At 38.2% G+C, this 118,857-nt stretch overlaps 7 protein-coding genes across 9 annotated transcripts; 6 read left to right on the plus strand and 1 right to left on the minus strand.

Annotated features, from left to right (window-relative positions):
• The first annotated feature begins 18,219 nt into the window (after nucleotides 1–18,219).
• Nucleotides 18,220–20,278, plus strand: LOC109049234 (bryoporin-like). 2 transcript variants are annotated; one of them, XM_019066962.2, is made up of 3 exons: nucleotides 18,220–18,396; nucleotides 19,197–19,310; nucleotides 19,594–20,278. In XM_019066962.2, the coding sequence occupies exons 1-3, from the start codon at nucleotides 18,296–18,298 to the stop codon at nucleotides 20,018–20,020; spliced, it is 642 nt and encodes a 213-aa protein (XP_018922507.1). In that variant the 5' UTR covers nucleotides 18,220–18,295; the 3' UTR covers nucleotides 20,021–20,278. The 2 variants fall into 2 exon arrangements, with proteins under 2 accessions (XP_018922507.1, XP_018922497.2); XM_019066952.2 differs by having other exon boundaries at nucleotides 18,231–18,392.
• Nucleotides 20,279–21,221: 943 nt separating this feature from the next.
• On the plus strand, nucleotides 21,222–23,542 carry LOC109049244 (DELTA-sagatoxin-Srs1a-like). The gene is made up of 3 exons (XM_019066973.2): nucleotides 21,222–21,433; nucleotides 22,032–22,163; nucleotides 22,618–23,542. Exons 2-3 carry the CDS (start codon nucleotides 22,060–22,062, stop codon nucleotides 23,066–23,068), a joined length of 555 nt encoding a protein of 184 aa, XP_018922518.1. The 5' UTR covers nucleotides 21,222–21,433; nucleotides 22,032–22,059; the 3' UTR covers nucleotides 23,069–23,542.
• An 8,141-nt stretch (nucleotides 23,543–31,683) lies between these two features.
• Nucleotides 31,684–35,043, plus strand: LOC109048746 (inositol 1,4,5-trisphosphate receptor-interacting protein-like 2). The gene has a single exon (XM_019066420.2). The coding sequence runs from the start codon at nucleotides 31,837–31,839 to the stop codon at nucleotides 33,523–33,525; it is 1,689 nt and encodes a 562-aa protein (XP_018921965.1). The 5' UTR covers nucleotides 31,684–31,836; the 3' UTR covers nucleotides 33,526–35,043.
• A 4,596-nt stretch (nucleotides 35,044–39,639) lies between these two features.
• On the plus strand, nucleotides 39,640–61,143 carry LOC109053347 (synaptotagmin-17-like). The gene is made up of 8 exons (XM_019070750.2): nucleotides 39,640–40,157; nucleotides 44,644–44,661; nucleotides 45,894–46,042; nucleotides 48,439–48,590; nucleotides 48,677–49,293; nucleotides 49,871–49,991; nucleotides 50,392–50,547; nucleotides 58,814–61,143. Exons 1-8 carry the CDS (start codon nucleotides 40,143–40,145, stop codon nucleotides 59,008–59,010), a joined length of 1,425 nt encoding a protein of 474 aa, XP_018926295.1. The 5' UTR covers nucleotides 39,640–40,142; the 3' UTR covers nucleotides 59,011–61,143.
• Nucleotides 61,144–62,716: 1,573 nt separating this feature from the next.
• LOC109053338 (C-type lectin domain family 19 member A-like) lies at nucleotides 62,717–65,871 on the minus strand. 2 transcript variants are annotated; one of them, XM_042714920.1, is made up of 5 exons: nucleotides 65,550–65,871; nucleotides 64,639–64,816; nucleotides 64,439–64,493; nucleotides 63,833–63,965; nucleotides 62,717–63,468 (listed from the first exon to the last, which is right to left on the minus strand). In XM_042714920.1, exons 1-5 carry the CDS (start codon nucleotides 65,635–65,637, stop codon nucleotides 63,392–63,394), a joined length of 531 nt encoding a protein of 176 aa, XP_042570854.1. In that variant the 5' UTR covers nucleotides 65,638–65,871; the 3' UTR covers nucleotides 62,717–63,391. The 2 variants fall into 2 exon arrangements, with proteins under 2 accessions (XP_042570854.1, XP_018926289.1); XM_019070744.2 differs by having other exon boundaries at nucleotides 64,439–64,532; nucleotides 65,550–65,866.
• A 2,395-nt stretch (nucleotides 65,872–68,266) lies between these two features.
• LOC109048735 (serine/threonine-protein kinase SMG1-like) lies at nucleotides 68,267–106,402 on the plus strand. Its single transcript, XM_042724792.1, is given in 63 exon segments — nucleotides 68,267–68,528; nucleotides 70,833–70,987; nucleotides 71,625–71,777; nucleotides 71,895–72,031; nucleotides 72,120–72,178; nucleotides 73,106–73,319; nucleotides 73,410–73,535; nucleotides 73,619–73,641; nucleotides 73,643–73,689; nucleotides 73,766–73,863; nucleotides 73,961–74,134; nucleotides 74,313–74,537; nucleotides 74,696–74,797; nucleotides 74,875–75,144; nucleotides 75,914–76,044; nucleotides 76,666–76,827; nucleotides 82,410–82,528; nucleotides 82,697–82,784; nucleotides 82,930–83,031; nucleotides 83,165–83,305; nucleotides 85,342–85,541; nucleotides 86,624–86,820; nucleotides 86,972–87,133; nucleotides 88,609–88,763; nucleotides 88,866–89,002; nucleotides 89,846–90,047; nucleotides 90,148–90,257; nucleotides 90,538–90,682; nucleotides 90,770–90,926; nucleotides 91,029–91,149; nucleotides 91,226–91,471; nucleotides 91,571–91,840; nucleotides 92,000–92,144; nucleotides 92,227–92,365; nucleotides 93,002–93,223; nucleotides 93,312–93,492; nucleotides 93,596–93,757; nucleotides 95,192–95,412; nucleotides 95,508–95,662; nucleotides 95,763–95,985; nucleotides 96,080–96,326; nucleotides 96,591–96,820; nucleotides 97,160–97,408; nucleotides 97,497–97,635; nucleotides 97,715–97,824; nucleotides 97,901–98,119; nucleotides 98,588–98,781; nucleotides 98,931–99,103; nucleotides 99,212–99,491; nucleotides 99,671–99,943; nucleotides 100,092–100,326; nucleotides 100,410–100,636; nucleotides 100,745–100,901; nucleotides 101,377–101,566; nucleotides 101,693–102,165; nucleotides 102,301–102,438; nucleotides 102,525–102,857; nucleotides 103,056–103,283; nucleotides 103,420–103,631; nucleotides 103,721–103,821; nucleotides 103,973–104,149; nucleotides 104,934–105,040; nucleotides 105,131–106,402. Coding segments are annotated over 63 exon segments (10,923 nt in total). The 5' UTR covers nucleotides 68,267–68,451; the 3' UTR covers nucleotides 105,209–106,402.
• Nucleotides 106,403–107,197: 795 nt separating this feature from the next.
• Nucleotides 107,198–116,854, plus strand: LOC109048724 (ADP-ribosylation factor-like protein 6-interacting protein 1). The gene is made up of 6 exons (XM_019066387.2): nucleotides 107,198–107,355; nucleotides 108,246–108,379; nucleotides 113,739–113,858; nucleotides 114,484–114,601; nucleotides 115,268–115,352; nucleotides 115,990–116,854. Exons 1-6 carry the CDS (start codon nucleotides 107,320–107,322, stop codon nucleotides 116,106–116,108), a joined length of 612 nt encoding a protein of 203 aa, XP_018921932.2. The 5' UTR covers nucleotides 107,198–107,319; the 3' UTR covers nucleotides 116,109–116,854.
• The last annotated feature ends 2,003 nt before the right edge of the window (nucleotides 116,855–118,857 follow it).

Below are 118,857 nucleotides of genomic sequence, written 5' to 3' on the forward strand. Positions count from 1 at the left end.
ATACTTTGTTATATGAATATCTGAACATACAAAACATCCAAAGAAAGAACAGGGTATCTGCTTGTAAACAAAAACATTTTATTCTAGCTTCATGCATTCTTTTTATAAACACTTGAATGTGGGTAAGTTTCATAAATAATTAAATAATCAACATTTAGAACAAAAAGCTAAAAAAAAGATTATGAATTGGATTCAGAATAAAGTTTCAAGACATAGATGGAGTCGATCAACACCAACAACAGCATCTGTTGTTTCGGTTTCTTCTTCACTTGTGTTTTGAAAATTCTGAACAGACGGTGTGTAATAGCGCTCCCTACCAGATAACAATGAAAACATTGATTCCCAGAGCACAAATAGCTATAGCACAAATATATTTAGACTTTTTCTAAGCATAAGTCAAGTATACTTAAATGTCATTTTAAGTATATTTCTGAGAAGTACATAAAAAGTAGACTGAAAGTATACTTTCCTGTTTTTTTAGTTTAAAAGAAGTATACTAATAGCATACTTCAATAAACTTCTTTTTCGTAAGGTATGGAGAGACCTGAAAATCAAAAATGGATGCTACTCTATCTCTGAGAGCTTTTGAACCATTCATGTGGATCAGTACAGCAGCCATAAAAAGCTTTACATGTTTCCTTAATGCATTACGCTTCATACTGTCCAGACTGCATATCTAGTAAAACTAGTCAAGCTCAAGCACACCCCAAGGGATATGGATGGAACAAAAGGTTACAAATTACTGTTTAAGCAATAAAATCACTCAATATACTGTATGTGCTGCCATGTAAAATGATGCGGCTTAATACCCTTTGTTCCACCAACAACAACATCCATTTACACAATTCATTTCCCTGGGCTCGTTAAAAAAATAACCTGCATAATTCCAAAATTTAAAGCAAGAGAAAGTGTTATCCGTTGGTCCTGGTTATGCTAGAGGCAGACCAGGAAGATCTTGTAAGAGACTCTAGTTAGAGCTCAGAGGGGGTATTTAATGTCATAATTTACTCACAATCTAGATTTACACCCCTACAGCTGCTCGCTTTGGACACTTACTGTCTCCTGCTGAGCTCCAGCCCCAGGGAGGGAGAGACAGAGACAGAGAAGGACAGTTAAGCTATGATGGCCCATGAGTCAGCCTCTCTCTCTAAGTAAACATGCTGCAAGTTGATACAGATGATCTGTACAGGTTTACAATTTTGGACACGTCTCATAATGCTATCAGTTGAGAATTTTGTACACCTTTCATTTTAGATCCATATAATTTTGTACTTACGTACAAAAAATATATAGTAATTATTTGCTTTAAACATTTACTTTATGACTTTAGTCAGAGAAAATATTATAATTAAAGGTCATTTTTAAATTAATTTAAAATGTTTTACACAAAGAAATTAGCTTTTAAAAAAAGAAAGAAAATGAACAGAAAAAGTATGTGTATAGCATCATCAACCAAACAAAAAACTACATAACCAGCTGAATACTACTTTATCTTGATAACCATAATTTTTTATGAAAGTCTGTTGCTGCCTAAGTAAAAAATAAAAATTGTGATTTTTATATCATAGAATTGTGTCTCTTTCAAGCAACTTTACACACTACCATTCAAAAGTTTGGGGTCAGTGAGTCTCTTATGCTTACCAAGGCTCCACTTTAAAAAACGCTGGGTTGTTTCAACCCAACTTTGGGTCAAATATGGACTAACCCAACTTTTAGGTTAAAAATTTAATGTAAAAATTTAACCCAACAGTTGGATTAGTCCATATTTGACCCAAAGTTGGGTTGAAACAGCCCAGCATTTATCAGAGTGTGTTTTTATTCAATTAAAAATATATAAATAATAATAAATAAAATATATAAATAAAAACTGTAACATTGTAAAATATTATTACAGTATAAAATGATATTTTAAAATATTTTTTTCTTTGATAACAAAGAATGCTGATAACAGCATCATTACGCCAGTCTTCAGTGTCACATGATCCTTCAGAAATCATTCTAATATGCTGATTTGGTGCTTAAGAAACATTTTTTTATTATTATTATAAAAACAAACAAACAAACAAAAAATCTACTGATGTCAAATTTTAAATGGTAATGCATTTATTAAAAAATAAAAATAAAAAAATAATAATTTTACAAATAAATTTTTGCTCAGTAAATGAATGGTTAACTTCAACAATGGCAAAGGTAACAGAAAAATGTTGCAAAACTGTCGTATTGACTAAACACCAAAAACTAGGCTACTTGGTGCACCTTTAATTTGATCCAAATGCAAATGAGGCTGTAAGGGATGGAGGTCCAGTCCATTCAGTATGATGTAGTGTTGTGTATTTGGGTCTTGATTGTTTGCACTGACACAGTTTGTAAAAATTACTTTAAAAATTATGTGTTCATCTCTCACAGCCCTTGGTTTTCATCAAAGTAAATATGGCATTTACTCTGAATGTCTTTATGCTCGTTTCAGTTCACATTCTCAAACATGCTGTCCCTGTTTAAAGTTACTGTCGTTTTAATCCTGCCAGTCCCTCTATATTTGGAGCAGGTGCTCATGGGAGGAGCAGAAATGCATTTACTCGCTCTGTGAGAATATTAACCCCTCAGAACAGCAGGTTTAGTGAATGTCAGAGCTAGAACTCAGAGGCTGGATGCCTTTCCCTCTGTGCTGTCTGTCTGAATTTATGGACTCTATTCATTTCCTCTGCCAGAATTCCTTCACACAGGAAATGAATCATACATTCTGACATAGAGCCATAGGAGGGTTTCTGCAATAAGAGCAGTTTCGGGTGATAAATTGTCCCCCAAAAAGTGTTGCATTCTCTCTATGTCACTGTGGGGCCAACACATTGTGGCATTGACTACTGGACAGCTTTTATAGCTTCCACTTTTAAACCTGTTGCCTACATTTCTTTATATATGATAGTAAAACTGTTGGTAACAAGACCAAAAAGCTACATATTTAACATCAGTTATAGTGACTCATTCTCTAAAAATTCAAGGCTTTATCCAAATTTTATCCATATTTCTTGCCTTTGCTGTCATTTTTCATAGTTTGCTATCTTTGTCTCGTCTTTCTCACTCTCCGCCTCGCCATCCTTCCCCGTCTCCTGCCGCTTTCCCTTAATCACAAATGGCAGGTTATTGATTTGTGGTCAGGGCATTTTTCAGAAAATAGCACCTGACTGACAGTGCATCTATGACCAAAACATCATTCTCTTCAGAGAGGCATGGTGTGTGTGCACGCGCGTGTGTCAGCTAAGTGCAAGCATTATTTATTTGTTTTTTGATACAATTTTACACATTGGTGCAAGGTTGAGGAATCAGACCTTCCCTGAATCTAAAAAAAGGAAAGAGACAAGTTCGTGATTAATTAGCTGCCCATTATGGCGGTTGTGGGATCTGTGAATGGATGGATTGGCTTTTAGAGCAGAATGGAGGAGAAAGAGGTAAGCTGTCTGGGACCTGACGGCTGGAGAGCGAGTATGTTTACCCCAGTCAGTCTAAAGACTATGCTACTGGCACACAAAAAACACAGAGGCATTTATATGCACATCAGTAACCCCATTTTCATAAAGCATCATTAATAGACTTGATTTTTTTAAATCAACAGTAAGACACAGCGAGTATGAACCCTATACATATACTGTATATGCAGTAACCCCAAAAATTATTTAGACACTACACACAGAGACATACATGCATACACATTTTAATACACGCATACTTTTGGATACATTTTATGTATAAACAACTGTTTAAAAGTTTGGGATTGGTAAGATTATTTAATGTTTTTGAAAGAAGTCTCTTATGCTCACCAAGGCTGCATTTGATAATATATTTATAATTTAAAAAAAAAACACTGATATTGTAAAATATTGTTACAGTTTAAAAAAAAACAAAACAGTTTTCTCTTTTAATATATTTTGTGTATATAAACGCAAATTATTCCTGTGATGCAAAGCTGAATTTTCAGCAGTCAATACTCCAGTCTTCAGTGTCACGTGATCCTTCAAAAATCATTTTAATATGCTGATTTGTTGCTCAAGGAACATTTCTTATTATTATAATCTATATTGAACTGCTTATTATTATCAACAGCTCTGCTGCTTAATATTTTTGGTCCTCTTTCAGTGCACCAGTTCTCTCCCTCCCTCTTTTGACGTATCCCACACAGTGAGCTCTGTCTGGAGCACTGGTTATTGCTATCAGTGCCCTGAACCGCCAGTTATTCAGTAACTTAGCCCTCACACTCACAAACAACACCTGAGCTTTATTTAAACTTTGCTTCCTGACACGCAGAAACTGTGATATGCTTGTGCTGGTAGAGATACTTACTTACACCTAGCATTCTTTAACTCTATTTAACTTCAGTCTATAACCTTCATAGACTGTCTGAACACAGTGGAATTCAACATTTCAAAGTTTGCAAAAAAATAATGGTTTGTTTCATCAACATTTGCTATAACTGACACTTTGTTATACACATTCTGTGAAAAGTTAGAGGCGATGTCACACAGTATGTCTCATGGCATCATCAAATCCTACTATCAAAATGCTTTCCAGTTACAATGTTACACCACATGACACTGTATTTTGTGGACAGGTTACATTTTGTATGTCCTCCTTTGCTGCTCTCTGTCAGTCAGTGTCCAGCTTGTTACTGGACAGGATGCTCTGGATTTGTGTTTTGTCATTATATCAGACTGTGGAGGGAAATATCACCTCTCCTAATTTCTGCATGTATTTACCAGTGTTAGTTAAGCAGTATATACTTTATAGTTTTTATTAATATTTTGAATTATATCATTTTTTTTTTTCAGTTTTAATTTCATTTACTTTGTTTTATAATTTTGTTTTGATTTTGTCACATGATGTAATGTACAGATGTTTAACAGCAACTCCTCTTTCTGCCAAATGAAAATGCATTTCTACTCTGTAAAAAAAGTGGTAACCTGCAATTGTTACCTTTTTCTACCTGATTTAACCCATGAAAATTAGATTCGTTGGTATAAATAATGTATATAGGTTGGTTCAGTCATATTAAATGATATTTGTGATGAATAAAAATAGTTAATTCAGATGTTACCATTTTAAATTTACCACTTCATTGTATTCTTTTTTTTTTTACTGTGCCTTTCACCCTTTATGCCTTTCCTACGACTGTAAAACATTATGACAACATATTACTCAACAAAATAACCCCATAAAAAACCTACATGCACAAACAAACACACACACAAACACACACACACACACACACACACAAATACAAATACAAACACGTGCACAGAACAAAGATATTTTGAGAGTGCCATCTGCGATCGTGCCAACACAGACTGAAGTTCCTGTGGATGTCTCTCTTGTTGATCAATCCTTAACTATTCCCCAGACTCCACTTCTGGCTCACTGCCCTTCAATCCCACACTCTTAATTACTTTTTTTTTTTTTTTTAAAGAGAAACAAACAATTATGCAAAGATCTTCACTCCTTTTATTTATGGAGGAATACCTCTGGGAGGAGGAGTGGGGCAAGTGGAAAGTTAATAAGTGCTCATCCTTCTATTTTTTGCAAGAAATGAATTGAAAAACAAAGCGCACTCCCCAAAACTTGCAGCTTGACAGCAGGCACAGTCCCAGAAGGCATTGCAGCATCAGTGGATTTTTGTCTCAGTGCCATGATTGGATAGATCCTGTGTTCTGGTCTGGCCGCGAGGCACAATCGGACGCGGCACTGCTGGAATCTCTCAGACCGGTCGATTGGAGCTGTATTTAATGGCTGCTGTTGTTTCCTGCTTGTACGCGATAGTGTTGAATGAATTAGATTTGTGGCCTCTGCGGCTCACAGATCATCCATGAATAAATATTACAGCATATATTTATGATGTATTGATTTGCCTCTGCGGTCAGACAGAGTGCTGATTATGAACAGCGGGCGTTTGAGACTCGAGGGAGTGTACGGTGCCGCTGCTCTGCTCTGAGGGAGAATGGTAACAGTTAACTGAAGTCAGTGTGACTTTGGTTTGGCCATCTCTCATTAATATGGGGTGATTTCAACAAGCCACCTCTTATACCTCAGATGACCACACTAATTAAAACAGGACTCTCTGTCTCTCATTTTCTCTCCCACCACCACCTCTAATAAACCATCTCTTACAAACTCTTTTGCAGTCCTTTTCCTTAATGCCCATTACTTACATTCCATCTAAAAACCCAATTAGGAGGACTGTAGCAGGAGGAAAGACTAATAGGTTTTTTTAACATATATATTGTTTGAGAGCAGTTTAAAGTAACTCCCATGCTGCTTGTTTAATATTAGGCATATCTTTCCTACTTAGCGTGGTTGTGTACCTATTTAAAAGATCCTGGACTGCTGAGAACAAATTCAATCAGACCCTCCACGACCCCCTTCCACATTTACACACTGGGGTTTTGCGCCATTCAAATTTGAATTGTGAATGCTTATTAAATTCCAATTCAATTCTTGAATCTGAATCGACAGCTAGCAAACATGAACTAGGATTCAAATTGAAGAAGCAAAAAAAAAGAAAGAAATTCTTATAACCATTATTGATATAATTTGTTGTTAAATGAACAGTTCACCCAAAAATGAAAATTACCCCATGATTTACTCACCCTCAAGCCATGTGTATATGACATTCTTCTTTCAGGATGTCCAGGCTAATCCTGTCCAGGCTAATCCATGCTTTATAATGGGAGTGGATGGTAGCCCAAAATTCAGAAGGCCTTTATTAACCCCCCGGTGCCGTGTGGACCTCTTTTATAATGGATGGGTGCATTTTTTTGGACTTCAAATTTTGGGTTACCATCCACTCATAGCCCTATTCTATGAGTGGACATTATTTAATATAACACTGATTGTATCCGTCTGAAAGGAAAATGTCAAATACACCTAGGGTGGCTTGAGAGTGAGTAAATCATAGGGTAATTTTCATTTTTGGGTGATCTGTTCCTTTAATATAAAAAGGGTATATTTAAGGACAGTTTGTCAAGACAAACTTTGAATGTCAGTTTGACAGATAAATAAATAACACTGTAAAACTACATTTCCCAAAATTCCATGAACTTAATCTATTATTTTTATTTTTCAGTAAATTTTAACCTACTTACATTCCAAATCAACTTCCTTTTTATTCTTCAAGAAACTCTAAATAAAGTTTTTCATAGAACAGAAAACTTTCTTTGATGATTTCTCTGAACAGCCTCCTCTGCTCTCTGGGCAAACCAGATTATTAATAGCTGCTTGATATCAGACACAATCTTTTCTTTAGTAAGGCAGAATTTGACAATGATCAGCCATTTACTCAGGAAGAACAAAAATGTTTTTGTTTGTATGCTACATGCATAATATATCTTCAACAGTTTGGGGCCCCCAAGTGGTCGGAGACCCCTGGCCACAGTGCCCCATTGAATTGTGTGTGTTTGTTTCTCTGTGATGTCTAAAGCGTCCCGTGAGTAACAACATTAATGAAAATAAATGTGCATAGAGAGGGGGCGTGGAATAGATCAATAAGTTAGCATTACCAGGACTGAGAAGGATGTGATTATTGCTGATCGAGACCCACAGGAGATCAAGGACTCTCACGCTGAGGCTTATCCTCTGATGGATGCTCTTTTGCATATTATCTGTCCACAGAGAATAGGGCTATGAGATATGTTCATTTAATGTCATACTGATGGCATATGACTCTTGAAGGGACAGTTCACAAGAAAAAGAAAGAAAGAAAGAAAATTCTGTCATCATTTACTCACCCTTATGATATCTGTTAATATAATAATATCTGATATAAATAATATCTGTTTTGATATTATATATAGCCATAAAATAAAAGTCAATTGGGTCCCGTTTTTTTTTTTGGGGGGGGGGGGGGGGGGGATGTGAACTATGCCTTTAAAAGTGAATTGTGTATCTTACATCACTAATGGCACTAAATGGAACTGAAAGAATAATGACTGTTTTCAAACACGTTTCCCAAACACTCCTGCTACCACATGTCAGAAAAAGAGGTAACACCTCCCCCAAACTCACAGCATTGGTTGAGTCAGGGATACTATGTCAGGCTGCTCAGGATTCTCAAACAAACAGAACAATGCTTTAATGTCGTCACAGGAGCGTAGTGTTTACACTTTCCATGGGAAAAAAAAACTATTTATGCCATACTTATATTCTAAACTGAGAAGCATTTAAATAGAGAATATAATTCTTCACCTTTAACTTTTAAAAAAGTGGATGCTAATGCAATTCTGCAGAGCAGCCCCACATTTTCATGTCTGATTCAGTTTAATTGAAAGAAATCAGTTTGGATCTACAGTGACTATAACTAAGCATTTACAGCAATTATTATTACAGCAACTTTCTATTATACACTGCATAAACAAATCAATTCAGATTAAATAACAAATAACGGCATAAAATAGCAAAAATATGGAGAGATCATAATATACATTCCGGCTGAATACACTGAAAGCCTTTAGGAAAGGGCTCGGTTTCATTTTTTGTGTGTGAGTTTGTGTTATTTTGATTCTGCACACAGTGATTGTTTCAAGTGCTCTTGACATTTCATGTGTTGCCAGGCACAGTGGGCCACATCTGTTCCCTTTGCATTATTGTTTTCAGAGAGCACTGACTCCTACCATGATACTAACAAAATCTTCTAATAACAAACAAGGCTACAGAGTTCCACTAGTGTTTACTTCAGTCCATACTATTCATACAAGCCTTTGATTAGTACCCATGATCACCTTTGCACAGTAGGAAATTCTGTCATGCTGTTCCAAAAAAAGCTGTTAATTCATGAACACTGTGGTTCTTGATTATTCTTGTGATTTGTGTTTTCATGCTATTGGTCAAAGCAACCAGCCAGCACTCTTTCAGAATCAGGGGCTGGAAATAAAGTAGCGACACATCTGGTCATTTGTACTGTGACATACTTCTGACTGAAACTGAGTAAAAAAAGGAAAATATAGGGCGGGGACTTGGTTCTATCCATTGGTTATTATTTGGATGAAGGCAGATCTGAATGCAAGCTTGCAGTCGATTGTAAGAAAGGGGCAGAGTTTAAAGCGACTAAATGATTGGAGAAGTCCTGCATACATCACTAGAGAACGGTTTACCAGTTAAACATACTTGACATGCATTTTTGTGTTAACAGTGGTAACAAACTGAGGTTGATAAAGTTTAATTCAGATGACATTCACTGGCATTAACCTGGATGTAATATTATTCAGGCAAATTGCTATAAATGTAATAACTTCAACTGATTTGCTCGGAAATCTTCAAAACTGTTTCTCTTCCATGACCTGAAAGAAAAAAATCAGCATAAAAGAAGACATTTATGTTAATTCACACTATAGCAACCCTACAACGCTGAGAATACAACACATACTGTACATTTTTTGTGTTATAAACTGCATTCATACATATTTTGGAATGTAACATACTTGTAGGCTTATCAGATGTTTGTATTCCAGATAGGAAAAAAATGGTAAACATGTTCCTACATTTTATTTGAGATTATTGGGAACATTCTTACAATTTATCCAAACAATTGTCTTTATTTTTGGTTTCCTGGCCCCATGAAACTGAAGTGACAACTGAAGTGATGAGCGATTAACTGATCCACTAACATACACAATAAATATATAGCACAATAAATGTGGCTGACTGACACAAAAATATCATCTCACCAACCATTAAAAAACCTCTTCAATCCAATAAAAAAACCCTATGTACCAAAAAGTTATTTGCATATTCAAGTGATCGGGATTTAAGCGATTCAGTCATTAAGCTTTTCTATTTGTTTGTTTGTAATATCTATTGTAAAAAATACATTAAAAATTAAAAGCATTGTACATGTCTCCATACAATCCAGGTTCCTGTATTGAATATCAGCATGGTTGTGATTACGTGTGGGCTTGTGCCTATAACCAAATCACAGTTCACATTAAGCTTTTTCTATGGGCTTGTGCCTATAACCAAATAGAGATCAGTAATGTGCAGATATATATATATATTATCCACATATTATGTATTAATATATATATATATATATATAATGTTATACTCATATATATATATATATATATAATAACATGTTATACTCATTTCCACTCTCCTTCATTAGACAGGGAAACAAATGAGACTATGCTAGGTCTTGAGTGGGCCAAGTGAACCCTTGAGTGTTAATGAGCACACACCTGACGACATCGCAGTGACACCCCCAGTGGGCTTTAATTGGGGACATACAGATTAACAATCACAGTGGAAGCCAAAGGTGTGGAGGCCATGTACGTGAGGATTGAGAGGCTCTGTCATGCATCCAACACCCACTAGAAACCAATTTTCATTTTCACTTATGCAGAGTTAATTAGTCTCCACAGTGAGAGTAATGGGATAAATGCGCATAGAGGAGAAAGAGAGCAAGAGACAGAGAGAAGACAATGGATGAGAGAGAGTAAGAGAGGAATTGTGTTTTCATGACAGCTCTACGTGGAGGACTGAAAAAGATAATTTGGTATGAGTGAGTGCCATCCCCAATTACTCCTTATTGCTTTTAGAGGACAGAGAGTAGGAGGCCGTAAATGAAATTCACGTGGCATGATGGCCATTTTTATACGACCGCCGAAGTGAAGGTCACTGTGTGTAAGTCTGAATTAAATTTTGATTGATTTATTTACTGATAGGGCGTGGACTTTCATTTTTCCTCACCAGGGTCATTGAAGATGAGCACGATTTGTCTCTGTGTTCAACAATATCCACACCGCTTAATACGGATAAAGATTTCATATTTCAGACATGTGTCAAAATGTGAAAGTTCCTCATTCAATTCCCTCATGTTTTCACAGTTGTTTAGGGCCCAGTTACCAAGCCTGCATTCACACAGCAGCAGAATATTGGTGTCAGTCCTGTTTTAGAGCACTATTAGGTTCACACACTGTTATAAACAGGAGTGACATTACATTCAATAACCCAAACCGACTTCATTAAAATGTAAATGGATAGTCCAGCCACAAATTTCTGGGTGAATATACATTTTTGGGTGAATATACCTGTATTTTGAGAGTGAGCTGGTTAGCATGTCCTGTGTGAACGGAACTTCAGTGGACAATTATTTATCTTTCATGTCATAAAGATGCTGTAGTTATTTTGAAAAAGACTATACAAACAAAATAAACTGTAATTCACTATAATAAGAAATGTTTCTTGAGTACCAAATCAGTATCAGCATGCAATCTTGGTAAATATAAGAATTTTTTTTTTTACAAAAAAAAAAAAAACATATTTTTCCTACTTTAACAAAAAAAAAAAAAATTTCGCAAAAGGCAAGCGTCACTAAAATTTTATCTTGAGAAAGTTTAAGATACTTTACATTTATTTACAATATCATTAATACTGACATTACACATTTACTTGAGCAGATGTTTGCCTGTGCATGTGTGTGAAGAGTGACAGTAGATGAACTGTGGAATGGATGAACTTCTCCTGAGAAGTGTGTGTCAGCTCCTGCTTTTCTGCACGTTGTCAGGAGTTTTAGGACTTGCTGAACTGATGTCACTAATCTGAGGGAGAAGTCTGAGACATGATGTGAAAAGAAATTTTCAAGGAAACTGGGTAAAAGTGACAATTTCTTTTTCGTTTTTTTTTTTTTTTTTTTTTTTTTTTTTTTTTAGCTTTTGACACTTTTTATAAAAATTACATTAGAGATAAAGGTATGAAATAATGTATAGGTGGTGGGGGAGGGGGGTCACCAGCTGACAATGCAGCCTTCCACTTGTGCACCACCACTCAACAATCTGCTACACCACAGATCCAAGAAAACATATTAGGTTTTTATTTCAAATTCATTGTGTAGGTCAGAGTTCTCTCTATTCTACCAGCATACGAGCTACATTATCAGTGTCAAGCTTAAATTGGAGAGCTGAATGTGTTCAAGTCAAAAGCAGGCCGCTCTTAAAGCTTGCAATGAGCATCTTAATGTCACTCGCTCACTTTGACAGCAAACTGAATAATATATTACCTTTTTGTAGATCTTTTCCATTTTTGCTTCTCTTTTTTATTACATAATTCATAATTGCATCTGATATTAATGAATTAAGAATCTTAGATGCACAAATCTATAATAAAATTGTAAATAGCACAGAAATAAGAAAAAATATGGAAAAATTCAAATAGTAATTTATAGAGTTTAATGTTTAATATATACACACACACACATACACACACACACACACACTAAAAACAGGTGTATTTACTAGTAAATTTCACAGTTACTTATAAAGAAGTGGCAGGTATAAGAAAAGTAACGTTAAATTAAAAGAAAATTGAAAATTGAAAAACTGAAAAAGTATTTTCTTGTAAAATGTACTCTAATAATCTATTTGTCATCTTTGAAAAAATAATTATTAATGTTGTATTGCTGCAGTACTGCTGTAAATTCAGCTTTGCCATTACAGGAATAAATTACATATTTAAATGTATTCAAACAGAAAACAGTTCTTTTGAACTGTAGTAATATTTCACAATATTACTGTTTTTATTGTATTTTGGATAGGGTATGTAAATGAATACACAACTGTGTATAATGGAATACAAAGATGGGCAGTCTCATGTGTCCCTCTTCTCAAATACACACACACACAGGACTCATGTACAGTGACAGAGACAGAGTAAAAAGCTGTGTGGTGGCCTTTTAAAGTGTCAGCTGATGATTTAAGATCAGTCTGAGGAAAGGAAAGGACTCTGCTCTCTTTAAGGCCATATGGCCTGTCACACCACACACTCTCACACTCCGCAGAGATATGCGTACTCCTAAACACAATTGCACATGCTGCGATGGGAGCGACAGGTGAGAGAGAGTGGGAACAGGGGGCAAAAATCCATAACCAGACTTGCACTGGTCCGTTTGTGCCTTTGCTACACATTCATCTGCAGTCAATTGAGAACTGTCACACCTTTGATCCCCTCGTCCACTGAGCACAACGCTTAATTGCACCAGTGGGAGTGGGAGGAATCGAAGAAAATGTGCACATACGAACACAAACGTGGGCGTTCATTCCCTCAGTCGACACCGGGATGACGCGTGCGCGTGTTGGAAATGAGGGGTGACAAGACAGGAAGGCAATAAGTCTTATAATTGATTCTAAGCCACTCAGGATCTCAGAAGTCAAATATAGAATGTTCACACACAACTTACAGTAATCACCACACATACACAGACACACACAAATTCCAAAAATACCAAACGGACTACCATTCAACCTATTTAATTTCACAAATAAAACAAACAAATTTTTCCCACTGATCAATCAATGAGAAAATATCTTATAAAGGAGGGATGAGAGTATATGTCTGTGGAGGAAAAGTGAGAGAGTGAATGAGGGATGAAGGAGCAGAGAGGCATGAGAGAACATATAAGGTGAGGAAATGTCCCATGTATGCACGCTGACTGGAGTGCAAGACAAGAAAGTATTGATTTATCTCCCTCTCTTCACTTTCCTTTCTGTCTCCTTTCACTCAACACTTTCTTTTTCTCATTATGGTTCCATTTTTCATCTTTTCTAACAATTCTGTCATCATTTACTGATGTTCATGCAGGCTTTATACTCCAGAATGTGACTAAAATGATCACACATGCAACATTTGTGACAGTCTGGAAAATATTTGCTGAACAAAGCACAAGCAAGCCATGTGAGAAATACTAAAAAGGGCCTTAAATAACCACACCAATGGTGATCTACACACTTATTTTTTCATTGTTAGTCATCACCACCAATAACCATCTGTCATGTGACTTTTGCTCAGGAAGTTTAGTGTGACATTTTGTGCATTATGTAACCTTTTGCTCTCTCTCTCTTCTAAAAAAAATAATAATAAGCTCTTAAACAGCCACCGCTCTATGAATCATAAGCTATGTTACTGTACCCAAGGTAATATTTCCTTAAATCTTGTAACATCGCTTGAGAACCACAGTATAAATGTGTCTACTTTCAATAAACTTTGAAGACTCTTCTTTGTAGTGAATCAGTCAAAAACGACTCTTGAAATCAAAAGCAATTTGAATCAAACTCACTCATTCAGTGAATCATTAAAAGCTGTTGCCGAGTTCTCAACTGACTTTCTTATTAAGCCATGAGTCTTTTTTTTTTTCAGTTCAAAATGAATGGGAATCATTACCATAAATAGGCTTCAGGTTAAGAGACATTAGACTGTATACTTGTTTTTGATATGACACTGTATAATTAAATATAGGATTTGTATTAACAGATGTTTTCATAATAAATTAATGATAACACTTTACAATAAGGTTCATTAGTTAACATTAGTTTATTAGTTGTTGTTTAGAATAGGAAGTCTAGTTGTAATGCTGAATTGAATACTTTTAATAGGCTGAAAGATCTTGTTATAAAATGCATAGTAAATATAATAGTACTAGTTTATATAAATAAAATATCATTATTGAGTGATTCTGTAATTTGTAAAGAAAACAAAATCATTTAACTCCTGATTTTTATTTTAATACAAAATGAGATATTTAGCAGAAGGTCCAAACTTATAACCAGTGACAGCTGACACTTTTATTGTATGGAAAAGAGCAGCTAGGACATTTTGCTAAATAGCTCCTTTGTGTTCCAAGAAACAATGAGGGTGAGTAAATTATGATTTTTTTTTTCCATTTTTGGTTGAACTATCCCTTTAAGTAAAGTTTCAGTGTTTTTATAAATGCTGTAGGACAGCATAATAGCCACGGTAACACAAAGGAACTGTCCTCCTGACAAACCATGAGGAGCAACACTGACAGAAGAACAAAAAGATGAGACGAATAGGAGGGAAACAATGGTATGATAACTGCTCTGGCTTTAAAGAATAGAGAGACTAGAGCCAATTTTGGGGGAGCAATCAGAGGTAGCTGAGCCAAAACATGACAGAATCTTACAGAAAGAATGAATGAGAATGAGAAGACAAACAGGAACTGTAAAAGACATTTTTAAAGATAAATGGAATGAGGGAGATAGGGACTTGTGGAACCATAGACAAAAAAAAAAGATCAGACAAGAAAAGAAAAGACAGACAAAGGAAAAAGACAGTTGTCCCAAATATGACAACTAAACTACATAAACAGCAAACATTAACAAGCATGACTGTAGCACAGAATTATTTCCAGAAAGAAAGAAAGAAAGAAAGAAAGAAAGAAAGAAAGAAAGAAAGAAAGAAAGAAAGAAAGAAAGAAAGAAAGAAATACAAAACATTTGACAAGACTAAGAAAAATTTGTTGGAAAAATTAGCATTTTACTGAATTAAACGGATACATTTCTGAAGCAAAAGATACCACAAGAGATATACATTTTTAATTCTAGAACTGATAAAAAATTAAGATATATTGAAATCACATACGCAACCTCCCATCATCATTCTCTGTGCATATTTGACATATACTTTTACCTTGTTATCAATTTTCCAGTTTGGTTTATTCAGATAAATTACTCAACTTTAACCCCTTTCAGTTATTTATTTATTCATTAAATATTTGAAATTCATATGATGAAACACAATTTTCCTACTCTCAACAGGATGTAAACTAGTTAGACCAAAAAAATGTGCAAATTCTTGACTTTACAATAAAATTCTGCATTCCTACAAGGACAACACTATCTTCTCAGTCTTCTGTCTGTTTGACAAGTGAGTTTAAATAATTCCTGCAGGTTGCAGCCTCACTCTTGCTATACCTGAAGAGGACGCAAATGTATTCATGTTGCACTACACCCTATCGATTACCGGGCTGCAGAGGAATTAAAGGGCACAGCGCACAAATCATCATTAAATAAAAGATAAATATTCACACATTCCCAGCCCCAAACCCTCACTGAATCTCTGGAAATGCTCTTTATCTCAGCTAATTTGAATATGGGGATGCGGTAACATGCCCAGTCAAATTAAAGCATCAGAGATACACGACACACACAAAATATGCACCTCAAGTGCACTCAAAATGAGATTAATGCCTGTGATTTGGTCATTGTGGAGAATAAACAGAAAAACATTAGTTGGGTGTAAAACAACAAATACGTAGCTTGAGCACCTGTCCTTTTTTCTATTACATTTTTCACTCATCGCCGCATCACTGTCTTTTTTCTTGCTCATTCGCCTCTCATCTGCAGAGTGGCAGCATATATAATCCCTCCGTAATGGACGTTTAATATTTACGAGTTTGGTGTAATCACTTAAATGCCTGTTTTACCACGGCCTTGTTTGGGTAGTTGGAGGGCATCTGACAGCCTATTCATCACAAAGTGAGCGTGCGGAACCTCCCGCCCCCCTTAACAATCAATCAACCAGAAACTCCAACCCCCTACACACACACACACCTCAGCCTTACTGTGTGTAATCACTACTGTTTGCATAACCCCCCACCACACACACTTGCACACAAACCCAAGAACGATAGCTATTAGTCCATCATCTGAAAGGCCCTACCTGTGAATAGCTCCATAGGCTCCAAGGATTAATCTTTAGACCTTCAGACGCACGGCAGCTCTATGCATTTAGAGAGCCTCCATTGGCTCAGGTAATGGGATGTGGACTTTACACTGAAATACATCTAATCATAAGGTTAGCTTTTGATTTCCTTTGAAAGGATTCAGCCAAAGCTGAATTACCCCGGCTGGTGAAGAGATTGTAAATCAAGCATTTTATTGGATAGCTTTAGTTGCACTTTTTCCAAAAAGCCACTTTGAGCTTTTCTTGATCACTGTAAAGACAGGAAAAATAAATCACTGGCTTATAGGGACTACTTGTCACGTCCAAGGACTGTCCTGTGTTCTGTGTCTTGTTTTGCTCCCCATGTGTTCCACATTACTCAGTTTCTCATGTGTTTTGATTGTTCATCGATTTCAGGTGTGTCCCATTACCTTCTATGTGTATTTAAGCCCAGTGTTTCCTGCGTCCGGTATTGTTTGTCTATCCCCTGCTACGTGTGTGTTCCTTGGATAAATAAAAACTTTAGTTGTGAATGCTCCTACGTCTACTCGCTCCAATACATTAGCAGCATTGTGACACTACTACGAAGCAGCCTTTATAAACAGACTGATTCATTATAATTCATGCTAATTTAAATATACTCAGTGGTTACATTAAATCTTCAAATTTTAGCAAAGCTTAAAAGTGCACCCAATTTTTTTTTTTTCTTCATCATTTACTCACCCTCATGTCATTCCAAGCCTGTATGACTTTCTTTCTTCCACAGAATATGAATGAGAGTGAGTAAATTATTGAGAGAATTTTCATTTTTAGGTGAACTATCCCTTCAAAAGATAAACATAGCATAGCTCACTTAGCATTTGTTTTAAAATATATGTATAATTAATTTCATCAAACTGAAAAAAAAGAATCTCCAGGACTGTAAAATGTTTCTTAGATTAAGGATTTCATAATTAGAAGAGGATTAATGGGTGAATAGGTGTATATTTGCTGCCCCCTGTTGGAAAATGAATAAGGGCCCTGAATTTTCAGTCAGATGTGCGTGCACCCTGAAAACATTTCTGCACATTCCTGCCAAGTCTCTAGGTGTGTGAGTGAGTTTAAAAAGTGTGCTGGAATGAAGGGGAAAAGCCTGTACATGCAGAGGGACTCACAACACTCTCAGTTTTGTCAGCACTAAGGGAGCGGCTGTGTGCTTTCGCTCTCTTGCTTCATCGGACCATGACATGTTCAATCACACACTGTCACTCTTAGGAGAGAGATGCTCTAACATGCTTTGATAAGATGTACTGTAATGCAAATATTACACAAGTGTGCTATAATCTCCCATTGCCCTTACATTCCTTTTAAGCCCTCTCTTATTATGTATCACCTTTAACAAAGGTTTTGGGCGTTGGTGTATTTGGTACTATTCATCATTCATTTTAAAAATGTAATATTTGCACTGTAACCAACAAGACATTTCATTCTGTCATGTTTTGGTTAGCACTGGATAATCTACCAACTAAAATATGAATTGGTACAGAATTAGTCAGTAATTATTTTTGTTTTTGTTACAAAATGCCTCTTGTCATGATGGAGTTTTCCGGGCATTTTTATTGGCTGTGTGCCCATGAATTCTCTAAATGGAGCTATGTGATGGAAGATTTATGAAAGCAGTTAGTCAGTCTAACTGCGTCAACTCCCATCAAACTCTCCCACAAATGTTTCTGCTGTTTTTTGTTTTTTTTTCGTTCTTCCTGTCAGCATTGGAGGGGAAAGAAGGGGACACGCCTGTGTTTGTCAAACAAGTGTTTGTGTGTCTATGAGTGTTTCTGTCATTCACCCACCACTTTGTTCATCTACGCTGAAACAGAGGAGCAGCAAACCCTCAATTCTTTCAGCCGCAGCAACCTCTACCAGTAGGTAACTGTCAAGTACTTATTAACCAGTTTGTGATGGTTAAACAAATGGTAAAAAAGCTTTTATCTTAAATACAGAAATGAGCATTAACCCTTAATTAATCTGCACTGTAACGATGGTAAAAAGTCTTGTCGCTTGTGTCTGACATGATTCTCAGCTCACTGCATCACTGTTTGTCTCTGCTAACAGTTTAGTTCTCTGAGCCATATGGACCCCGCAAGTGGCTTTCCATATTCTGCCGTGCTGTCAGGCGTGTTATTTGAGATCTGTTAGCGCCTGTGCTAAAACTGTAGAAAACACTCATCTGTCTACCTGCTGTCATATTTAGCGGCTAGTTTCAGACAAGATGACAGATTAGGCTTTGCCTTGATTTGTGTGTAAATGTTGAGCTGCATGTCAATCAAATTTATGTGATTAAAATGCTGTAGGATTTGCGACACAATTCATTTGCTTTAAAATAATAATTATGTAGTAGAATGTCCAAGTTGCATTTTTAAATACAATGTAAGTGAATAGAGACAACAGCCGGACACCATCCACTTTCAAAGTATGGGGGGGACTCTCTCTCTCTCTCTTTCTCTCTCTCTCTCTCTCTCTCTCTCACTCTCTCTCTCTCTCTATCTCTCTCTCTCTCTATCTATCTATATATATATATATATATATATTTATTTATTTTTATTTTTTTTTTTTTTTTTTTTTTTTTTTTTTTTACATGACCCTTTAGTAATTTGTTGAATGGAATTTTCTTTTTAATTTTTCCAGCCTTTTCTTAAAATATTTTTCCTCTTTCATGACCCCCACAGAAGCAGTGCCAACATGCAGAACGCAGAAGCCGTGTCAGCAACTATAAACACTAATAGGAACTGTACAGTGGAGATCACCAATGTTAGCAGCATTTACTGCCTTATCAATCCAAAGTAAGGAAAAAAGTCATGCCTTAGAATATGCAAATATTTTCATTTACAATTATTTAAATTAAGTTACTGACAAAATCAGTTTAGTGAGTGATAAATCAGGAAAACTCTTTAAAAATGCAATTAAAATGAAAAGTAGTGACTTTAAGAATTGAATTATGTTCATTTGTACACTATAACTGTTACAGTGTAGGGCAAATCCCTTTCATTTACTCTCTGTTATTTATTGTAATTGTACATATCTATAAAATATTATTGACCAGTGTTAACTATAAACTTCTCTCAGAGTGTACATGTCCAGTGGGTTCAGTTACCATCCACCCCAACCCACCATCCGCACTGCCAAGACCGAGGTGTGCTCATTCACTAAGGATGACAACACTGCTACCGGGGCTGTGGGCATCTTGACCTATGACCTCTTCCACATGCAGAACCGTATGTCCACTGAGCGCATGGCCATTCTGTTCTCTGTCCCCTTCGACTACCACCTCTACAAGAACGTGATGGGCATCGGGTTGTTTGAGAGCAGCCGTGGATGTGACAAGGCCCTGTACAAGCACATGTATGAGGGGAAGGACTTCAGTCAGTTCACTCGTGCAGATGCAGGGGGATCTGGAATCATTCACAAAGCAAAGAAAATAGACTTAAGGGCCACTATGTCTACTGTGGGCAAGGCTATTATTAAGCTAGAGGTCTATGACAAGATGGGCTAAATAATAAACAAATTGGGTCTGAGAGTAACAGTACACATATGATTAAAAAATTGTTTAAAAAATGTTTCATATACTTTTTATGACCTTAAACATCACATGCTTGTTAAATGTCATCATACACATGCCATTGTGCTTTCAAATGTTGATGTCACTTTTTTGTCTGTATTAATACCTGCATTTATGCTGCCCAATTTTCTGAATGTAACTTCTCAAAATGTGTCTAAATAAAACAATAATAAAAGACTGTTTGAACACTTATGTTTGCTTCTGTGTCTGCACTATATACAGTATATATAATATAAAATTAGGTAATAATTTGGCTGATGCTTCTATTTAAAGAGACTCGTTGCAGTCATAAATGATACATAATTAATATACATTACTTCAGTTCATAAATATGATTTATAAAGTATAGATAAATGTATGCACTTACTGCAAACCAAACCCATGACCTTGTCATTGCTGTAGTGTCATGCTCTACAAGCTGCCCTTTGCTTTTCACATATGTTTCGTATAGGAAACATTAAATTAAACACATAAAATTAAGCAACTTAAATCCATGAACCATAAACAAATGTTAACCTATCAAAAAAAAATAAGAATAATATATATATATATATGTGTGTGTGTTTATATTTTATTTATTTATTTATTGTGTGTGTGTGTGTGTGTGTGCAAGTTGTTGCCTATTTTACAAATGTTAACCTATCAAAAAAAAAAAATAAAAAAAATATAAATATATATATATATATATATATATATATATATATATATATATATATATATATATATATATATATATGCATGTGTGTGTGTGCAAACTGTTGCCTATTTTTTTTTTCTTTGAACAACCTTTTTCTCCACAATAGTTAAAGCAGGATATGAAGTGAGAATATTTTAAGACTCATTATTCAAAACATATTACAAAACGAACTTTCCAATCCAAACGGTTTCAAAATACTATTATTACTGTACTAAACACAACAAAGACTAATTATTTATAATTATCAGGAAACCTCTCCTAAAACGTATTTCTGTAAATGCTCCCATATCTACTTGTTTGAATCCCTTAAAAACTGTGTAACTTCTGAGACAGATCTGTACATGCAACTTCATTGTTCTGGTCTAAGACATCTAGTGACTAGTTTTGGGTGTGGAACCAAACATTTTCCCACCAATATCAGTGATGCCTCTTGAGCTGATATGTGTGTGAGCATGCATCTCCATGTTTGTATGTAAAGAGGGTGTACACTAAATATGAGTAAGCATACATTGTTTTGCAGGTGGGTATGTACTGTTCTTGTTGCTGATCATGAAGACTGGGAAAGGGACAAAGTAAAAACGCAGTGACTTTCGGAACGCACTGTTACTGATCAACACACACACACACATACACTCCGGAGTACCACAGAGGTAAGCCTTCCTTCTCCTTGAGACCAAATATGCTTAATAATCATAACTTAATAATCAAAAATAAATTGTAATGTATTCTAATGTATCCTTTTAGTTCCATTTTAAAATTATAACATGGCAAGACACTTTATTCAGTTATGGACAACTGAGCAACACTATTTTACACTCTTTGCTTCCTTTGAAAGCAATGCATTATAAAACTGGAGACTGCTACAGGCACAATGTTTTTTAAAGTGGGGCATGCTCTTTGCGTGTATATACTGTGACCCTGTTTATTCCCTAGTTAACATTGACAACAGTGACAATATGTGAACTTTAATCTAATGCTTCTATGTTTTATATTGAAGTGTATGCACATACACACACCAGACAGTACAGAATTTTTTTTCAGGAACAAAATACTGAATTCAAATACACCAGTTCAAACAGAGGGAAATTAACTTGTGATAGCAAACTTTATATCAAAGAAAAACAAGAGAAAAGTTATTTTATTTTCACTGCAGCCCTGCTTTCAACTGCATTTCCACTTCTTTTTACTGTGAGGTAAAGACTTCTTTTCTCACACCATCCCTCTCCTCTCTACTTCGCTCCGTTTCAGCCATCAATCAGATCTATCGTGTACCATCATGACTGAGTCTGCTGAGGCTGCCGCTGCCAACGTGAGCAGCAGGAGACACGCCACCATAGAGATCACCAACCTGACAAACAACTACTGCCTCCTCAACCCAAAGTGAGACTACAACCAGAAGCAAAACTAATCTTAAACCAAGCATTCAAAACTAAAACTTTATCTCTAAACTTGAGTTATTATATATATTTAAGTAAAGGAGGATCAAATGGATTTAGATGGAAATTCTGTTATTATTTACTCACCCTCATGTCATTCCAAACCTGTATTACTTTCTTTCTTCTGTGGAACCTAAAATACTTTTTGAAAAATGTTTTAGTGTTTTGTTTTTTACAAAATGTTGTTTTCGACCCCATTTACAGTACTTTCATTTTAAGAAAAAAAAAATTATAAAAAAATTTCAAAATATCATCATTTGTGTTCCAATAAAGAAAGTAGGCACACATGTTTGGAACAACATTACGGTGATTAAACGATAACAAAATTTGAACCTGGGGCGGTGAACTGTGTAGCCATAAATATGTGCCTTTATGATTCATCCATATAAATCCCACAGGGTGTATCTTGAGAGTGGTGAAACCTCCAATCCACCTCAGCCCACAGTGCGCCCCCTCAAGACTGAAGTATGCACTTTCAGCAAGACCAGCGCTCAGGCCACTGGCAGTGTGGGGGTTATGACCTACGATCTGTTCGAGCGAAGCAGAAATGACTACACTGAGACCCTTGCCATCATGTTTTCGGTCCCCTGGGATTACAATGTGTATAAGAATTGGTTTGCAGTGGGCATCTACCCGAAAGGAAAGGAGTGTGACCAGGCGCTTTATAAAGAAATGTACTATCAAAAGAACCCACAGGGCTTTGTGAGGGAGGAGGCTAATGGGTCAGGCATTAACTTTGAGGGAAAATTACTGGATATAAGGGCCACCATGTGTCCTTTAGGCAGGGCTATCATAAAACTGGAGGTGTGGGACAAGCTGCTGTCTCCTCTGAGTCAGCAGGTTGGCTAAACATATAAACCAGTCAGTCATTTTACTGAATCAAAATAATATAGTAACTTTTTTACATGCCCTTATATGTTATCACCTGTATCAAAAATGTTTGCCTCTACATTTGCCAATGCAATAAATATAACACAGTGTTTTTTTAAGCTTCCTAGCCAGCTCTTTAGGATAATTTGAACTCTGTAAAATGATCTGAGGGTGTTTAAACTGGATCTAATACCTCTATAATGTCCCACACTTTAAACTGTTTGCTTTTTTCTGTCTGAAGAACGCCTCAGATGTATGTTTAAAGTCTGCTCATGCTTCCTGCAGGCTAAATCCGCTCTCATATCAGGCACCCATTGTGTTGTTATTCAGTCAAACCATCTTCTTAGTGATTTTTTTTACTCCCTCATCAGGGCAGAGATCCCTGTGAACAATAAACACTGTCTGTACTGACTGCCATGGCATAGGTATTTTCAAATAAATATTTACCTGCAATTTTGTAGTAATACCCTTGCCTTTTTACTGAGCCTGAAAGCTTGGTGCTGTATGTATTGGTGTATTCAAAATCTCAAATGAGTGCCACGGCTGTTTGCCGTAAGCAGGAAATGGTCCTGTGTAAATATTTTGTAATATTTATTTGGAAATTTCTAATGCCTGAAGAGGGCAGCTGAACCATGGGAACCGAAAGACAGAGACAAAGATATAAAGAATGAATCACAGCATCAAAGAAGTGGGAGAGCACATTTTGCATCTTTAAACTCCTCTTGTCCTGAATAACTCCTTCAGCAGGCGCTGAATGGTGTCTTTCCAGCTTATTCAATACTCACAATTCACTGTTATATAATCAATGCTAATTTATCAGTAAAAATGGAGCTGTAATTGGAAAACTAAAGGTTTTAAAAACATCTATTACAGCTTGCCCAAATCTGGAGGGGACAAATATTTAATTTAAAACAATAGCAAACCAGTCATCAAAGTGCAACTGCAGCACTATTACCAAAATAAAAACCAGGCTGTTCTAGATTCTTAATTCAATGGATTGAATTGCTTCTCAATCCATTCTTAATACTACAGCCCCACTATCACCAAATAAGAGCATTGATCAAAGGTTTCTTTCTCTATGTGCTGTAACATTTGCATGGAAAGCCATACATAATAGAGGCTAAACATCAGCTCTTTAACAGAGATCTCTGGAGCATTGTTGCACAATGTAATAGGGTGGTGGGGAACTGCTGTAAACAGATGGCAAGTGCTTTTTCTGGTGCTACAGTGTGTATCTTGAGTCAGTTGTGTGGATTTGCCCCACACTTGAGCTTGAAGCAGTATTCTTTTATTTTCCTAGTTTATTTATTTTGCACTGTAAGGGAAATATTTCCCATTTTGCTAACGCTGTTGTATATTTCTGCATTTGAGTGTGTGTATGCATGTCCGTGCACGCCACTGGGAAATGGCAAGTAATATTGGCTCACATACTAAATAAAGTTTGCAGTTTGCACCACTACTTAAAGGTGTACAATCTTAAAATACTTAATTAAACTGAGCTAGGACAAAGTAAGCTACAGAGTTCACACATTTTCCCAAAAAGTCTAAATGCTACTGTTCTGTGAAAACATTGCTGATGGTTTGAGCCAAGGTTTGGCTGGTTATCTTCCAACACTCTCTGCTGGTAGTTGCCGTTATGCCAGTAAATAGATGGCAAAAAGAATCCTTCTTTTTTTTTCTATTGATGGCCATTCAAAAATAAATTTTCAGAAAAATATGGACAAAAACAAGCAACACATAAATTGGAAATATTCCATTATATTACAGTAGATATTTTTGGAGGGTCCTTGAAAGTGTGAAATTTTGTTTGTGACTATTTTTCTGTCTGCTCTGTCTGTGAACCAAAATCCCAAAAGATGTTTTTTCCCATTTCTATTTTTGATTTCCATTTGGAGGACAAGCTGTTTAATCACTGGAGCTTTCACAAGGAGAAGTGGTCATTTGTGAAAGGACACACATAACGGAAACCTCAGAGACATCTGAGGGGTGAATTGGACAAAGGCTGCCCAAAAATGTGGGATCTGCAAGAGTTAGAGCTAATTTGAGGGTTTTCACTTTTCTGATCAGTGCACAAGTTTAGTAATGAACTTTTTTTTTTAACCGAAAAAGGTGCAGTGATGTGAATTTAAGTTCATAGTAGTGTTGGGTCTTTTTGTTGAGTCAGAGTCCAGTCCAAATCCTTAACCAATCGAGTTCAAGTGGAAGACATTTATTAATGTCTTGTTATCTTAAATTTATACTGTTACATATTATTTTTTTTATCTTTCATGTTATACATTTCATGGACTTGACTGTACTGTAAAATGTCAGAGTCCATGTCAAGTTTGAGTACAAATTTATCAGAGTTATTGTTGCTGAGTCTTATGTCACACATCATGTTCTCACGCAGTGAAAAATACATAGCGGAGCAAAGAAGAAACTGATAATGTACCAACAGACAAGACAGAGCAGGTTACTTTTGGTATGAAACAAAGTCTCAGCTTTCAAATTTGGTCATTTTTCAAGAAATTCAAACAATAAATACCGTTTTGTGGCTCTTTAATGTGACGGGACAGTTTGCTATAGTGCAGGGGTGTCAAACTCCTGGAGGGCCAGAGCCCTGCAGACTTTTGTTACAACCTTGGTACAACACACATATCGTGTAGTTTTCAAATAAACCTGAAGGACTTGATTAGGTGTGTTTAATTAGGGTTTAATTTAACTCTGCTGGGCCCTCCAGGAATTGAGTTTGATACCCCTGATGTAGCGCCTCAGTTCAAGTGGCACGTGAACCTTTACTAGTTAAGCACAAAATATGCTTGAATATAAATGAACATCAGAAGATATCTTGTTTAATCGTGGAAAGATGTCAACACACTCTCAAGCTCAAGTCCACCGACATTAATCTACGGTTTGGTTTGTTTGTCAGACAAAATAGTAGATTCAGCATTATGTTTGGTCAGATTGCATTGTCAGTCAAACTCCCGATGAAGGGTCAATTGGACTCAAGTCTGGACTTGATTCAGAGTCCAACATTGAGTACCCTAACTCTGGATCACAGTAAGAAGTCCAAGAAGTCACCTTACCCAATGTTAGCGAGATGTTAATTGTTATGTAATCTTCCACTTTAAATGCACAAGCTCATTAAAGGCAGATACATTCAGATTGGCTGTCAATGTTTTTGTTGTTCATCAGCTGAAAAAAAAATTGTTCTGAAAGTGATTCAATTAATATCATTCCTTTGTGCCATTATCATTACAGCTGTGGTTTGGACTTCACTGTTTTCAATCAATTAGAATGATTATTAAAACTTTGTAGTCATCGTCATTGTCCCATGAAGGTGAACATGATTTCACCAAGTACAACATGTTCCTGGATCAACACCCTTGTTATTCACTTATCATTTGCCTCTGATTTTAGGGATAAATTATGGTTACGGTTAGGTTTAGGGGTAGGGACTGGGTTAGGTCTATATTTTTGGACACTAATGTTGATCTAGGATCATGTCTTAATTGGCAAAATAGCGGCGACCGTCCAATGAACAGGCCTTTACACTGCATTCAAAATACACATTTTATCAATTATTGCATTCCCTGGAAATCTGAACTCAAAAATGGAGAAAAAAATTCTTTAAAAAGAGAACAGAGTCTTTGTCTTAAATAATAGTGGTAATGTCCATACATGTACATGACAGCTGTTATTATCTTCACAATGTGAATTCTTTTCTTTTCTTCTTTTCTTCAACATTGTCTGCCAGAAACTTCCACAAGACCAGATGCACAAGAAAAATACATTTCGAGTCTAAAAATAGATTCATGTTGGTAAATCACAGTGCAAAGGGGTTTACTGCTACTATTTGCTGTGTGAGAGTGCCCCTGTGTGGAGGGATAAGGTAAAGTGACATAGGCCTACATTCAATATATATACAGTTTATATGCGTTAATAGTTATATTAGGAGACTATGAGCTGTTAAGAGTCATGTAGACATGACTTGTATGTAGATAAAACAGGCGACATATGACTAGATTTCACATTGTGTGTGTGTGTGTGTGTGTGTGTGTGTGTGTGTGTGTGTGTGTGTGTGTGGGTGTGTGGGTGTGTGTGTGTGTGTGTGTGTGTGTGTACACTTGTGTTTGCTTCTAAAATTATTTATCCCATATCTGAACTGTGCTTCAGTTTTTCAGTGGTTCTTGGGCAGCAGGCTTTCATACTGTTCTCTGATCTCAGCGATGGCAGCATTCAGATGCGCTGTAGGTGCTGTGTCAACCCCCACCAGCAGACGCCCACTCGATTGTGCCCTGAATGACAGTTTCTCCTACACAAACAACAAGAACATCAACAAATCCAGCGGAGTACCATCTACCATGTTCCAGATATACATGCAATGTACAATACAGTAATAGAAATGATCTGTTCCATTATTTCATAAACATATCTTGTTTTATCTTTTGGATTTTTATCAGTATTTATCAGAGCTCGAACCACATCTAGCAAAGGTTATATTTGCATGTGTGTCTGTGAACACACCAATGATGTGCTTTCTGTGGTACTGACTTACCATTGCATGTTTGTGTGCTTTTCAGCTGTTGTGCCACGTGTAAGGGGATACTTTGTATTGCCTCCAACAATGATGAAGTAGAAAAAAGCCATGCTTCAGACGATGATGAGAGTCAACCGAATCTATGCTGGTCAGATGGCTGTTCTTGGCCATTCATAAATAAGTCCACTCATTCAGGTATTAGTCCTTAAACCAAAGCTGACTCAAAACCCCACTGAAAAATATATGGATGATGATGATGATGATGATGATGGTGATGATGATGCAACTGAATAAAATGTTACTCACTAAAGTGATGGTTGGGGGGCGGGGGGTGTTTGTTTGTCAGCTGATTAAAGAGTTTCAGGACGATGAAATAGAGTACAATGACACTGGACTGGGGTATGATCTGAATCAGTAAATCTGAATTATTAACATGACAGAATGTCTTGCATGAACTTCAATATTAAAATATAAATCATCAAGAACTGTAATCCTTTAAATGTTAGTTTGTCAAGAGCCACCGAGATGTTCGTTTCAGAGTTGATTTTAAGGTTTTAGTATTTGTATTTAAATCACTTCATGGTCTTGCCCCTTCATATATTTCAGACCTTCTCCACTCGTATTGTCCAGTGAGAACACTCAGATCCTCCACTCAGATGATATTAAATGTTCCAAAATCTCGACTTAAATCCAAAGGCGACAGAGCTTTCTCAGTTCTTGGTCCTAAGCTCTGGAATTCCCTACCTTTGTCTATTAGACTTTCCCCTACACTTTTTACATTTAAATCTTCTCTTAAAACTTTTTTTTTTTTCTCAGGCATACGTTTAATTTGATATTAATTATTAAATTAATATTATTATTTTTAGTCTTAAACATTGTTTTAAATTGCATGATGTTTCCGGTCTTAATTCTATTATTTTTGTTTTGCTTTCTTTTCATATTTTATTATTAGTCTTTAAATTGTATTGTACAATGGATGTTTTGTTTGGTATGTTGTGCAGCACTTTGGTCAGCATTTATGTTGTTTTAAAGGGCTATATAAATAAACTTGACTTGACTTGACTTGACTTTTTACTCTGCCATGTTATGTATTACTGACACATGATGCATCTTTATTGCAGGTGCCTGGATATCAGCTGATGAAAGCAATCATACATGCGGGCTCCAGAGCTGCAATCTATGTCTCAGAATGTCTCTAAATACTTTAAAGTGTTAAAATATTTTCTACTACACCAGCTTAATATGGAGATACAACTCTAAGTAAGCCATTTTGGGGGGATTTCTCCAAAATGTGTGAACACTGTGGTTCTATAAAACATGTTCTGTTTGTTTGAGCATCCCATCCTGCCCAATATAGTAATGTAGACTCCAATGGCATGGGCTGGGCTGGGACTGTCTATATACAGGGTGTATATTTAGAAAACCTGTTTTTAAAAATATAATTTAGTGACACTAGTAGAAATTACATACTTCATCTATAATGACATGTTCCTCACAGCAGTATAACTATTATAAAAAGAAATGTATTTTTGATTTTATACATGGCCAGAGTTTTTATCTCATTCTGCAGGGTATATTGAAGAATAGTATACTGTAACTTTCTATCAGTCATGGTTGTGTTTCCATTAAACTCATGTGTCTTTACAGGATGTGTGTTTGCAACGACCACTTTGAACACAAGAGGGCAGTCTTTGTCTGTAAAAAGTCATGTGTGCAGCCAGCAGTCACAACAGGGCGATCTGGACTCAACGGTTGAAATATTTTTTTTTTTTTTTTTTTTACAAAAGAGAGACCGCACATATATGATATGCTATAAACATGCTCATTTGTTATCTTAGAATATGCTTATACTGTCAGAGACCTTTGCATAGAGTATTAGGTGAAGTTATCACACGGGTGGCTATGAAAACATGTAATGTAATCTGTGTGGCAGGAAACAGCTGTCTCCATCTCCCTGTGGTTCCCATGACTTAATCTATGAGGGCATGAAGTCATCCTGGGCAGTCCACAGAGACTTTCAGACCCTGGTCTCCAGTTCTAATATCTGAGGGGTTTTTCCAGTATGTTGCCAATGGGTGAATTTGGTTTGTTAAGTAGAGAACAGGCTATGAGAATTGCACAAATTATGCTCCAGCCCCCTTCCTCCACTTTGTCTGGAGTCTTTTATGCTGACTGTACTGGATAAAAGTTCTTGAGTTCTTGTTTAGTTTGGCAGGTTCTGTTAGTGGGCAGAGCTACTGTATGCTCGCATTCAGAGAGAAGGAGGCTGATGCAATCCCAGTGTAACTACAAGTGTTCCTCAACTTTCAGTGTACCGTCAACTGTGACCACATGTAACCCTTAACAAACTCAAAGTTTGTGGGGTTTTCAGTTGCCCACTAGCCACAGGCTGCCTCTTGCCCCTACTCCCTTTCTTTCCTACTTTTGAATGTTTTTCTTCTCTCATATATTTGCATTGCTTAATGTGATGCAGAAGCTGCCAAACAAGCTTTTGTTCTTGTGATGTGTCAGAGGAAGCTGACCCATCTGGAAACACTGCATGAGCTGCTCATTGTGACCAGATCACATGTCTTTAAGTCTTAATAGCACACTGTTTCTAAGAGCTAAAGCTTTTTTACATAGACTTCAATGGTTAAGATACATACAAAATATCTCTGGATGTTTGAGTACAGTACATAACACAAAATAGCTCTGGATATTTCATTGTCAACTATTTACCAGTATTAAAGATATCAAGAGTAGTAAAGGTCTTTAAAGGCTGTTTCTCTCTTATTAGCACTTAGCATAGCTTGCTACAAACAAGTTTGGATAGTGTATGTGTTGCGCTCAAAAGCTTATGCACAGACTTAGTGTTATGAATCATGTAGGCCTAATTGTGAGACTGTTTCTCAGAACTTGTTTTCCTCAGGATACAGATGACATTATTTTTACAGGCAGAGAGCTGCATTCAACTGGTAAATGCAAATCATCAGTGCATTTATCTGTTGTTTTGTAGTTGCTGATACCCTTTAGACAGCTTGATAGTTTTAGAGAGGGCCACACTGATCAAAATAACACAAGCAGTTTGATAAGAAGGTACATGGCAGAAAAGCAGCAGTAATTGCCTCCTGTCTGTTGCCATTTTAAGTTCCCTATCATGAACATAACTTCCTTCCTCAGTCATCTGCTTAGTCCCAACAGACCAGTTATTTTGTTATCTAAACAGTTCCTGTCTCTGTGTTTATCCTCTGACAGGTCATACAGGTTTGTGTGACTTAGCTGCTGCTATGTTGTGCATCTCTGAGAGTCCTTACTTCATAATTGTCTGATATGAAGTTCTGAATGACTCTATTTGCTTAAATTCAAATTCTGTACACAGGACTTTATGCATATGGGATAGTCTGATTAGGGCACTCAGCTGTATTTGACTAAGCTTTGAATAAGCCATTCTGAAACATTATGTCCCTAAAGCAAGATAGTATTAAAAGGCTTATGTCCATACAGCAGCATAAAAGCACTTTGTGGACTAAATAAGAGAGATGACAGTGGTTTCTTGTTCAGTATCACAGGGTCAGGGGTGACGGGAAGGGGTCACGCTGAGGTTAGGGGTCAGTAACGGATCAACAAAGATACTGATTTCTTTATATGACACGCCCTTCACAGAGAGCTGTTTGAAATACTTTGTGTGTGTGTGTGTATACAGTCTTTCTGTAAACTTTCTCAATGACTGTCTGTGTAGTTTATAGGGGCCACACCCCTACTGACATAATTTTATATAACTTAGTCCTAGCAATTTATTAAAGGAGTTGTGTGATGGTATAATTGAACAATAATTCCCTTTTGTGTTCCACAGAAAATAAAGAAGCTCATACAGATTTGGGACTGCATGCAGGTGAGTTTTTGGATGAACTTTCCTTTAAATATTGCACCCTTTATTATTAACATTTTAAATGTTTATCGTGTGGGTGGTTTTTCAATCCATGCATGTATTTAGATGTAGTCGTGTTGTGTAAATCTCTAAGTTAAGCTCCCATTCTGTCAGTAGGCACTTCCCATTTTGAGGTCTGTTTCTTTAAGAGAAGAGGGAGGAGGAGTGTGGACAGGCAGAGTTTTGAACGCCTATTTTTTTTTTTTTAAACAGAACTCTCAAGAGTTTGGCATTTCCTCTGAGCTCACACACTGAGAGGCCGCTCTCCTGTTTCACACAATGCTCACTTGCGACAAAAGCGGGGATTTTCAAACATCCTGAATGAGAGGACTCCTCTTGCCCTCGGCACACGCCACATCTACAAAGAAACTTCACAGGGTGAACTTCCCCTTACACAACAGTTTTTGTTTGAGAGGACGGAAAGAACATCAGTTTGGTCTTGTTTTCAGCATCTGGGCGAGTGGTTCAGCATGGGCTAGCCCCAACTTTTCCCGTAGAGCTAGAGTGGACTGGAAGAGAACAAGGAGGAGGAGGATGAGCATTTATACTCTCAACCTCAGGTTGTTCTGGCCGCTGGTCACTTGCATTCTCACTGCTCTGCTGCTATTGCACCAGTACATCTTCAGAGGAGCCGAGGACCAAGGGAATGACTGTGCGGACCAGGGACTTGGAGCTGTCACATTCTTCAAGTACATCATAGCTTTTATCTTATTTTACTTCTTCTTAAAGTACTGCTCAACTCAACCTGGCACTGCCAGGAGGGGTTTCCACAAAGTCCCGGAGGTAAACGGAAAATCAGGAGTCTCCAAGAGAGAGCTACTGGACGATCACTACGAGAGGCATGTGCGTCTTTCTCCACATGTGCTGGGCCACAGTAAAGCCCATGTTGCCAAGCTGGTGAGTGAACTTGTCAGGGTGGGTCGCACCGATGTCCTGCCGGAGTCTTCTCTGGCCTTCCGGGGTGACTTCATCCAGATCGGCAGCTCCTATGAGGAACACAAGGTGGGCTCACCTGACTGCTTTGACATCCTCGTGCCTCTGAGGGCACCTCGTGGGCTAAAATTAGAGACCGGTGTTTGCACAGAAAAACCTGGAGGGCCACCGCTTTGCACGCTAAACACACCTCGCAAAGCGGAATGGACACGCCGTCACAAGGCCTTCATGGACACGTTCATGCACTTGCACAATGCTCAAAGTGTCTATAGGATGAGCCCAGATTCCGTCCAGCGCTGGTTTTACACAGCTACCCAGCGCCGCCTCGCTGCCGTCCGTTACCCGTTTGAGCAGCGCTGTTCCCTTAGCCTGTCTCTCAGTGAGGAGCAGCAGGTGTTCCTTCGTCTGACCCCCCGCTCCGATTACGTCTGCTGCCACATCTCCATGGGCATTCGCCTGATCCCAGCCTTTCCTCTTGCTGATGGCGCCTTCTTGGTAGCATCCCAGCAGGGTCAGCGAGGAGAAGACCTTTGGACGGTGTACTTTCCCAGACAGGAGCAGAGACTGCTGGCATGGCTAAAAGGTAGACTACCACCCAACTCGTGTCATCTGAAGTGCCTTCAGCTCCTTAAAGAGATACGTAACCTCAGTGGGGAGACTCTGGACCAGCAGTCTGGAGCTGAGTGGGGAGGAGTGCTTTCATCCTATGCTTTGAAGACGGCTTGGCTTCGTCTACTACTCAGTACACCCCCTGAAACCTGGGATGAGTGTAACCTTGTGGACCGGCTGGATGATCTTCTTCGCAGTCTAAGGGAGAGCCTACAGTCTCGGGCTCTCTGCCATTTACTCCTTGGAGGCATTAGTGGGTTTCTGCCAGACTCTATCGTTCTGCCCAAACTTGTAAAGGAGACAGTACCCTCCAACCTGTGGGCAGAATTCAGTGATGTCACCCTTGACATGGTCTCCGCCCGACTGGCCTACTCCTGGAACCACCTCCCTCGCCTGATTCGCCTCGGGCGACCACAGAGGACCAGTCTTGGCAGAGGTGTCCACTGCAAATATATCGATGCAGAGTAAAGGTCAACTATAGCTGGTATTGCTGAACACAAATAGATGTTAAATTGTTTTTTTTTTTTTTTTGCTCAAGGGTAGCAGTAAAAGACAAGAATGTAAATAGTAGCATTCAGTTGGTACAGCAATACTTTATCAAATCAGTCTTTGTTCTGTACAAAATACAAATCAGTATTGTACTGTAATTGTAGGACGTTCTTTGAAATTCGATTCGAACTGAATATTCAAATTTCAGTTTGTGTTTATTTTCTGCTCATGCAAATTTATTTAGTATTTCTAGAGAAAAATTCTGATATGTCAAAATTTACACTTTAAAAGAACAGTAAACATTTTAGATATTTAGTTCACTCCAGGTATTAGTTTGGAGATAAAACTCATGCGTCTGAGCTGGTAGACTTGTGTTGACTCAGGGTGACCATGATGTGTTGGTTCTGGGGTAGTGAGTAGTCAAAACAGCATAAACACCAAAGTTTTTCCACACCCACAAAGTATTTGTAATGCCAGCCTAAACAGATGAACATCCTGTTTTGAAGGAGAGAACTGCAGTGTGACCACTGTAAAATATATTCTGCTGTGACATTTTGATCAAACAGTGTAAAATTTATAGCCGGATCATTGCAAAACACCTTACATATCCAAATATATCCTTTATTTTGAATGAATGAATGAGTAATATTGTTTCATAACTTAAGCATTCCACTGATGAGTAAAATAATAATTGGTGCTATATATCACCTCAGTTCATTTCCTTAATTAGTCCTCTTAAGGATAAGGCACTGATGGCATGGCCTTTGCTTCACTTCATCTTACTTGTCTACAGGGACCCCAACATGCGTGCACATGATCTTCTCCCTCAGAGACATGCCTCTACAGGAAGTCACCATGGAGACATGCTACCTCAGCCCAGGGTCACTTATTCATGCTGTAGCTTTAGTTTTAATGGCTGGTTGCATTTACTTTCACAAAGGAAGCAGAGATCTATACTGATCTTTTGCAGGTACTAAGTGCCACCGGGTTAGGTTGTAGGTTGCTTTCGTGTTCATACCTCATGCATCAACTGGTTCTTGAACAAAGTGTTCATGGTCTTGTATGTCAGACAAATCTTTGTTTCATCAGCTTCCCAGAGAAATGTTTGTGGTACCTAAGCAAAAGTCTTTGTGGCTTATTTTTGTCTGTTGTCTGAAAGCAGAACAGAAAATGAAATACGGAAATGAAACAGGACACGCTCATGAAAACCATCCTTATATTTAGTCCAAATCAAGTCTTAAAATACAGAGTAACTAATGTTGAATGTATATTTACATTAATGTATATGTCATTTAATGTAAATTTGGTACTGTATGTGAATGTAAGTTGATTGTAAAGCACATTGTACTTGATGTACATATTAGAGAAAAACAATCTGTGTGTGTGTGTGTGTGTGTGTGTGTGTGTGTGTGTGTGTGTGTGTGTGTGTGTGTGTGTGTGTGTGTGTATCGTAGATATAATTTATACATCTACTTTAATACATGAATTGAAATAAATATCTATTGCACACAGTTTTGTTGAATATTTGCTGTTTGTAACACCTGAAACAATTTTTTGACAGTGGTAGAGAAAATAGAATATGGAAACAGAACGGAAAGATTGCATGCCATGTCAGCAATTTATTAATTTATTTTATTTGCCATATTTTTTTTCTATAAACAGGTGGTGTGATTGTCTTCATTTAAACTAAAAATACATGCTTCAGATAATATATATATATATATATATATATATATATCTATATATATATATATATATATATATATATATATATATATTCTGAATGCAGTCTATACATTTGTCGCATGACACAGTACAACTTGCTCTTTTTAATTTTAATATTTTATTTTTCAGAATACTAAACTCCAAACTTTTTCACTCAGGCACAGTCACCATAATTATCTTCTGTATAGTCTTTTCAGTGTTTATTCTCAATTGAGTGTTATGTTTAGAGCAATGTGGCTCAATGTAAATTGTAGTGTGGCATAAAGCTGGTGCTCTCTAACATTTCTAATTATCATTTAATTTATGCACTTGCTTGCAGGATTTGATTTGTTGCCAAAGATGACCACACCTGTTGTCATGGTCATATGATTGCATGGGAATGTGGGTGCCACAAGAGGTCAGTATGTGTTTGGGGGACAAATAATTTAGGATACAAAGATTTTAATTGAAAACAATGTCAGTTCTGATTCAATCTCACAGTATGTAATGTGAAATGCTCTGTATCTTTACAGTGTCTGGCTCCCTCTAATAATAATTTCAAATGTGACAGATGTCTTGGCTGTAGGTGGGCCATATACAGGTGAATCTTAATAAATTAGAATGTTGTGGAAAAGTTCATTTATTTTAGTAATTCAACTCAAATTGTGAAACTCGTGTAATAAATAAATTCAATGCACCTCCATGCCATGCCAAACTGATTAAAGCAAAAGGAGCCCCTACCAAGTACTGAGTACATGTACAGTAAATGAACATACTTTCCAGAAGGCCAACAATTCACTATTTATTTATTTATTTATTTATTTATTTAATAAAACAAAAATTTATTTATTTATTTAAATAATAAATCATTTTTTATCATTATTTTATTGGTCTTATGAAGTATTCTAATTTGTTGAGATGGTGAATTGGTGGGGTTTTGTTAAATGTGAGCCAAAATCATCACAATTAAAAGAACCAAAGACTTAAACTTTTAATGCACAAGTTTCTCAATTTGAGATGAATTACTGGAATAAATGAACATTTTCTCAAACATTCTCTATGAACCCAATCATTTGGAACTTAGAGTGGATATATGGTGAATAGTTCACCCAACATTCCTGTAATAAATTACGTAATATGCTTCATGTTCAGCCTGAATGCTCCAATGATTTACTTAGCAACCAACCAACAATATATTTGCATCTGTCAAGCTCCGAAAAGGGCAAAAAAAGCCCATAAATGATCATTCCAAGCGTTCTGAAATCAAATAATAGTTTTGTGTGTGAATAGACTGAAAATTAAGTCATGAATAAGTTATTTAACTGAAATTTTGCATGGCAGCTGGGGTCACCATCCATTTTAATTGTACACAAAAGAGCTGCTTGGAAATTCTACTGTAAATACTGTAACCCTTTTGTGGAAGTCATATGGGTCAAAAGACACTGTCAAATGACAGTGAGAAAATGACAGAATTGTCATTTTGGGTGAACTATATCTTTAAAACACAGCAGAAAGATGGCTGATATGACAGCAGAGGTCACTGTAAGTCTATGTTTAATTTTTTTATCAGACATCAAAAAAGGTTCTCAAGAACAGAAACAAATGATGCACCTGAATTCACACAATCTCTTTCCCTATCAGTATTTTTCTGTCTTCATTCAAGTTTATCATACCATCCTTCCATCATAAAAATATGAATTTTTTTCTTCATCCATGCATTTGCATTGAACATTTTGCATTGGTTTACACATGAAATCTCTCTTAAGTTCCTTAATGGTTTCTTAAGTCTTATTTATTTCAATTGTTGATTTCTCAATACTGTTCATTTCTGTTCTATTCCATGTGTCGACCTAAAACTTCCCAAGTATTATTTACTTCCAATGTTCTTCTTCTGTTTAAACATCTTAGTTTTTGCCTTGCCCATGTCACTTTTTGGCTTCTTCATTTGTTTACTAATTTATTAATTTATTTACCAATTTATGCACATTTATTTTTGTACAAAATGAATGATAAATGAGTAAAACCAGTAATATTGTGAAATATTAGTACAATTTCAAATAATTGTTTTCTATTTTAATCTATTTTTACATTTTACAAGTTACATTTTCAGCAGTCAATAAACCATCCTTTAGAAATCATTTTGTTGAAATCATTTTGTTGAAATAATATTGAAAGTAGTTGTCCTTCTTTATTTTTTGGTGAAAAATGTCATTCTATTTTTTTATTATTCAGGATTCTTTGATGAATAGAACTAAAAAAATAAATTTGATAAAACTAAAAAAAAAAAATAAAAAAAAAATAAATTTGATAAATAAATCATTTCAAAAACATAAAATAAAATAAATCTTACTGACCAAAACTTTTGAACTGTAGTGTATGTTTTTCAGGTGCTGTAGTTCAGTCAAACACTCCCATACACACCCCATAACCTGACATGCTCCATACATGCTTAGTTTGGTGAGCGAGGCCTTTCAGCAATAGGTCATGTGCCACTGCCGTTTCCAAGGAAACTTACTTTAAAGTTCCTTGTGATCTACCCACTCAGATTACAATGCTGCACCACAAATGAGCATCCTGTCATACAGTGGGTATAGAAAAGAATCACCCCCTTTAAAATAATCACATTTTGTTGCTTTGCGGCCTGAAATGAAGTCGGACACAGTTTTTATTTATACAGCTGTATTTACTCATTGCAACTTATAACATCCGAGTGAAAGATATATATAAAAAAAAAAAAAAAAACAACAAAAAAAAAAAACAGATTCGCTGCATTGGAAAAAGGATCACTCGTTTGTGTCAGTATTTTGTTGAACCACCTTTTGCTTTAATTACAGCCTTTAGTCTGTTGGGATCTGTCTCTGTCTCTACTAACTTTGCACATCGAGACTTTGCAATATTAGCCCACTCTTCTCTGCAGAACTGCTCAAGTTCAGGTAAATTGAGGGGGACTGTTTATAGTCTGCAGTCTTCGATCATTCCACAGATTTTCAGTGGGGTTTGAGTCTGTGCTCTGACTAAACCATGCAAGGAGTCAAGGACATACACCTTTTTCTCCCGCAACCACTGTGTGCTCAGTTTTGCTGTGTGCTTTGGGTCATTATTGGAAAGTAAACCTTCTTCCCACTGACAACTTTCTGGCAGATTTAGCAGATTTTCTTTCACATTTTCAAGAATTTGATGGTATTTTGTCCCATCCATTTGTCCTTCCATCCTGACAACTTCCTGCTGCAGAGAAACACCCCCAGAACAGGACATTAGCACCTCCATGCTTTACTGGAGGAATGCTGTTATTTGGATGGTGAGCTGTATTGGATTTCCGTCAGACATATCGCTTGGTGTTGAGGCCAAATAATTCAATTTTAGTCTCATCTGCCTCAGAATCTTCAAGGTGTGTTTTGGGAAAGCTCAGTCGTGACTGCATGTGGCCTTTCTTCTTTCTTGCAACCCTCCCATACAAGCCACATTTGTGCAGAATTTGTGATATTATTGTCACATGCACACAATGATAACTCTTTGTCATAAATTCCTGCAGCTGCTTCAGAGTTGCTGTAGGACTCTACAGTTTCCTCCTGACTCTTTCATCCAGTTTGGAGTGACGTCCTGATCCAGGGAGGGTCTGTGTTGTACTAAATACCTTTCACTTCTTAATAATAAACTTCACTGTGCTTCTAAGCCTTTGAATTATTTTTGTATCCATTTCCTGACAGTCCACAACTTTATCCCGGAGATCTTTTGACAGTGTCTTGCCACCCATAGTGGATTGTTTGCTTCAGTTGCACTACCAAGGACTGAAATGCTCCAGGAAAGCTCTTTTCATGCTGAGCTGATCAAAATGAACACAGCTGATCACAGTTCGAAAGTCTTTTTGTGCCATTGAGAGTTTGAGTTTGCCTTTCTTTTTTTCAGGAGGGGGTGATCCTTTTTGTATCTCATTGATTCTGATTTTCTTTTTATTCTGACATGTTGGTGTTATATCTTTCACTTGGATGTTATAAGTTGTACTGAGTAAATACAGCTGGATAATACGAAAACTGTGTCAGCCTTCATTTCAGGTTGCAAAGCAACTAAATGTAATTATTTTAAAGGGGGTGATTCTTTTCTATACCTGCTGTTTACAGATAACACAACTCATAGGCTCTCTAAACCCTTCCCACAACCATGTTTTAAAGATAGCAGCACGTCGGCGTACCTCAGTCACAGAGCAGCAGGTGGCCATACGGACCTCAGCTCTCGTAAACTCCCCGTGTAACATGTTGCCGTAGCAGCAATTAGCCCTTTCACCTGCCTGTCTCTCCTCAGCCTCTCCACTCTGTCCGTGGTGAAGGGAGCAACAAGTGGTTGCAGCCAGCGAGGTGCTGTAAAAATGGGCTAGAGGAGGCGGGGAGGGATGCACATAACAGATTTGATATCCATCAGTGCTTCTGCAAACCTGGATGAGTCACTGGTCTCTGAAAGAAACACAGGGCAGGAGGGGAAGGAGGGGAGGAGGGTGCTGCTCTCTCCTGGGAGAGCTGGCTGTCTTGCGTGTCATTTGTGAGGACTAGGCACGATTGGAGAGTGAGGCAGGAAAGAGAGGGAGATTAGGAGTGTCTGGGTGGGTGGGATTGAAGATGATGGGGAAGAAGAGGAGATAGAGAGATAGATAGAGAGGGAGATGGGGTTTGTTTGTTGTTTTGTATTTAGCTCATCATCACTCTTGAAGTAAATTTTGTAAGGATGGATGGAGGAACAAAGTCCACAGAGACCTGAATTCATTACTCGATTCATATCTATAGATTTTCTCTCTCTCTCTTTCACTCTTTCTCTCTTTTTGTGTTGAGTAAATCTGGATCCAGAGAGTGACATGTTGCTCTGGATGGGAAGTGAGACAGTGGGGCGAGAGTAAGAGGAGGATGGCGTACACACAGGTGAGTCCCGCTCACTACTGCCGCACACACTCTCTCCCATCTGGATCTTTCTGGATAACACTTTTCATCTACGTATGTGTCTTCCTTTGAATATTTGTTCATAATCTGAATTTTTTTTTTTTTTTTCATCTCATGATTGTTTCTGCTCAAGGCCTTAAACCATTTCAGTTATATATGTATTATCTGTGTGTATTTATTTACTTTAATATTTTATTATTCATGAAATATAAGGATTTGATGTTTTCATATTCAAACTATGTCTATGGACACTATTTTTTTTTCTACATTATATGTGTTAAAAACTACATGGGCATTGATTTCTGTGGTGTTCAGGATATTGTATAGATTTACAGAGTATTTTTAGCAGAATCAATGTCTTGTAATCTCTTCACGTAACAAAACTCATTTAATTCATTCGAGTAAAACCATTACTAATCTTTTCAATCAAAACAGACATACAGACAGACTCAGTGACGTATTTTGTGGTTGAAGTCTGAATGCAGTATGTTTTTGATGTTTAAGCTCTGTGGCTGTGAATTTGTATGCTGTTTTATGATTCATGGTACTGTGCTGAAGACCCCTTGCATGAGAATAACAGTTGGCCATGTGGACCAGTGGGAACTAGGGCCAGTCGCCCCCTCCTCATCTCAGTGACCCTAATGCGTCATCCGTGCCTGAGCCAGCGGCAGCAAGGTGCAGGCTGGGAGTGCCAGGAGCTCCTATCACTGTTGCCATGGTTACAGCCACAGCTAATTGCTTAGACAACATTGGGCTGCTGATGAGGAGCAAGCTGGACTGTGGTTGAGAGCAGGAACAGAGGGTGGGGAATGGGAGAGAAATCAACCTGTTGATATTTACAAGTGTTGCGAGGAAGGGACAAATAACTGAGCTGGGGGTGCATGAGTGGATGAGTGTTGATCTTATAAAATTCTATGTGTTTTAGACCCTGTCACTTATAGTCTGACCAATACTTAGTGGTGGTGGCATTAACATTACAACTGTTTTTTATTATATCAGTTGTCATGTGACTTAACAACATATACTATTGTTCAAAGGTTTGGTGTCAGTAAAATGTTAAATGTTTTTGAAAGAAATCTGTTATGAAAAAATAGGCCTAACTAAAAAACAGTATTCTGAAATATTATTACAATTTAAAATAACTTATAATTTAATATATTTTTAAAATGTAATTCATTCCTGTGATGACAAAGCACTTGTATAATATGCTTGCTATTATTGTGTAAACCATAATATTTTTTCAGGATTCTTTGATTAATAGAAAGTTCAAAATAAAATCATTTATTAAAAAATATATATATATTTTTTTAACTATATAAAACAAAATGTAAAATAATATAAAGTAAAAAAAAAAAAATTAAGTCCTTACTTGAGGGGTAGTTGTAGGACTTTATCCACAGAGGGGCTGAGCCCTCAGGAAGACCAGATACAAAGATACAAATTACCTAAATAAACTTTATAGTGCTTGTGAAAACTATTGTTATATGATGTAAATCTACACAAATATCCATTAAAGCTACAGAAGCTAAGAGCAGCGAGTGATTCTTAATTTTTCTTTTGTTATTTGATTTAACATGAGTAATGCACATCCAATATTTTCTTAACTGTTTGCCAGCTCGTAAACTTCCAGTGAGAAACCTCTCCTGCCTCGTTTTTGTCAGAAACTGAGAAACAAAGTAATTGCAACACCGTAAATAATGACAACGGCATTAATATACAGTTTCATGTTATTTTAACAACATATAATGTCATATGACGAGCCTGGTAATCCCAGGCATAAATATGTACTGTACATAAGCCGTCCACCATATTGTAATGATCAATTTGACATCATTCACCATAATAATCAATGAATGAACAGCCAATTGTTTTAAAAACCTCCGGGATTAAAAAAAAACACAATCCAACACATTCTTACCTGTGAAAGGTTGTCCCGGCAGTTTTTACAACCATCTGCTGTGCTGGATTGTGGCATCTTCGAATATCCATAGATTATTATGGTGAATGACATCAAGTTGACTGTTACAATATGGCTATAATATTTTAAAGCCTTTATTATTTATCAACTCTACATCTGTGCAGTAAAATTAGTTTATGAAGATGACATGAAAAAAATGTGCAAAAATGTGTCTCCTGGCAGAAAACAAAGACTTTTAAGATGAAAATGACATGAAATTGCCATTATAACCAGTAGATGGCAGCAGAGGATCACGTCTCCCTAGTTCCTTCCTAACTACAAATTTAGTAAGTTAATTATTGATGGTATAACAAATAAATAATAATACATTAAACAACCAACAGACTTGTTGCTGCTATAGTTTTGTTACTCTGAATTTACTCTGAATCACTTAATGCACAGCTCTGTTGACATCGGCTAGTCAGATGTTTTGCTACGTCCATTGCTTTATCACTGTCAATCATAGCAATGACTCGAGCAACCAAGCAAAGGGCGCTCCCCTTACAGCACAGCTGATTTTGACAGTTGACCAGAAATGCTGGTTTATCTAAAATCTAACTAAGAAGTAATCATGCATAAATGCCTTGTCCAAACCTATTTGCTTGTGGCTAGAAGGGATACAGCAAAAACCAGTAGCTAACAATAAATAGAATTTTCTACCTATTACATTGTGTTTTATTAATGTCTACACCTACAACAACCCTAAACCTACCCCTTTCAATAATGCGAAATAGTAATTATTGTTGTATACAGTGTGAGAAAAATTACGCTATATTGATGTGCTCATGCTCAGTAGTTTTTGCTGTATGCCATATAGACTTAACCCTGTCACAGGTCTTAACAATGCCAAAGTGTATCCCATCATGCATCATATTTTGGAAATAAATTGCGAGACTTTTTGCCGAGATCTCACAAAAACATTTCCATTGTATGTTAAATATTAATAATAGTTATATATTACATACTTTGGTAGTAAAACAAAGAGTTGCATGTTTTATTGGTGCAAATGAGTAATGGTGATATTTATTTTGTACAAAATTTGCAACTGCGGGGCACTTAATTGTGGTGCTTCACTTAATTAGAAGCACCACAAAATTAAATTGTGTCATCTGTTATAGGACCTACTGAACAGACATTTACAAGTTAATTTTAAAATGCAAAGTGCTGAAAATAAAAATAAAGCTCTGTAAACACTTGCATTTTTACCACACCATAATTATCAACTATCACTTAACAAAATGATCAACACCATCAATCTCCAACCCTGCTCCTGGAGAGCTACCATCCTGCAGACTTCAGTTCCAACACACCTGTCTGTAATTATCAAGTAGCCCTGAACACCTTGATTAGCTGGTTCAGGTGTGTTTGATTGGGGTTGGAGCTGAAATCTGCAGGACAATAGCTCTCCAGGAGCAGGGTTGGAGACCCCTGTTCTACACACACTTGTGGTCTTCATGCTCACTTGAACACTTGGACAAAATACAGGAAATATGTCATATAAGTAGTCAAGTGGTCAAACGCAAAGACTACAAGTGTGGGCATTTGGACAAGGCAATAGTCAATTTGGGGTGCTTCTCAATTCTTATTTGTGCATCCTAATTTCCTTTCCTCCCGTCTTAGCTCCACCCCTTCAGGAGGTGAGGGAAGGACTCGAGGATGGACAAACTGAATCAAGTGGAATGATAGATCCTTGCTCCCTTTAGCATATCAGCTGCACTAAAGGCATCTGCCCTTATGTTGTTAAAAAGTCTTATTTATGACAGCCGTAGTAAATATTAATAAAGCAAGATGCTGTGTTTGATATATTACATGTGTCGGTTTATTTAAACTGTAAAGGTAAAATATCAATTAAAATTATTACAACAGATGTGAAGGGAGAGGAGAATTTTTACGTGCTTCAGGTTTTTCGATGAAAAACACTTCAGCAAAGGATACACTTGTGTATCCTCGCTCATAGCTCCTCTGGAAGCCTCCTCACTCCTCGATCCTTGCCTCCTCATGGTGCAGTTAGAGAATTGAGATGTCCTTCAAGATGGCTGAGCTGGATCAGTTTCCAGGTCATAGGATGGGGGAACAAGAAAACGAGGAGGGATATTGAGAAGCACCCATGGTATTTGCCTGCTGTCTGAGAGATGGCTTGCTTGTGTGCGCTCACAGAGACGATCTATAACACTGCGCGAGTATCGCATTGAGAGCTCTTTCGTACCGTTTTGTGCTTGAATAGCTTAAAACCACTTAAGGTTTGAACTGACAAGCCTTAAAACATATGAGAATGATAAACTTTCTTAAGGAAGCAGCTCTGGCCCATTCAGATGGTTTGAAGATGCTAAATGACAAATAGGGATTGCTAACATGTTAAATCTTGTTAAATGATGTTAAATCTTAAAATGTTTTATTTTTATTTGAATTATTTTGAAAGTTTTCAGTAAAGACACCTCTCACTATCTATTTTTTCTCTTTCCTGTATGTAACCTCGACCCTCTGCTGCACTCAACCTTTGAAAAAGGGCAGTTGGAACCCATCAATGAGGTATGTACAGAAATCTCCTATTTTCTCATATCTAGCAGCTCCGAGATCTTTCATGCATGTAAAAAAGTGAGAAATTTTGTAAGAAGCTTGACACCCACAGACCTTTCAGACCATTAAAAGCTTTCAAACATATACTTGCATCCATCCATAAAGGGGAAAAAAAATCTTTTCGGCTGAGAGTTTTTTTTGTTGTTGTTGTTGTTGTTTTGTTTTAACCATCAAGATCCTGTCTCAAGTCATTCATTATTTAACCCACTAGGCACATATTCAGCTCAGCGGAAATGAGAGTGACTTGGCTTTTTGGAGCGAATAATCCTTATGAATTTATGTCAGTCTGTCTAAATCAAAGAGAAGCAAGTCTAATATCTTATATAAAAGAATATCTCTTTCATAAAGGACTTCTATTCAAACATCTAGCATCAGTTCTGGTCTAACAGTCACATTGAGTGACTAAGTGATGTGTGTCCTGTCCTGTATGTAAAGAAAATTCTTTACACTACTGTTTATTTATTTATTATTTTTGATCACAGTACAGTAAAACAGTGAAATATTATTACTAATTCAATACATTTTTAACTGTTATTTATTTGTGCGATGGCAAAGCTGAATTTTCAGCAGCCATTACACCAGTCTTCACTGTCACATGACCCTTCAGAAGTCATTCTAATATCATGATTTGCTTTTCAATATTTCCCATAATTATCAATACTGAAAACACTTGTGCTGCTTAATATTTTTGTTGAAACCCTGATGCATTGTTTACATGATTCTTTGATGGATAGAAAGTTCAAAAGAACGGCATTTATTTGAAATGTGAATCTTTTCTAACATTATAGATCCACTTACTGTCACTTTTGATCAGTTTAATGCATCCATGCTGAAAAAAGTATTAATTTTCTTAAAAAAAACTAATTTGGTAGTGTACATCTTTAATGAAATCACTTGATTTTTGGTGGATTGGCACTGACTTGATTAGTTTACTACAAAGTCCCACTAGAATAGTTAGAATAGCTAGTCTCACTATGTAAAAATCTCTCTGGGGCTCATGCTACATTTAGACTTTTTGGCTTCAAGCTGCAGCTGACTAGAGAATTACAAAAAAAAAAAAAATCCTTTAAGCACTGATTATTCATTATCATTTTTATCATCATAATATGCCATGTATGTATAGTCTGCTTCCAATGCAGGTCAGTCTGTCACTCTTTACTGGAGAGTCTCTTTGTGTCTCTCAGGGTCTTCTGTCCAGACTGTCTGACTTCCTGTTGTGTCGCTGGTCGTGCCGCTCCTGCTGGCAGTGGTGCTGGGAGTGCAGCTGCTGTCAGCCCACTGATGAGGAGGTGGAGATTCTGGGGCCTTTTCCAGCTCAGACTCCATCATGGCTGTGAGTACACACCCGTTCAAACCTCATACAACCCACAAACAGTGCTCACACATCACAAATAACCCAGAACAATTCATCATTCATCTCATCTGTCTACTCTCTCATCATAACAGCCAGACTCAGATTGAGACAGATTCAATACACAGTGTTACTGAACAAATCTCAAGACAATCCCAAAGGCACCATCTGTCAAAGGCTTGTTTTTGATGATGGATTGTGTGTTCTGGTTATGTTTGGAATGGAATACTAGCCTCCTGCTTATTGAATACTTCACAGGATGAACTGCATATCTGCCTACTATTTTTTTTATTATTATACTATGCACTACCAAAAGTTTTGGGTTGGTAATAGTTTAATCCTCTCATGCTCACTAAGGCTCCATTTAACTGATTGTAACTGTTTTCTATTGTAATATTTTTTTTTATTCTGGTGAGGACAAAGCATTAGTGTCACATGATCCATCAGAAATCATTCTAATACTGTTTGGTGCTCAAGAAACATCTCTTATTATTATCATTGTTGTGCTGCTTATAATTTTTGTAGAAACCATGATAGATTATTTTCAGGAGTCTTTGATAAAAAATGGGGGGGGGGGTCATAGATTGAAATATAATTATTGTGTAACATTATAAATATCTTTATTATCACTTTTCATCAATTTAATGCATCCCTGCTGAATAAAAGTATTAATTCCTGACCTGAAACCTGTGAACGGTATTCCATAAACAATAGTAGATTGTTGTCACATGACCTCATTACCTTGCATGTGTCAGCTGTTCACAACGTCCAGTTATCAAGTCAACTGCAAGTTAATAAGTACAGTATTTTGTAGAAGTATTCTAGAATGGAATACCATAGTATGCCAACAGTGGTATATTACATTACTGTCACATTGACATTTCATGTTTAATTCAGCATGTGGTATCCGGCTATCATCTCAAAAATCATCTCATATATTATTTATATTTATACTACAGGGCCGTTGAATGCTTGAATCTGATTGGCTGACGAATGTTCTAAGGTGTGATTCATATATTAGCAGGGATAATTTATTTGAATGCTGTCAATCTTTTTTAAGCAACTTTTTTAATGACATCATTCAATGATTTTTACCAGGACTAAACCAAGGTGGCCATAGATGCCTATTTATCCATTTTGTAATATGCATTATTACCAATAAGCAGTTTCCTGTTGTGAAACGTCGCTCACACTTGTTTAAGGAATGGAGTCAATGTGGTCACCAGAGACTACTGACTTATGCTGGTTTGACTGAGATCATGCTGAGTGGGAATTGAATGTTTGTTTAAAACCAAAAACAGGGACCAAATGGCTGGATGAGTTGCAAGGCTTTTGATTATGAGTTTCCAGGAACAATGTAATCATAGTGTTCAATTCATAACATATTGGAAATGCAAGAGATGCATCTTTAACAGAATAGAACATGTTCTTCCAGACTGTGATTGTACATTCATGACATATACCTCACCCTATAAGTCCGGCCACTCTCGTTGCCGCGGATTGCTCCTAAGGCCATTTGTTTTAGAATCGTCCGTTGCTATGACAACTATCTCCCTCTGAGCTGTAGTCATGGACACAAAGGGTCCTTGATGATCCCCAAGGGATGACTCGGAATCAGGCCTGCACAAAGATATCCTGCACAGAATATTTACCTCTGTAGTAGGAAAACAATCAGATTAAAAGAGGATGCTGCAACAAATATTGAGCAATAATGTGATTGCACATTCATTAAGAAGTGGATTCAGTCACAGTGTCAGATATGGACAACAAATTTGAGTGCTGGATTGTAAGATGTTTTTTACTGTTGTTTTTTTTTTAGTCTATAGCTCATGATTTTTAGCCTTTGATTTATTTGCCTGCTTATATTTATTATCAGGCCACATTGGTCAAGAAACCCTGCTTCTTGTCATATTTTTAACAGTGTATTAATTAATATCCCATTAGGATTTCTATGCAAAAGTTTATTTCCTCTTACAAATGTTTTGTAGACTGAAATTTAAGTTCAAGACCATACTTTTAGAAGTGTTTGGACTCTGAGACCTGGAGTCTGATTCCATGAGCTGGTGTCAACTAATCATAAAAATGTGGTCTTGGGCTCGACTTGAGATGGACAAGTCAAAGTCTGCTTTATATGAACTTGTGTACTACAGTGCTGTTCTAGTCGTCAAAGAATCCTGAAAAACAGTTAATTGTAAAAAAAATTCACAATATATTTTTACTGTATTTCTGGTTAAATAAACGCAGCCTTGGTGAGCATAGGAGACTTCTTTTAAAAACATTAACACCCCAGATTTTTTTAAGTGTTAACATATGTTGGCATGTTCAACAGGGAATGTGCCAGTGCTGCTACTAATGCTTAACAAACTCATCTCTTCCAGCGTCAATGAATGCAATGACGAGAGAGGCACAAATTCTCACATCATGGCCGAAAACCATGCTTCACCTGCTCAAACTGACACCACTGTAAACTGCAAGCCACCAAACTCAGAAACTTCCAGATCCAGCTTCACCCTAGCAGGCCAGCTCACCAGTCAGTCCAGACTTAACTCTCAATTTTTACAGAATAGCATTAGAATGATCACTTCAGTTTCGCTTAATGGCTGTCCCATTTTGCAGGTCTGAATGCACGACGGCCAAGCTCCCCCATGGTGGATGTAAAGCCGATTGAATTTTGGGCCATGGGACCCCGGAAGGAAGTGGTGCAGCCTCTGCGTAAGCCCCCGACACCACCAGATGACTACTTCCACAAACTAGAGCCTCGTCTGTATTCTCTGGACTCATGCAGCGATGATGTTGACTCTCTAACGGATGAAGAGATCCTGGTGCGGTACCAACTGGGCATGCTGCACTTCAGCACACAGTATGATCTCATCAACGCCCACCTCATCGTGCGAGTCATTGAGGCCCGGGATCTGCCCCCTCCCGTAACATGCGATGGTGCTCGCCAAGACATGGCCCACTCGAACCCCTACGTGAAGATGAGCCTACTGCCTGACCACAAGAACTCCAGGCAGACGGGTGTTAAACGCAAGACCCAGAACCCAGTTTTTGAAGAGCGCTTCACTTTTGAGGTCCCCTTCCTGGAGGCCCAGAGACGCACCCTACTCCTCTCTCTGGTCGACTTTGACAAGTTTTCCCGGCACTGTGTCATCGGGAAAGTGTCTCTTCCTCTTAATGAAGTTGATCTAGTGAAGGGAGGACATTGGTGGAAGGCCCTGGTGCCCAGCTCTCAGGTAATACCACTTGCCTGAGTCACATTATTACTTTTTCAGTCATTTTAGGTGTGGTACTAGCACAATGACTGAAACGTTAGGTCACATTAAGCTAAATTAAGTTATTTAGTAAAATGTGAAATCATTGCAGCCATACTTTAGAATGTCTTGCCTTATTTTTTAAGTTTAAAATAAGTTTTTTCTGCCCACCAAGGCTGTTTATTTGATCACAAATACAGTTAAAACAGTAATATTGTGAAAGTTAAAATAAAATAAATCTATTATTATATAATAAACTTAAGAAAATTAACCCAAATTTACATAACAAAAATTACAAAATCCTCCAGAAACACAAAACCCAAATTTCCAAAATCATTTTAATATGCTGATTTGCTCCTTAAGAAACTTTAGTACGATGGTAGGGTAAAAAAAAAAAAAAAAAAAACATATTAAATTGAATTTGTCTGTATTTGCCATTAAAAAATAAAACAAAACCAACTTAAACTACCTGCCCATTTGTCAGGAAACTATTATACGAAACCGGATACATGCACAATGTGTTAATTTACTGACATTTTCTAAATGTGCTGGTTTTCAGAATGAGGTTGAGCTTGGTGAGCTTCTTCTGTCCTTAAACTACCTGCCCAGTGCTGGCAGGTTAAATGTGGACATCATCCGAGCAAAGCAGCTGCTTCAGACAGACATGTGCCAAGGTTCAGGTAAATGTGTTTACTCTCTAAAATGTCAGAGAACTTATCTTAACTTAGCTTCAGTAACCACAGAAATCTATGCAGAAGTATGCAAAGTAATTATCTTTGTGATGAAATAACTTGCTTTGTCTCTGAAACAGCTGACATCGCTTTGGCCACACGTGATAAAGTTAACCAATAGTCAAATAGCTGTTTAGTCTTTTTTTTAGCAAATTCACTATTGGTCTTGCTCCATTTTGGTATAAAATACACACTTCCATGTTTTAATCAGTTCCTGATGAATAAAATCAAGTCCTGCCTAGATTTTCCCCCACAGAGTATCCTGTTTCGCTACGTCACAAAAACAACATTTTGTTTCAGAAAGCAATTGATGTTAACTTTAACCCAGTTGTTCCTTCTCTATATCCAGATCCTTTTGTTAAGGTGCAGTTGGTGACAGGTCTTAAGTTGATAAAGACTAAAAAAACATCCTGTATGAGGGGCACCATTGACCCCTGCTACAACGAGTCATTTAGCTTCCGTGTACCTCAAGAGGAACTGTGTGAAGTCAGTCTTGTGTTCACAGGTATTGTTCTGAACATGTACACAGGAATATGTACACACAAAGACATACATACAGAGCTCTACACAATGACAAATGTGAGCAGTGTCTTTATGATGACCTCTCTTATGAAGAATGAGGAAACCTAATTTTTAATATATTTATTTATTTATTTATTTATATTGTTTTACAGTAGGTATAGGAAAGAAACCCCCCCAAAATAATCACATTTTGTTGCTTTGCAACCTCAAATGAAGATAGACACAGTTTTTGTTTTATCCAGCTGTTTTAACTTTTTTTTATTTTATTTTTTTCTAACATGATGGTGTTATATCTTTCACTTGGATGTTAGAAGTTGCTCTGAGTAAATACAGCTGGATAAAACAAAAACTGTGTCCGTCTTCATTTCAGGCTGCAAAGCAACTAAATGTGATTATTTTAAAGAGGGGTGATTATTTTCTGTACCGACGTGCATTACCAGTTAGAATTTTGGGATCAGTAAGATTATTTGTTTGTTTGTTTGTTTTTTAAATTAATAAGTGTATTTATCAAGGATGCATTAAACTGATCAAAAGTCACAGTAAACACAATTATAATGTTACAGAATATTTGCAAAAGAATAAATGCTGTTCTTTTGAAATTTCTATTTATCAAAGATTAAAAAAATAATATTAATAATTATCATGGTTTCCACAAAATTATTAAGCAGCAAATATGTTTTCAGCGTTGATAATAATAAGAAATGTTTTGAGCAGCAAATCAGCATATTAGAATGATTTCTGAAGGACTTAGTGTAATGATGAAGACTTAAGTAATGATGCTGAAAATTCAGCTTTGCCATCACAGGAATAAATTACATTTTGAAAATTAAAATATTAAAAAAAAAACAGTTCAGTTGTAATAATATTTCATAAGAGACTATAATTTTCAAAAGAGACTTAAAAAAAAAAAAAACGTAAAAAAAATCATATCAACCCCTAAATTTGGAATTGTAGTATATGTTTAGTGTGATAATATTTTAATGACACTAAATTTATCCATTAATCCAAATTCACAGCCCTATTCAACTGAAACTGTCTTGTTGGATACCTAATACAGTAAAGGTGAAAAGCCACATCTTCAGGATAAAACATGCCAATTTTTAACCAGTTGATATGTAGCAATTCCTCACAATTAGTGTACAGTAATCTAGCTTATGACCAAGGGCTGCCATAGGACACCTCATTAAAGTTCATTTAAATTCCAATAGGATTTATTCAATTACAGATGCCGCCAGTCAGAAGCTGACACGGATGATTGTTCATGCTGAGATTTTATGCACTGGTACACACTGACATTTAATATTTGCACTCCTCACCCAGGTGCAGCCATGCACTGTGATTGCATAGGGCTGATGGTGGCCTGCGCTCATAACCTAACCTTTGAGACAGTACAGAGCAGTAAGCACAGCCCAATGTGTATTTTATGCTGGTTTACTGTGGTTTAATCAGTGCTAAGTCAACAGTTATATTTACAGTTATATTTACAGACAGGTTTATTTCACACTAAAGGGTGAGTGCAGCCTGTACCCCATTTAGGCTGGTCAGCATGTGTATCTCCCAGTCATACCATCCAGGCAATGTTCCCTCTAAGCTGCGCACGCGCGCGGCCACGCACTTCTTCCACCGCTGCCGCGCAGAAGAAATAATGTGCCGCGCACACGCTTAAATGAGTTGGGAAAGCTATTTGCGAAAGCAAATTAATTGCAATGCTCGGGTAAACCGCTATAGAGTTGATATCACAATAGAGTTAGAACCGGTGAATGCGGTTTACAGTTTCATAGAAAGGGAATGATGTGCGCCAAATGAGTCGCTGTTGAAACCGAATATTTTAATGGTTGCGTAGCCTACGAAATAGCTCAACTCGAGAGCCGACGCAAACGCAATGACATGTGAAATAAAACGTCATCATGTATTAAAGAAGAGTGGCTTGATTAAGTGCTGGAAGCAGCGGATGATGGGCACAGAACGGTAACAAAAACTCAGAGACATTTACAGTCACACAGGTGTAGTGTGCAAACTCTACATCATAGGGATGTTTAGATATCTATAGAAGAATGTTCTATTCTATCAGTTTAAATGCTTATTTAGCTTACAGATCTCAGTTTAAATGCTTCAGTTTGTTTTCAATTTTGTTCTATTCTATCAGTTTAAATGCTTCAGTTTGTTTTGATATTATATTATGTTAGGCCTATATTATTAACCTAATAAATAATTGACCTTGTTTTTTAATGGAGTCTCTGCTCATCAAGGATGTATTTATTTTATCGAAAATACAGAATAAAAAACAGTAATATTGTGAAACATTATTGCAATTTCTAATATTGGTTTCCTGTTTTAATATACTTTAAAATATAATTTATTCCCGTGGAGCAAAGCTGAATTTTCAGCATCATTACTCCAGCCTTCAGTGTATATATATTTCTATATATATTTCCATATATTATATATATATATATATATAATATAAAGTTTTCTCAGGTAATCTAAAATGTACATCATTTAGTCATGGGTCAAATTAAATACAAATAGCTCATTAAAGTTAAGAGTTACACACTTTTTTTTGTGCGCGCTGTACATGTCTGGTATAAAGAATGTTTTTGCACAGGTGGCCGAAATGTCCGCCCAATAGAGACACCTTCTACCTCATTTAACAAAATAAAAAAACCCTAAAACCATCCAGGGCTGCTTCTCTCTGATGTTTCAGATTACAAAGACCTGCAATCAAACACTGTCTGCAATCCCACCCCTGCTGGGCCTCTGTCTCTCACTCCTGGTCTGTTTGATGAGACTCTATCTCTTTTTTTGTATCCTTTTCTCCTCTTTAGCTCTTTCTTTTTATTAGTTCTCTTTCTTTTATTTCTTTACATTTCTTAGTGTCATTTTTCAGAAGTATCACTTTAACTGAAAGATCCCCTCTGACAGAGCAAGTAATTAGAATGTAATGGCGGTGTTATGTCCATATGCTATCCATAAGCAGTGAATGGAAACAGATCTTCTGGCTCAGATGAAATCCCATCAGGCAACTATGCACATTGGAAGTGGTCAAAATTGTGCCCAGTACCCATAATTATAGGTGGAGTGCTTTCACCAGTGGTCTGAGACTTTTGAACTCTTCTAAATATTTCATAATGTGTTTACACAGTTAAAGTTTTGTTAAAGCATCTAAATAGCATACATGTATTTGCATGAGTATACTGCATATCATACAAACATTCAATGTTGTAGAATAAGGTAATCAGATTTTAGTTTAGTTACTATTCTAATAATAGAAAAGAAACAATAATCGTAATAAAGACTACATCAGTTATTTTAGATTATTATAAGTAATATTATTAAAATATTACACAAACATCCAGTGTTTTAAAATAATTTAATATTATAAGATAAAAGAAGTTAATATATTTATAATAAAAATGTATTATAAATTTGAAAGGGGTCATGAACTGGCTTTTTAATTATTTTATACCCTGGTTTTGAGGTCGGCTCGAGAAAGGCTCGGTTTTTATGTGTGTGCGGCCAAGCAGCATCTTCAATGCCATGCTTATTGCTTGGTTTCTCTGGTTTAGTGCCACTGACGTTATTTCAATACTATGTCATGTGCAAATCAGTGGGCGGGGCTACAGAATGAGGGGGCGGTGTTTAACCTATCTATTACATCATAGGTAGGCACATTCCAGGATCTGGCATTCCCTGGGCCTGGTGTCAATAAAAGCTTTTATTTCAGAAACAAAAACGTTTTCAGTTCTGAAACTTACAGGATATTCTTTTAGTATGATGATCACTGATATATCAAAAGCTCAAGTAAAAGTTGATTTCTCAATTCATGACCCCTTTAAACATTAAATTAATATTTTATAATAATAATAATAATAATAATATTTTTTTTTTCTTCTTCTCAATAATCTCTCAGTCACCATCTGGGACCCAAGTCCTTGGGAGTTACTTTGCATAGGATGTGTGCTGTCCCACAAAGAATGATCTACTGTGCTCCGAAGGCACTTGGCTTCCCTGGGATCTGGTCCACATATGGGTGGAAACCTTTCTTAATGCATCCCAGGGCTCTTATCACAACTGGCACTATCTGAGTTCTTGTGTTCCAAGAACTGCTGATGTTGAATCCTAGGCTCTTTTACTTGATGAGATTGTTGTTCTCTTTCTCCACTACATTGTGGTCCACTGGTATTGCGACGTCAATGAGCAGACACATCTTGTCCTTTTTGTTGTGAAAAATGATGTCCTGGCAGTTGGCACTAATGGTCAAGTCGGTAAACACACCCTAGTCCTGTTCCTTGTTATGTCGCTCCTTATAGTCTGTGTGAGCAAGTGTGAATCAACCAGAAATTATGTGACAGACTGTTTCCTCAGTTGCTCCACATATTCTATATCTACTATTGACCTGCATGCTAAGGATCTTGCGTTGGGTAGGTACTTGGTGTTAAGTGCATGATTGGCTTTCCGTTTCTCATTTCAGGCCAGACCTTGGAGCCAAGCTAGACTGACTTCCTTGTTTACAAATGGCTCATTCAGATATTTGAAGAACTTGCCATGGAGAGCCTTCATCACACACTCAATATGATCTTGCTTGATATTCTCTCTCAGTGCTCGACCTTCAGAACTCAAACTCGGCTTTCCGCCATTGGTTTTAGCGCTCTCTGGGTGATCCTTGCCTGGGAAGTTATTGGTTTTGCTGGCTTCATGCTTCTTCCCCGTCTTCATGAGGTTGTTACTACCTTGCTCAATTTATGTGCTAAAGCAGATGATGGCGATGTTGTGTGCAGACTCGAGCTCAATAAGCCCATGGCAAACATTGCATCCCTCGATGTACAATCGGTCTGTGTCTGCTTTCGGGTGGCGCATGCTGTGCATCGTTAGCAATTTCCTTGTCTTCCTGTCCATCTTCTTGATCTCCTCTACTCACCAATCCACCATGCCGAAGCTGTAGGGACTGCTAAACTGTTGGTAGCACTGATCTTATTCTTGGCATTGAGCTTACTCTTAAGTGCCAGGCGGACTCTGCGGTAGTAGTTCTTGGTGATCTATCTCTTCATCTCATTGTGCTGAATGTCATAGCCTTTGTTGATGCCCAGGTACTTGTACACTTTGTCCTGCTTGAAGTTTTTAATGGACGAACATCTGCTCCACTCGATGTTGTGGCTTTTGATAGTTTTGACAGCTTGTGTGAAGGCGGCTCATAGATGATCTCCTGCTGTTTGTTCAGAAGCTGGTAGTCCTCTCTAAACAGCTTGTTCTGATAGAACTGTTGCTGACGTTCTTTGTACCTTCGCAAACTCTGAGCCCTCTCAGAGCTTCATCTTGATGTCCTGGGTGAACCCCTCGAGTTTGCTGTTGTACATTTGCGCCAATCTAAGTATGCGATTCATCTGCTTATGGACATGCCTGCTGGAGACTCCAAGCTTGAGCTTGCTGAAGATGGAGAGGATCCTGCAATGTTGGCCAACCTTCTACTGAAGTCTTCTCTTCCACAGCAGTTCTTTTCTTGCCTTCTTTGGAGTATCCTTCATCTCGCCTGCAATGACTGCAACTGCTGCATATTCAAGTGTGTTGAGCTTGGTAATGGTCAATGCAATGTTAACCAGGGCCTGGTTTGCCTGCTCAATGTTCTGATCCCGCTCTTTGCTTCTTTGCTTCATCTCCTCCTGTCCTTGATGGCGACACTCTCTAACTGAAGCAGTTTCACTCGGATCCTGGTTTCCGTTGCTTGGACTCTTGCATTGAGTTGGGAACAGCTCCTGAAGGGTCTACTCCAGTCATCTCACCCACCTAATGTTGATCCTCAGGGATGCTCTCAACAGCCTTCTGCTGTTGCTGTTCTCCAGGAAGCTGTTCTTCCAGGGAACCCCGCTTGGTTCTTCATCCACAGGTTTTTTCCAAAAAGTAATAAGATATTTGGAGGGGTAGGTGAAAGTGTTCAGGTGAGCATCTCAGCATAATTCAGTAATGTTATGTTTTGAGCTGGAGATTTGCCATTAAATGATGTTTTATTAACAAAGTTGGGGAGGAGCGCATCAGATACTTAACCTAATTATCACAAGTGGAGCATACTCAAGTTAAACAACACCAATAGGTATAAATACAGCTGACTTCTTTCCATTGACACAGTGCAGGGGGTGGGGGTGTGTACTCTAGGTTCAGGCGATTCCCGAGCTTGAAGGCCTTCCCCGGCAGCACGCCAAAAATGCATTACCATACTTTAGCTAATTGTGAACTCTTGAACTTTACTGTTCAAATATGCTTCCTTTGATACATGATTGCACATTTGGAGAAGGAGATAATAATGCATTATAAGATAACCCTTGATGCCTTTTTCTTAACCTTAAATTTCCATTTCTAAACCAGCAGTAATGATGTGTACCTCATCACAATTGTGGTTTTATCAAATATGAACGAGCCCAGAGCAGTAGAGTTCCCTCAGGACTGTTGAATGTGACATAGCTGGTGATGTCTTCAGCTCAACATAGCGAGTCCAGTGCATGTGTCTGTGCCAAACATGCACCACGCCTGTTCTTTTGCTTTCAACTGATGATGTCAGCCAATCCAAACAGCTCAGTGTTTGTCTTTTAACTGACATGTATTTTGTAAAGCTTGAAGACAAATAAATCTGGTTTAAAAAACTATTTTATTAACTATAGGATTATACATAGAAGAAAGTTTAACATTGACAGGTGAGATTAATTCCAGTATTCCTGTTCGAAGGACTGGTCAGAAATGCTGAAAAAAAAAAGGTCAAAAATGAAAATTGTCATCATTTATTAACTCTCATGCTTTTCCAAACACAACTGACTTTTGGATACATTTTGGATAACATGCTGATTGCTCATTTCAGTGCAGTTACAATGAAAAGGGACTGGAGCTTTTAAACTTAAAAAAAGATGCAAAAGCCAGGGTTATTATAGTTAATGAAAAATAAAAAAATAAAATTGCACTCTACTCTCATTACTCAAAATAAAATAAATGTTAACTGAAATAAAATAAAATAAACTATATATATTAAACATTTTATTTCAGCTAATTGGAAACATTTTTTTTTTGTTGTTAAATTTGATATACTCAACTACAACCAAAAAAAAAAAAAAAAACTATAATAATAAAAACACAACAAAATTACTGAAACTTTACCTAAAGGTAAAATAAAATCTGAAAAAAATCTGGAAAATCTTATTTAAAATATTAATAAAAACTGTATTAGTATCTCAATGATACTAAAATAAAACTGGCAAAGGCACATCATAAAATTAGCATAAATGTGGTTAATTCAGCTTGTGCACTATATAAGGTTCTCATAGCAGATCTCCACTATAAGTAGGATTGTCTACCATACTTTTTATGTGGTTTAACTCACACCTTGAATTCATATAGTGATGAGGAAAAGGCATAGCTGAGATAAATGCTGCTTTCGCTCATGTAGGCTGTAATAACAGCTTTAGCTGTAAACTTGAAGGAGACCTTGGCGTGCAGTAGGATAAAGCTCTTCTCAAGAGCTGATGTTGCTTGGTGACGGTGTATCACCAGCCCTGGTTTGAAGCTGGAGTCATAATGCTGTCTGGAGTGCGGCTGCATCACGGAGTGCCAGCTCTGGGCTTTGTGACAGTATTATTTGGGTACTCGACTGCCAGTTAAAGGAAAGTGAGGAAAAGTCTTCAGTCGCGTTTATGAGTAATGATGAATTAACAGTGCCTCTGAAAAAACTGCGAAAAACAGATTGACCGAAAAGATTAGTAATAAGCCAAAGAAAGAAGAGGACACATTTGTGTCACTGTTATTGTATCATTAATTTACTATTATAGTTTTTGTTAATATTTTGAATTAGATTTTGTTTTTATAATTTACAGTATATTTTGTATATTTATAGTATATTTAGCTAATGATAATAACCCTGATTTGTGTGTAGTGTCTCTTCAAACATTGAATGGAAAAGCACAATTCTCAGTACGGAAACACCAAGCAGCCATTAATACTAAGATGTTAGTCAGTACCTTTTATACATATAGCACTTTATACAATATAGATTGTTTCAAAGCAGTGATGCAAACTGAATTCAATTCTGCTGTACAGCAATTTGAAAAAGACTAGTCATTATTCAGCTGAAATCAGTTCATTGTTGATTAAGTTCAATTCAATAACTGTGTAAAGTTCATCAGTTATGGAATAAGTTATGATGTAGAGGTATGAGAGTAATGATCCTAATCTGACAGGTTTTAACGTTGATTTTTATGTTTTTTCCTTCTTAGTTTACGGCCATAACATGAAGAGTAGCAACGATTTTGTTGGTCGCATTGTGATTGGCCAGTTCTCCAGCGGCCCGCAGGAAACCATGCACTGGCGCAGGCTCCTGAGCTCCCAGCGCACTCCAGTGGAACAGTGGCACAGCCTGCGCTCCCGTGCCGAGTGTGACCGTGTCTCTCCGGCTTCACTCGAGGTCACATAATACTAACACAGGACAGCCACTGAAGGTGGGATAGAGATCTATGGAAAAGAACTAAACTGCAAGAACTAAAAATTCAAACACAAAAATCTGGGAGTGTCCCGACATTTCTGTGTGTAATTTTTAATGGTTTGAAACATAAACTAATAGATCTATTCTCCACTGAATACTGGGCTCTGTCTTGATTTTATTTGTGTTCACTCTCCCTTACCATTATTATAATGGAGAGATGTAGACCGTAGAAAAGACCATTTATGATGACGAGCAGAAACCTGCTGTCCATGTTTTCTTTTTATCACATTGATACTATCTTACATGGGAGCACAATAATCTCATCATCATCTGATTCTCAGCTGCGTTCAGGCTGCGTTCAGACAGTTGAGACCACACCTAACCACTAGTTTGGTCTGCAGTGTTTTAATAATAATATTGTTTCTTTTTTCAGACTTCAATATGATTGCAGTTCTTGAAGTATAGGTGGAAATCTGTGGCAACACAGTTGGTCATTTTTATTGCGCAATTTGAATGTTTAAAGTACGATTTTACACCAAAGCTTGGTTTAGTTGTGTTTTGTGACATGTATCACTGTTCTCCATGCACACATTGATCTTTAATTGTGTTTAAGTGTTTGTGAGTGTGTGTTTGTTTGGTAAATGTTTGCACTTATGGCAGCTGAGGTCTTCAGAAACCCTAAGAGGCCATGCATTATTTTGTTTTTATATTTTCATGTTGTTGACTTGTTCTGAATATACCAAAGTTTTTTTTCTTGTGATCTGGACTTTCACTTTTCTATATGTTTCTCACTATTTCTCGTGTCATCTTTCAAACATCACAAAAGTTTGGGGTCAGGAAGGATTTTTACTTTTTTTTTAATAGAAATAAATATATTTATTAGGCAAGGATGCATCCGGTTAATCAAAAGACATTTATTTATATTTAATGTATCATGGTTTATACAAAAATAAAATAAGAAGCCTATTAGAATGATTTCTGAAGGATCACGTGCCACTAAAATCTAGAGCAAGGATCGGCAACCTTTTCGGCATGACGTGCCATTTTTAATTTTTATGGTTAACCACAGTGCCAACATCGCCCAACCCCCAATAAATGCAACAATGTAGTTATTTTGAGATAACAAGAAAATTAAGTCAAAAGACTCCCGGAAAAAAAAGAAAATGTATGCCTTGTAAATGCTTAAATGTTAGTGTCTGCACAACAGTGAACATTCTTTCACAGCTTGGGCAATATAAAGCCATGCCAAGAAGCAAGAAGTTGCAGATACATGCATTTCTCTTTGCTCTGTTACTTTCATTCCACGCTTTTGCCAAGTTCAGTTCAAGTACTGTATTATCAACAACGTGGAGCTGTATTGTGTCTCAACTCTTTCTCATTCAGTCTACGAAGTATGTAAGATTAAATAGGATACTTTTGGGGAAAAAATATGTACTTAGCATAGAGTCGAAGTGCAGTCAGAAACATTACTGTATCCGTCTTCTAAATCTTTCTTCTGTGTGACCTGTGCGAGATACGTGTTTGTTTCAGGTCAATTGTATGTTTCCACCAATGTCAATATTGATGTAGATCATTACAAATGATTAGAGTGGTAATATTGACACATAATAATAATGACGCTGTGCCAGTGAAGATATGTATTTATTTAGATATAAAATGCATATAATAGCTATATAATTATCTCTAAAACATATCTGTGTATATTATAACTTAAATAGTGTAGAGAGAATTGAACAAAGCATGTTGAAATATAGATGAAAAAAAGAAATTGATAGAAATAGAATATAGATAAATCATGAAATAATTATTTTTTTAAAAAAGCTGTTAAAATGTCACAAAGAATATGGTTTCAGTGGGGACTGTTTTTAACTGTCTGCATTATATTCTAAACAGAAATGTTTAGTCCACCATCTCCCTGTCTGCTTTGAAACTTCTTTGAAACTGATGCTGTCCATGTAATGGTGTATTAAGTGTGAGCAGAAATGAAGCAGACCTCTGATCAGCAGAATCCCTTTAAAGGTCTCTTTCACAGAGATTGTAATGTGTGAATCAATCAGAGAGATGTATTAAGTGAGGAAAGGCTAGTTTGGTTGTTTCATAATGCATTAAAGTGATGTTTATTACTTGGCTTCTCTCTTTGTTTTAGTATCTTTTTAATTAAGATTTTTTTATATATATAGAATCTTCTTATACGTTTATATTTATATATCTGCTGCACTTTGGTGCAGATTAGACATCAGTAACATCCAACAACATTGGATCATAAAAAAAATAAATAAATAAAAACATTTGAGTGAACTATCCCTCTGTTATTCATTTAAAATATTTGTTTAAACCATTTTGCAATTTCAGTGATGACCCTGGCAATACACTAATTAAATCACAAAAAAAGATTCAGGCTTGTTTGTGTAAAAATGTTCCCCTCTGCAGGCTTTAAGAGGGAGATAATTACTCTGAGGGTTACAAGAGGGTCAATTAATTACTCTCTTCATCAACAGGGGAACAGCTTAACCCCTAATGTCCACGTGACTCCTGGGTCAGGCACAAAGACATCCATCTAGCACATAGAAAAGCACAGGTAAACAATGGAAAAGCACAGTGGAATAGAAAAATATGTTTTGTGTAAACAGCCCCTAACATTTTCTAAACATTAATAAAAATATTTTCTAAATATTAATATTTTGCCACTAATGTTTTATAAATATCGAGGTGTATTCTTAATAAATAAGCATAATTAATGACAATTATGACAATTTCTTTTAAGTGTAATGCAGTTCATTCCTCCTCTTGTCATTCCAATTCAGTTTCCAATACAACATTCTTGAAAATCCAGATCTGCTAATAAATTGAAAAGACACCCATTTTTAGCTTTCTTAATTTTTGGTGAAATTTGTGTGGATAAGAACAGATATTTTGGTCACTAATTGGCACAGCACATGAACTAGAGAGAAAAGCAGAAAAGGTCATCTGCCTAGCTGAGGTTAAGCTCTTTTTGTCTTTTGAAGCTCTGCAGTCAAAAGAGGCTTAAATGCCTTCTCTATAAGAATCTAACCCTCTAGGTCACTGAGAGATAAATGTGCACAGATGGACACTGACAGTGTTTGAGATTCCAGATCAAGACTCAGGAGTAATTATATGGACACACATTCCTGTCTCAAGGTCCGCGAGAAATTAAAAATATCCTTTCTATCAGAAACAAGAGACATTTTCTGACTTTTTCAAATTCTGGGGTCTCCAGCAAAAGTATCCTATTTTAAAAAAAAGAAGGAAATAATGTCACAAAGTGAACAAAGTGTTTGGTCCAGTTCAGTTTAGACATATACTGCAGCTCACAATCTACAATAAAAATAAAGTTCCTATATTGGATTAATTGGTTCCAAGAAGAACATTTAACATTCATGCAAGCTTTCCATTAGACAAAAGGATCTTTATAAAAAGACTCTTTAGATTATTAAAATGTTTGGCACAGAAACAAATGCTTCTTTTAAGTCCTGGTCACCGAAAGGTTCTTTGGGAAAATATATACATACATACATGTGTGTGTGTGTGTGTGTGTGTGTGTGTGTGTGTGTGTGTGTGTGTGTGTGTGTGTGTGTTTGTGTGTGTTGTGTTGTGTGTGTGTGTGTGTGTTGTGTTTTGTGTTGTGTGTGTGTGTGTGTGTGTGTGTGTGTGTGTGTGTGTGTGTGTGTGTGTGTGTGTGTGTGTTTGTTTTCTGGAAAATATGGTTTATGAGGACACGAATGTGTATAATGTCATGGGTACTACAACATAAACATGGTTTATGAGGACACTTTCTGCGTACCTGTAAAAGGGCTTAAAAAACACACTACATGGTGTTTTTCGAAATTAGTTTTTTTATGTAAATGGTAGGTTTAGGTGTAGACTTAGGGTAAGTGGATAGAAAATACACTTTGTACATTATAAAAATATTACACTTATGGAGAGTCCCTGTAAACCAAATATGCAAGAATATGTGTGCATGTGGACACCAGTGCAGGTCTCTGGCTACAACTAACTGTAATTCGCAACAATATCACCAATACCATTGTCCAATATTAGCAACAGCACCTCTGATTTAAAAAAAAGGGTTAATTTCCAAATTTGTGGAACAGAGGAATGTATGTCATGACTCATAGCTTCAAAGGACCAAGAAAACAGCACTATAACAACAGTGATGGGAGGATGAAAGGGGCAGGGAATTAGAGTAATGGGGAGAGAAATGCAAATGAAGTCCCTACAGCAGGCTGGAAAGAGCCCTTCATCACTGCAGGGATGGAGATGAGCAGACATCTTGTTGCTGCACTGTGATTGAGTGATGCTGATGTGTCAGTGTTGATGATAAAGAATTGGATAAACAATCTTGGATCTGAGGTTAGTTTTCCAGTGTAGGAATCTTACAGACGAATGGAAAGGCCTTATCACAACTGTTGTCGTTCCAAGACCTCAGTGCTGCAAAAGATGGAAAGTAATGTTACATAATTAGTGGGGCTGTCAATCAACTATATACATCTCTTTTTATTGGTTCCACAAAAATATTTAGCAGCACAACTGTTTTCATCATTGATAATAATAGGAAATGTTATTCAAGCACCAAATCAGCGTATTACAATTATTTCTGAAGGATTGCTTTATTTTTTATTTTAAAATGTAATAATATTTTGCAATATCACTGTTTTTGCTATATTGAACAAATACAAATTGCAGCCTTGGTGAGCACAAAAGACTTCTTTAACTTGCAATGACAAAGTTCCTGGTATGTACTAAATTAAGTAAATGAATTGCTGTTTTATGATTGAAACTATTGTGAACTCACCACTGTTTTGTCTGTACCAGATCTCCACACAGTCCTCCTCCTCAGGGATGCGATGGATGCCATCATCTGGTTGATTTCCATCCCAGTAATTGTATTCATAGGGTGACCCATCTGTCCACTCCATAGTGCCCTCCTGTCGACAAACTATGATTAACAATGCTATCACATTTGCTTGCTCCTTGCCCTTTGACCCTGAAGTGACAACTAAAATCTTCCTGCCAGGCATGAGTTTACAACTTTGGAGCTTTTTGGATCATTTGATCCAGGATCTCAGAGAAACTTTCAGTTTACAGATCCGGGGTTGCAACTTCATCCATAAACTATCTACCTCAACCTGGTGCTAGACCAAAGTGTCCAACGCTGTCTGGAAATGATTAAACGTCACTCAGAGAAACCATAATTTCCATTCATTGGATTATTAGTGGGAGGTTTTACATATATACTGGGCTTGGCTTTTTACAACACAGACAAGCTATGTCAATCATATAGCTGTTAATGTTTTTCATGCATGGGTAATACAAATTATGACTGCTTCATACTGCATCCTAGTAAATAAAACATCAGTGAATCATTCACGCACTACATGCTTAATGTTATCCTGTTTACCTGTCTTCTATCATGAAGGCCGATCCAAATATCTGTTGGAATTCCTGGTACACGGCTGTTTACAAGATCATAGACAAACACATTTTCTTCCCAGCTATGAAAAAGTTATGAGAAAGTATATATTTTAATTGAAGCTCCAGCAAAATCCTGTAATGTAAGACAAATTGTGGCATCTCAGCACTGTAGGTGGGGAGTCAAACCTGTGGATGGAGGTGAGTTTGGCAGATTTGTGTCCGTTTGAGAACTCGGCACAGTACAGATCTGCCTCAGCCCAGGTGCGGTTCAAGGGGAAGAAGCGGTAACAGTAACCCTCGAATTCAGTCCAGAAGAGCGGACATGTCACAGGCTGGTTTGAGTCTGACAGTTGCAGGGGCAGTGCTAGAAGAACCGGTAATGACTAATCCATTTTAATTTAGCAGTTCAGTACAGTATGAGCACATAATAGGTCAAACACTTACAAACACCACAAAAATATATATTATTACGTTATTTGAAACATCATCTGGAAAGTATCTAGCTGATTTCAAAACATATTGTCATTGTTTCCTTTTCACAGCACACCAGCCTGCTTTCAATTTAGCTTGAGCTGTGCAAGAGCTAAAGAAATTCTGTTACACGACAAAAACTATTATAAGCTACACTTTCCACTAAATTATAAATATTAAAGTATTTTAATATTACATTACAATAATGTAAGTCAGCTAAATGTAATAAAAAATGTGTCCTAAATAAATGATAAATGAATTGTAATGTTAAGGCATTTGTAGGAAAGCAATTGAATTATTTAGTATAGTGGCAATTTTTCCAATGTAATATGTAACAAGTAAACGTTTCTTGCCTTTTTACCTTGAAAGATGCTTTCATTGCTAGTCTGCGCTCTTGTAAATCAATAAAACATGCAAGCATAGCATTGATGTCACATCCTAATTCATTGAGAAAAATGGCTGCAAAATGCAGGTTAAAACTATACATTATTAACAGAAGCATCTATAACTTGGCAAAGCATCTCTGGTTTAGATTGAGATTGTCTATTCGCCATGTAAAGAAGCAAATTAAAGCATATTAACTGTGTCTGCACTCTACCCTTGTCTTTGGTTCTGGTGGCACTCACCTTGCGTGATCTTGATGTTAGTTGAAGGCAGAGCCCACACTGGGAAGCCGGTGATCAGTAGGGCTAAACACAATTCCCAACAGAACATGTTTAGTTCAAGAGAGAGGAAAATGAGATCTGGAGTGTGTATGTGTGAGTGTGTGTGTGTGTGTGTTTGTGAGCATGTGTGCTGCAGGACAGTCTGGAGTGTTGGGGAGATTAGAGGGTGTGTGAGCCTCTTTCAGCCTCTGCCTTTTTGTTGGACTCTTCTTACTTGGTCAAGTCCAAAACACTGACATCAGTTTGTGTAAGAAAGGGAGAAAGAGAGAAGAATATTTTGTGTCATTAACCCAATGTAATGCTCCCTGGGTGGACAATTTATACATACACTATCCTTCAAAAGTCTGAAGTCATTAAGACTTTTTTTAAAATAAATTAATATTTTTATTCAACAAGAATGCATTAAATAAATCAAAAGTGACAGTAAAGACATTTATAATGTTATAAAAATGTCTGTTTCAAATGAATGCTGCTGAAAATTCAGCTACTAGCTTAGTTCCATTAGTCTCCCCTGACACCGTCTTGCATTTGATAGTGTCTCTGCTTTATCTCATGGTATTAAAGGCCCAGAATTCCTCTTATCTTTGTGAGGGCTGCAGTCTAAAACAGCTAAGGGCAAGAGTGTGGAGATATGACTCATTCTTATACTGAAGAAGGCCTCCATTTAAGATCTCCAGACGAGACTGAAGCTAAATATGGTCTCTAAAATGAGTCATTTGGTATGTCCTGTTGCTGCATCCTGGCAGGTTTAGACAAACAATATCAAGAACAAGAAGAATATATCTTTAAAGAACTTTTCAAGCTTTCAGTTACATGCCTATTTCACTGCATAGTAGTCATGTGCACACTGCACCAAAATTCGATTGTCAATTCACCTTTCAGTCCGGTTCTGTACAGAGTACAGTTCAAGTGACAACCGCATTCTACAACCGAACTGAATTCTACAAACCCAAACAACAAGCCCAAAGATGCTTAATAATAAGCAGACATGACAATACTTTGAGAGCGCACTCTGAGAAGCAGCTGTCCAATCATAAATAACGGTGGCTTAGTTAAGAACGCCGAACATTAGTCATTGGTTGCTGTAATTCTTCCATACACACACAAAATCATAATTTAGGGGATTCACTCTTGTATTTAATACGATAGTCACTCCTGAAACTGTACAATGTGTATGTGGCCACATGACTGGCATTAGGGTTCTTCAAAACCATCTTTTCAGAACCACATTCCCTGGATCACCAAACTTTTGACCAAGCTAACAATGAGAAAGTAGCCAAGTACCCATGACCTGTTTGAGGAGCTAGCTAAAAATATCCTTTTTGAGTCTGGTATTGATTTTGAGTCAGTTCAAAGCTAGCTGATGTGCAGACATGAGATGAAACATAGCACCCCCTGTTTTATTGGTAGAAAAAAAAAATGTTCTTGTTGTACATTTTACACTGAAAAGGCGTGATTCATTCCAGAAAAATGTATCTGTTTATCTTTTCTTACATTTTCCTACATTGCTTGTAATGTCTCAGGTGTAGTGCAGATGGTTGGTGCACCATTAGCAGCAGCTGTAAAAAAAATTCAGCACTTCCTGTTGCAGGACAATCGAACAGCTGTACATATTGTTAATTATGAGAGCTGAGAGCTCTGCTGACCTCCAGTGAGCAATTTCCATGAAATTAGAAATGCTTTCTGCTGTGCTTAGGGTTTTTTTTTTTTTCTCCACAAAACACAAAAACGTGGCCAATAATGGTTTGCAGTATAGTTATAGACTTAATTAACAGTCATAGTTAACTCAAAGGGTGCAATAACACACTGTGAGCCAGATAATCTCCTTAAGTCACCAGCTGTCATCTCTGTGTACTGCTACAGTGTTTATTGTGCACATTGTTGCTTAGCAACTTCAAATCCATGAATTGAGGTGGGCAAGAGTGATATCACAGCATCACAGCAAGACTTTGTGAAAGAGAATGTGCCGTTTTGAGTGGACCATATCTTTCTAATTGCTGGAATAAGTGCAATGGCCTGAGTGTTACTGAATATTACTTCAAGACATGACAGAAAAGTAGAAGAACACAAATATTAAGCTGATGAATTCTGCTTTAGCTCCTTGCTACCATCTTGTGGTGTAATAAAGCAATGTGGGCGCCCTGAATGGATACAAAAACAACACTGTGTGTCCTCAAATAATAAACCAAAATAGACTGACATGAGAAACAAATGATTTCTGGAAAATAATAATAATAATAATAATCAAACAAGAGAGTTTATGCTCAAAACAAGAAAAAAAAAACTTAATTCAAATGGGAAACAAGTTTATTTTGCCTACCCCAAATATATATATTTTTCACGTTTTAAGCCCAAACTCATTTGATTTTGATCAATCAGCTCTTCTTCGTGTTTCTCCATCTCATGCACATCTTGTCACTAGGCAACCACAGTGAATCAGGCTACCTCCACAGATGTTTCTGTTTTCTGCTCAGGTGAAGTTAAGGTGAAAGCACACATTCAAATAATTACTTTTTCCTGCTTAACCTGCCACTTCACTTGCTAAGCTTCAAGTGAACGAACAACCTTGGAGTTATTAGTCCACAGTTCTGCCATTATGCGTGTAGGCACCATGGGAAATGTATTTCACTAATAACAATGGAGCTGCAGTTATTTCCATCCACCGACAGATGGAGAAGCCGCCGGGTGAGCAGCAGTGAAGGAAAGAGTGGAGAAATAGATGGGAGGGTCAGGCCGCTGCCTCTCACTTTCAAACATACAGTGCATTTCAACCCTGTGCATGGTCATAAACTGAACGGTGCAATTAGGGTTTGTTTGCAGACTCTTCCCGTGTTAGACGGGTCATGCTGTCTTCTCGAAGGTAATGAGCCGCAAAACCCTCGGGTCTCGGCTGAGCAGCGCCCACAAACTGCAGCGAAACTGGAATGACTGGCAGCCCAGGTCAGTAGCGCAGCACGCGGCCGAGCGCTCGCACTGCAGACCGAGGCTTCAGCAAGGCCTTGCTCTCGGCAGCCTCTTTATGAAACGCGGCAGCGGTCTATCTCCACGTGAGGAGACTTCTCTGAGCATTCATCCCTCACCACATCGCACGATAATGTCGCTGAGCTCTAGTCTGTGGGAATAACAACGCCGCACAGTTAACCCGACAGATGTCAAACGCTCTTGTTCATTTTTTCAGGTTGGTTAGCAGATTTAGCATAAGCTAACGCACAAACAGTCGGAGAATACTGGCGATATTTATCATGCTTGTGTTTGTTCGCTAGCCTCGGCTTGTAGACCAAGCAAAAACGTGAACGAGAAACAGCAGGGTTTTGTGGTTTTGTTGACGGACACGCGGATGTATTCAGAGTGTCGTGGCGTTCATTTGTGGTTTTGTTTGGAGAAACGCGTGTGGTCTGACACGTTTAATCTCAAGCGACATAAGGTTACTATTTCAACATTTGCGATAAAATTAGTAACGTACGTCGATTTATGTTGTAGTGTGTATACTGCAGACATACGGGATAATATTCGTCTCATACTGATTTAATACATTTTTGAACTCCTCCAGTGAAGCTCACGTAAATCGCGACGCTTATGTCCGTTTGCTAACCAGCTCCATTATTTTAGTTGTTAGGTTTACCCCTGACTGGGAAGCGGATTCCTAATTTCTAACCTTACACGTTTATTTGTAGTTTTAAACCTGTCTGATTTGGACATTTTCATAGTTTAAACCGGACAAGCCAGCTGAAGCGTGGACTGAGTGTCAAAGTCAGTCAAGTGTGCCTGTGATTGTCTGGAAAGCTTAGGAATTGGCAACGAGTACATTGAACTTAATTCGCGAAAACTGGTTAATTGTTTGAATTCAATCTTGAGCTTTCCTGCTCATTAATTAGTCTATGTATTTATTTAGGATGACTGTTCACAGTTTTCAGATGAGTTTCAATATTTGAAACCATGTGGAAAAATGGAATCTTAGCTGGACTGTCAAATGACGTCTTGTCCTTAAGTCCCGGATGCAGATCTAATTTTATGACTAGCCAGGAAAGATTCGCGAAGTTTGCGTCTTTATCGAATTAAGGGTTCAAACTGTGAGTATTGTTGCCAATACTTTCTGACACGTTAGGAAAGTTTGCAATTAAGTGTTTGGCAGGTGATATAAATAATCAACCTCATATTTCTATGATAGGTTGGATTATTAGTTATAGTTCACAAAAAAGGAAGTCATCTCATTCAGTCAGTTCACATGTTCCAGACCTGTATATGACTGATTTTCATTATTGGAACACACAATATACATTTTTTAAAAATATCCTAGCCACGTTTTTTCCCAACATGATGGAAGTTAATGATAATTGACGCCAGGTTCCAAATTGAGGTGAAAAAATGTGAGAGTTTGATTAAATTGATATCTGTGTTCATTGATCTTATCAGTGTATTTAATGATTCACTTCATTGGTCTGAATGATCCATGTGCAAAGTTGACTGATCCAATTTATCATTTAGCCTTGCATAGAAGAAAGGCTTATAGATCTGGCCTGACATGGTGGCGATTTAAATAATGAAGGTGTCAGTTTTTGGGTAAACAGTTTGGTAGATACCTGTTGATTTATTGTTCATTCCACTGGCAACAATTAAAGTTAGTATAGATCTAACTAAACATTCGCATTTGTTCAGTAACAATGTGTTCTTATGTAGATGTTCTTTTTGTAAATAAAAAAATAGATATGTATACTATCCTTCGAGAGTTTGAGGTCAGTAAGATTTTTTTAAATACTTTTATTTACCAAAATGCATTAAATTGATCAAAAGTGGCAGTGAAGACGTTTTTTTGTTTTGTTTTTCCAAATCAGCATATTAAATTGATTTCTGAATCAAAATGTGAAACTGAAGACTGGCTGCTGAAAAGTCAGCTGTGCCACACGGTAATTACATTTTAAAATGTATATATAAAAAATATATATATTTTAAATGTTTGTTATTTAACAATCTTACTGGTTTTACTGTATTTTTGATCAAATAAATGTAGCCTTGCTGAGCAGAAGAGACTTTTCAAAAACATGAAAAAATCTTACTGATACTGGCTTTTGAAAGGGTTTGTAAACAAATCGTGAAATTTTATGCATATGATGTTATGAATGAGTAAAGACCAACCCCTTTTTCTCCAGTTGCACAATAAGTGGTCACCTCTGGTTAAGCTTTAGCATGCTGACTTAAACGTGATCATGGGCAGTAGTCACTGATGTTATATTGAATGTTTTTTAGAGGCGACAGTCTGTCAGCCAGCCAGGACGGTGTGAAGAGCAGTGTCTCTAGAGACCGCGGATCAGAAGTTCTTTTTGACGTTCAGCCCTCTGACCAGCCTGGCACCCCACCACTGCACAATGATGCCTTCACTGCTGCAGATGTACTCGAAGAAGGTGTGTTCTTCATCTGGCCCTTTGTTTAGCCTGGCTTTAATCACCTGGATTACATCTGCCAGTGTTTTTCACCTTCATTACTGTGGTTTTCAACATCAATACTGTGTGTCATTCTGCTGGTCCGGTACCTAAGGGTTGGATGATTTTGATTTCTCTCTTATGTGTCACCCTGGTTAAGGTTTCTTTATAGAAATAGAAAGAGAAAGTTATGTCAGCAAGGTTTTTTTTTTTTTTTTTTTTTTTTTAGAATGTCCCAGAGGTTCCTCGTGCTAATAAATTCATTTTTATTTATTTTTTTAATCTAGGTCTGGGCAGAGTGATTGTGTATATTGCGGAATGTAAATACATTTGTCATTGTTTGTTAATAGCTTTTTTATAGAGAAAAATACAATTATAATGCTGTATATATTAGGAAATAAAATCTTTGGTATTGTGAAATAAGATTTTGGTTATATCACCTACACCTAGATTATACAATGTAAAAAAAAAATAATAATATCCTGCTTATAAAGCATAGGACCTTCTTTGGTGGTACAATGTTCTAACATGTAATTTATGCCTTTTAATGTCTCTTGTGGTGTTTTTTCAACAAATGTTATTCCTTTAGGGAAGGAACTGACGGTATTCTTGTTTCTAGGTGGATATGATGCTGATGGAGGCCTCTATGAAAATACTTATGGTCGGAAGTCGCTGGGGCAAGAGTTGAGAACCAATGATGTGACTACTGATATAACCACTTTTCAGCATGGAAACCGTGCTTTAGCTGCAAAGGACATGAGGAAATCACAGGGTACATTAACCTTTCAGTGCTCATATGTTGCTTGTTTGGAATGAATTACCTCAGAGCTTAAGTGGGGCTGTTGCATTCATTTATTTACTAGCATCACTTTTTTTTTTTATGTCCCAGACCGACCGTTGGCTCACTCTGAGGAGTCTCGTCTGGCCAATCTTCTGCGGAGAATATCACGGGAAGATGACCGGGAACGCAGACTGGCCACTATGAAACAAATGAGGGAGTTCATTGTGCACTCTGAAAATAAAGTGGTACGGTCTGACACGCACAAATGGATTTTTATGTGTCTCCAGAGTTAAACTGTTTTTAGTCTTTATTGTTTGTATTCATACATTACAGGTCCTAGTAAAACAGCTGGATTCCATTTTGAGCACCCTGAATGACATTTTGAACGAGAGGTATGACTGCACAGCCTATTTTTAACACAATGGGGAGTTATTAGAATTCACTCCATTGAGGGTATATTTAGCACTTCACTGTTCACGAAGTGTTACGAACACCTTGCTGAATCCTACGTATAAACAATTTAACCAGCCATTATTACCTTTTGCCATACCTGAGAAAAGTTAGCCATCCAGTCTGGGAATTTTTGGAATTTTTATAAAATGGACTGGGTGTTAGACACCCCACTCCACAGGAAGTTATGATTACAAAGTCTCCCTACACTTGTATTTTGAGTGCCATTCATTGGCCAAAAGAAGAGAAAACCCACAATAAGCAAAGTTAAATATGAAATTGAATGTCTTTTTCTAAATTTCTGTAAATATTGCAGTTATGAAAGTGAACATGACATGACGTGGCCAAGTATGGTGACCCATACTCTGAATTAATGCTCTGCATTTATCCCATCTAAAGTGCACACACACAGCAGTGAACACACACACACCGTGAACACACACCTGGAGCAGTGGGCAGCCAATTTTTTTGCTGCGGTGCCCGGGGAGCAGTTGGGGGTTCGGTGCCTTGCTCAATGGCACCTCAGTCGTGGTATTGAATATGGGAGAGAGCGCTATACATTCACTCCCCCCACCTACAATCCCTGCCAGTAGACTCAAACCCGCAATCTTAGGGTTATGTGTACGACTCTCTAACCGTTAGGCCACTGAGACAGCCTACAGTCTTAATTAGAGGTCGACCAATGTATCGGTTTCAATTTATTTATTTTTGTGGCTGGGCAAGTAAAAAATTTAACTGGGCCAGTAGAAAAAATCCTTAGCGTTGAGCCTTAAAATAAGAAGGATAGTGTACAGTCAGCTGGTCATTATTGCATAAATTTATGCAATATCTGATCTCACGGTTCTTTGCGTTTCTGTTTGGCCTTACAGTAGTAAGCTTCTGCAGGAGCTTAGGCAGGAGGCCGCGTGCTGCCTGGGATTGCTCTGTGCCGGCCTCAGTTATGAAGCCGAGAGGATCTTTAAGTGGATGTTCCTCAAGTTCAGTGTGTCCACAAAGGATGAGGTGAAGCTTCTGTACCTGGTGGCAGTGTACAGGGCACTTGAAACTGCAGGGGAGAAGAAGGCTTTTTCAGCTGTAATGCAGGTATTTATTCAGCTCCATTGGTAAATCTTGGATTACCCTTCTGTATAATCTTTTTCTGTGGCTGAAATGTTTTACCGTTTTGTCAATCAGTTGGTGATGAGCAGCCTTCAGTCTATCTTGGAGAACTTGGACACACCAGAGCTCTTGTGCCAAAGTGTAAAATGTATTTTGCTGGTGGCACGTTGTTATCCACACATATTCAGCACCAACTTCAGAGTAAGCGGCACAAGTCTTAAATTTAAAAACTGGAATTCTGAAAGGAAAGAATATGTAAACGAACTGCTGCTTTCATTTTACAGGACACAGTGGATATCTTAGTAGGCGCATATAGACCACACACAGAAACAGTCTCTTACTCAACAAGTGTCTGGTAAGATTTGTTTTATATGGGTTTCATTTCCCTTTTTGGGAAATGACCTGTTTTACCTGTCTCAATCTGTTTCTAGGCTGGTTACAGAGTCTAGAGCAGTTTTGGGTGGCAGATTTGGCCTTTTCAACTACATTATTGGGTCAGTTTTTGGAAGATATGGAGGCTTATGCTGAGGTAATAAGAACTGTTTTCAGTTGGTTTCTCATTGTCCCTTAGTTATGAGATTTCTGAGGTTCTAATACTCTTCTAATTTTTTTTATTTTTTTTATAGGATTTGAGTCATGTTGTATCTGGGGAATCAGGAGATGAGGACATTCCCCCTCCCACGGTATCCCTGCCAAAACTGGCAGCCCTGTTGAGAGTTTTTAGCACTGTTGTGCACAGCATCGGAGAACGGTTCAACCCTATCAGAGGGCCTCCAATCACAGAAGCATATGTCACTGACGTTAGTATCCAACACACATGGCCTCTGCTTCTATTATTTGTTACTGTAATACAAATAGATCATCTAAGATAAACCGCTGTCATTTATAGATCAACAAACACTTTTGAACAAGTTGAGAATACACGCATGCAGTCCTTTACTGATCTGACATAAATTGTTTGCATTTTCTCACTCACAGGTTTTGAATCGAGTTTTGGCTTGTGTCACCACAGCCAAGCAGGTGTTCTTCTCGGAGGCAGTGCTGACCGCAGGAAATGAGTGTGTGTGTGTCCTACTGGTGAGCATGGACTTGGGCAGCCAGCTGCAGATTGATGCTGTAATCTCTTATGGCCTAGACCAGCTGGACAGCTGCCAGTGCTGCGGACCAGAATACAGCATGTCCGTCCTCACCCTGCTTATGCTGGTAGGACTTGACTTGATTAATCCAATAATCAACAGACTGGAGTACAATTTCTGGGATTTACGTAAATGAAGTTCAGTGGTCACACTTTGGCCTTGTTACTATTATATTTTGATTGAAAATCTTTTTCACACTTTTAGTCATTTACTGTGTGATTGTAGATTGTTGATCAGATAAACACCAAAATCCCGGCTACCTTTGTGGAGAAGTTGCTGGCTCCAAATTCCCAACTCTTGGAGCTGCGCTTTCACAGAGAAAGAGAGGTACAATCAGTAACCTCAATTGTTATAAATCCAACACACAACAGCTATGAGTTATCACATTTTTGTTTGTGTCACAGGTGATGGCAGCTGCACATGGAGTGTATCATGCTGTGCTGAGCCTAAAGAACATCCCTACCCTGGAGGCAGCTTATAAACTGGTCTTGGGCGAGATGGGCTGTGCACTGAACAGTTTGCTGAGCCCTCTGGGTTTGCCTGCTGCCTGTCCTAACATACAACATCCTGTCTTCAGCCAACTGCAGTTCAGCCCAGAGAGAGCGGAGTTAATCCTTATTTTCAACCTCAGTGCTCTCACCACCATTGGCAACACCAAGAACTCCCTCATTGGGGTCAGCATGAATTCATACCTAGTTCTATGAAAGAATATTTTTTTCTGGGCTTATACAGGAAAATGTGTAAAACAGGGTTTCCATGGGTCCTTAAAAAGTCTTATATTTGGTTGTCAAATTTAAGGTCATAAGAGTCTTAAATGGTACATGAAGGTTGTAATTATGATTTCAAGAGGTCTTAAATTTGGGGACATAAAGACCAGAATTGTGATATGGTTTAATGTGATGATTAAATTTCAAAAAGCTGTTATTTCATTAAGTAAACATGAGCGTGGCACATTTCAAAGTCAAATGCTGCTTTCTTTGTGTACAGCCCTTACCAGGAAATTGCTGTATTCTGCCGTTCCGAAAGCGCCACCTGTTGGCAGAGAATGAATTAGCATTTTTAATAAGCCTGTCTGCTGTTTTTGTTAAAAACAACTCAAAAATCTGTTAATTAATATAATAATTGTTTGATAATTAAGTTCATATAATAATTATGACTTTGATCCAGTATCTTATAAATGGTTTAAAGGCTGAAATATGAAGTTTATCTTTTTATAAAACTTTTTTGTTTTTGTGAACCTGTATATGAACTGTAAATCAAGCTTACAACAATCATACAACATAATAACACCACAAAAAATACACCACCACCCTGCTCATATGGGTTTCATTTTGTGCATGTCTTAAAAATGGTCTTAAAAATCTTAAATTTGAGCTTGCAGATACTGCAGATACCTTGGTAAAAGAGAAGAGAATATTAACACTCATATTTTCTGTGTTACAGATGTGGGCTTTGTCCCCTACTGTGTTTGCCCTGCTCAGTCAGAATCTGGTTGTAGTTCACTCTGATTTAGCAGTTCATCACCCTGCCGTCCAGTATGCAGTGCTCTACACTCTCTACTCTCACTGCACCAGGTAACAGTGCAACATTTACTTTACTTGTCTAGATGAGGATTCTTAAAAAATGCACAGGGTTTCCACAGTCATAGTGTTTTCCAGACCCTGTGCGTTTTTCAAGAAGCATAATTGTACACATCATTCTTCTTGAGGTTAGTAAGATTTTAAAAAAGAAATGAATACTATTATTCAGCAAGAATGCATTAAATTGGTCTTAATTAAATTTCTATTTCAAATAAATGCTGTACTTTTGAAGTTTCTGTTCATCAAAGAATCCTAATAAAAATGTAGCAGTGTTTCCACAAATGTAAGCAGATAACTGTTTGACATTGATAATAAGAAATGCTTCTTGAGCACCAAGTCATAATAGAATCATTTCTGAAAGATTTTGTAATAATTTCAAATTGTATTACAATAGAAAAATATACATAGTATACTGAAATCGGGGAAAAAACAGTTTAAAAAAAAATTGTAGTACTGTTTCACAATATTACTTATTTTGGTTTTATCATAGATTGTATAGATTTTTTTTTTCAGTGTACATTAAACTGTTAAAAAACAGTGTCATTCACTTGAATTGATCCTCACTCCAGGCATGATAACTAATAGATTGCTGCTTTTCTCTCTTCATTTCTCCCAACATGATCATTTTATCTCAAGCAGCCTGAGCTCTTCGTCTCCATCCCTTTTCGATGGTGCTGTCATCAGCACAGTTACCACGGCAACCAAAAGGCATTTCAGCACGCTCCTTAATTTGCTGGGTATGCTGCTCAGCAAGGATCATCTCAACCCTGAGGCGAGGTACAGAGCTCAGTCTACCTGTCTATAATGACTGGGGCTTTCACAGTGAATTCAGTGGCTCAATAGCACTGTATTATGTCTATCTATCCATCTATCTATCTATCTATCTATCTATCTATCTATCTATCTATATATATATACTTAAGTAAGTAAGTAAGTGCCGGTCAACGATTAAACATTTTTAATTGCGATTAATCACATTATGCACAACATTCAGTAATGAATTCAAAAGTAGTGTATTGTGCACTTTTTTTCATTTAAAAGTACTGCTATATGAACAAAGGTGCAATAACATTTGGTTTTCAAACACTTAAAAAAAAAAGTACTTTTTTTACAGCAGTATTCCTTGTACATAGTAGCAGTTAAAATATTTCTTGTAAATTTCAACTTATAACATTAATGTAATCAAATTAAATATAAAACCAGAGCTATCTGACACTGCCAGGGCTTTAACGTTTATATAGAAAATATTTTATAGTTTTTTATAAAAAAAAACAAATTATGCTCAGAATCCAGAGCCTTGATCAAAACACAATAACAAGCACCTTCCGAATAGAGACCTGCACTATTGCGGTACCCAATGCAACAGAGTGTGGCGCAAACAACACTTGATGGGCGGGTAGAGACTCGTGTGTGCGGGATAGAGTGTACCCACACTAGGCAATCTTAACCGTGCACGAGCGCGTTTGACCCCCAAAACCCGGTTCATTTGACTAGTGTGATCGCAGAACGCATGTAGTGTGAGCACTAACTGTGCCGGAGCGTGGAACTTCTGATACCTCCAGCATTGTTGCATTAACATTTCTGAGTGGCAAAAGTGATAGATATGTAAAGCAATATATTGTGAGAGGGTCTTAATAGCCACAAATTTAACAAAACTATGGACTCCACTCTGCTGAGCGAGAGCACTTCTCTGCTGTCTTCAGGTGCGGAAACTTCCTATTTAACACTTATGAAGTCATGAGCGCTTCGTGTGAGAGCTGTTTCAGTCTTAGGCCCACCCCAAATGCTCTCATTGGTTGAGATGTGTAATGACACCCATCCCAAGCCAGTACTGATCAACATCCCACCCCTCCTGTTACACATGGTTTGTCTGTATGTGTATTCAGAGCCAGTGATCAATGGACTTTCGTAATAAAAAAAAAACTGTTAAAGGGATAGTTCACCCAAAAATCAAAATTATGTCATTAATGACTCACCCTCATGTCGTTCCAAACCCGTGAGACCTCCGTTCATCTTTGGAACACAGTATAAGATATTTTTAGATTTAGTCCGAGAGCTTTCTGTCCCTCCATTGAGAATGTATGTACGGTATACTGTCCACGTCCAGAAAGGTAATAAAAACATCTTCAAAGTAGTCCATGTGACATCAGAGGGTCCGTTAGAATTTTTTGAAGCATCGAAAATACATTTTGGTCCAAAAATATCAAAAACTACGACTTTATTCAGCATTGACTTCTCTCCCGGGTCTGTTATGAGCGCGCCGTTCACAGCACATCCGGTTCTCGAACGAATCACTCGATGTAACCGGATCTTCTTGAACCAGTTCACCAAATCGAACTGAATCGTTTGAAACGGTTCGCGTCAACAATAAGCATTAATCCACAAATGACTAAAGCTGTTAACATTTTTAACATGGCTGACACTCCCTCTGAGTTCAAATAAACCAATATCCCGGAGTAATTAATTTACTCAAACAGTACACTGACTGAACCGAGCCAGATAACAAACGAAACATTGACTCGTTCTCGAGTCAAGAACCGTTTCTGTCGGACGCGTCCAGTTCGAGAACCGAGGAGCTGATGATACTGCGCATGCGTGATTCAGACTGACACACAGCGCGTCTGAACTGAACTGGTTCTTTTGGTGATTGATTCTGAACTTATTCTGTGCTAATGTTATGAGCCCGGGTAAACCGAAGGCTTGAATCAAGGGCAATCATCGCCAATGAAGTCATTACGTCGAGCGCAAAAGAACTGGTGAACCGTTTTCGGCAACCGGTTTATTGAATCAAACTGTCCGAAAGAACCGGTTCGCGGAGAAGAACAGAACTTCCCATCACTACCGGTGATCCGAAAACCGATGTAACCGGTTCTTGACTCGAGAACGAGTCAATGTTTCGTTCGTTATCTGGCTCGGTTCAGTCAGTGTACTGTTTGAGTAAATGAATTACTCCGGGATATTGGTTTATTTGAACTCAGAGGGAGTGTCAACCATGTTAAAAAAGTTAACAGCTTAAGTCATTTGTGGATTAATGCTTATTGTTGACGCGAACCATCTCAAACGATTCAGTTCGATTTGGTGAACTGGTTCAAGAAGATCCGGTTACATCGAGTGATTCGTTCGCGAACCGGATGTGCTGTGAACGCACTCATAACAGACCCGGGAAAGAAGTCAATGCTGAATAAAGTCGTAGTTTTTGATATTTTTGGACCAAAATGTATTTTCGATGCTTCAAAAAATTCTAACGGACCCTCTGATGTCACATGGACTACTTTGATGATGTTTTTATGACCTTTCTGGACATGGACAGTATACCGTACATACATTCTCAATGGAGGGACAGAAAGCTCTCGGACTAAATCTAAAATATCTTATACTGTGTTCCGAAGATGAACGGAGGTCTCACGGGTTTGGAACGACATGAGGGTGAGTCATTAATGACATAATTTTAATTTTTGGGTGAACTATCCCTTTAATGTGCGTTAAAATAATTGTCGGCGTTAATCAATTAATGCATTAACTCGATAACGTGTTAACTTGCCCTTATATATATATATATATATATATATATATATATATATATATATATGTGTGTGTGTATGTATGTATGTATAATATGTGTATATATATATATATATATGTATGTGTGTGTGTGTATGTATGTATAATATGTGTATATATATATATATATATATATATATATATATATATATATATATATATATATATATATATATATATGTATATATATGTATGTATGTATATAAGGGCTGTCATCGTTAACGTATTAAGGTATGCGATTTTTACAATTCTTAACGGGTTAAATTATTTAACGCAGTTAACGCAAAATTACTGAAGCACAATTTCTATTTTAACCCTTTAACCAAATTGTGCTTCTCTGCTTGCGATCAGATCATTTTAAGCCACTAAACTCCAGGAAAGTTTTCAGTCCAATGATCCAGGAAGCGAATGTGTTCAAACTATCCGTCCATAACAGTGCTAATATAAAGGAAACCAGGCTGATTACATCAAAGATTGCAGCGCTCTGTCATAGTGATTGTCTCTGAAGAGCGCGAGCCCTCACACATTGCTCTGAGTACAGACGGAACGGATTGTTAACGCATCCCACCGCTGTATGGCCAGATAAGACGCAAACTTTGGCTCCTCTAAAATGTAAAAAAGCTCTTTGCTGTTGCACTGTACACATACTATAAAATTCCGATTTTTTTTTTTTCCCCCTTCTATTTCATATGTGCTTATATGGGCTCCTTTGGTGTCCCTTTGGAGTTTCTAAGTTTCCTTTTTTGGAAAGACATGTAAATTTATCTTGAAAAAAGCTTGCAGAAAAAGACAGATTTTTTAAAATTTGAAAAGCGCGGTCATATTCAGAAACCAATGAAACTGAAACATAGTGTTGAAAAAGGAAGTGAAGTAAACAGAAGAGAGTTACAAAATGACGATCGACATAACAGAACATAAACCTGACAATAAGATTGTTAGGCTATTGTTAGCCTATATGTATAAGAGTTCGTTCGGATCCTTAAATCTGACTGGACAAGAGACTTTCTATTGATATTTCCACCTGCGCGTTCTACACAGACTGTCAGTCAGTCTTTATACCATTCATTCAATTGCACATTCAAAAACACAGATTCATTCAAAGAGAGACGTAATGAAACAGGCTGTTTAAATCATCTTAACTTTGAGTGCCACATTAGACAGCTCAGCTGACCAGCAGTGCGTCGACGCTAAGACAGAGATTTAGCTTTCCTTGGACATTATAACCTATTTTCACAAATATATGACTCGCAAGTAATCACACGTTCTCAGTTGATCTCTCTCTCATTCGCTGTCTGTTTAGGCTTGTTAAGTGCAAATCTATGGAGCCTCTGTACAAATCAGCATGGTACACATTATCATTGCTAACTTATTTAATATTCAGTACACATGCACAAAGTGTAAAACAAGAAGGGCATAACCCTATGAAAAAAGAAAACACACAAAAATCACGGTTGCTGCAGTTCTTGCATTCCTCTGCGGTTCGCTTGTCAATAGCCTGATATTGCGGTTATCGCAACAACCCTAATAATGAGGCCTGTTGTGATTTGATTAATCTGAACCACTATAATCACTTATACAGTGATGAGTGTAATTACACAATTCTTTTTAATTCCTTACTTGTATGCATATAGCAACAGTTCAGTATTTAATTTAGAATTTTAGGAAATTAGTGAAAATACAGTGGGGTTCAAAAATGCTAAACAGAAGTGTTTTCAATTATTCAAATTCAAAGCCATAATAATTTCAAGTAAAAGTTTGAGAACCTTTACATGAATTAGGGCTGTGCGATATATAAAAAAAAAAATATACATCTCGATATTGTCAATTTTTACGATATTCAATATATATCTTGATATGTTTGCATTTGCCTTTAAATAATAAAAAAAACATGATTTTCTTTTGCCCCATTAAAAAAAAATTAATAAATTTAGATTGAACAGCTAATTTAAGCAGTTAAAAAAACTCTAGCCATAGTGATAATTTATTTATTTATTTATTTATAAATATAACCGTGAAATTCCCTTATAGTAAATCCAAATGGCCATAGCCTGTTTCTCTATTAAACATCAGCGGTCGAGTAAGTCCATTTATTCAGCGATCACAATGGCAAACAATACAGTCGAGATCTCATGATAGAACACAGACCAGCTGAACGACGCTTTCGTTAGATCGCTAAAATCCAGCTTGTTAGTGTTTTCAGATCATCATCGGCGGCACTTCCGCAATGAGGAGTGAGCACGTGCGCATGGTTGACAGATTGCTTAAAATAAGCAAACAACGGGCAAAAAATGTATCCTTGTAACAGCGAAGCTCTGATTCTGCGATTTAAACACTTGTTATCTGGCAACCGCTCTCATGAAAGCTTCCGTAGTAGAGGCATGTAGAGCAGTCCGCAGTTAAATGCTCCTTTTTTGTACGTTCGGCACGTTCTTTTGGGAAATATATGCTTGAATTTGAAATATTTGATATTCAGAATATTTTCACATTTTACATCGTCGTCAAAATTATTCTGATATTATCGCTAATATTCAATATATCGCCCAGCCATAACATGAATTGGAAAATATTTCTTATTTGGGATTTCATGCGTAATAAAAAAATGTATCTATCCTATTTCTGGGTTTACGTATTATTTTTTTTTATTTTTATTTTTCTCTGAATCCTAAAACTTTACTTAAAAGTTTAAAGTAGATTTGTAATCCCATATTTTCAGTATGTCTCAGCCCCCACTGTATGTAATTCCCCTTGTTTAACATAAAACAATGTTTTCTTGTCTTTTTTTTAATAACCTTTTTTAGGCGGCTTTTACTCACCTGGTCATTAGAGGTCTCTTTGATGATGAAGAAATCTGAAACCTACTCCCCTCTGTTTTCACTCCCGTCCTTTCTCAAATTCTGCAAGGGGTTACTGGCAAATTGTGAGTTAATATCCCTGTTATTAATTCTGCATTTTGAATTCTCAAAGATGAAATTTTATAAACAGAATCATTCTCCAGATCAGTAGGGGTTTTAACAAATAATGGGTTAGGATAATAAACTGGTGACCAAGTGAATGGACTTAACATGTTGGGTTTTCCTCCTTGCAGCCTTGAATGAAGACCCCACCATATGTCTGCAGGCATGTAACAGTCTACAGGTTCTGTCATCTTCCTTGACCACTGAGCTTCTCCAGAGGTAATCACACATCCTCTGCTTGTTAGACACTGTCTTCCTGCAGGCACATTCATTAGTGCTACAACTCTTCCTCCTGCTTTTGGGGGCAAGGGTAAAAGAACATCTTGTTTGAACAGCACTGATTCTGTCCCCTTTCTCTGTGCAGGTGTGTGGATGTGTGCCGAGTTCAGCTAGTCCACTCAGCAGTCCGAGTCCGGCAGGCCTTTGGGAAATTGCTGAGATCCATTCCCATGCACGTTGCATTGAGGTTCGCAAGACTCCTTTTCATCTGTCTTGAATTCACACAATAGAAACAAGAGGGGGAGAAATAAAACCTACCTTGTAGTTTTGCCTCCAGCTGTAGTTGATGTGATGGTAATTGTCGGCTTGTCTCCCAGCAGTACCCATAGTCACTCTGAGATTAAGGAGATTTCTCTGGCCATCCGCCGACACATGAGCAAAGTGCCTAGCAACACCTTCCACCCACAGGACTTCTCTGACCTCATTGGGTTTATTCTATATGGAACGGTCCACCGTGGGGGGTGAGTCATTTCTTACTTCTCACCTTGGTAAGAACACATGGACAGATGTTTGTTCATTTTAAGATTTTTCAGGGTTTCCGCAGGGTATTAAAAGGGCCTTAAAAAGTCTTAATTATGATTTCAAGATTCAGGATGCATATTTGGGGACAGAAAGACCAGAATTGCGAAATGGCTTAATGTGATGATTAAACTTCAAAAGGCGATGATTTTATTAAATAAATAGGAGTGCTGTGCATTTCAGAGTCCACTGCTGCTCACTTTGTGTTCTGCTGTTACCGGGGAAACCGTGGTATTTCTGCTGTTCCAAAAGCGCCTCCTGCTGGCAAAGAATGAATGTGCATTTTCAATAAGCCTGTTTTGTTCAGGACCGCATTTCTAGGATAAATAGGCTATTATTTTTTTAGTATTTTTATTTATTTGTATGTGTATATATTTGCAGTTCAACCCATTCCTTGCGCTTGAATGGACAAATACATACAAAAATGTGTCAAAATACCCATCTTGGCGAGTAAATTTGTAGCTTTAACAGTGATTAATCTACATTTAATTTATACAGTGGTGAAGAGATGCACCCATTGACAGGGCATTTTTTGTTCTATTTCAGACTATCTCTGTTCCGTGCTTGCACACAAACTGCAAAATTACATTTGTGTGGAAATATTTTTGTTATAGTTAGTGTGTAAACGGCCCTTAACAGAGGCCTGCGATGCTAAAGATTAATGCAAAGAGGAGAAAATGTAGTAGACAGAGCAAGATCAATATTCACGATGTGCAAAATATAGGAAGAAATTCCTAAATATTGAATTTTATATGGATGTGTTTCTGAGGGGAACTGACTGGTTTTGGAAAAGTTTACATAGCGTTTTCGTTTCATCTCGGCTCAGTATAATGCATTTAAATTAGCACTAATATGCACAGCGCTGCTTTGTATACAGCAGTAACTAAGTAAACGCTGCTGTTCCATGAGCGCCACCTGCTGTCAGAGTGAATCTGCGTCTCATTCAGGCCGTCTGCTGTTTCGGTAATATGCAGGTGTTTTGTGTAGCATAATTTCACAAAGCTAAAGTCTGTTTCCATTCCAAGACCATTCTGTTTTTGCTTCAAAGTTTGAAATTATACAGTCTAATTTAAATCAAACATTGCACATGAATCAAGTGTGTATAATGGTTTTTTTGTTTTGTTTTTTGGATCGATTCATGATTAAAATGCAGTGGTTACAACTCATTTCAAATGGATATGAAAAATCAAGGTGCAACACAGTGAAGAATACGCAGTGTTATTTTACATGTGATCAGTCAATTTCTATACCTGAACACCTACAAACACAAAATCCTAAATCATTTCATTCATCTTTGTTTTATATATTCAGTGGTGTTATTGTTTGTAATGTGTTCATTTGTTGGCCTTTGAAAATGTTGGCAGGGCAAGTAATAATTTGAACCACTGGCCCGACCAGAAAACATCCTTAGCGTTGAGCCCTGCAAATACTAGTTTACAACATCCAGCAACAGGGTGAACCGTTTTGCACACCTAAATAGGCTAAATGGAAATTGCTGAAATTGCCTCACGCACTCAAGTTTGCGCCAGATCTTACATCAAAATATGTTACTATTGACTGAAAAAAAATCACAGGTCCCAGGCACTCAAAAAGAATTCAGGTACCTGAATTCTTTTTGAGTGCCTGGGACCTGTGATTTTTTTCATTCTATTCTGCTTCCCCATTCCCAGAGCACCTACTACGAGTTCTTATCTCATCGGAGCGCCGGGTTGAATTGTTTTCTGTTTTTCATGTTACTATTGACATTGCGCTACCCCGCTCATATGGTATTAATTTTATTTATGCAGGTCTTAAAAAAAGGTCTTAAAGTCTAAAATTTGAGCTTTAAAATCCTGTAGGAACCCTGTATATTATGTTAGTCTAACTGATCAAACTCTGTACTGTAGAAGATCTGCAGCTAAAAATAAAAGCAATTTGTGTGTGTGCTGGGAATCGTTATATTTGGTATTATTTATAAGATTAATTGTTTCTTACACAGTAAGGAGCCCTGGTTGGAGCGGCTGTACCACAGCTGTCAGCGGCTGGAGAAGAAAGACTCTGCCATGGTGCCTCGTACCCTGCTGAAGACTGAGGCAGTGCTGTGGCAGTGGGCAGTGTGGGAGGCCGCTCAGTTCACCGTTCTCTCTAAACTCCGGACCCCTCTGGGACGAGCCCAGGATACATTCCAGACCATAGAGGGTTAGTGAGTTATCCCTTTAGGAATTAGGAACTCATTTTAAAAAAATTCCAAGATTCATTAAAGGAATAGTTTTGACACTATTCATTCACCTTCATGACATTCAAAATCTGTATGACGTTCATTTTTCATTCTAGACACTAGTGTCGGGTGACATACTGGTTCAAACGGTAATCCGGGTTGAATTACACACGGTATATGTTTTTTTTTTTTTTTTTTTTTTTTTTATAAAAGCCATTCAAGTGGCTAAGCAACGTGGACAGCACCATGAATTGAGAGGGGATCCCTGTTAACTGCATACATTTCTGATGAATGGTTGGAGAACTTTTGAGGGTGGGGTTTATATGAATACAACTCTGAGGGGATGTCTTCAGAAAAGGGTTTTTTCTTCAGAAAAGTTTAGATGGTATTTTCTTTTCATCTTACAAATGCTCTATCGCTGCTGTTCCTTAAGCGCCACCTGCTGTCAGAGAGTGAATTTGTCTCATTCAGCCCATCTGCTGTTTCGTTCAGATCTGTTTTATGTTGCATAATTTCACAAAACTGAGATCAGTCTGTTGTTTTTGCTTCAAATTTTAAAATTATAGTCTAATTTACATCAAAAATTGCTTATGCTGTATGTAGCATGCTTGTTTGGATTGTGATTAAAATGCATTGGTTCCGAAACTGTTTCATGCATTCCGATTATTATAAAGGCACATTCGGGGAAAAACTGTGATAAACCGTGAAACTGTCAGAATCCTAAAAAAAAATGTGATACAGATTTTTGTTTAAACTGCCCAGCACTACTAGACAGTGGTGAATACATTAAGACTGCTGGTGTGCGTTTCCCAAAAGCTATATTGGCCAGCTATGGTCGCAAGTTTCATTGAACTCTATTGGTAATGATGGAACTTGCAGCCATAGTTGCTTTTAGGAAATGCATCCTAGTATTGTGCAACATAAGTGTTTTTACTGTCACTTTTAATAAATTGAATGCATCTTTGCTGAATAAAAGTATTCATTTCACAAATTACTGAGCGTAAACTTTTCGGTGTTGTGTCATGCCTTTATGAATTAATATTTTATCCCTGTGCTGTTGTAGGTATGATCCGCAGCCTGGCAGCTCACAGTCTGAACACAGAGCAGGAGTTGAGTCAGTGGAGCGGAGGAGAAAGTGATGAGGGTCACCACACCAATCAGCTCCGCCTAGCTCTGCTTCTACAGTTCCTAGAAAACCTGGAGAAACTCATGTACAATGCTTATGAAGGCTGCGCTAGCGCTCTCACTGCACCACCAAAGGTCTGTCCTCCGTATAAACACAACTAACATTCACATTAAAACTATGAAGTGCTAGCTTTATCCTTCTAATGACTTTTAATGGGGTTACCATTGACATTCCATGATTTCATCTTTAGCTTTAGTTTTTAACTGTCTTTATTCCTGTATTTAGGGCATCAGAACATTTTTCTATACAAACAGACAGACGTGCCAGGACTGGCTAACCAGAATTCGTTTGGCACTGATGAGGGTGGGCCTTCTCTCAGGTCAGCCGGCAGTCACGGTCCGTCATGGCTTTGACCTGCTCACTGAGATAAAGAACAGCAGTGCACAGGTAAGACTTTAAAGGAATAGTTCACTCAAAAATGAAATTCTGTCATTATTACTCACCCTCATGTCGTTTTAAACCCATAAGATCTTTGTTCATCTTCGGAACACAAATTAGATATTTTTGATGAAATGCGAGAGCTTTCTGACCCTGCTTAAACAGAAACACAACTGACATGTTCAAGGCCCAGAAACATAGTAAGGGCATCGTTAAAATAGTCCATGTGACATCAGTGGTTCAACAGTAATGTTATGAAACTACGAGAATTATTTTTGTGCAAAGAAAACAAAAATAATGACTTTATTCAACAATTCTTCTCTTCCCTGTCACTGTCTGCCGCTATTCACAAGAGTAACACAAATGTGCGTGGTGCTGCTGACATAGAACACGCATGCGCTGCGCCTTGTTTACAAGCAGAGGAATGCACATGCATGCGTCGTGTTACTCTTGTGAACATATGGCTGCAGACAGTGACGGAAGAAGAATTGTTGAATAAAGTCGTTATTTTTGTTTTCTTTGTGCACATAAATTATTCTTTTAACTTCATAGCATTACAGTTGAACCACAAGTGTCACAAATCACTATTTTAAAGGGGTCATATGATGTTGCTAAAAAGAACATTATTTGGTGTATTTGGTGTAATGAAATGTGTTTATGCGGTTTAAGGTTAAAAAAACACATTATTTTCCACATACTGTACATTATTGTTTCTCCTCTATGCCCCGCCTTCTGAAATGCATCGTTTTTTACAAAGCTCATCATTCTTAACAGCGAGGTGTACTCTGATTGGCCAGCTATCCAGTGCTTTGTGATTGGCTGAATGCCTCAAGCGTGTGATGGAAATGTTACGCCCTTGCCATACAGTGATGATCGTGCCGCATAAACATAAAACCATGTTTGCATTTGTGATTGGAGAAATGACAAACAACAAGCTCTAGTCTACACCAGCGGTTCTCAATTCCAAGCAGCTTATTAGAAGTGAGCTCTGTGCATGAAATGTGTCCCCATTGACATGGTCCCTACACAGTGTTCATTGCTCCCTACTCCCTGAGCAGGGAAAATCTGTTAAAGTTTACCTCACTTCGGAGCATTCATTCATGGATTTGCGCTGCGCAAAGTCTTCACACATGGACAAGTGACATACCTCTGTAAATAAATAGTTTAAATTCATGTCCCACACAATTCTCCCAGGATCAGGAAACAATCCTCCATAAAATGTGCTCCACACACTCGAAAATTTGGCTTGAACTGTTTTGGAACAGTGTTGTAAATACAACTTAACCACTGATTTCTAGTTGTGTCCTCTTTTGGAAGGCCAAAATGACTGAAATAGGTTGAAGTCTTTGAACAATCACTCCATTAACTTCTCAACATTGCTCCTTTTTGAGATGTCAGTTATTGTAAGGCACTGGCTTTACACTATTTTGACTTGTATATCCAAAAGCCTTAGTTCATTGTTTTTGCTCTGTGCTTTGCTGTAGGGGCCAGAAATGGAGGTGCCAGTCACTATGCTAGTGGAGGCGTTGTGTGAGCTGCGATGCCCTGAAGCCATACAAGGTCTGGCAGCCTGGAGTCTGGCCAACACTGGCAAGAGCCTGGGCTGGCTGGGATCAGTGGCACTGCAGGCAGAGGGAAAGTAAGTGTTTTGGGTTCTGAAAATAAATAATCTTGCTTACACCATGCAAATTTGTCTATACGCTCTGGTCTCATGAAATGTTGATGTTGTATTGTTCCCAAGGTTTGAGAAAGCAGCATTAGAGTACCAAGAGCAGCTGTGCGCTGTCACAGGGATGGACTGCTCCATTAAAGGCTTTGATCACTCGCTGTTAAAACTCACTGGATCCAACACCTCCAGCCCAAAACACACCAGCAGTGGTGAGGATTTACTAAATTTGCATCAAATGTCTGACATGAGTAATAAGCTTCAGGATAATCTTGAAAGGGGGAGAGGTGAAAAATTTATTCAATTTATCCCGATTCGTATCTTCTACTGATTCTAATTGAACCACTGCGCAACAGATGGTAATGTTTCATTACTGAATGAATTGGTGTTTGAATGAATTGTATGAGTGAAAGATTCAATTACTCATTCATAAAGACTGTAGAGACTTACTTTGCTTCTGAATTAATGAGCCATTTTGGACAAATGAACGAAAAGAACATGTCACCACCTATTGGCAGTTTGGCAGTTCTAGTTTCATATGCCATAAGTGCCAGTTAGTTTCATAAGTGTCATTTTATATTTCAATATTATTTTTTAAACGTCTAATCTCGTAGTATTATTTATGCATTTGCAGTGTAGTTATATTTTTCACATCTGAGCTGCATTAAAAAGCTGTGAATGCAGCTTCAATTCCACCTCTCGAGTGCAAAGATTTTTTTGTTGATACTGATTTCAATTTATTGGTAATGGCTTGTCTCATTATTCAGATTGAATTTGTGTACATGTAAGAATGGATAAAAAAAGATGCATCTAATAAAGTTAAAAAAAAAACGCTCACTATCCTTCGGAAATGAAAGATGAAAAACAAAAACCTCAAGAAGTGTATTTTTGTACAAAGTAATTTTACCATATTGAATCGTGATCCGAAAACTCTAATCAAATTGAGATTCCAAAGATTCCCATCCCTAGCCTTTAATGATTTCAGAGGTGATTATCCTTTTTTTATGCAAAAGTTGCCTTAGTTCTTATTGTATCTGTCATGACTGTTTTAATAGGAGATGGAAGGAAAACTGTGTTGTTGAAGTCCAGTGAGTGTTCTTCAGAAGTGCTCAACTTCCTGGCTAATAAGGCCTGTGAGTGTTATGTGGCTCTTAGCGACTGGGAGTCCGTGCAGGAGTGGCAGGCCAGCATGATGAACCTCAAAAAGAACAGCAGCAGTTCCAGTGTCAACCTCAAAACAGACTTTAACTACATCAGGTGTGTAGTAGCAGAACGGTTTACTCTGACTGAACTTCTCCTGACCGCTGGAGAGAGAGTTGTTCATTGAAATTGAAGTTTTGGTCTGTCTGCCCTCCAGAGCTCTGAGCAGGTTTGAGGAGGGGGATTTCGAAGAGTGCCGTGCCCAGCTGGAGTTGCTCCCCGGGGAGGATTATGGTCTTCTCAACTCTACAACTAAGGACAAGATTGGTATGATAATAGCCCATACTATCCATGGTCATGGAAAAAAAGAAAATCTTTTGGGAATTATCATTATTATTGTTGTTATCATCAGCAGCATCATTTTTTCACTGTAGTGTTCAGCTCAATTTTTTATACTAGAAACTAGAGATTGCTTTTTGTAAGGATGATTTTTATAAATCCTTTAATCATTTGTTTTACATTGGTCAGAACACTTGGAATCCATTTTCTAATCAGCTTCACTCAGCCATTTGGTGCGGTATGTATTAATGTTTGTTTGTGTTGATAGACCTGAAGAGGCTTCTTCCTGCTGTGTTAAGCCCAGACCCCTCAGAGCTCCAGAAGGCCATTGAGGTACAGCTCCTCAGAAGCGCTGTGGGAGCCATCACTGCGACCAATCACGAACAGGACCAGAAGGTTCTCGCATCGTCTGAGTGAGTAAATGGTCTGAACACAAAAGATTTTTCAACAAGTTGTGAATTTTTTTGAAGGCGATTCTACTTTTGGGTTTTCATCTTCAGCACCCTGGTGAAGTACCTGAAACAGACGGGCCGCATCTCTCTGGGTCCCCTGCGTCTCTCCACTCTCACCCTATCTGACTCCTTGCCCACCCTCGGCACTCTGCAGCTGCACTGTGCCAACTCTCTAGAGAACACCCTCTGCAACCAGCACCCAGAGGTTTGAGCCACCACATCAAAACCGTGAAGGTTCAAATACATTATCATATAGTTTTTTTTTTCCTTTTTAAGAAATCCCTGTTCTTTGTTTTTCTTCCTGCAGGACTGTCTAATTCCGCTCTTCAGTGAAGCTTTGACCAACTGCAAGCAGCAGGATGTTCAGCCATGGCTGCATGCTCTCCGATACACCACTTTTCAAAGGCAGCTCTTCCAAAAACTCAAAGGTTAGGTCTCATTCTCTTATGTATAACTTATGAATGTAATGTGACGTCTCTGTTGACTCTTCAATGATTCCTCCAGGTTTGTCTGCTCCAGTGGACTCTCATCTGATGGAGCTTTGTCTGACTGCGGTGAAGTTTGCTCGTAAGCAAGGAAATATTGCCCTGGCCACACGTCTGCTGAGCCTGTGCAACAAGCCATCAGTGGGTGTCTCTGAAGGTCAGGACCTGGTGCAAAGCTTCAGGCAGCTGTCACTAGAGGGCTCTGTTGGGGAGAAGTGGGGACCAGAGCTGGAGATCGAAAAGGCTAAAGTTCTGTTTGCTGCTGGTGAGTGTTTTTAAACTGTCAGTCTGATTTGGGCCAGTTCACTTGGTCTTGGTGTGTTGCAATGTGAATGTCTAATCACTTCTTCTCTCTGTCTTTTAGGTCAGTCTGTATCTGCTATGGAAATGCTGAGCTCCTGTGCGCTGTCATACTGTCACTCTGGAAAGTGTGAGCATGCCGCCTGTCGCTCTGTGCTTACTCTTTGCAAATGGCTTTTGGCCGAATGGAAAGATCTGACTCCACAACTCAAAATGGTGGCGAAGAGGAACTCTGGTTCTACTAGCCTCTCAGCTCTCTCCAAAAACATCTCTGGCCTGTTGGAGCTGCCGCTGGAAGATCAGGGAATGCCACATATTACAACAGAGACTACAGGTAAGCATACGCATAATGCCAGTGATTGTCATGAATGGTTGAGGACCAGTATGATGATAGCTTTGCATTCTACAGTGTCTTGTGTGTGTGTGTGTGTATTAGTATTTGATTTATATTGTCTTTGTAATGATCATGAAGGTTTGTTTGTTTTGCTTACAGTCAGTGTTGGTGTTGGGGAGCCAGACTTCGTCCTTGGGCAGCTGTACCAGCTCTCAACTACTCAGGCTCCTGAAGTGGCCAAATCATGGGCTGCTCTGGCCAGCTGGGCGTACAGATGGGGCAGGAAGGTTGTGGACAATGCCAGGTATTTTATCTATGGATATTGTTAATGATGGTTGATAAATGATGTGCTTGTACTGATTGTTTTTCATTCTGTGTGTTGATAGTCAAGGAGAAGGGGTTCCTTTACTCCTTGGAGAGAAGAAAGAAATAGAGGACTTGCTCCCAGCAGGCACCAGTGATGAGGACAAGGAAACCATTTTCGGCATTTTGGGTCAAGCCATGTGTCGCCCAGCAGGAATTCAGGTTATGGAGTTCACAGTTTGTATAAATGAGTTTAGATCAGTGGTTTTCATACTGTGGTACACTACACACTAGGGAACAATGGCAATATAATACTAGAAAACGGATATTTCATTTAAATACACTACTCTTCAAACGTTTGGGATTGGCGCGTTTTTTGTTTTTTTTTTATACTGTAAAAACGGTAATACTGTGAAATGTTACAATTTAAAAATGACTGTTTTCAATTTTAATATATTTTTAAATGTATTTCTAAGTGTTTGTTAATTTCTAAGTAATTATTAATTAGTTGCACCAGTCTTCTGTGTCACATGATCCTTCAGAAATGATTCTAGTATGTTGATATGGCGCTCAAACATTTTATCATTGTTGAAAACCATTTTTATATTTTTGTGGAAACCGTGATGCATTTATTTAGGGTTCTTTAATGAATTAAAAGTTTATAATAGAAAACTTTTGGAACAGTATTTTTTTACTGCCACTTTTGATGGATTACAAAAAAATATACATTTTATTTTACCTTGTCTATATAAACTTGTAGATTTCTGCCTTAAGTTTTATGCTGATGTTCATTTATCTGAAATGAAGGATGCAAATAGTTCTTGTTTTGTGTATTCATGTGTCATTGTGTTCCTGCAGGATGAGGACATGGCCTTGCAGAATGAAGAGGATGAGGAGGACGACATGGTGGATGTGATCAGCCGACAGCTGTTGAGTGCCTGTCCGTGGCTGTCTGAGGTGGAGGACACTGTGAGCGATGGGCTGATTGGGGTGTGGAGGAGAGTGGTTGACCGAATCTTCAGCCTGTACCGGGTCTCCTGCAGAGCGTACTTCACCTTCCTCAAACTCAACGCTGGGCAGGTCAGAGGATTCCTCCTCTGTTTACACAGTGACTGGACAAATTTCTAAAAGAGAAATCGATCAAATGTTTTGGTGTCTTGATCATCAGGTGCCCATAGATGAAGACGACCCCAAGCTGCTCTTGAACAACCAGAGCAGCAAACAGAGCAGTGATGATGTCATTGTCATGGCAACCCTCCGTCTGCTGCGCTTGCTTGTGAAGCACGCTGGGGAGTTAAGAGAGGGTCTGGAGCACGGCTTGGCATCCACCCCCACTGCACCCTGGAGAGGTAAGAACTTGAACATCAATGCAGTAATGAACACCTTTCTCTTTACGTCATGTAGTTAGTTATCTCAGTCTGTGTAATATTAATATGTCTGTTTTCTCTCTAGGTATCATCCCTCAGTTATTCTCCAGACTAAATCACCCTGAGGCTTATATTCGCCAGAGCATCTGCAGCCTGCTGTGTAGAGTGGCCCAAGATTCGCCCCACCTAATCCTCTACCCTGCCATTGTGGGATCTATCTCTCTCGGTGGAGAGGCTCAGGCAGCAGGTATGTAATATACTTCCACGCAGGGACCTCCTGTCTACCTTAAGCCATGTGTCCACTAAAGCGTTTTAACCAGCTGAAAATGCCAGACGATCTTCTGAAAACTGGGGATGCTTGAGCACTTCGTAGCTGCCTACCTGGTAGACCCATGGTGATCTAAATGTTCCTGCAAGCATTGTTTTTCGTATTAATATTGTGGTAGTCCGCCGATGTCATCTTGTTCAGATATGGAGAAAATATTACATATTCATATTCAGAAACATGCAATATTAACATTTCAATTGTTATTTAGTTGTTGTACAAGTGATAGTTGGTCAGTGTGGTGTTTATCCCACTCCTCTTCCACTCTGATTGGATGGCTGGATCAAAGGTGATGGTGCCGAGTGCTTCTTTTTAAGCCTGTGAAACAAAAACGACATCAAAGAACTAGCAGCGATAAAGTCAATGGTGTCGCCTGTATCCAGGCTAAAAAGCTGCACTTAAACATACTGTAGAGACTAAAGCAGAACACACCACAAAAACTGGTCTCTTGCTTGGTGACAGCCTGACATTAGTCTTGGGCTACGTTCACACTGTCAGTTTTTAGGATTGACAGCCACATTTACTAAAATGCCTGAACTAACAAACAACCCATTCACACAGCAACTTACAGTAGCGTCTCGAATGCTGTCTGTATTAATGTGCAACGGGAGTCAAGCCCGTATTCCTTGCCAGTGACCAAAGTGAAATCAGATGGCGATGTCCATAAAACTGAAAGTCTTATCACTTTCTGACACGACAAGAGTCCAATCGAGCCACAAGTTCATCTGTAAAATTTTCATTAACTGACAGCAGTTTTTATATTTGGGTGGAGAGTAGAGCATTTGCGTCCTGTGCAAAAACACAAACTGATGGGAGCGGCTTCACCTCATTTCTCTGTCACTGTAAGTTACTGAAAACTAGAAACACGCAGTAGACGTGTGTTTGTGCAGCAGAGCTGCTCTCTCTCGCACTTTATGAGTGACAGACAACTGGTTGTCCAGTCCTGTTCCTTTCACACTGCGCAGGTTTTCTGAGAATGCATTTGTGAGTCCTGAAAATTTACTGGTGTGAGTTCGGTTGCAGAATGCGGTTGTCACGCCTGAAAATAGCCCGTACTGTACTGTGTGTGAACAGGATTGTATTAAGGACTAAAATACAGGGCTGACAACCATATTCTGCTGCTGTGTGAATGTGGCCTTGGTATGGTAACATTTGTCAACTTTTTGGCAACCAAAAAAAAAAAAACGTAATAGTCAATCATCACTCTGCTTGCTTTTTATTGAAGATGGCTTCAAGATAAAATGCTTTGGTGGAGACATGTGCCTTAAATAACCAACAGTTCTCATTTTAGTGATCATATATTGAAGTTTAGCCTCTTTGGGGAAAAAAATTACTGTATGTTTTCATCTCTGCCAGGTAACAAGCTGCAGTCTTCCCTGCCAACCCTGCTTGGGAACATGCAGGGAGAGGCTCTTTGTGGAGGTGAGAGCGAGATGGGCAGTGGCCCAACTTCTCAAGAGAGCAGCCGCGGGGAAGAGATGGTGATGTATTCTAGCGAGGACCAAGCCATGATGCAGGACTGCTACAGCAAGATCGTAGACAAGCTCTCTTCCGCCAACCCCACCATGGTGCTGCAGGTATTACAGAAAGGACTTTACTGTTCTATGTGTCTCTGATTGTGGTTAAGGCCATTGTTGTTTAAGAGTTGTTTTGTTGATCCTTGTGTGTGCAGGTGCAGTTGTTGGTGGGTGAGCTGAGGAGGGTCACTCTGCTCTGGGACGAGCTCTGGCTGGGGGTCTTACAGCAGCAACACATGCATGTTTTGCGCAGGATTCAGCAGCTGGAGGACGAGGTGAAAAGAGTTCAGAACAACAACACTCTGCGCAAGTAAGTCACGACCCTGGGAATCAATATAGAAGGAGAAACTTCATTAGTAACTCATGCCCATTCGAAAATCATTTAAATTCCTGATCTCTTGTGTTTTTAGGGATGAGAAGGTGGCTATTATGAGAGAGAAGCATTCTGCTCTGATGAAGCCTGTGGTTTTTGCACTGGATCACGTACGCAGCATCACTGCTGCTTCGGCAGAGACTCCTCACGAGGCGTGGTTTCAGGAAACATACGGAGAGACCATCCATAATGCTCTAGAGAGACTGAGGAACCCTCTTAATCCAGCCAATCCTGCCAGCAGCTGGGTGCCCTTCAAACAGGTAAAGACAGCTGTGTGCATAAGTGTTCTGAGGAAATGCTGTTATGCATTCTGTGCATTTTACCTTTGTGTAATTCTACCTTGTCCTTTCACAGATCATGCTGAGCTTGCAGCAAAGGGCACAGAAACGGGCCAGTTACCTCCTGCGGCTAGATGAGATCAGCCCCCGCCTGACTGCCATGACCAACACAGAGATGGCGCTGCCAGGAGAGGTGTCTGCTACAGATGCAGTCACCATCCAGAGTGTAGGCAACACCATCACCATTCTGCCAACTAAAACCAAACCTAAGAAGCTCTACTTCCTAGGCTCCGATGGCAGAAACTATCCATACCTATTCAAAGGTATGAGATTTAAACGTGGCTAAAAGCATCACCAAAAATGAATTTCCATCATTAACCTCATGTTGTTCCAAACCCATAAGACTTTTGTTAATCTTTGAAACACAAATAAAGAGATAATTATCTAAGAGATTTCTGTCCCTCTTAGAGTCCATTCCAAGAAAACTAAGTCATTGTAATCCATATAAATTAAGCAGTTTAGTCTTCTGAAGAGAATTTTCCTTTTAGTACATGCCATTTGCTCATATAAGCATTTCTTTGTTTTAGGATTGGAGGACTTGCATTTGGATGAGAGGATCATGCAGTTCTTGTCTATTGTCAACACCATGTTCACTAAAGTGAATCAACAGGAGAGTCCAAGGTTTCACGCCCGTCATTATTCTGTCACACCGCTGGGCACCAGATCAGGCCTTATCCAGTGGGTGGATGGAGCCACTCCACTATTTGGCCTGTACAAACGCTGGCAGCAGCGTGAGGCTGTTGTCCAAGCCCAGAAGGTACGAGTGAAAATTAGCATTTCTGAAAAATGTATATTATTTTACATAATGTGGTTTTACAGGAATATTGTGGTTAACGAAGACCATAAAAATGTGTTACTTTTTATTTCCTTTTTTTTTTAAACATAATATTACAAACAAAAAAAATTTGCCAGTTGTCATTTTCATTTAACTTGATGTAAATAGTACAGCCCTATTGACTGGCTTCACGTTCAGTGAAGGAAAATACTCATTTATGTTTATGCACTTGATTATTTATTGCGAACATTTGTTAAATGTAAAGAGATACACTTTAAAAAAAAAAAAAAGACCAAATTTTGTATCTTTTCTTAAATTTAGGCACAGGACTCCTTCCAGCAACCTCAAAATCTTCCCATGGTTCCACGTCCCAGTGAGCTCTACTACAGCAAGATCAGTCCTGCCTTAAAGGCTGTCGGGCTCAGTTTGGATGTGTCGCGCCGTGACTGGCCGTTGAGTGTCATGAGAGACGTTCTCCGAGAGCTAATGGAGGCTACACCCCCTAACCTCTTGGCAAAGGAGCTCTGGTGCTCCTGTACCACCCCCAGTGAATGGTGGAGTGTGACTCAGGTTAGAGGAACCACTGTTCACCATGTCCTATCCATGTTAGGCTAAACGCATTGCACTATAATTAACCAATCTTGGGTGTCTCATTTAGTCTTATGCCAGATCCACTGCAGTAATGTCAATGGTGGGATACATCATTGGATTGGGGGATCGTCACCTTGACAACGTGTTGATTGATATGACGACAGGCGAGGTGGTACACATCGACTACAACGTCTGTTTTGAGAAGGGTGAGTGCTTATTCACTTGGTAATGAGGCCAAGCATATTTCATTCCAATAGACATTTAAATTCTTTATTGTCCTAACAGGAAAAAGCTTGAGAGTACCAGAGAAGGTTCCTTTCCGTATGACACACAACATTGAGACCGCTTTGGGGGTCACAGGGGTGGAGGGCATCTTTAGACTGTCCTGTGAACAGGTGAGAATGGGAAAGATGCATTTATTGTTTAGTTTAGAACGTGCGTACATGTTTGAATGGTGTCCTTTCCTTTCAGGTGATCCAGATAATGCGACGTGGGAGAGAGACCCTCTTGACTCTTTTGGAGGCGTTTGTGTATGACCCTCTGGTAGACTGGACAGCAGGTGGTGAGGTGGGCTTTGCAGGGGCGGTGTACGGAGGAGGTGGTCAGCAAGCAGAGAACAAGCAGAGCAAGAGAGAGATGGAGCGAGACATCACTCGCAGCCTCTTCTCCTCCCGTGTGGCTGAGATTAAGGTGAGAATTCTGTACAGAAATGCACATTGGCCACTTAAATGTGAGGTGTGTGTGTGTGTTTTTATGCTGATTTCAGCACATGAATTTGCAATAATAATGATTTCCTGAACACTCCCACTGCATGACATTGGTCGGGTAAACAGGTAGTCCCTCCTCAAACTGTTTCCCCTTGTTGAGCAATGTTGCTGTATCACATTTTTAGGGGAACCAAACTACTTATTAATTTTAGCTGTTTCTTAAGCTTGGAAACACCATCAAAAATGGCACTCAAACTGGTTTATATCATCACAAAATGTAGAAAGTGATGTGACATACAGCCAAGTATGGTGACCCATACTCAGAATTCGTGCTCTGCAAAGTGAATTTGTGAAGTTGCCTTGAAACTATGTATTACGAAAAGTGCTACAAATAAATTTGACCTGACCTGGTTTGCTAAACTAATTTTTTTTTTTTTTTCTCGTTTCTCAGGTGAACTGGTTCAAGAACCGTGATGAGATGATTGGTGTGCTGCCGCAGGTGGAGGAGGCAGTGGATGAGTACCTAAACCTGCAGGAGCAGCTCACACAGGTGGAGAAAGTGCAGGGCAAGCTGCTGGAGGAGATGGAGTTCCTGGAGGGAGCCGACACCAGAGCAGATCATCCCATCCACTCCCTGGAGCACAGGTGAGCAGATGAGACCCCCAAAGAGTTTTTTTTGGAAGGAATCATGTTCAGCTGATCACGATTATTGCTGGATCATTAATCATTAGTGTAGATTGGATGGGAAAGATTATAAACTCTCACTGACATTCTTTCTCCCATCCCTTTTTCAGATACTCTGAGCACACTCAATTGCAGTCCAGGCAGAGGACTGTACAGGATGCCATTCAGGGGAAGTTGTCAGATCTGGATCAGTGCATCTCTCAGTATCAAGCTGCCTTTTCCAGTCTAGAGGCCACCCAGCTTGCCAGCCTCCTCCAGGAGATCAGCATCCCTATTGATTTAGGTGCAGATTATTTAGTTTTTTTAACAGAGTATTAACTGAATGTTGATGATAAGCAGAAAGTGCACTTACAAACTTCTAATATCTTCCTTTGGTCCTTGTAACCTGCAGGTCCACCCAGCTATGTGCCAGCAACATCTTTCTTGCAGAATGCAGGCCAGGCACATCTTATTAGCCAGTGTGAGGCGCTGGAGGCGGAGGTGAGCGCTCTGTTACAGCAGCGGCGCTCTCAGCTGCGTGGCTGTCTCGAGCACCTGCACAGCTATGCCACCGTTGGCTTGCTGTATCCCCGTGCGGTGCTGCTCAGGCACAGAGTTCACACGTGGAAACAGTGGATGGAGGAGCTGGTGTGTGACATGACCATCGATCACTGCCAGACTGTCTACCACCAGTAAGTGCAACTACTGTTCGTGTCTCGAGTTCACTGTCAGCCAAAGACTTGGTAGATACTTTTTGGCTGCTTATTCTTCAAAAACAGATGCAACTTCAAATAATAAAAAAAAGTAAAATTTCCTTGACTTTTCCCATGTCCTTTAATCAGATATAATATAAATCCTCTTTGCTTGTCAGGTATGAAATGCAGTTTGCACCCCAGCCCCCTCCTGCCATATGTCAGTTCCTGTCTAGCATCGAGATGGCGCTGCAGCACCATGCAGCAGAAACCAACACTCGGCTGATGCGGCAGGTAGAGCGTCTGAAGGCAGAGGGCGCCGGTGTGCACGTTTGTGAGGAGCAGCTGCAGGAGATCGAGCGCTGTATAAAAGTCTTCCTGCATGAGGATGCTGAGCTCGGGTCCTTCAGTCTAGCCGGCATAATCGTATCTGCCCTCTGTGCCCTCACCAGGTCTGATTCTTTGGCTTAAAAAAAAAAAAAAAACCTTTGTCGCTGATATAATTTTCTTGTCCTCCATACCCAAACTCCTTTTTTTTTTTTCTTTTTTTTTTCAGTGATCTTAAAGGATTAAAGAATTTAGTGTTTCTGTGCTTTGCAGGCGTAACCTGGTGATGGAGGGAGCTGCAGCCAGTGCCGGAGAGCAGCTGGTGGAGCTGACGTCTCGTGATGGTGCCTGGTTCCTGGAAGAGCTCTGCAGCATGAGTGGAAACATCACATGCCTTGTACAACTTTTGCAGCAGTGCCAGCTTCTGTCACATGACCTAGATATCCTCAGTCTTGCCGAGACTTCGCAAGTTGTCTACCTGGCCAATGGTGTCTACACCTGCCTTCAGGTAATGTTGATAGTGTTTAATAGTATTCAGTGGTTTGTAGTGATGTTTTTCCCACTCTCAAACATTTTTTTTTATATTTAAAGGAGCTCAACACAAATTTCCGTCAGATCATCTTCCCAGAGGCTCTGCGCTGCATGCTGAAGGGAGAAAATACATTAGAGGCCATGCTAGCAGAGCTGGACGCACTTATCGATCAGTGCGCAGATGGGGTTTCGCTGCAGGGACTGGGGGAGGTTCTGCAAGCTCACCTTCGTAACACCGCCATGGGCCTGGAGGAGGACCCAGATGACCACTATCTGGATATCACCAGGTAACATGAACAATAGAAATATTTACTAAGCAGTGTGTGATGAAGCTGTGTTATTGTTTTTGGATGGACTTAAACTTTGTGTCTTTGTTTTGTGTGTTGTTGTGTCAGGGTTTTACGGGCCCAGTACTCAGAACTGATCCAGCCACGCAGCATGGAGAGCTCCGTGCAGGAAACTCCCAAGATGAGTGCCGGTCAGATGTTGTTGGTAGCTTTTGATGGCATGTTTGCACAGCTGGAGACTGCTTTTGGACTTCTGATTGACAAGGTAAAAAATACTGATTTGTAAAATATATGGTAGTTTGTAATTCCTGTTTGGGTAGAGGTGTAATATTGTCTAATATCTGAGTCTGATGTACAGTTAAGATGTTCTGTAAACCTAAACGGTTTCAAAGAATACAGATGTGAGGGATGTGTTTTTTTCTCCTCAGTCTGAGAAGTATACACATCAGTTAAATGCCATATGGATTAGTTCATCAGATAGTAATAGATTTAATTGAGTTTAGTTTACATAATTTTGTGTATTTTGTCTTATTTGATAGAATAAAACATTTTCTATGTTTTTTGATGCTATTATTACGGTGTATGCATATTGAGTGGATTCCATGAAAACAACAGATTGTGACCACAAAACTGAAGAGCGTATGACTAGGGGGTGGTGAGGGTTTTTCTTCTGTTTTTGTCCCTATCTGAGAATTATTAGATTTGAGTGGTGTCTAAATGAATCCTGTTCTCCCGTCTAGCTGAACTCTATGGATGTGCCTGCTGCCTGGAGAAAGGTGGATGTGATTCGGGAGTCCAGAGCTACGCAGGTCCATTTCTTTGATAATGTGCAGACCAGGCAGGTCTTGGATGAGATTTTCTTCCTGAAGAGACTCCAGACCATCCGAGACTTCTTCCGTTTGTGTGGATCATTTTCACAGACACTATCTGGTAAACATCTAATAGATAATTTCTCGATATTAGGAATGACACATGAATTCAAAGTAGCACACATGTAGCATGTTATTGTGCAGAATCAGGATTTTTATTAGACACCCTTCTCATTTTTTCTAATAGGAACATCATCTACACCCACTGATGAGCCTCCACCCTCTAATGGCCCAGTACCCATAGTGAAACCCATGTACCGAGGCTCCACTGTAGTGAGCGAGGACCAGATGATGCGGCCCATCAAAGCCTTCACGGCAGACTTTGTGAGGCAGATGCTAATGGGGCTCCCCACCCAGGCTCTGGGCCTAGCCATCTGCAGCGCTCTCAGTGCCCTCGGCATGGATCTCATAGCCCAGGTGGAGGCCAAGGACTTTGGTGCTGAGGGGAAAGTTTCTCTGGATGACCTGTGCAAGAAAGCAATTGAGCAAGGGGTGCAGGCAGGACGGATATCCCAGCTGCTGCTCAATAGGGCCACAGTGCTGGCCAGCTCCTACGACACAGCATGGAAAAAACTAGACCTGGTACGACGTCTGGAAGTCAACATTGAAGCTTGTAAGGTCAGCCTGCAGAGGACTCAGCTTCACATCGCCATGTTCCAGGTAAGAACTGGTACTCTATTTAATAAAAAAAAAACTCCAGATTGCGTAGATTCCATTGGAATGACTGAAATTCACCCATGAAATTTTACAAAGCAGCAGTAAATGTGACCTTTACCTTCTGATCTCTATTATTAGTGGCAGCATGAGGACATTCTCGGGGCAAGGACACAGCCCATGAGCGTCAGTCCCCCGCCTCGTTCCATCATCCTCAGCAACATGAAGAAGAAGCTCTACAAACTTAGTCAGGATGAGGCTTCTATTGGCAGCGTTCAGGTTAAAGCCGTTGCACGTTTTTTTAGAACATGTCAAAGGGAAATACAAACCTTATAATCTTAACCGTGTTGGGTTTTGTGTTGCAGGAGAAGTTGGCAGGTCTAGAGGGCAGCATAGAGCAGAGGCTGAAGTGGGCCGGTGGTGCAAACCCTGCACTAGCCCCAGTGCTGCAGGACTTTGAGGCCACTATAGCAGAACGCCGTGCCCTGGTTATGAAGGAGAGTCAGCGTGCCAACCAGGTTACTTTTCTCTGCAGTACCATTCTCAACTTCGAAGGTCTGCGTACCCGCACTCCAGAAGCCTTAAACATGGATGCCACACTTTTTGAACTTGTGAAACGATGCCAGGCCACCTGCTCCTATGCTGCCCAGTTCAGCACCTCCGTTTCCTCTCTGGAACTGCAGCTGCTGCATAGACTGGTGAGTCTTGCTGGATTTTTAAATGTATTTTTTAAGTCTATATACATAATCATTCAAAAGTTAGTCAGTATGTTGTTATTCTTCTTATTATTATTATTAGTAGAAGTAGAACTTCTACTTCTGAATTTGAAACCATTTCACCATAATCTGTTGTTGTGGTCTGTTTTACATTAAAAAAGCATTGTATTGTCTTTGCAGAGTCCTGGCATGGATCTGTCCATTGGTGGGCCTGAGTGGCTTGTGTACGCACAGAATCACCTCACCCAGGAGATATCCAGTCAGAGAGCCATGCAGGAGGAAAGAGAGCAGCAGCTGGAGAGAGTGACCGAAACCCTTCAGCTGCTGGTGGACTCCATTAAAGGCATCCTTTCCAATCACAACCGCCAACTTGCTGATGTTAAGCACCTCCTGCGTGCCATGGCAAAGGTATTTAATAGTCTGATGCAAGATTGGCTGATATGCTTATTGGCCACCTATAAGTGCTGACAAAAAGTGGTTTTAAATGTTTTAGAATATTTTCTTTTTTGTACACACTAATGTTAGTTGCTTTTCAAATTGGCAGGATGAGGAAAACGCCCTTGCAGAGGGAGAGGAAGTGACTTATGAGGGGAGCGTGCGTCAGTTCCTGTCAGAATACAAGGCATGGCAGGATAATGTGCAGATAGTGCTTTTCACGGTAGTGCAAGCTACAGGTCAACCACGCAGCCAAGAGCAGGTTGAGCTGCTGCAGGAGATCCCTGCCACCCTGAAGGAGCTAAAGGTTCAGAGCCAGAGGTGAGCATTTGTACTGGATTCAGAACACAACTTGTAAGTCTTCAAGAGTATTTTTTGCGGGGGTTAAAATTTATTTATTTTTGTCTTAGCGTCTACAATGGCTTAGTAAGCTTTGCCTCTCCTCTTGTCACTGAGAGAGGAAGTGACTGTACAAGTCCCACTTCCACAGTCCAGACCAGCTTTGCTGCTGGTAAGTTTAAGATCTTGCTTTTGGTTCTTTTTTTTATTCTGTAGGTGATTTTAAGTTTGATCTCTCTCTCTCTCTCTCTCACACACACACACACACACACACACACACACACACACACACACACACACACACACACACACACACACTATAGCAGTTCGCTGCAGTGGAGTGAAGACCCAGCCTGACAGCATGTCTCAGAATGCCCGTAAAGCTCTTCCTCGAAACTTAGGGACCCCGGTGGACACTCCCCCCAGCACTCTGATGATTAACAGTAAAGGACTGGCCCCAAGCCCCAAAAGAGCCGTGCGGGATCCCAAAACTGGGAGAGGTCAGTTGTGACGCAGATGTCCTCTCATAGATCAGTCATTTAAAATTTTACATATGCATGTTTGATCAATATGTGGTTATTTTAACAGATTTGTGTGAAAAGGCACTATTCATCAAGTTAACACTACTCTTGCGTTCAGCAAGTTTTAATGTGTTTTAGCATTATTAATAGTTAATAATAATTAAAATGATAAATACACTACCATTCAAACATTTGTGGTTGGTAATTTGGTTTGAAAAAAAAAAGAACACCAAGGCTGAAATTATTTGAATAAAAATACAGAAAACATATTGAGAAATTATTAGAATTTTAAATTTAAGTGGGCTCAACGCTAAGGATTTTTTCACATTTTTACTTGCCCTGCCAATATTTTCATGGCCCTGACACACACAAAAAAATAGTTGCTGTTATCATTGTTTTTGACCCATGTTATATTTATTTTATAGCTAAATTTTACAATTCCAACTACAATACCACAGCAAAAACTACTAGCCTAACAAATATAATGTTCAAAAATTAAAGACAAATAAACAGTCAGTGAATAAGAGCAAATGAACAAATTACAAGCAACAGTTTTCTTCCAATATTTTTCGTCATGAACAGTGAGTTGCTCTGTGCGTGCTACAGTATTTTCTCATCTTTGCATCCATCTTAAGCGTCTCTGGCCTCTGTTAACGGCTGTTTACGCTCCTAACTTGAAACACTTCACTGATCAGACATCTTAAGAAATGCATTATCGATTTGAAACTTTGCTAAGATCACTGATCAGCAGTTTTTCCTTCAGCCGTGCAAGAGAGAAATTCCTATGCTGTAAGTGTGTGGAAGAGGGTGAAGGCCAAACTGGAAGGGAGAGATCTGGACCCTAACCGGAGAATGAGTGTCACTGAGCAGGTTAGCATTCCTCCTTTACATATACAGCCTTACTGCTGCTGTTGTGTGCATTTCTTAATGCTGTGTATTTGTCATCGTGCTCTCTTTAAGGTGGATTATGTCATCAAAGAGGCGACAAACTTGGACAACCTGGCACAGTTGTACGAGGGATGGACAGCATGGGTGTGAACGGGATCCTTGTAGATCACTTTGGTCCAGCGAGGGTAGAAATCCACCAAAATCCACTGGGTCTGGGGCAATGGAGCCACAGAGCACCATGCAGGAAAGGGGGGAGGGTGTAGAGAGCCTCCCTCGGGCCCACACCGGATCCCCGTAGCACAGCTACACCAGGCGGTCCAGCTAACACAATGAAATGGGTCTGCATCTGTCTCCCCGGGATGTGTGGGGAGCCCACCAAGATGGGGAGGCGGGGTGGGGGGGGCAAGGCACATGTGGCTTGAACTACCCCCCCAACCAACCCCTGTATCAACAACAACAAATGAACTTCAGTCAACTATCAAAACTAATAGGATTTGCCACAGGGAAAATTTGCAGGAGACCGTTTATCCACTCTTAGAGCAAAGGTCTGCGGTAATTAGCGAGTTTCTAGACTGCATTTGTGGGAGAGTGGAGGGAAAGGGTGATCCAATCTTGGAGGGATCCTCTGGCCTCTGTTTTTGAATGGCGTGGGGTCAGGCACGACTTGCGGCTGAGGTGTCTCCTGCTGGAGCGGGTGTGGAGGGCTGTGTGACCGGAAGGCTCAAATGACTCCATTCGAAGCCAGAAGGCCTATTGCAGACCTTAGAGTTCATTCTTAAACACAAAAAATATATTTTCCCCTCAAGTATTTATAGGAAATGCTGCAAAAAGAACTTTTTACACCTTTTCAATTTTCACAATTAAAAGGCAGATCGCAAAGTAGCTTTGGGAACATTCACTGTCGCGCGTTTCTGAATGTTTGGCACAATGAATGATGTGCTTGGAGTTGGTAAGTGCTCAGTCTGAGGTCTCTTTGATTTGATCGTTGAGTATGACCCAGGCTCAATATGGTCAGTTTCTAAATGCTTTTTTTTTTTTTTTTTTCTTGGTATGCATCTCTGATCTTGTTTGTGTATTGTAGATTCTTTCTCCCCTTTCCTCCTTTGCTATGGATTTAGTCTAGATTGCTCTTTTTTTTGACTTGCCTGTGGAAGTGTATCATCGCTGATACATGTCCCCATTAAAGCTTGCGTTTTACTGATCTTGACCTAGTTTTACATTTTTAGTGGGAGAAATAAATAAAGGAATAGTGATGTGGTGATGGTTACAATATTGTTGTCTCTTAATGGTTTTACTTCACTTTGTTGGTCAAATAAAACTCTAATTAAACCTCTGTGGTCTTCATTGAAGTGTTTGCTCTATTTGTTCAAGTTTGTCTGATTTTTACACTTTTGGAATTTTCATAGTTGAAATTCATTTTTGACACACTTTAGGCTCGTCACAGTAATTCACACCGTCTACCTTCTGTAAAGCAATTAATTTTTTCAGGAACAAGGCTTCGTTACCCAATATTAAAAGCAGTGAGATGACCCCTTTTCATAATTGCAAGTGTGGTTAACAATTGTGTTGCTTAACCTTAATGGTAACCTGATATTGAAAGCCTATTTGTTTTTTGAGCGTGACACATTTTGCATCCAATTATTAGTAAATGTAGGTTGTATTTACTCGTTGCTTTAACAGATGAGAACTCCTCTGTAATAAAATAAAACATTGTTTTAATAGTATATTGGAATATGAAATTGATGCGTAAACTACAGTATATATTAATAAAGTAAATGAATATGGTTTAAAACTATAAGCTATATTTACCAAAGCGCCATCCCATGTTGCGGCTGCCTTTAGTTTTCACGTGATTGTACACCATTGCAAATCTGGACCGTTTCTTTAGCATTGCTTAAAGAAATATAAATCTTATTCCATTTTTCTCCGTTTATAGTTTAATGCATTTTATGCTCAGCTATTCAACCATGTTAAGCATTTCACCAAATAAAGTTTACGCACCTTTCACTGATTTTTTTTGTTTGTTTTTTTTTTGTTAGGGGAAGTTTCTTTATCGTTTTAGACCCTGTGCCATATCTGTGAACATGTTCCCATTTTATTTCAATAGTGAACTACATTTCCCATGAGCCCTTGGGTTCCGAGTTTTAGATAAAAACATCCTGAAGATAACGGTCGTTGACATACTGCGGCAGTACAGGGGTGGCGCGTTCTGATACTCGTGCTGTCCGAGCAACACGTTCTAAAATACACAAAAATAAACCATGGCTGAGGGCGATAATAAAAGCGCAAATCTGTTGGTAAGTGGCAGTTCGCCTGCTGTCGAATTGTATATCTTATTGTGTTTGTCTTCTTTAGCAATATGCTTTAGCACTAGACTTCTACTGCTGTCACAATCTTAAACGGATAAAAAAAACACTTGATAGGGCACCATAATGCTTAATCTGCCTCGTATTTTCAAATGTTGGTCGTGTGAATGCAGCGAATAGAAGGTAAACACGACACGATATGAACTGCGTGCAAAGATGTTAGCAAGCTAATTCAGTGCTAACGAAACGGATTACTCTCTATAACTAGCGTCTTACTAAACGGTTTATGGAAAATGGGTTTGTTTGTTATATATTTAATATACTGAAGTGTGTAATAAGTATTTGCTTTTGATAAATAATTGTAAATTGCATGCGCGTTGCTGGAGATAAGCTAGTTAGGCGAAAGGCTTTACATCATGGTCTACATTTTTTTTTTTTTTTTTTTTTTTTTTTTTTTTTTAGAGATTAGTTGTAAAGCCATCAAGAACTCTGCTCGGAGTTTATGCTATAGCCTTTTAAAATACACTTTAAACTTTTAACTACCTGTATTTCTACGTGATATCCCAGACAAAGGAATTTCCTGGGCTGACCCTTTAAACTTGGCCTGCTGGTCTGAACACAGGAGTGCACAGTCGCTGTCTTTAAAGCCATTTGTGTTCTCCTCTTATACGTTATATATGTTAATATCTAAAATATATCTCTGATGAGCTAATAATTCTTGTTGGTGTTTATTTTAACATTCCTGACGTTCCAGCTGGACGTGCCCATCCCATGACTTTCATGACACTCCCATTGTACAACAATTTACGATAAAGCCATGTCATCTGTCATAAGAGAGCTCATTGTTTTTACACTGTTACTGACTAAATGCTTTTCTCTAGGCTCAAGAGACGAGTCAGCTGGAAGAGCAGCTGCAGGGATGGGGAGAGGTGATCCTGGCCGGAGATCAGGTCCTGCGTTGGCAGAAGCCGTGGTACCCAGCAGCATTAGTGGGCGCCACCACCATCCTGTTCATGTGAGTCTGCGCTTCATAGCATGCATTAGAGCTACTTCTTGACTTGAGGCCTAATCTTTCACTTCAGTTAACTGGATAAGGTTAAAGGATTAGTTCACTTCCAGAATAAAAAATTCCTGACAATTTGCTCACCCCCATGTCATCCAAGATGCTCATGTCTTACTTTCTTCTGTGGCAAAGAAATTAAGGTTTTTGAGGAAAACATTCCAGGATTTTTCTCCATATAATGGCTTCACTGGGGACCAACGGGTTGAAAGTCCAAATTGCAGTTTCAATGCAACTTCAAAGAGCTCTGCATGATCCCAACCGAGGAATAAGGGTCTTATCTAACGAAACGATCTGATCTATATATATACTTTTTTTTTTAACCACAAATGCTCGTCTTGCTCTAGCTCGACTTCACACATTATGTAATCACGTTGGAAAGGTCACACGTGACGTATGCAGAAGTACCAACCGACCCAGTGTTTACAAAGCAAACATGCAAAGAAAGTCAAACGCCCTTTACAAAAAAAGGTAAAATAACGATGTCGGGCAATTTTGAAGTTGGAGGAGAAAATGAGATTGAGTTTTTTTTGCCATACGCTACCTTTTTGAACCAGAGTACACAGATGGAGAGCTAACCACGCGTGACCTTTCCAACGTGATTACGTAATTTGTAAATTCGAGCTACTGCAAGACGAGCATTTGTGATTAAAGTTTATACATTTTTATTTGTTGGGATTGTGTAGAGCCCTATGAAGCTGCATTGAAACTGCAGTTTGCAACTTCAGCCCGTTGGTCTCTATTGAAGTCCATTATATGAAGAACAATCCTGGAATGTTTTCCTCAAAAACCTTAATTTCTTTGCAACTGAAGACAGAAAGACATGAACATCTTGGATGACATGGGGTGAGTAAATTATCAGGATTTTTTTTTTTATTCTGGAAGTCAACTAATCCTTTAAACACTGAAAGCTGAAGCCCTTGAAATATTTACAGTGGTTTTTACCATCAACAGTTGCTTTCTTGTGCCTCAGATTATATAGGTTGTTACACATTGTACATGTCTGCTCTTTATAAAAATCTATTAGAGCCCTGTCCCAAATGGCACACTCCGGACTTGTGGACTTCCTCAGAGTTCACACTTTGGTGACGTCATATAGTGCAGACCTATAGGGCCCTTGGCGCGAGTCCACGATGGCGCATTTAGATGTATTTTTGGCACAGACTCAATCGTCACGCCGGAAATAACGGTCTGGTTGTTTTTTGACAGAAGCTGCAGGTTCAGGGAATATGCTTCCTATGTTCCATTTGAACTAAGATTACAATTTTAACACATAATAAACATGTGCGTGAGTTTCAGATGAATTTACAGGTTTAAATATAAATACTAGGTTTACATATGACTCAGTAAAGCCCTGACATTCGGTAATATTTATTTAATGAATCATAATGCGATCGTATTATTCAACGCGCTATTATTATGTTTGAGATATCAACCATTGGTCGATGACCATAATGTTTGTATAAACTGTAGGTAACAACTGGTAAAATGTACACCTAGGTCATAAAAACCGTAATATTTTCTTCTCAGCCATGTCATCAATTGCTCTTGAGCGAAATCTCCTCCCATCCGTTGTCTGGTTGGCATTTCGCAAGGATTCCTGGGTAGTTAAACCCCGGAGCCTGCATCTATGCGGGCTTCGCGGAAGACCGCTTCAAGGTTACAAAGGGGGCGCTGCTGAGCACACTTCAGAGCGTAAAAATGCTGAATGGGACGGCCTACAGAATCGTAGACTCGGCGAGCACGCACAATTTAAGTCCACAAGACCGAAAATCCACATGAAGTGCGCCATTTGGGACAGGGCCTATGATGTTGTAATCTGATCTGATATTACCAATGATGTCACCAATGCCAGTGTAATTAATGCTTTTATACTACAGATACAGTAATTTACATTTTGGAAAAATAGAATACAATTTTTGAATTTAGAATAATGTTGCCAGTTACGTTGTCAATTTTGCTCTGCCAAATAAAGCCACAGCCAAAATTAACAGTTGTGTCTCCAAGCAACACGGTTGTGTTTTTGAACGAATCGGTTGAGTGAATGTTTCAGTGACTTGCATGCAAAGACTGCGTCTGAAATTGCATACTCTGAGTTGTAATAACTGTTAAGAAAGTATGTTTTATATAGTATGTATGTGTGTCATAGGAGTGTAAAACCTTTTTTTTTTTTTTTTTTTTTTTTTTTTTTTTTTTATGTTGTCTTTGTCATGTGACCAGTGGTGTATGAAGTACCTGAAAGCCATACTCAAGTAAAAGTACAGATATCTTAACAGAAAACTACTTTGGTAAAAGTTTAAGTCACCGTTTAGAATTTTACTTGAGTAAAAGTCTTAAAGTATGTGATATTTTATGTACTTAAGTACGAAAAGTATATTTTTAATCTTAAACATGCTTAAGTATTGAAAGTAAATTACAAGTAAATGTAAAAGAAGCAAATATATATATATGTTCATGTGTATGTATGTTCATGCACAGCTTGAGTAGCAAGATTGTGTTCAGTTTTAACTTTCTTCCATTTTGTATTTTTGGGTAAGAATAAAAAGCGCTTAATCTGGTACTTGGTGTCTTTCATTCCAAAAAAAAAAAAAAAAAAAATTCTGGAATCTGCATCTGAAATAGCATTTAGATGTATTTACACAGTTTATGTATCTCAGAGGGGACATGGATGCATTAAACCTGCAGTTACAGATGCATAAATAATTTTGTTTTTAACACAAAATGTTGAATACTGATATCTGAAATTATTTAAAACATGGGGGAAAAAAATGTCAAAATGTGAAATTAAAATCGCCAGTAGGTGGCAGCAAGTGGCTGTTAATAAGTGAGTCATTGAGATTCAACCGATTCATTCAAATGGCTGATTCATTCAGGAACAAAGCATTTGACTGTGTTAACGAGTGAATCACTGCATCATTTTTATTAACCGATTTGTTCAAAAAGCTGATTCATTCAATAAGTAAACACGGCCCATTGCTCAGAGACGCAAAACAGTGCTGTGATCTTTGTTTGGAACTATTTTTGTTGGCAAAATTGAGCAAAAACAAGCAATATTATGTCTAAAATGTAAGTCACTTATTGCTTTACTGAGTGTGTATAAAATGATTATTAAATGTGTTATGCTGATATCTGCAGAAAAACGTTACTGTTTGTGTGATGTGGATTACGTTAACTATATTAAATTATATTAATATAAAGAGCATACAGAAGCATTTTTGTCTTCTACAATTTATAATGCCTTAAATTGAGATTTAATAGACTAATAAATCGACGTGTGTGCACTCTTTGTGTGATTTGGTGATATAGCCTACTTGATAATGTCAGATAGCACATCATTACAACAACACTTACCATATTATCGCAGACGATGCTGTATCGCAGACCCCAGACTCGACCTGAGTGTAAAATGAATCATCCGTGGTTGTGCGCGCACTTGTTTGCACATGAGCAAAGGTGTTTTTAGGAACCTAACTTGCAAACGCCATACTACCGATTCATCAAACCTGCTTTCCTGTAGTCCGTGTTCTTCTGATTTCTGACTATTTTGTAGTAAGTAACGAATATGCTTTGGGGAAATGTATCGGAGTAAAAGTTGTCTGAAATAAAAAAACTCAAAGTACAGATACTCCCAAAAAATGCTTAATTACTGTAACAAAGTATTATTACTTTGTTACATTACACCACTTCATGTGACACCTCATGGGAGTAGTGAAGTATCCATTGGATGCACACTTTAGAATCTTGCCAGCAGTAGCAAGTCATCCTGGTACTTTTCGCCTTTGAACATATTACTCTTTTCACACAGTTTTTGCCTACAATATAGTATATTTAATGACTTGCTTATAAAGACTTTGTGAAAATGAGTGTTTTTGAATGAAGGAATTAATGACTACTCATACTTGTCACTTTGACTTGTCACTTGTTTCCATGTACTGGCTATAGCCGCGTTTCCACCGCTGGAACTTTACCCAGGAATTGTGGACTTTGGGCTGGTACTCGGTGTGTTTCCACAGCAGGAACCAGGATCTAAATAAAGTTCCGGGTAAAAAAAAAAATGCCCCTCAAAGTCCCTGCTGGCGAGGTAGTACTTTTTCAAAGGTCCGGCACTTTCGTGGGCGGCACTTGGGCACTAAACATGCTGATTGGTTGAGTTCACGCAACATTGTGATTTCAACCACCATTTATTTGGATAATTTTCAAAATATTACTGTTATTGTGTCATGAAATGTAGATTTAAATGTATTTCAGGTGAGAATGTAGTTGTTTAAAACTCAAATCTGTGGTTTATTTATAAAGACAGCGCCTATTTAAAAATGTTTCGCCAATTTCGTAGACGATCAGCTCCACACGATCAGCGGGAGCTCAGAGCTCATGTATCCACCTTGAGCACTCTCAACTCGGCTAGTCCTTCTGACATTTGCCGCTGGCTCTGATGTCTCTTTAGTGGTTAAACATAAAATATAATTTGTTTTGGGTAAATCTAACAGGTAATCTTTGGTCTGTATTCAATTCATCTATATGTTAAAATGAAAATAAAAAGAGGCAATTTATGTAATATTTCGTTTCATTGTAATGGCTGTATATATACACATTTCCCTGAACTAAGCACATTTCTGCCGCTATTATTATGTTTAAATGAAAACGAAAGGAGGCAGTGGTATTTCATATCATATTTTGTTTTATTGTAAATATACAGTGAGGAAAATTGCAGCAGCCAAGGCGAGCTGACTGATGTTATCAAGTATGCTGCTGTTTGCAGAATTACTTCCTGTCTGCGGGAGATCACACTCCCGAGTCGAAGTCCGAACTACCCAGGATGCAAGTCCAAAATTTGCATACTTTGTATAGAAAAACACGCACAGACCTATGTCACCAGACTATTGGCCTAATCTTCACGGTACTTTAGACCGCGGAGGAAACGCAGAAAGCAACAGGTCTGGGGGGAAAATAGTTCCTGGGGAAAAAAGTTCCTGGTACAATTGTTCCTGTTAATTTCGGTGGAAACGCGGCATATGTAACTATGTAACTTGCACAATGAGTCACTTTAAAATATCCAGTCCTAAAACACTGACCAAGAGTCCAAGGAAGTACATAAAGACTAAGATGCTTCAGCTTTAGAAAAATGATTAAAAGAAAAGGCAAGTTCTTAATAGTGATGTCTTTTCAAAGAAGGAGGAATTCCTTTTTTCTCCTTCCTCCTATTACTTTCAGCAAACATTCTGTGCTATGAACTAATCATGCTGACATAATTTGTGTACGTCATCAAAAAATGAAGTGAATGCAAGAGTTGAATGTCCTCTTTCTTCATTGGCAGGCTTATCTACTACTTGGACCCCTCTGTGCTTACTGGTCTGTCCTGCACGGTCATGATCCTGTGTCTGGCTGATTACCTGGTGCCCACTCTTGCTCCCCGTGTTTTTGGTTCCAACAAATGGTGAGTAAAGGGACAACAGCAAGTCCTGCTTTCGACCACAAGCTCTAAAGTGACAATCTCTTCATCTGCTAGCGAGGTTAATCAAATAGCATATTTCTCTTCAGAACACAAGTGTTTTTCTCTCAATCCATTACACTGCACCACTTCAGATCCTCTGAGAAGACACAGGTATTTGCACAGCATGTATGTTCTTGCCTCTTCTGGTTTCATTTTAGTCTATCTCCCTAGGCATCTTTCCTTGCTCTAGTTCAGGAGCTGGGGTCTCTGGTGTCTTTGAGTGACAGGTTGCAGTTGCTGCTGAGTGTCTAGTGTCAGACACAGCTTTGGTTTGACTCTGCAGATCTTCACTGTGCTGATCTTCACTGTGCAGTGAGAGGTCTTGCTATGCACATCACATTCTGCAGAGCAAGTCGAGATCAGACTCCTGGAGTTTATTTTAGTATCTGGCAGCTTCCTGTGGTTCTAAGCTTTAAGCCTTCAATATGGTCATGTTTTATGCCCAGAAATAAAATGCAGTGGCTAAGCAGAAATGGAAACCGATTCCCTCTTCGCTCATGAGTGTTACCCATAAAGACATTGTTTATCGTGTTTGTTTTCTGAGCACTATCTTTTTTCTCCTGCACAGGACCACAGAACAGCAGCAGCGTTTCCATGAGATCTGTGGGAACCTTGTGAAGACTCAGCGCCGCATTCTCGGCTGGTGGAAACGTCTGTTTGCCCTGAAGGAAGAAAAGCCCAAAATGGTACACTCATTTGATGACTTGTTGAACAGCACCTTCTTTGTTTTTTTTCTTAGAATTCACTAGTGACTCATAAGCATTTCACACTCAAAAGCAAGCTACCATTTCACACCACTAAGTTGGTTTATTACTGCTGCTCAGCAGTAACAACAAACAAACATTAACCTAGCCCTAGTTTACAGCTCTACTTCTGCATAATTAAGGAGCACCTGTGCCCCTAAGAGAACATTTTAAAGTGATGTTCAAAATGATGTAGCCTATTAGAATGCAGTTATATGCGCCTGGAATTCAAGATTTGAGAGCAAAAAATGCCCTGTGGGTTTTTTTTTTTGTCTTCTATTTATATCGTATGATGTAGTTTAGCCATATCACTCGAGCAATAGTGCTGTTTTTTTTCCAGAATATCTGCATGGCTGCAAATGTGAAGATTTTGTATAACAGTTCAATGAATAAGAAGATAATATTTTTACATTTTGGACTCAAATATTGTCTGTTTTGCTCAATTTTTTGCAGAGACAGCAAACAATATACATTTATTGATCTGATGTTGTTCACACCAAATAGTTTGTGCAAATGAAAGCACTTTTGTGTATTGATGTAACTTTTGTAGAAAATAGGCTGCTCCTCTGTGTACTCCTTGTAACACATTTGTTTTGCTTCTCTCTACAGTATTTCTTTTCCGTCATCAGCAGTCTTGTGGCCGTGGCCTGGATCGGACAAGAAGTGCATAACCTCTTCCTCACCTACCTGATCGGTATATACGCTATTTATATGGGCTAAAAGCTAAGCAAACTGCATGAAGAAATCCCCTGTGCTGAAAGGCTGTTGTATAACATTAGAGCAATAAACTGCTCATGTCCTGCCTCTTAGATCACAAATGCATTGCGATTTTTAAAATCACAAACTAGCAGGAAAAAAGGCTGCAAGATTTATGAATCTAAGACACGCCACAGTGTGCAAACTAAAGAAGTCACTGTTCTTTATCAAAGCTTAGCTCATGCAAACAGTGACTAGGCTGTGCGACAAAGAGGTCATTGTATTTAGATCATGGAAAGCCGCAGTTTCAATCCAGAAATATGCTGCCACTTTCCCTCCCTACGCACAAGCTTTCTTAAATCTGTTTGTACCAATTAGGTGAAATGTTCTGATGCATCAAGTCATTTTTCATTCAGTATAAATGTTATCCATTTTGACATCTTTAATACTTTTGAAAAAATATGAAGGCTCCAATCATATCAGTAGCCTAATAAGAATAATTTTATGATGCACCTCATAGGGGACATTAATTTAGAATTGTAAAAAATGAACAGTACCATAGCTGGGTTTTACCTTCACAGGGCTATTGTATTAGTGACCGTCCACTCATTTACTGTCCTTTTCTGTATCCACAGTGAGTTTCCTTCTGCTTTTGCCTGGCCTCAGCCAGCATGGCATCATCACCAAATATGGTGGCATGGTGAAGAGAGAGATCAACAAACTTCTTAAACAGAAGGAGAAGAAGAATGAGTAAAAGATTAGGCTCAAGTAAAAAGTGGGATTCTGATCATTTAAAAGTTAAAAATGCTCATCTCCCCCATGCTTACGTCAGATCTCAACAGACCAATGTTAAGCCTGAGCTGATAGTGAAAAGTAACATCTTGTAAACCGCTTAAATGTATGCAGATATCTCTTGAGGTTTGTTTTAGGTTTCATTTCAGATTATACATTTGTTTTCCATCAGAAGTATTTTTATTTTTTTTTTTCCCAACACTGAAATGTTGCGTTCATTTCAGCTGTCTTGCATCCATGTATATTTGCATGTCATAGCAAATGTGTTAAGACTCCGCAAAATATAAAGAGCACTTAATTCATTTTTAAATCGGTGAAACAACTATGGAACATTTACTTTAACCAGTTAGATGCACAGAACACATCATCATAAGTCTTGAAATGTTTTTTTTCTCAGATGGCTTGGAAATATGCGTTTCTGCACTGTTCTGAAAATTGCACTGGAAAAACAGAACTGGAGTGTTTGTGTAGGGGGCTTAGACCCGTACTGCTGTACTAGTGCTGTGTGGACCTCATTACTGTCCTCTAGCTCTAGCCACTTCCCAATCCAACACCTGTTGCTGGGCTGTATATACGTGTTCATTTTCTCTCTTTCTTGAATTTCTTTGTGCTTATACTGGCTTGTCTTAAGTTTGTCTTCTCCCCTTACTCTTTTAACTGTCATTTTGTGTTTGTGTTCACCACAACAATAAAGTGATTCAAAACTAATTTAGTTTCCCAAATCATTGTTATTGTCAAATAAAACTATTAAAAATCAATTTTGAAAATTAGAAATGTTGCCTTGACAAATAACTGCTAAGTTAAAGTTATAAAATTACTATAAAGCTAAACAGAAAAAAAAATATATATATATATATATAACTAAAGTGAAAATAAAAACTAACTCAAAATATGAAATACTACAATAGTATAATATTTTAACACTAACCAAAAATTATTCTATAATTAAACATACACACACACACAAATTATACCAAATAATTATGCACCCTCAAATTTTAAACCTATTATTCTCCACAGAACACATTTTTTCATTCTTTGTGCATTGTAGAATTTTCTGTCTTCTAATCAACACAATGAAGTGTCTTGAGTTATTTTGAGTACATTTTATTAGTTGTTTATTGTTGTCATCTTCGGTACAAATGAAAAAGTGTCGCTGTGCATCTTGCAACACCAGCTGCCCACAGAATGCTCTTCTGGCCTGCCAAGCCTTCTCTCCTGTAGCTCAAAATAGCAAAATGGCTGTTTGCGTGATCATTTATGAGTCATTTTATGATGCACCTCATGGGGGACAGTATGTTCACCATACTGCAACACAAACATCAACTGCCTCTCTCTCTCTCTTCCTCGTCACGAGACACGTGTTCCAACCAGCTGTGTTCAGTCTGGTGATGCCTGGGCTGATTGGATGATGACGGGAAGGCCTGCGTCCCAATGTGCATACTATCCATCCTAAATTCTATGTGATAATATAGATTTTCAATACTATTTAGGGCAGATAGGGTGGATAGTATGCACATTGGGACGCAGGGAAGAAGTGGTGGCTCTGTAGAGAAATGAGAGAGACTTTTTTTCTGCCAGAGCTACTCTTCCCTCAGATTCCTTTTTTTTTTTTCATTTGATCTATTTCTGAGTAAGTGAAATCAGGACTTTGTTGTGTTCTTGAGCAGAAAGAGAACTGAAGTCGTTTAAAAACATTTGATTATTTTTGTTTAACATTAACCATGTTTGTTAGTATTTTTATGTTCTTTTTGATTTGAGGGAATGTAGGAGGAGGGTGTCATTATTGGTTGTACTTCTCTTTTTCTCCTGGTCATGGGCAGACAGGACGAGAGGGAAGTTCTGTGTACTTTTATTTTAGGATGAGCTTTTTCTAGGTCATTTTTTTAAATATTCTTGTTTTGTTGTTTTGTTATTTTGGCCTAGCTCTCCCCTGAAGTCTTTGTTCCCTATATGTTTCTTAATACTTTCTTTGAGATTACTGTTTGTACATTTTTCTTCTTTTCAAATTAAAAAGATATTAATTTGAATGGGTGTTTGTGTTGACTCTGGGATTGATCATCACATCCTCTCCCAGAAAAACTCTTACGAAACCGAATTGAAACGTTAGTTCCTATCCCCAAAATTTAGTTTATGCTTTCAAGTGGCCGTATAAGTGGTAAAGTTTTTTTGGTATAAAATGATGAAATAATAGCATTATGAGTGCAATATTCCGATGTCATCTATCTCCAATAGTATTTGTTTCTGCAGACTTGTACGAATTAAACTCGACTAAAATCACACATTTCAGACTTTATTTAATTTGTCTACTATGTGCAGTAAGCGATACACATGCCTCCCAGAACGTTTTTCTCTGTGAAATGGCTTGTTCGAGATGCATCGGCGCTGCGCAGACCGATCGGAGTATGACATCAGAGTACCGCGAGTGTGATTAGAGCGCTGCATGGTCTCGCGCGCGCTCTCTGGCAGCACCACTTCCGCAGCTGCCATGGGGTTTCTCGACGTTTTTGCTGTTTGCTCGATAAAAACATTTTTTTTTTTTTATTATGATGCAAAGTTCCTACAATTGTATTATTATTATAACCTAAATGATTTTTTTAACAATGAATACTTTCTATAAATATATTACTACCGTTTTTTCATTTTAAAATACAGTAAAAATTGTTTGCAACAAAACTTACGAAAATTACACATGGTTTTGCAACAAATAA

Source organism: Cyprinus carpio, chromosome A3 (assembly GCF_018340385.1).
Source record: "Cyprinus carpio isolate SPL01 chromosome A3, ASM1834038v1, whole genome shotgun sequence".
Lineage (NCBI taxonomy): Eukaryota > Metazoa > Chordata > Actinopteri > Cypriniformes > Cyprinidae > Cyprinus > Cyprinus carpio.

Excerpts from the sequence above, each read along its gene's own strand:
- LOC109048746 (XM_019066420.2), top strand. The coding sequence starts at position 31,837 with ATGAGAGGACTCCTCTTGCCCTCGGCACACGCCACATCTACAAAGAAA.
- LOC109049234 (XM_019066962.2), top strand. The coding sequence starts at position 18,296 with ATGAGTGTTTCTGTCATTCACCCACCACTTTGTTCATCTACGCTGAAA. Across the intron at positions 18,397-19,196 it reads GCAGCAACCTCTACCAGTAG|AAGCAGTGCCAACATGCAGA; the intron begins GTAACTGTCAAG and ends TGACCCCCACAG. Across the intron at positions 19,311-19,593 it reads TACTGCCTTATCAATCCAAA|AGTGTACATGTCCAGTGGGT; the intron begins GTAAGGAAAAAA and ends AACTTCTCTCAG.
- LOC109053347 (XM_019070750.2), top strand. Across the intron at positions 46,043-48,438 it reads GCTCAGACTCCATCATGGCT|CGTCAATGAATGCAATGACG; the intron begins GTGAGTACACAC and ends CATCTCTTCCAG. Across the intron at positions 50,548-58,813 it reads AGTCAGTCTTGTGTTCACAG|TTTACGGCCATAACATGAAG; the intron begins GTATTGTTCTGA and ends TTTCCTTCTTAG.
- LOC109048724 (XM_019066387.2), top strand. The coding sequence starts at position 107,320 with ATGGCTGAGGGCGATAATAAAAGCGCAAATCTGTTG. Across the intron at positions 113,859-114,483 it reads GTTTTTGGTTCCAACAAATG|GACCACAGAACAGCAGCAGC; the intron begins GTGAGTAAAGGG and ends TCTCCTGCACAG. Across the intron at positions 115,353-115,989 it reads CTTCCTCACCTACCTGATCG|TGAGTTTCCTTCTGCTTTTG; the intron begins GTATATACGCTA and ends CTGTATCCACAG.
- LOC109049244 (XM_019066973.2), top strand. The coding sequence starts at position 22,060 with ATGACTGAGTCTGCTGAGGCTGCCGCTGCCAACGTGAGCAGCAGGAGA. Across the intron at positions 22,164-22,617 it reads TACTGCCTCCTCAACCCAAA|GGTGTATCTTGAGAGTGGTG; the intron begins GTGAGACTACAA and ends TAAATCCCACAG.
- LOC109053338 (XM_019070744.2), bottom strand. The coding sequence starts at position 65,637 with ATGTTCTGTTGGGAATTGTGTTTAGCCCTACTGATCACCGGCTTCCCA. Across the intron at positions 64,533-64,638 it reads AAACTCACCTCCATCCACAG|CTGGGAAGAAAATGTGTTTG; the intron begins GTTTGACTCCCC and ends ACTTTTTCATAG. Across the intron at positions 63,966-64,438 it reads GCCTTCATGATAGAAGACAG|GAGGGCACTATGGAGTGGAC; the intron begins GTAAACAGGATA and ends GTTTGTCGACAG.